General features: G+C 42.9%; 2 protein-coding genes across 2 annotated transcripts; both read right to left on the bottom strand.

The window, feature by feature from the left end:
• Positions 1-45,006: 45,006 nt before the first annotated feature.
• On the bottom strand, positions 45,007-103,933 carry SQOR (sulfide quinone oxidoreductase). The gene is made up of 10 exons (XM_056135379.1): positions 103,859-103,933; positions 79,279-79,523; positions 74,706-74,876; positions 70,041-70,094; positions 65,349-65,543; positions 63,309-63,518; positions 55,125-55,308; positions 46,962-47,029; positions 46,510-46,688; positions 45,007-45,329 (listed from the first exon to the last, which is right to left on the bottom strand). The coding sequence occupies exons 2-10, from the start codon at positions 79,504-79,506 to the stop codon at positions 45,272-45,274; spliced, it is 1,347 nt and encodes a 448-aa protein (XP_055991354.1). The 5' UTR covers positions 79,507-79,523; positions 103,859-103,933; the 3' UTR covers positions 45,007-45,271.
• Positions 103,934-113,317: 9,384 nt separating this feature from the next.
• Positions 113,318-131,397, bottom strand: BLOC1S6 (biogenesis of lysosomal organelles complex 1 subunit 6). The gene is made up of 5 exons (XM_056135362.1): positions 131,187-131,397; positions 127,127-127,268; positions 122,772-122,859; positions 116,875-116,961; positions 113,318-116,363 (listed from the first exon to the last, which is right to left on the bottom strand). Exons 1-5 carry the CDS (start codon positions 131,266-131,268, stop codon positions 116,244-116,246), a joined length of 519 nt encoding a protein of 172 aa, XP_055991337.1. The 5' UTR covers positions 131,269-131,397; the 3' UTR covers positions 113,318-116,243.
• Between the last annotated feature and the right edge of the window lie 12,782 nt (positions 131,398-144,179).

Below are 144,179 nucleotides of genomic sequence, written 5' to 3'. Positions count from 1 at the left end.
TGCAATACAAGACATGTGCCCCTGATCAGTGAACTCTCTCTCCAATCCCTAACAATAGATTTTTTTATTTATTTTCTTTTTTATTAGTGAAACACCATGAGGTACAGTAACAGAACACTAACAATAGATTTTTTGAACCACACTTAAATCCTGACCAAACTCACAACAAGGAGTTGGAAGGGTGCGTTCTCTCCCTAGCCCTAAATGGTGTGCACAAGGCCTCCTGGCCAAAGGCAGCCTAGAGAGAGACAAAGCATTGATTTTTCAGGAAGTGCAAACATCTCTGGCATGCAAGCACCTACCACATCATTTTCAAAAACTCAATTATTAATAGGAGTATATGAACATCATTTTGTTGTGATTAGATTTCACTTTAATTTAAATTTTGTTAAAGCCACAAGGGAGCAAAGAAGCAGTCTCAGGAAATAAACGAGTCAGTCTCAGTTTTATTTTTCATGTTTGCAAACCAGGATTATCGGCAAATCTTATCAGTCAGGCGGCAAATTACCAAGAACTACATTAAAAATGTGTATAGTCATTTTCATTTTTGAAAGATTCAAGACTATAAATAATTAAATGCACTAGACATCTGTTATTTATGAGCTGAAATGACAGTTTTAATTTAGTTCTTCATTTAGCTAGGCCTGACGTATTGTGACTCTAAAGGAAAACATAGGAACTATCTAAAAGTGACATCTTTTGGAGCCTGCAGTGACCATAGGTGCAAATCAAAGCCTGGTTATTTTCACTTCCCTTCAAGGCCTGTCAAGACCCAATCTTTATTTGTGACCTTGTGCTGTCTGTCCTTAGGAAATCTGATTGTCTGACAGACCAGCCCTGCAGCTGCTTTTTACAGAGTGAAAAGCAGGCAGCTTACTAGGAATTAGGAACATGCTCCCAATTAATTATCCATGTGAGGCTAAGTCAGTAGATTAGAGCTACAGACCACGTCAGAGACATGCCAAAGAAAGCACTACACCTTCCCTCGCCTCTTCCCATGCCAAAGAAGGATTGTTGCTTGGTTTTCTCAAAGATGGTTAAAACCTCATGGATTATGAAAAGAAAGAGATGAGAAAGAAATGCAGGAATGGAGAAGTGGAAGCCTAATAATTCAGAAACACCGCAGTCATTAACAAAAGTCAGAAAACAAAACAATCATTTTTTTGGAAGCATAGGCTCCCTACTCACTGAGCCCACAAAATCTACATACATCAGGCATGTGGCCTGTGATAATATTTTGGCTTCCTGGCTCAAAGTGCCACTTGGAATTCCAGAACTGTGGCAAACTCTGAAGTTACCTCAGCTTTAGGTGATAGTAAATCACCACACCATAGCCTCTGTCAGAGCTGTAGGATGGGTGACAAGTGCCATTCCCTGTGCTCAGTCACCAAGCCACTGGATTAAACATGTCAGACACAGGCCTTGGGCAATGTTTTGGAAATTACTGCAGTATACATTTGCTAACTGATGTCAATCTTTTGATTAATGGCCTTGCAGTTTTCAGTGTTATTTATTATAGTTTAGGAAGTTTCAATAGTACAAAAAAATATTGCTATACAAACTATCTACCACCACCTGATTTGCAAAACTTTTCTAGCAATGATGAAGTTTGTCTATATTCATGTGTTTTAGATGTGCAAAACTTAGGATGCTGGAACTCCTGAGGAAAAAAATGTCTATGGCAGGTGGATTCTGAACCCCTAGAATTTTTTTTTCTGTTTTTTTTTTATTAGTGAAACACCATGAGGTACAGTTGTAGATTTACAATTTTTTGTGCTTGGGTTTGATTATACAATGATAAGATACCCATCCCTCCACCAGTGCCCATTTTCCACCACCATGAATAATATCCCCCCACCCCCATCCCCCCATCCCCCCCTGCCTCTGTGGCAGGGCAATTCCCTGTGTTCTCTCTCTCCTTTTGGGTATTGTGGTCTGCAAAAGAGGCATTGAGTGGCAAACATGTTCAGTCCATAGTCCACTTTCGACATGCATCTTCCCTCCTGGGAGGATCCTCCAAACACCCTTTATTTGGTGTTCCCTTCTCTATCTGAGCTGCCCTTTCCTCTAGAATGCCCGACTGGCCACTAAGCTATGGAGTAATCCTCCTGGTGTTGATCTCATCTATTCTTGGGTATTAATCTCATATTTTGTTACTTTATGTCCCCCAGATGAATGCAATCTTTCTATGTCTATCCCTCTCTTTCTGACTCATTTCGCTTAGCATGATACTTTCCATATTGTACCACTTGTATGTAAATTTCATGACTTCATCTTTTCTAACAGCTACATAGTACTCCATTGTGTAGATGTACCAAAGTTTCTTTAACCAGTCATCTGTTCTTGGGCACTCAGGTTTCTTCCAGTTTCTGGCTACTGTAAAGAGTGCTGCAATGAACAAACAAGTGCAGATGTCACTTCGGCTACACATTTTTGCCTCTCTGGGATATATTCCCAGGAGTGGTATTGCTGGGTCAAATGGGAGCAAATTTTCTAATTTTTTGAGAATCGTCCATACTGTTTTCCAGAAGGGCTGAACCAGTCGACAGTCCCACCAACAGTGAAGGAGTGTCCCTTTCTCACCACATCCACGCCAGCATAGGTTGCTTTTGTTCTTTTGAATGTGGGCCAGTCTCTGAGGTGTGAGATGGTATCTCATTGTGGTTTTGATCTGCATCTCCCTGATGATTAATGATGTAGAGCATTTTCTCATGTGCTTTTTTGCCATTTGGATTTCTTCTTTGAGAAAGTTTCTGTTCATTTCATTGCCCCATTTTTGGATGGGGTTGGATGTTTTCTTCTTGTGGAGTTTAACCAGTATTTTGTATATCCTGGATATCAACCCCTTGTCAGATGTGTATTCGGCGAATATCCTTTCCCATTCTGTAGACTGTCTTTGTATTTTGGTCACTGTTTCTTTGGAGGTGCAGAAGCTTCTTAGTTTAAGATAGTCCCATTTATCTATCTCTGTTTTCACTTGCTCAGACAGTGGCGTGGCATCTTTGAAGATACCATTAGCTTCAATGTCATGGAGGGTTTTGCCAACTTTGTCTTCAATGTACCTTATGGTTTCTGGTCTGATGTTGAGGTCTTTAATCCATTTTGATCGTACTTTTGTACATGGTGTTAGGCAGAGTGCTGAGCCCATTTTTTTGCATGTAGCCGTCCAGTGATGCCAGCACAATTTGTTAAAGAGGCTTTCCTTACTCCACTTCACATTACTTGCACCTTTATCAAAGAATAGATGATCATATGATTGAGGGGAGATGTCAGTGTATTCAACCCTGTTCCATTGGTCTGCAGTTCTGCCTTTGTTCCAGTACCATGCTGTTTTAATTATTACTGCTTTGTAGTAAAGTTTGAAGTTCGGGAGGTTGATTCCTCCCATTTTCTTTTTCCCAAGAATTGCTTTAGCTATTCTTGGGGGCTTATTGTTCCATATAAATTTCAGGAGTGTTTGCTCCATTTCTTTGAAGAATGTCATGGGTATCCTTATAGGGATTGCATTGAATTTATACAATGCTTTCGGTAGTATTGCCATTTTGACAATGTTAAGTCTCCCGACCCATGAGCAGGGGATATCTTTCCATTTCCTCATGTCCTCTTTTATTTCCTGAAGTAGCGTTTTGTAGTTTTCTTTGTACAGGTCCTTTACTTCCTTAGTTAAGCTGATTCCTAAGTACTTGATTTTCTGGGGCACAATTGTGAACGGGATTGTTTTTTTCATGTTGCTTTCTTCTCTCTCACTGTTTGCATATAGGAAAACCATGGACTTTTGGGTATTGATTTTATAGCCTGCAACTTTACTATACGAGTCTATTGTTTCTAGGAGTTTTTTGGTGGAGGTTATTGGGTTCTCTAAGTATAGTATCATATCATCTGCGAATAGTGAGAGCTTGATTTCTTCCTTTCCTACCTGAATGCCCTTAATATCTTTTTCTTGCCTAATTGCTATTGCAAGTACTTCCAGTACTATATTGAACAGCAGTGGAGAGAGTGGGCATCCTTGTCTCGTCCCTGATCTTAGAGGGAAGGCTCTCAGTTTTTCCCCATTGAGGATGATGCTTGCTATAGGCTTGTGGTAGATGGCTTTAATTATGTTGAGGAAGGTCCCCTCTATACCCATTTTGGCTAGGGTTTTCATCATAAAGGGGTGCTGGATCTTGTCAAATGCTTTCTCTGCATCTATTGATATAATCATATGCTTTTTATCTTTTCTTTTGTTGATATGATGGATTATGTTGATTGATTTCCGAATGGTGAACCATCCTTGCATCCCTGGGATGAATCCTACTTGGTCATGGTGTATGATCTTTTTGATGAGTAGTTGGATTCTATTTGCTAATAGTTTGTTGAGGATCTTTGCATCTGTGTTCATCAGGGATATCGGTCTGTAATTCTCTTTCTTTGTGGTATCTCTGTCTGCTTTTGGTATCAGTGTGATATTTGCTTCGTAGAAACTATTTGGAAGTGTTTTTGATATGATATTTCAATTTCGTGGAAAAGCTTAAAGAGGATTGGGAGTAAGTCCTCTTTAAAGATTTGGAAGAATTCACTATTGAATCCATCCGGGCCAGGACTCTTGTGCTTGGGGAGACTTTTTATTACCATTTCAATTTCCTTGATGGTGATAGGTCTGTTCAGGTATTCCAGGTCTTCTTGTGAACCCCTAGAATTTTTTATGAGGATCTTTTTGCAGCAATATTCTCTTCGGGTAAAGGGGGACCATTGCCATATTTCTTCCAATACAGAGTAAAAATGAAAAAGCAGATCAATTCATTCCAGCAAAAATGGTCACACGGAGACAAGAATAACTTCACCTGGTCTTACTCCACTGCTGGGTCTTTCCCTGCAGAGGCCACTTTGCTATTTCTCAAACACTAGAGCTAATCTCATGACCACAGAAATGGAAGTGCAGGCCACTCTAACATTCCATCAGTGAGTCCCAGAGGGGCTCTGGTCTCAGCCTTGCATCCCAGATCTGGTACCAGGACTCCTAGCATTGCTTGCCACACACACAAAAAAAAATCTTCCTTATCAGTTCTGGTCCCCAGAACTCCCAAATCCTTGTCTTCACTCCCTCTAGATCCCCCAAAGTTGGAATCAGTCTTGCTTGACCTTCTCTGCTAGTTCCCCCAGAATTTAGTGCCCAGTCCTTGAAGTCCACTCACTGCGGATAGTGAGATTCAATGACACTGACCAAACCAAACAAGGTGTTTGCTGTAATCTCCTGGGAGCTCTCAGGCCTGTGTCAGGACAGCCACCTCTGAAACTCCCAGGACCTGGTCCTGTCCCATTCTTCTCCACCAGCTGCACCCTGCGGGGTTTCCCAGCCCCCACATAAGGGCACCAGGATCCAACCACAAAAGCACTTTGCTTTTCCCTAGGCACCATCCAACAAGCCTGATTGACAGCTTTTGGGGGATTTCTGACTTCCCCAGCTGCTAATCGTACTCCACACCCCGCTCTGAATTCCCCTGCTCAAATTAATCTAGGCAGGAGCTGATTTGGCTTGTAATGTGAGGTTAATTACAGAAGTGATAACATTTCTAAATAAAAATGAGCTCCTTCATTTTAAAAAAAACCTAAATTAAAATAAACCAGAAGGAAATTATTTTCAGTTACAATCCACCAGCCCATCTCTCAGCTCTTGTGAGAACTTCTGCCAACAGATCTCATCCTTCGATGCACGCACACCACGACAGGCCCTGCACTTGGATTAATGCTCTGCTGATTTCGCTTAGAAATTCTTCTTTCTTTATTATTTTTTCTATTTTTGGTCTGGAGTAGGAAGCATACCCAGCAGTGCTTAGAGGCTACTCCTGACTCTATGTTTGAGGGTCATCCCTGGCAGTGCTCCAGGGACCATGTGGTGCAGGGGATTGAATCCAGACCTCCCATATGTGATGTGCACATGCTAACACTTGGAGATATCTCTGTGACTCTAAAAATTCTTAATTTTATCATTGAACTTGTGTTTCATGAGTAAAACACAATGGGACAATGGAGCCATAAATAAGGGCGATACCTTCCATACGTGTATTCCCCATAGTTCTTTGTTATCACATGAATACTGAATTCTTTTTGTTTTTGTATTTTGTTTGGGGGCCACACCTGTAGTGCTCAGGGCTTACTCCTGACTCTGTGATCAGGGATCCCTAGCAGGGCTCTGGAGACCATACGTGATGCCAAGAATTGAACCCTGGTCAGCTATAAGCAAAACAAGCACCCCAACCACTGTTCGCTTGCTCTCTCTCTCTTTCTCTCTTTCTCTCTCTCTCTCTCTCTCTCTCTCTCTCTCTCTCTCTCTCTCTCGACTGCCATGAGCACTAATTCTAGTGGACTAGTGACGTACAGACTGGTTTTCCCTAGGACCTCGTCACACGTATCTTACACCTACCACCGTCTATATGGAAACTCTGACTACTCCAAGAGACCTAACAAGAGCTTGCTTTCCAACACAGAACTTCAAACCAGAACTTGCTTCTAACACAAAAAGGCAGATGAGATTCTGAGAAACACAATGCCCATGGAATCCCATTCTAGTCCTACTCCTGGTACTTGTATTTTTGCTGAGCACTTCCAATCACTTAGAATATGACATTAAAGAAAAACCAGTTAGGTCAATGAGCCTAGTTTTCTTCTTTTCAGTCCTTATTCTTCAGTAAAGCTGTTGGTAGTTTGTGCACAAAACAGGAAGTAAAATAAAATGAATTAAGTTTATTTTATGCAAGTGTTTTCAGTGTTCTTTTCAGAGGAAACCACAAGCATGTCATGGGCATTAAATACAAAGTATGCAATTTCACTGATTTTATATACGATTGGATGCTTTTTTATTTGTAATTAAAACTCGCATTGCGCAAGCAAAACTTGAAAAAAAGACTCGTGCTAATAATCTGAAAATTTCATTTCTCTTAGGAAGACATTAAGTAATTAAAAAGAAAGAAAATAACAGTATCATGAGTAAAGTGAGCATCTATAAGAGAAAGCTTTATATTTTAGTGCTTTTACAATCACATTTTCCTGCTTTTAAACAAGAGGCCCTTCTTTTTCTTTTTTTTTTTTTAGCACAAGAACCTGCAAATTCTATGGCTGGGAGAAGGTTAATAAGGCCAACAGGGAGGAACCTCTCCTGACTGCCAGATAGGCGTGCAGGGCTCTGTCTCTGCGAGCTTCACCTCTGGGCTCACATCTTCCTTCCCATAGAAACCAACCTATGGTTCCCCTCCCCCGTAGTTGGGTTCTGATTTAGACCTTTTATTCTAATTCTGACTAACCTTGAGTCCTGCATGGCACCGCTTGGGCCACAGCACCCTAAGTGGAGAGCCACTGACATCTGAGATCACCCCCTTCCCCTTTACTACTCACAGAAGGCTCCTATTCACCCACTTCACACTCTTCTCTATCCCCCACTTTGTCAACTTCTCTATGACTCTGACTCCCCAACAACACTGACTTCACAACAACATCCTCCATCCAAACAGGAGCCACGTGACCTTTTATTGGTTCAACTCTTACACTGGGTTTCTGCTCACATAAATCTGCCATTTGGGGGCTGGAGCGATAGCACAGCAGGTAGGGCGTTTGCCTTGCAAGTGACCAACCTGGGTTCGATTCCCAGCATCCCAGATGGTCCCCCAAGCACCGCCAGGAGTAATTCCTGAGTGCATGAGCCAGGAGTAAGCCCTGTGCAATGCCGGGTGTGACCCAAAAAGAAAAATAAATGAATCTGCCATTTGACCTGGCTCTCTACTGCTAATGCCTACAGAAGATTGAAATGTGGGGAGCAGGGGGAAAAAGCTAGCTGGGCCCAGTTACTGTGGCAGAAGGAAGAAAGCCCTGCCCAGTGAAAATATCCCCCTTCTCCCTTCAAATGTTACCAGTGGTCTGTAATAGAACCTGAGTCCAAAGCGCATGTCGGACTTTTAGCTTTGCCACAAAAGGGATCAAACTGAGGGCCTCACACATGCAGGACAAGTGCTCTACCGCTGAGCTACATCCCAGCCCATGTGTCAGAAGTCCACCCAGCAATACACAGGGGTTACTCCTGGCTCTGCACTCAAGAATTACTTCTGGCGGTACTTGGGGGAGCATATGGGGTGCTGGGAATCGAACCCAGGTCAGTCGCATGCTCCAGCCCCAGTTCTCCCACTCCTAATCGGAGATTTTAGCAGCAACTGACATGGGACTCCCATCTTGAATTCTCTTTGAGTTTGTCTGGGGTAAAGGCCAACAGTGCCACTTTTTAATGCCTTCCTAAAAAAAACTCCAGTGCATCACAGCCAAGGCAGATTCAACCGCAATATGAAGAGCTAGCAGGGCCTAAGGAATAGGGCTGAGAAGGAAAGACAGGACAGAGATGGTTACCTTGAAATCAACAGCTGGTCCCACCTGTCCTGTGACTCAGGATGAATCACCTGTGGTACGAACCCCACAAGTGAACTTCCTTCCTGTGCAAAACAAATAATTTTTTACCACCTGTCATCGATGTTAAAAAAAAGGAATAAAACATTCATCACATTTGCCTAGTAATTTACGATATCCGGTGCTCTTTCACAGTTGATAACTGACCCAAGTTATTCGGGGCACACTTGGAAGACATAAAATAGGGCTGTATACTGAATGTTGGTGTATCCCGCCTTTGTTCACAAGCTGAAATCTCATCCCCAATGTGATGATATTTGGAAGGGCCACCTTAGCCAAGTAAGTGCTCTGCCCTTATTAAAAAGAATCCAGAGGGGCCAGAGCAACAGTACAGTGGGGAGGGTGCTTGCCTTGCACACAGCCCACCCAGGTTCAATCCCCGGCACCCTATACAAATCCCCCAGGCCCACCAAGAGTAATCCCTGAGTGTAGAGTCAGGAATAAACTCTGAGCACTAACAGGTATGGTCCAAAAACAACGAAAATCTCCAGACAGATAATCTTGCCTCTTGTGAAATTAGAGCCAAAAGACTGCAGGTTAGAGGCCTCCCCAGGTATCAGACCCACCTGCATCTGGGACTCTCAGGCTCTGGAACCACAAGAAAGAAATGTCTGTTGTTTTGAAGTTGCCCAGTCTATGATATTATGATATTGTTATAGTAACCAGTTCAGAAGACAGGAGGGCAGGTGGAGTGAGTGTGAGCAAACTCAGACCACCTGGATCTTGTCAGAGAGACACCTGCCAGGCGTACTTTGCTCTATTCCTGAGACAAATGATACAAATATTTTGATAAATGAAGATGTTAGTGAGACACGAGCCTGAATTTTTCAGTAACAATTATTTTGTTGCAATTTTTTAAAAAAATCTATTCTCACACTTATTCATAAAAAAAATGCTTCTCTCAAAGAAGTGTGGCATCTTACACAGGTGAACTGCACGATTCTTTTTCTTTCTTTTGTGTTTTTTTCTTTTTTTCTTTTTCTATTCAGGAGCAAACTCAGAATCTTTGATGATATGTGAGGCATGTCCAGTTCTGGTGAGCAATAGTTCCCTAGGCCCCAATTCTGTCTTTAATTTAAAATATCCAGGTCAAGTACTTTAAAGAGACAGATTATGAAAGCATAATGTCTTTTATCTTGTCACTGGGTTCTCTCTTTTTCTTTTTTTCCTGTTTTCTTTCTCTCCACCCTTCTACTTTCACTCAGCACTCCTTCAAAGGGCCTTGTCTAATCCTATAACCAGGCTGACTTCACTATCAAGCAACTCCTTCGAAAGTGACAAGTCGGCCACCTCTGCAGTCAATTCTCAGACTCTGTTTTGGGAGTGTAGAGCACTTGGAGGAGAATTTCCCTGCAGCACCTTTTGTGTTCCATTCTCTTTCTTCCAGGAGGATAATTGGTTTTCAGTTCACAATAAGTTGATTGCAAGTGGAGTCAGGTGGCGTTGCTTAGAAACTGAAAACAAGAAACTGGCCTGGGGGCAGGCTTGGCCTTTGCCAGAGGTTTATGGGATCTGGAAGATCCTGTCTTCCTAGGCAGCTCATCCCCAATCAGCCCAGAATTCCCTTGGGACAGGAATCAAAGCCAGAGAGCAAGCAATGATCATTGCTTTTAGGCCTGCAGTTGAAAATGCAAACTGTTATCAGGAAAGGCCTACCATAGTGTTATTCTTGCTGCATCTTTTCTTAACACACCAACACTGAGTTTCTTTATATTATTTCTGAACATCTTTTGCTTCCTTTCTTTCCCATCTGTCTCCTTATTTTAAAAATACTGAAGGTTATTAATCTTCATTAGATCTTTGATGAAATATCTCAAGATAACTAATTGTGGTGAGTGAGGAAAACTGAAAACATTTTATCAGGATCCACTTTTACTTTGTCATACACCTTATTTTTCAGAGCAGTTTGAGGTGCTTAACAAAATTGAGCTTATTCACCCTTATTTCCCCATCACAATTTCCCCCACTAGCATCGTCCTCCACAGTTACCAAGAATGCAACTGGGGAAAATCTTATATCAACACACTGTTTTCTAAGCTTATATTAGAATTTATTTTTGTGCCTTACCTTCTATCAATTTGGACATCTGTATGACATCTATCCACCACTGTAATATCATACAGAACAGTTACATTGACACCTAATCTTCTGTGCTCCAATTGTCTTTTCCTCACCCTCCCTAATTTCTAGCAACCAAACTTCACTATTGCCACCAGTTTTGCCTTTTCCAGAAAGCTCACATTGTAATTTCACAAGGTCCCCTACCAGGGATGGTAGGAATCAAACCCAGGTCAGCCGCATGCAAGGCAAGCACCTTAACCACTGTACTATCTCCCTGTTCCTCAAACAGCATGAGCTTTTTCAGACTGATTTCTTGCACTTAATCATGTGCAAGGCCAAGGATTAAATCCAGGCTCCTGCATGGTAAGTATGGTAGGCATCTAGTTCTTTGGGCTATATCCACTGCTTTCTTGAAATTTTGATTAAGATTCCATTGAATTTATAGATCAAAGTAGTAAGAACAGATATCTTGCAAATATTGAATCTTCCTACCAATGGACATAAAGTATCTCTCCATTTATTTTGTTCTTCTTTGCTCTTTCATCATTTTATTGTATCCTTCATATTAATTATATATATAATTTGTTAGATTAGTTTAAAGCATTTCATGCTGGGGTTTGTTGCTGGTATATAGAAAAGCATCTGTAAACAAAAGTGCTTTTATTTCTTGCTTTTCAATCAGTGTATTTTATTGCCTATTTTTAATTGCGTTATGTAGGACATGTAGCACAATTTTGAAAAGAAATGGTAAGAGTGAAAATTGTTGCTCTTTTCCTAATTTTGAGGGAAAGCCTTGCATTCTTCATAATTAAATATGATGTCAGTTATAGATTCTTTTATAAACATTCAGAGGGGCGCTCGTCCATTAGTGCTTACAGTCTTCTACTGGCTCGGTACTCAGGGGTCACTCCTGGCAATGCTTAGCAGACCATGTGGTGCCAGAGATTGAACTGGCATATAATTATGCGATTTCTCTTTTTTAGCCTGTTAATTTGAATCATTAACTGATTTTTCAGAATGTCAAATCAGCCTTTCATACCTGGGATAAGTTCTCCTTAGTTGTGGCATTTAATTATTTTCATACAGTATTTAATTGTATTTACTTATCTTTTGTTGAGTTTTTCATCTCTATTTATGAGAGATATTAGTTTACAGGTTTCTTTGCCTTTGTCTGGTTTTGGTAACAGGGTAATGCTGGCCACAGAATAAGCTACTAAATTTGTGACAATTAACTCATAGAAAGCTAATTAAGTTCTCTCTGTTAGTACTGCCTCTAAACATGCTGTATTCAAACAAACAAACAAAAAGAATAATTTGGGAAGCATTTTTCTGCTTTCATTTTCTAAGACAGCTAGTTGGTATTAAATCCTTCCATAAACAGTTCATAGGATTCACCAGCGAACCCATCTGGCTCTGGTACTCGCTATTTTGTAATGTCATCAATAATTAATTTAGTTTCTTTATGATACATAGATAGATGCTCTAGTTCTTTTTTTGCACATTTTGGTAGATTAATCATTTCAGGAGTTAGTTTGTTTCATTTGAATTATCAAAAAGGTGAAAATAAAGTTATTCATACCATTTCCTCATTGTTCTCTCAGTGTTGATGGGCTCTATATTGATATCCCCTCCTTTATTTCTGATAGTAATAATTATGTAGTCTCTTTTGTCTTAATCCAGCTAAAATTTATTTAATTTTGTTGATGATATTAAAGAAGCATTAACCTTTAGGGTCAGAGAGACAGTAGAGCAGATAAGGCATGTATGCCTGGCATGCAGTCAATCTGGGTTTGATCCTCCAGCACTACCAATGGTCCCCCAAGTGCCTTGAAAAGTGACCCTGAGTACAGAGCCAAGAATAAGCCCTGAGCATCACTGGGTGTGATCCAAAACAAAAACTAAACACAAAAAAAAATGTTAATTGTTATTGATTTTTTTCTATTAACCTGTTTTCAATTTCATTTCTTTCTGTTCTAATATTTGCTTTTCTTCTTACTTTGGATTTGATTCTTCTTTTTCTGGTTTCCTAAACACAGATGACTGACTTTAGATTTTTTCCCCTCTTTTCTAACATACAAATTACTGATGCCCAGTTCTCTTTGTGTACCACTTTCGCTGCCTCTCATGAATCAGTAAACTATAATTTTATATTCATTTCATTGAAAATATTTAAAAATTTCTCTTGAGATTTCTTTTGACTTGTTATTTACAAGAGTTTTGTTTAATTTTTAAGTGTTGTAGATTTTCCAATTTTCTTTCTATTACTGATTTCTAGTTTAATGCCATTGTATATGGGCGCAAACTTTGTATGGTTTCTGTTCTTTTGTTTTTGTTAAGATGTGTTTTATGACCCAAATATGGTCTACTCTAGTAAATGTTCCACTGAGCTTGAGAAGAATGTTTGTTCTTCTATTATTAGACATTCTTCCTGATTATTGCCAGTCTATCCATTTCTGATAGAGTAATTTTGAAGTATTCAATTTTACTAGCTTACTCAATTGCTTCTCCTGCAATTCTATGCGTTTTGCTTCATACATCCTGACTCCGTATTGTTCATTGCACACGAGAATTGTTATGTCTTCTTGGAGAATTAACCCCATTGTCATTATGTAATGCCATGCCTTATCCCTCTTCTCATCCTGGAATCAATTCTGTCATGGATCCACTCTTTAAAAAAAAATGTATCATAACCTGACAACAAGACTGCCATTATCACTTACTTTCAAAATCATGGAGAATGCCCAGGGCATGTACCAGGGCAAATTCTCATGGCACAGAACAAGGAATCAACTTTAATATGTAAATCAGAGTGTTGTATATGACAAATACATATGGGTCATCAAAATCTGTTGACCAGCCTATTCTATTCATATCTGAGTGGTATTAGAGAAAGAATATGAGGCTCCTTCAACCAATCTCTCTCAATGTATGAAATACAAATCAATTCCTCATGGCATAATCTTTAGTTCCTGCAAAGAATAGAAATTTATTTGTGGGGAGCAATCTGCTCCGTATTAGCTCCAAGAACTTTGAATATCTGACCTGTCCTGGGTGATGTGGCATGAGTAAACAAGTACATACTTTAGAGTAAAAAGCAGCATGTTTATTGGCCTGTTTTCTTATCCATAACATGAGAAAGGAAGAAGAAAAGGGAATACAAGAATAAAAATATTTGTTGCACTGTAGCACTGTCCTCCCGTTGTTCATCGATTTGCTAAAGCAGGCACCAGTAACGTTTCCATTGCAAGACTTATTGTTACTGTTTTTGGCATATCAAATATGCCACGGGGAGCTTTCCAGGTTCTGCTGTGTGGACAGGACACTCTCAGTGGTTTGCTGGGCTCTCTGAGAGGGATGGAGAAATCAAACCTGGGTTGGCCACGTGTTAACATATTTGTCATGAGGATTAAATGAGATAAGAATGTAAATTACCTAATATGATGTGACACTTTGTAAGTGCTCAGGAAATAGCAAGAAATGCCTCCTCTAAAACTGCTTATTTATTACAAAAGAAAAATAGTAACAGTGGGAAAACCTGAAAGACATCACCTTAAAAAAGTGATCAACATTATATCACCAGTAATGAGATAACCTGACATCAAATGTCTCCTGATTTGATATACTTCTATTATATTCCTGCCAAAAATGTATAACTGAATATAATTAAGAAAAAGCATGAGACAAATTCAAATTAAGAGACTTTCTGTGAATAACCAGCCTATACTCTTCAGAAACTTCAGTGACATAAAAGACAAAAAAAAAAGACTGAAAAACTATGCCAGATTAAAGAACTAAAAATACATGACAGCTAAATGCAGTGTATAGCCCTTTGTTGAATCCTAGACCAGAACAAAACAACAGTGATAAAAGATACTATTGGAATAATTGGTCAAATTTGAATATAGGATATGTATGAGTTTATAGGTTACTACAACAATAAATTTTCAGAATTTTTATATCTCTCATATGTGGAGTATAAAGAAACACAGTAAGGGAAGAAACAATGGCCAGTTATGACCCTGAGAGTTAGCCTATAGAACTGAGTTTGTAAATTTGGGGTGAAGAGGAGAACGAAGGGAGAGTGAAATAGAGGTAGAGTGAGAATGATGCACTGGCAGTTGGTAAAGTGAAGCAACACTGAATGCCTGAAATGTATGTGCTCTACTACTTGAACCACACAACTGCCCCTATAGTCAAAGCTTTAATTGTGAACTGCAAAAAACAGGAGATGTGCTTGATGGTGAAAGAGATCTGTTAACATTGGAAGCTCTGGAGAAAACATCACGATATACCATGTGCTTCAGATGCTTGTCGGCAAACATTTTATCATCTGAGAACTCAATTAACACAGGCCTGTGGTTGCTTCTGTTGTCAAAGTTGTGACCACCAAAGTATAATGAGCACTATCATCAAGCTTATATCGAAGATTAATTCACACCCAAGGCAAAAATATCCTCTCACTGCAAAGTCGCTTAGATTTGTGCAATATCCAACATGGGAAGGCAAGGTGAAAAATTCAGTGAATGCCCATCTTCCATCAATGCTCTTCAATGAAAGAGAGCAACTGTGTCTGGATCAGTATCTATGGCTACGTAACGAATAACCCCAATATTTAGCAGTTCAACCAAGTTCACACTCCTAGATGCATATTTATGTTTTCTTCAGCCAGTGAAAATGATTTCCTTTTTGTTTTGTTTTGCTTTTGTTTTCAGGTGGTACTCAAGTATCACTCTGTCAGTACTTGAGGGATCATATGAGGTGCCAGGATCAAACCCAGGTCAGAAGTATGAAAAGCAGGTACCCTACCAACTGTCCTTTCTCTCTGGCCTGCAAATGAATATAATTTCACTTAGCTCATAATAACTTTTAATCTTTATATGCTATACCATGAAATGCATCTCCAGCTTCCTCATATTATTTTTGTTTTATGGCAAGAGCCCTTCTTATAATAAAAGAATAGAATGTGCTTATAACAGGACTTTGCCCAAAGTTTTCCATAAATGTTGGTGTTTGTGTAGGTAAATCAACAACTGCTAGCTAATATTTGTTGAGAACTAACTCTCTGCCAGGTTCTGTTAGCCAAAGGCTTTTTTGTTGGTGCCTGATTATTCAGCATCAAAGTATTTACCATGACTTTTATTTATTTGTTTTTTGGTCCTAGAGATTGAACCCAAAGCTTCATATAAGCAAGGCTGCTGCTTTACCACTGAGTCATGCCCCCAACTCATATTGCCCCTACCAGGACATCTTAAAGCTTTTATTTGGTATTCAAACTGATAGTTCTTTCTCCCTCATAAAAACAGATGCTGGATGCCTAACAGGGCACTGAGATAGCCCTATGGAGGGTATCCTCATTTCTAGCAGATTTATATTAAAATTCTGGTAGCTGACAATTTAGTACATCCAACCAGAAGCAAATCATCACCACTAAGCATAACTGATAAGCCATTCACCAAGCAGATGTGGGAGGATTTGTGTTTTAATTACCTCCTAAAGATTTACCAGCAGCTATTGCCCCCCAACTTTTTTCAAGACATCAAGAATTAATTTATATCTATTATCTAATATGCCAGAAATCATAGGTACCTTAGCAGCAGTATTTGTAATATATTCATTTATGATAACCTCTTACGGGCCCCATGCTGGGAAACCAGTATTTTTTCCAATTGCTCTTAAGTCCTAAAATGTTTATGTTAATCTTTATATAGGGGGTGGGGTTAGGAGTGGGCATTGGGCCACACACAATTGTGTTCAGAAGCTATTGCCATTTTAGTGCTTAGGGAGTCACTCCCAGCAATGCTGAGGGCTATGCTGTGTTAGGCATAGGAGCATGGCCTGCATGCAAAGCCTACATGGAACAGTTGAGTTCTCACTCCAGACCCTCTCTGTTCATCTTTCATAGTAACTGTAGAACTTACCCAGCTATCGGGGATGGGGCCGGGCACAGAGTATAGCGGGTAAGACTCTTACCATGCATACACCCAACTGGGGTTTCATCCTCGGCACCCCATATGGTCCTGAGAGCCCTACCAGGAGTGATCCCTGTGCCCAGAATCAGGAATAAGCCCCCTGAGCACTGCCAGTGTAACCCCTCTCAAGTAAAATAAACCTGGGAGTAACCTACCTCCCTGCCTCTACTGGTAGCACAAACTCCCCATTAAAAATACACTTAAAGAGGCTGGAGTGGTAGTATAGTGGGTGAGACATTTGCTTTGCACATGGCTGACCCAAGTTTAATCACCAGCATTCCATATGATCCCCTGAGCACCACCAGAAGTAATTCCTCAGTGCAAAGCCATGAGTAACCCCTGAGCATTGCCAAGCGTGGTCTCTCTCCCCCACCAAAAAAAAAATATATATATATATAAATAGATAGATAAATATAGATATATATATACACTTAAAGAAAACACACAGTAGAAGTCTAGACCTTGTATTACTAGTCTATGTAGAATCCTTCAAATGTAGAATCCTCAAAATGAAATCAACTGTACTTTTATATATTCATACTATAAACTCTAAGTTACAATTAATTATAAAGTCTTCACATCCTATCCCTTGTCCACAACACTTTCTGGACCAACATTTTTGCCCTGTGCTTGTAATTAATATTCTATGCTCAAAACACTGCACACATTGTTTCTTCAAATTTCTTGGGGATCATCCAGATAACTCTACCCACCCCCAAGTTAAGTCCAGCCTTCTCTTCTTTCCCATCAGGCTGACATCAGAAGAGAGAAGCTTTGAGCCCCTCTGCCACTCACCTTCCACCTCTCCTCTCCTTTACATGGCATCTCCTTTGCTGAAATGGAATTTCAGGAATTGGCACAGGGATGGCAGGGGTGGGGGGGTCTAAATTCCTTTCTTAATAACTTCCCTAGATTCACCCCATTTCTTCTTTCTTTTTTCCTTTCTTTCTTTCTTTCTTTGTTTCTTTTTTTTTTTGGCGCAATATTGGACTGGAACAATAGCACAGTAGGTAGTGCTTTGGCCTTGCATGCGGCCGACCCAGGTTCAATTCCTTCACCCCTCTCAGAGAGCCTGGCAAGGTACCGAGAGTATCTCGCCCACACTGCAGAGCCTGGCAAGCTCCCCATGGTGTAGTCGATATGCCAAAAACAGTAACAACAAGTCTCACAATGGACACGTTACTGGTGCCCGTTCAAGCAAATCGATGAACAACTGGAGGACAGTGCTACAGTGCTATAGTGGCATAACATCATCCTCAGAGGCTGGGAACGTCCTCCATGATGGCCTCCCTGTCTCCTCCAGATACTCTCCAGCACTCTGAGAACTTGGATTTGTTTTGCCTCAGAAGCATCCAGATAAGTTTGGCTGCTTTCAAAGTCCTCCCTCCTGAGTCCCAGGTGCCTCTTAGAGAAACTGCTCTCCACCTTCATGTGAACATTCAGCCCCAGTCTCCACTTAACCTGTCCCTAAATTCAACTACCTAACCCAACTTCCACTAATACCCCAAGATCTGGTTATTCTTGGCTTTTTGATCCCCTGCCTATCCACACATCTGAGGAGCCCCGTGTTAGGAGAATCAGTAAAGAAATGCAATTTCACCAGCAATGTTGGCAAAATCAGGCTGTCCAACCCTAACTACACCCTATGAGTGGTGAAATGTTAAGTTGCAGACAATTTCCCACCCCAGAGTTGTAAAATATAGGAGGCCATATATGGAGGTGGCAATTCAAACCAGTCAGCCACATACAAGTGCCATTGCCTCCTATCCTCCCCACAGCCCACTATTTTCCAGGGGCCACACCTGTCTGAACTCCCAGTAACCATGCCCACGAGTTCTTTTGTGTCTATAACCTTATCAGCATTTGTTAACACTTATCTTTTTGACAATTGCCATTTAACAGCTGTGAGATGACATCTCATTGAGGTTTAAATGTACATTTTCCTGTTGACTAAAGATGAGGATGGTTTCCCTTTTTATCTCCAGACACTTTCCAATACCTGCTTCTACTCATCCCTCTTCTCTACAGCCCACTGTCTGTGGCATTACTTGCACATGTGTTTTTCTCCAGGGTGTCTGCAGAGTTTGAACTAGCCACTGCCTGTGCCCCACCTGCAGTACAGAGGTTGAGCTCCAGGGCAAGTGTCACATGCACCATTGCTGCTGGAGAAAGTGTTGGAGTAGATGAGCTTCTGGGCAGAAAACAAAGAGCAGCTCAGAACCTGTTCTGCTATTTCCTCTTTCCCTACACGCTCCTGCTGCAGCCCAGAGCCTCCACCAGAATTTGTAAAGGTAGATGTTTTGGTAGTTGATGTGTTCAAGGAAGTATTCTGGGCTTTCCACATAGCTTCTTTGAATATCTTTGTTGCTATTGCTGAGGATTTTATTGCCTTGATTTTTACATATTTACATTTTCCTTTCCCTTACTCACACTTCTTTTTTACTATCTCTCTCACAGTTCAAGCTTCTTTGTTTTTTTAAAATACTTTTCTCCTAATCTTCTGTGTTAATGTATTAGTGCTCAGAGAGCAGTCTTAATTCCTTAATCTTGTACTTAAGCTTCACCCCATCTTCTTTTATGCTTTTTAACTTCTTTTCCCATAGATTTTGGTCTGCTATCCTCTTAATATTTTATCTCTTTTACTTTGATGTGGTTAACATTTTACTTTGTTGATTTATTGAACTGTACCTTTTATCTTAAATCTTATTTATTTTCCTGTTATTACTTTTATTCGGGATATTCATTTTATTCATATCTTGCTAGATTTATTTTTCACCTTAATCTGCTTTATTTTTTCCCCTTTTCTGCCAATGATTCTATTTTCTTTGTCTTAAAACTTATTTATCTTGGATGATTATTTTAAATCTTAACCTTTTCCCTCTTTCCCTTCCCTTTTGTTGCTGCTGGAGCAGGGGTTAGGAGCCAGCAGGATACAAGCTTTGGCTATGATACTCATACAGGCTGTAGTATATCATAGATCCCTAACTTGAGTGGCTCCGGGGAATCACATCACAAATGCTGCATTGCTAGGATTGCCCTTCTTTTTTTTTTTTTTTTAATTTATTTTTTATTAGTGAAACACCATGAGGTACAGTTGTAGATTTACAAATTTTTGTGCTTGGATTTCGGTCATACCATGATCAAATACCCATCCCTCCACCAGTGCCCATTTTCCACCACCAGGATAATATCCCGCCCCCCCCACCCCCCACCCCCCCCTGCCACTGTGGCAGGGCATTCCCTTTTGTTCTCTCTCTCTCCTTTTGGGTGTTGTGATCAGCAAAAGAGGCATTGAGTGGCAAACATGTTCAGTCCAGTCTACTTTCAACCTTCATCTCCCCTCCTGGGAGGATCCTACAAACACCCTCCATTTGGTGCTCCCTTCTCTATCTGAACTGTCCTTTCCCCTAGAATACCCGGCTGGCCTCTAAGCTATGGAGTAATCCTCCTGGTGTTGATCTCAGCTATTCTTGGGTATTAATCTCATATTTTGTTATTTTATATCCCTCAGATGAATGCAATCTTTCTATGTCTATCCCTCTCTTTCTGACTCATTTCGCTTAGCATGATACTTTCCATATTGTACCACTTGTATGTAAATTTCATGACTTCATCTTTTCTAACAGCTACATAGTACTCCATTGTGTAGATGTACCAAAGTTTCTTTAACCAGTCATCTGTTCTTGGGCACTCAGGTTTCTTCCAGTTTCTGGCTACTGTAAAGAGTGCTGCAATGAACAAACAAGTGCAGATGTCACTTCGGCTACACATTTTTGCCTCTCTGGGATATATTCCCAGGAGTGGTATTGCTGGGTCAAATGGGAGCAAATTTTCTAATTTTTTGAGAATCGTCCATACTGTTTTCCAGAAGGGCTGAAACAGTCGACATTCCCACCAACAGTGAAGGAGTGTCCCTTTCTCACCACATCCACGCCAGCATAGGTTGCTTTTGTTCTTTTGAATGTGGGTCAGTCTCTGAGGTGTGAGATGGTATCTCATTGTGGTTTTGATCTGCATCTCCCTGATGATTAATGATGTAGAGCATTTTCTCATGTGCTTTTTTGCCATTTGGATTTCTTCTTTGAGAAAGTTTCTGTTCATTTCATTGCCCCATTTTTGGATGGGGTTGGATGTTTTCTTCTTGTGGAGTTCAACCAGTATTTTGTATATCCTTGATATCAACCCCTTGTCAGATGTGTATTCGGCGAATATCCTTTCCCATTCTGTAGACTGTCTTTGTATTTTGGTCACTGTTTCTTTGGAGGTGCAGAAGCTTCTTAGTTTAAGATAGTCCCATTTATCTATCTCTGTTTTCACTTGCTCAGCCAGTGGCGTGGCATCTTTGAAAATACCATTAGCCTCAATGTCATGGAGGGTTTTGCCAACTTTGTCTTCAATGTACCTTATGGTTTCTGGTCTGATGTTGAGGTCTTTAATCCATTTTGATCGTACTTTTGTACATGGTGTTAGGCAGAGTTCTGAGCCCATTTTTTTGCATGTAGCCATCCAGGGATGCCAGCACAATTTGTTAAAGAGGCTTTCCTTACTCCACTTCACATTTCGTGCACCTTTATCAAAGATCAGATGATCATATGATTGAGGGGAGTTGTCAGTGTATTCAACCCTGTTCCATAGGTCTGCAGTTCTGCCTTTGTTCCAGTACCATGCTGTTTTAATTATTACTGCTTTGTAGTAAAGTTTGAAGTTCGGGAGGTTGATTCCTCCCATTTTCTTTTTCCCAAGAATTGCTTTAGCTATTCGTGGGGGTTTATTGTTCCATATAAATTTCAGGAGTGTTTGCTCCATTTCTTTGAAGAATGTCATGGGTATCCTTATAGGGATTGCATTGAATTTATACAATGCTTTCGGTAGTATTGCCATTTTGGCAATGTTAAGTCTCCCGACCCATGAGCAGGGGATATCTTTCCATTTCCTCATGTCCTCTTTTATTTCCTGAAGTAGCGTTTTGTAGTTTTCTTTGTACAGGTCCTTTACTTCCTTAGTTAAGCTGATTCCTAGGTACTTGATTTTCTAGGGCACAATTGTGAACGGGATTGATTTTTTCATGTAGCTTTCTTCTCTCTCACTGTTTGCGTATAGGAAAGCCATGGACTTTTGGGTATTGATTTTATAGCCTGCAACTTTACTATACAAGTCTATTGTTTCTAGGAGTCTTTTGGTGGAGGTTATTGGGTTCTCTAAGTATAGTATCATATCATCTGCGAATAGTGAGAGCTTGATTTCTTCCTTTCCTACCTGAATGCCCTTAATATCTTTTTCTTGCCTAATTGCTATTGCAAGTACTTCCAGTACTATATTGAACAGCAGTGGAGAGAGTGGGCATCCTTGTTTCGTCCCTGATCTTAAAGGGAAGGCTCTCAGTTTTTCCCCATTGAGGATGATGCTTGCTGTAGGCTTGTGGTAGATGGCTTTAACTATGTTGAGGAAAGTCCCCTCTATACCCATTTTGGCTAGGGTTTTCATCATAAAGGGGGGATTGCCCTTCTTGAGTGGATATGGGCATGTGGGAGGTTTCTGGGGATCAAACTTGTGATTTCATGCCTGCAAGGGCAGCACTTCTCCACTGACCAGTCCCCACACTATTCTTTTTTCTTTCTTTTTATTGATTGGTTTGGGGCCACACCAGTGGTGTTCAAGGCTTACCATTGACTCTGTGCTCAGGGATCACTCCAGGAGGTGCTCAGGGGACCTTATACAGTGCCAGGGATCAAACTGGGGTCAGCCATGTGCAAGGCAAGTGCTTAACCCCTGTACTATTTCCCCAGCTCCCTTCTATCTGCACTGAGCTTCATTCTCTTATTGTAATGGTTACTCTTCTCCTTTACTTTCAATTTTCTTTAGTCAATTCTCAATTTTTTTAATTTTAATCTTCTCTTGGCCTGCTTTTTATCTAAAGTTTTTTAGTAAAGAAATCTTTACTGAAGTTTTCTCCCCTTCTACATTAGTAATAAGAGGGGGGAAATACTTTTCCCTTAGGAAGTCATAGGAAAGTGCTCTTTGTAGCTGTACCCCACACCTTTCCCTCTTTCCCCAACCCTGCTAAGGGAACTCAGACCTTCAGAAACACTCTCCCAGGTACCACTGTCTGGAGATTAGGGGTGGCATTTAGTGGGCATCTATGAAAGGTACGCTACTTGATATTTTATGTTAATATACACACACATTCACACACACACGTACACATTTAATTACTCTTTGATTTGGGGCTTCACAAGCCTCATCCTCCATTGAAGAATTCTGAAGGAAAGAGCAAAACATCAAATGGCAGAGGAGTACCGTGGGGTTGTTGAGGATGAGATTTGTTAACATTCATGGGTACATCTGAAGAACATTGTCCAGAGATTGCTTGGATCAGGAATCCAAGTCATGACAACAGTCAGCCGGCTCTCCTCTCTGCTGTTTTGGCACTGCTTGGGTTTCCCATGTGCTAGCTCCTGACCAACTATGTGTGATCTCCCCAGGTAACTTTCCATTTCCTGAGGCAGGCCCTGCACATGTATCTTCCACCCCACTTCCTCCAGGCTTTCTCTCACCTGCAATTTCCTACCCCATGCACTTTATTCTAGTTTCCAGTATTGTGTATATTTTCAGTACTCATGAAGACATTCTAAACTGAGGCCAGTTTACATGACTAACGAAGTGTACAAAGGCAAGATACTTGTCCTTTTCTGTACTTCATCTCCCTCATCCATGAGAGAGATGAAGAGAATCTATGTCACAGGTGGTGATGAGGATTCAGTGATATCCTGCATGTCCAGCACTTAGTACAGGGTTTAACACATAGCTTTAGAGCTGAAACCAAGTAAAGGGTCCAGTGGAAGAGCTAGATTAGAACCCTGTAGCAAACTTCACTTGATCACTTGATCACTTGATATCCCGTTAATCATCTATTTGCTCAATCAGCGCCAGTAACATCTCCATCCGTCCCTGTTGCATGCTAGTGTAGCCCAATGAAGTCTGTTCGTTCTAGGAACACAAAGATCCTCAACCTATCGTTCAGGGTCTTGACAAAAAGATCTGACCATCTGGTAGGAGGGCAGCCACGCGGTCTTTTGACATCCCGTGGAATCCAGTCAGTAACAGGTCTAGTCCAGCGGCCGTCTCAAAATCTCATTACATGTCCAGCCCATCTGATTTTCGACACCTTGGCAAACGAGACAGCGTGCCTGATTCTTGACCTTCTTGACCATCAACAGAGGTCGGAATTCTGGATTCTTTCTCTCATTTGAGTGATGTGTGATACTCCAAGCACAGTTCTTTCGATTCCTCTTTGGGAGACCCAAATTGCGTTCTCATCCTGTTCTCGTAGGGCCCAGGTTTCAGAGGCATATGTTAATGCAGGAAGAAGAGTGGAATCAAAGAGATGTACCCGGAGCCAGAGGTTCTTCATCCTCTTAGCTATTTCTTCAACACTCTTGAAGGCGTTCCAAGCTGCTCTCTTCCTCCTGTGCAACTCAGGTGCCAGGTCATTCATCATGTTGACTTCTTGACCTAACTGGTACACATAACTGTTGCATTTGGAAATGTTCATTCCATTGAGAGTGAATGGAGCATCAGGAATGAGGCTGTTTCTCATAAACATTGTCTTCATGAGATTCAGATGGAGTCTGACCTTTCCACACTCATGGTCAAAGTTGGCCAGCATTTGTGCCACTTGACTAATGTTTGGTGTTACTAGAACGATGTCATCAGCAAAGCGGAGGTGGTGTAGTTGCCGACCATCTATCTTCACTCCCATTCCATCCCATTCCAGTTGTCGTTTGATGTTCTTGAGGGTGGCGCTGAAGAGTTTCGGTGAAATGGTATCACCCTGCCGAACCCCTCTCTTGACATCGATGCTCACTTCTTTGTAGAATGGTGAGATCCTGGTAGTGAATCCATAATACAGCTCACAGAGGATCCTGATGTATTGAGTATGAATGCCCTCATTGGCTAGGGCTCCAATGACCACTTCTGTCTCAACAGAATCAAAGGCCTTCTTTAAATCAGTGAATGTTAGACAGAGAAGCATCTTGAACTCCCAAGAAACCTCAATGAGCTTGGTTATCGTATGAAGATGGTCGATGGTGCTGAGTCCTTTGTGGAACCCAGCTTGCTCGCATGGTTGTCCTTCATCTAGTGTTCTGCCAATCCTATTCAGGATGACTCGAGTGAACAGCTTGTAGATGACAGACAAAAGGCAGATCGGGTGATAGTTGCCAATGTCGTGGATGTCTCCCTTCTTGTACAGTAGTACAGTCCTGCTGGTTTTCCATTGGGATGTAACCTTACATTCAGTCAGGTAGCACATGAAGAGCTGAGCCAGTGTATTGATGAGTACTGATGGCAGGTTCTTCAGGTGTTCAGTTCTGACCTTGTCTGGGCCAGGTGCTATTTGTTTCTTTACAGACAAAGTGGCATGTTGGATTTCCAAAGGGAGAATGTTGGGAACGACATATCCATCATGCAGAATTTGGTATGTGGGCAGGTGGATGTGGCTATCAAACAGATCCGAGTAGAAGTCATGGACAATTTTCTCCATTGCCCTTCTGGAAGATGTGATAGATCCATCAGGATGTTGGAGGGCAGTCATCTTGGTCTTATAGTTGGCGAAGAACAGGCAGGCATTACGAATGCTTTTCCCAGTTTCTGTCACATCTACCAGCACTGCGACTCTTCTCTTTTTGAGGTCTTCCTTTATCACATCTCTGCACTGCTTTGCGAACTCGGACGTTTGCTTGCGGTTGCCTGAGGCATGCACCAAACCACATTGGCAAATAAGCTCAAGAGTTTTTGAAGACAGGGTTTTTTTTGTGGCTCTCTCTCTCTTGGCATTCTTTGCACAGTCATGGAGGTGCTGAACCAGTTGATCATATTCCTCATCAATATTGTCAATGACAGCATCTTCCCGAAAGAAGAAAGCAAAAATGATTATCTGTACTTTCAATGCACGTACGCTGGCATCAGATGCATCCACAAGGACCTGATGGTACAAGTGCGAAAGAAACAGAACAGTTCTTCTCCAGTGTCAAAAACGGCATGACGTGATTGATGCCTTCTTGTCTCAGTCAGACCAATGATGTCTACGCACCAAAGAAGACCACATTGTTGTTTTTGATCTGCATCTCCCTAATGATTAGTGATGAAGAGCATTTTTTCATGTGCCTTTTGGCCATTCAGATTTCTTCTTTGAGAAAGTTTCTGTTCATTTCATTGCCCCATTTTCTGATGGGATTGAGTGTTTTCTTCTTGTGGAGTTCAACCAGTTCCTTGTATATCCTTGATATCAACCCCTTATCAGATGGGTCGTGTGTGAATATCCTTCCCCATTCTGTAAACTGTCTTTGTATTCTGGACACTGATTCTTTGAAGGTATAGAAGTTTCTTAGTTTAAGATAGTTCCAATTGTTTATCTCTGTTTCTACTTGCTTTGTCAGTGGCATGTCATCTTTGAAGATAACTTTAGTTTCAGTGTCATGGAGGGTTTTTCCAACCTTATCTTCAGTGTATCCTATGGATTCTTGTCTGATGTTGAGGTCTTTAATCCATTTTGATCTGACTTTTGTGCATGGTATTAGGTAGAGGTCTGAGCTCATTTTTTTTTTGCATGTAGCTGTCCAGTTTTGCCAGCACCATTTGTTAAAGAGGATTTCCTTGCTCCACTTCACATCTCTTGCTCCCTTATCAAAGATTAGAGGATCATGTATTTGAGGGTGTGTGTAAGAATATTTGAGGGTCTGCAGCTCTGCCTTTGTTCCAATACCATGCTGTTGTTATTATTATTATTATTATTATTATTATTATTATTGCTTTCTAGTAGAATTTGAGGTTGGGGAAGGTGATGCTTCCCATCTTCTTTTTCCCAAGAATTTCTTTAGCTATTCATGGTGCTTTGTTGTTCCATATGAATTTCAGGAGTGTTAGATCAATTTCTTTGAAGAATTTCATGCGTATTCTTATAGGGATCACATTGAATCTGTATAATGCTTTAGGGAGTATTGCCATTTTGACAAATATGTTAATATTTTGTTGAGGATATGTACATCCTGATGGATCTATGTACATATCCCTTGATTAATAAAAAATGGCCTTCGCTGTCCCTTCTAATCTTTTTCAGCCTGAAATCTATGTTGTTGGATACTAGTATGGCCATCCTGGCTTTTTTTGAGGGAATTGTTTGCTTGCAGGGTTGTTTTCCATCCTTTGACTTTGAGTCTGTGTTTGCTCCGACTGTTTAGATGTGTTTCTTATAGGCAGCAGAATGTTGGGTTCAGTTTTTAAATCCAATTTGCCACTCTATGTCTCTTAATTGGTGCATTTAGACCATTGATGGGTTGCAGCGATAGCACAGCAGGTAGGGGGTTTGCCTTGTATGCAGCCAACCCAGCCAACCAGAGTTCAATTCCTCCACCCCTCTCAGAGAGTCTGGCAAGCTACTGAGAGGGTCTTGCCCGCATGATTAAAGCCTGGCAAGCTACCCGTGACATGTTCAATATGCCAAAGACAGTAGCAACAAGTCTCACAACGTTACTGGACCCACTCAAGCAAATCGATGAACAATGGGATGACAGTGCTGCAGTGCTACAGACCATTGACATTAAGAGAGATTATTGTCACGGGGTTTTATGCCATCTTTCTGTAGGGGTTTGTTGTGCTTGTAGAGGGTTTTCTTGTCTTACAAGTAGCCCCTTTAGTCCTTCTTTTAAGGTTGGTTTTGAGTCTATGAAGTTCCTGAGCTGTTGTTTATCCATAAAATAGTCTTATTATTCCTTCGAGTTTGATTGAGAGTTTAGCTGGATAAAGTATTCTTGGTGAGGCATTCATTTCATTGAGTTTTTTCATTATATTCCACCATTGTCTTTGAGCTTGGAAAGTTTCCTCTGATAAGTTTGCTGTAAATCTAAGGGGTGCTCCTTTGTATGTGATTTCTTTCTTTGACCTTTCTGCTTGTAGTATTGTGTCTCTATCCATGGTATCCATCACTCTGATTATGATATGTCTTCGAGTCTTTTAATTAGGGTCTCTTTTAGCAGGTACCCTTCAGACTCCTTGGATCTGGATGCCTGCATACTCCATCTCTGGGAATTTCTCAGGAATGATATCTTTAACTGTGGCTTTTTCTTCATCTTTTTTCTTTTTTTTTATTATTTATTTATTGAATCACTGTGAGAACAGTTACAAAGCTTTCAGGTTTAAGTCTCAGTCACACAATGATCAAATACCCATCCCTTCAGTAATGCACATTTTCCACCACCAAGAACCCCAATATACCACCCATCCCACCCCTCCCCCCACTTGTGAAGCAGATGATTTCCACTTAACTCTCTCTCTACTTTGATTACATTAATTATTTTGACAAAAGATGCACCATTATTATTTGAAATCTTTCCCCAACAATGCTGAAAAGCCATTGTTAAATAATTCATTTTCTATTGCTGGTTATGAAGAGCACATGATGTGTTTGGATTTCTGATAGTTTACTAATTATTCTGGAGGGATTTCTGCCAAAAGCCGCTGGGTTCCTAATTGGGTCTGTGTGCCTCTAGAGCCGTGCCGCTCATGGGGGGGTGGAGGGGTAACTCATGGTCTTGGCGGGGCAGGAAGGATGGGTTGTTTCCACCCCCCATCCCATGAGGCAGCTAACTGTGGCTTTTTCACTGGGGATTACCTCCCTGTCCTTCCTGTACTCCTATGATTCTTATGCTGTTCTGCTTGAGTTCATCCCCTAGTTCTCTGACTCACCCTAGAGCTATTTTGAGGTCTTTTCTCAGTGTATGTAGTTGACTATATACTTTCTGCAGCTCAACTTCAAGCTCACTGATTCTGTCTTCGGCTGTAGTCATTTTACTGTTGAGGGCACCCACTGAGTTTTTCATTTCATCCACCGAATCCTTTATTAGTGACACTTCTGTTTGTAGCTTTCTTATTTCTACTCTCATTTCTTCCTGTCTTTTCTTGGCTGTCCATTCTCGGCTATCCGTTTCTTTCATGTCCTCCTTTAATTTACTGGATGCCTGTTCCACTGTTTCTCTGAGTTCACTGATCATCCTCAGCATATCGTCTCTGAATTCTTTATCAGAGAGATTGTATTTGTGGGTCATCCCTGTTGAGGCTTCTGAACTCTTTTCTTCATCCACTCCTCATGGTGGGGTTTTGCGTTGTTTCTTCATATTGTTTTGGTATTATGGAGGTGGGACCCTCTAGTTCACTATCAGTGTCTCCCTCTCACTTGGAAAAAGATTCTGGATGAGTTCGGTTGATGGTGGTCATCTTTTACCCCTTTTAGAATACTATCTTCCTCCTTGGTGCTTCTCTATGAGTTATGTGAGGCCTCTCCTGAAGCTCCAGAGGGTGTGTTTTTCTATATTAGGCTTGTTCAGTTTCTTGTGTTCACCGTTGTTTTGGTGAGATTGGAATAGGCTACTGGACTATTGAGGGTTCCACACTTTGAACTTCAACTCAACTTAATTACTCTTTTTCAAAGCCCTCTCTCCAGGGGCCAGAGAGATAGTGTATGGGTAAAGTGCTTACTTTTCCCTGCTTCTGATGCCAGCTTAATCCACAGTGTGTGGTCCTCTGAATGCCACCAGGAATGAGCCATGAGCACAGCCAGAGATGGCAAAAAAAATTAATAAAAATAAAAGAAAAAAGCAACCTCTCTAAATGTAGTCACAGTAAGTGATTACACCTCGAGTATATGAATTCAGAGGGATATAAGTTTCAATCCAGGACTGCTGATCAATTAATATACTTTACACCATTTTATTAGCAAAATTAATGTGCCCAAGAAGGAAAGAAGCAGGAGGTGTGAACAGAGCACTGTGATCTTACCTAGCTCTAAGGGTAAGACAAAATGACTTTGAAGATATCACTAAGCATAAACAGTCTCCCTCACACCTAGGGCAAGGGGTGGAGAGAGAGGCAAGAAGTGTGATGAGAAGAAAAGGCAAAGGGCCATCTGGAAGACGCACATGGACAGCTTCTGGAGCTTCTGAGCCCCCACACTTCAACTACACTCAAGCTAGAACCTCCAACACCCAGCAACAAATGGAACCAGAGTTTTTTCTCACAGAAGGCTCAGATTCCACTGCATTCAGGAAGGCGCTGCAGCCCACATAGAAGGGTCAGGCCAGTCCTCCTTCTCACTCGACACCTGGGAAGGATCTTAGCAACTTGCCAGGACATTACCAAAGGTCACAGAACTCAGTAGCTCAATCCCTACACAGACACGCACACACACAAACACATCACACCACACCACATCACACACATACGCTCTTTGAGATACAGATGCAGAAGACAGGGATGATAAAGGAGTGAAGAGGCGCCAGCAGGGAGCAGGGGAGCCTTCATCTGCCACTCTCTTCACCCATGGGACCAAATAAAACAGATGTAGATTTCCCTACCCTGGCCTCCAAGGCGTCACCTCCTACATTAAGTGGCTTCCTACTTAATGCAAAATTTCCTACATAGCAAATCAAGGAACGCCATAGAGCCACCTACTGGTCACCAGTGAAAGCAAAAAAAAGGAAAAATTAAGATAATCAAATTCAACGTTAATAACTTCATTATAGAAGTGTGATGGGAAGTGTCACCTCTTTCTATTCAGTGCATGAAAAATACCCGAAGCCCAGGAAGTCAGATGCGCCTTTCTTGAATGTGCTTAGGGAATTCGAATTGTAATAGACTGGAAGGTCAGTTAGCACATGGCCCTGCTCTGCTTTTCAGTTCTCTCAGTTCTACATTTAAATTTGGTAAATATATGACGCGGATTCATTTTAGGAGACCTGGACCCCCACATTTAATTAAGAAATTTGAGATCCCGCAGCTTGGCTGACAAATGGTAAAGTCCGCACCCCACTATTAGGTGCCCACAGGTCTCTACAGCATCCAGAGACAAATCTGTCTTACTGTCACAAAGGTGTATTAAACACACACACACACACACACACACACACACACCAGAACTCCTATTGCTGAAGGCTGGGGGTGGGTGGGGTCTGGAGCAGTAGTGCAACAGGAAAGTGCTGGCCTTGCACCCTTGCACAAGGTGAACCAGGTTCTATCCTCTACTGAGCCCTGCCAAAGTGATCCTTGAGTGCAGAGCTAGGAGTAAGCACTGAGCACTGCCCTTTGTGGACCAAAATCAAACCAAAAAAATGGAAAGAATGAAGTGGGGCAATAAAAGCCCTGTTGGAGGTCTCACTTTAAAGAAAACTTTGGGGCTTAGAAGCTGAGCTCTCTCAGCGAAAACACCCCCGCAGCTCACTGCCCTCGAGGCAGCTGATGGGTGTGTTCGACCACACTCCCCCATCCGCACTGAGCGAGTGACGCCACTGTCTTCTGTGCTTCCAAGCACAAAATCCAGAAACGACGAAAGCCCAGGCGGAAGCTCCCAAGAAACACCTTGGGGTCATTTTCACAGCGTGAGGGCTTAATTCCAAAGCCCAGCCCGGGACACGATCCAGCCTGCGCGCAAGCTACATTTGAGCTCAGAACGCCTGACCTTCCGTTTAGGGTCAGAAGTCGGCTAATCTGTTCCTCAGACTTGTTCCACAGAAACGGTGCCGATAGATCCGTTTAACTGAAGAAATGCCGGACGCCATCCCAGCTCCACGCAGGCAGAAATCTCGGATACAAGCGGAAGGCCGCGCACCGGGCCCACAGCGCCACCTACAGCTCTCCTGCTGCGACGCAGCCTCTCTGGACGGCACTGAATAAGCGGAATCTACTTCCTGGTACTTGCACAGAGCAGAAAGTATCTGTCCTGCGCGTTAAACTTCGCACAGATACTAGGGGTGGAGAGTTATTACGGGGGATAACGAACATAGCTGACCCGGGTTCAATCCCCAGTACCCATTTGGTCCCCAGATTCCCACCAGGATTAATAATCCCTGACAGTCCAGAAGTAAACTCGAACACAGCTGAGTGTGACCCAAAAGCCACAAGGAACACAAAAGTTCATGAGCACATAGGGTGTTGGGCTGACTGGCTGGTGTGTCTACATGCTTTCTTGCTGGCGATTAGCACTGAATTCAGTGGGGTTGATTTGTTTTTTGACAAAGAGTTGTTGCAAGAATTCACTAGAGAGTTAAAAAAAAATCAATCCTAAACAACAGCCAAGAGCAGCTGACATCGAACTATGGTGTGAAACTGTCAATCATCTGCCATCTCTGGAATCTCGAAACTAAACTCAGAGCAGAGGAGGCTGCCAAGCTGTCATGGCAACAGAATCGGGAATCAGGTTGACGGTAGCGGAGGGGTCTGCCAAGGATGACTGCAAACCTCTTCCCACTAACTCCTGAAGTCTCCATCTCTCCCTTCTCTTGAACTTATCTTCACTGTCTTCTGTTCTTTTTCAATTCTATCTGATCAAGAATGTGGCTGGCAGAAGGAGATAGAAGGTAAAATAAGGAACAAATATAAAAAATGAGGTTATCCTCAAACGTGTGTGCCATCTGGACGACCTCACGTTATTGCTGTATGAGGGTTCCTGTTGGAGTACACGGAGCTTAGGCTTATCAGGTTGCACCCATCACAGTGCTCCCGAGTCACTCCCATTACTTTGTCTGTCTGTAACCTCTTCTATGCTCTCTTCCCCAACCAATTTGTAAGGTCTCCTCCTGCTTAGACACTGAGGCTGTACTGTAAGTTAATATTGTCTTTCTCCTCTCCTTATGTCTTTTGAGCAGTTTACTTCAATGCAATGTCCTTTTGTATGGATACAGGAAGACAATTAATTAATATTATGCTTTATAACTTAGGATTTGATTGGCTTTGAATATTATTCACTCCTGGGCATCTGCCTTCTCAACTTAAGCCTCAGTTGCCCTCACTTCCTAGCACCCCAAGGGCAGGGTCCCGACGTGGGACTGGATAGAGCCAGGGCAAGCCCGTAAGTTATGTGCTACCCTGGCATCGCGATTCTTAACTATAAGTTAAGAGGTTGATCATAGGCAAATGATGTCATGATCCAAAAGTAATGACGAGACTAGGGCCCTGCTGCTAGGAATAGGAAAGATATCTGGCCTGAGCACTGCAGTCTGAGATCGAGATGGCCCTAGAAGAGCAATTCTATAAGCTCAAAGTATTTCTTACTGTGTCCATACAAAATGATTAATATTATGTATGCTTATATGTTGGTTGGACAAGGAGAGGAGAAACACGTCCTAGAAGCAGTTTTCCTGTGTGTCCTGACTAGCTTGGATGAGACTGCTTTCTCCCCTTCAAACTGCCTTCAGTAAATGATTTCAGTATATTGAGGTAGTTTCTCTTATCTCACAGGAACCTAGCTGGCTTTAGGTATACAGATCCCAGGTGCTAAGCCAGGCCTGGTCTTTGGGATGTAGATGCCTGGCTCCAGGCTGGCTGATTTTGGAGATGTAGATTCCAAGCTCTAGCAGACTGGTCTTTGTTGTGCTAATCTAAATGCTTGTAGCTTGTAAAAAGGTGAGGCCAGGATTACAGGCCTGCTGATGTAAAGAAACAATGTATGTTTTGCCTCAGTGTTCTTTCTGTAACTCCTTTTGATGACATCACTATATTGTGCCCTTTAGAGGTACTATGATCTATATAAGGGAGATTTCAGGGCTCTCACGGGGACACGTGCATCAGAGAACCTGGGAAGATGGGGCTGAGGACAGAAGCTGAGAGAACAAAGGTGCACGTGCTTGAGAGATCCTGGGGCCTCCATGACATACATCTCTTCCATGTAATAAACTGCTGCTAAGACCAACCAGCCTGTTCCCTGTTTCCTTCCTTCGCCTGACCATCGCCATCGACCTCCGTGGAGTGGGGAAATGGCCTGACCACCGGCCTTTTTATTTTTTGTGTGTTTACACAGGTTCCAATATACAAACCCTGGTTTTCTACCAATTTTTATTGGTTGAAGGATGAGAAGGGTCATGGGAGCCACACTCTCCTGATGAGGGGACAGATCTTCACATTCAAGCTCAAATGTTAATAGGGAACAGCATGTGAAACAGAAGGCCTGGCTTAGAGAAAGTACTAGATGTGCTCCCTGTCCAACAGCACTCACACCCACACAGGCAGAGACCCAACCTCACTCTCTCCAAGTCCCTCTCTTCTCCCTAAGCTGCTTTCTTTTCATGGGGTTAGAGGGCACACTTCTCTCAAGGTAGGGCCTCCTCCTGGCAATTGTGGTCCAACCCTGTGTCCAGCCATTTTTTCAACGTGAGGGCCTGAAGATGCAATACAGCTTGAACACTCCTGGTCTCGCTATTGCCACCCCAGCGGGGCCTGAGAGTCTCCAGGCCTATACTGGCAATGCTCAGAGATCCATGTGTGACCGTAATCAAACCAGGATCAGCAGCATGCAAGGCACTATCTCGCCCAGTTCATATACGTATTTGTTCTTTCCCACATTTATTACCCACCAGTTTGCACATATTCTTGTGATGTCTTTCTGTCCCTCTCCTGCATGAGCTGTAAGACGACAGGAACTTGAACTTATCCACTGTTGCATTTTCACTGCCTAGTCAGTGTCTCCACAATGCAGTATGGAGATGAGTATGGGAAAAAAAGACGAGAAGGGAAGGAGAGAGGGTGGGAGAATGGTTGGAGAAAGGAGAAAGAATAAAGGGAAGAAGGACTGTTAGATCAGAAAAGCATGGGGCGAGGGGGGGTGCTGCAGATTAGATAGAAATGTATCAATGTTGATTAATTTCATTTGAGGATTGTCATTTAAGAAATGATAGCACAGCGGGTAGGATGTTTGCCTTGAACACAGCCGACCCAGGTTCGATTCCTCCTTCCCTCTCAGAGAGCCCAGTAAGCTACCGAGAGGATCCCGCCCACACGGCAGAGCCTGGCAAGCTATCTGTGGTGTGTTTGATATGACATAAACAGTCACAACAAGTCTCACAATGGAGACGTTACTGGTGCCCGCTTGCGTAAATCGATGAACAAAGGGAGGACAGTGCTACAGTGCTACATTTAGGAAAGTGTTTCTGGGGAAGAGGGGAATACCTTAATAGAGTATTTAGACAACATCACTGCAGTTTGTGCTTAAAGAATTCAAGGGGGAAGAAAGAGAAATAATAATAGGACAAAGAGAGTGCATAGTGGAGAAAGCACTTGCCTTTCACACAGCTGATCCAGGGTCAGTCCCTGGCACTGCATGTGTCCCCCAAGTCCTGCCAGGAGTGATCCCTGAGTATAGAGCCAGAAGCACAGCTGGTGTGCCCCCCAAAAAATCTAAAAACAAACACAATAGAAATAATAACAACTGCAGAATAACAGGTTGATTTTTAATTGCCTAAGGTGGTATATGTAAAGCCCCTGGCACATGGTTGCACCTCATTACTATTTCTCTTTTCCAAGAAAGAAGGTGGAAATAGAAAGGCTGTGTCTACACACTATACAAGGACAGGGCTAATATCAGGGAACACACCAGTATGACGATAGCTCCTTTCAGATTACAAAAACACTTTTGAGTTCATTATCCCATCGCATCCTCTCAGCACCCCAGTGAGACAGGCAATTTTCATTATTGCCATTTTTCTCCATACTATTATTACAGTTATTATTATGAACAAATGGCAGCCCAGAGACCTCAGAATCAGGCTAAATGAATAGTGTGAACATAATGGTTTACCTTCTTAGGGAAGAGAAGCAAAACTTGCTTGCATGATCATATACAACCATGGCCTAAAATCCAGTGAACCCAGAGGCAGCTCTTGGACCCAACAGAAGATTCTACGACTGTGCATTCAGCCCTGCATTGGAGCTGATCCTGCCTGTGGGTCCTGAAGAGGGGCTCATGCTTTCATGTGAGCTCCATGTCCCTCTACAGACATCAGTTGGCCAGTCTCTACCCTAACCCTTCAACATAGGACACTTGCTGGTATCCTTTAGTTCTGAAGAGAAAAAGCATATCTCCCTGGACGTGGAAATTAAGTCAGATGTAGTGCAACACCACTTATATGTGAAATCTCAAAAACCAGCTAAACCTACAGAAATAGAGATTAGAAGGATGACGAGCACAAGCTGGATGAGGAGAGGACAAGAGTAGAGATAAGGAGGGGAGAACGGAATGATCTCCAGTTAGAAAATAAGTTCTGACAACCACAACTTGACGACTAGAGTGAACATTACTATATTATACGCTTGCCAGCTACTGAAAGAATGGATCTTAATTGATCGTAACGCATACTGGAGTACAAACTGAGAGTACCAGATTTGGGGGTGGAGGAGTAGACTGGGGATGACACAGGGGCATGTCCGCAGCAGTCACAAGCTCGTAGGAGGATATGAGCTGTGGTAAGTGTGTACCCCAAGACCACAAATGTCAATACTATTGTAAACAAATGACAGGATCTGGGACTTAATAGAGGTGGTGGCTAATTCTATAGTGTATCAAATCAGCAAATTGTATAATTCACACCCACACAAGATGATGAGTCAATTTTATCTCAATAAAACTGTCAGGGGTAGAGGGTACAGGTCAAAGTTACAATGACCAAGAATGCCTATAGAAATGTTCCAGACTGAAGAGAACTAACAAGGCAACCAAACACAACACCTGACCAGAGATTGACTCCTTTACTGGGAAGTGATTGGAGGCTGAGATATGATATGAACAATTGTTAGATATACTGATGACTGATAGGAATCACTGTTTGTAATATAAGGTTAGACTAGATAAAATATTCTAACAGTGTATTCAAATTTTCCATTAAAATTTTCTTATTTCTCTGGGGCCAAAAAGATAGTACAGTGGCTATGACTGTATGTGTGTAGGTGTTACTAACACCACAATAAATTTAAAAATACATATATTCTATCAATGTAAACATGTGAGATCACTACCTATACTGTAGTTTTATATGAGATGACCCTTATTGCTCTTAGTACACCAAATATTTCTAATATTTCTAATATTTTGGTTGTTCAGGGCTTATTCTTGTCTCTGCTCTCTGGTATCATTCCTGGCAGGCTCATGGGACTATGTGGGGTGCTGGGGATCAAACCCAGGTCAACTGCATGCAAGGCAGCTGCCCTACTCAACCACTCCTTCCACTATCTTATGTTTGCCACTTTTTATAAAAGTTTGAAATGCTTTCAAGCTAAAAACTTGGGAGAAGAAAAACAGAAAGGAATGGAGTCCTAGGCCTCCCCTATGTTGAGTTTCTAATTTCTGAGGAGCAGAAGGAATTTGGATGCATGTGGGATCTGCATCAGCCCCTTTTGTTTAAAATGTGGGAGCAGACAAAAGCACATAAAAACAGCCATGGCCTTCATAGTGCTTTGCGCACCATTTTACACACCTTACATACATTAACTCATTTAATCCTGGTTCATTTGCACACTAGTACCCTACTTACTATCATCTGGCCTATATTATCAATGAGACAACAGCATCAACATGTCAGCCATCATCACTTTGAGAAAGGGCCTCAAACACACTCCTACCTGCCCAATTTCTCCATGTGCTTTCGTAAGTTGCGAGATGCCCTTCTTCCCTTGGAGACACAAAAGTACCAACAGGCTTGGCAGAACCACCGGGCAATTGGAGACCCTCATTTGCCTTTTGTTGGGTTGTTGCTGCTCCTCTTCAGCCCCCAGTCACTCTCCCAGGTTCCTTCCCTTAGGTATCAAGCATCACACTAGACTCCCACACCCCAGCTCTGCTGTCCTGTTCACTTCAGCCCAGCAGGAAGGTGCCTATGACCCTGCCACCCCCATCTCTATCTCAGGGGTGTTTGTTAGTGGTGGACCAAGTGAACACCCTACTGCCTTCCCTGTTCTCATACCTCCTCACCCATAAAATGCAGCCTCTGGGGGTTGGAACAACAGTACAGCAAGTAAAGCATTCACCTTGCATGCAGTTGAACCTGGCATCCCATATGGTCCCCTGAGTAGCACCAGGAGTGATCTCCATGCACAGAACAAGCCCTGAGTACCACCCACTGTGGCCCAAAAGCAGATAGAAAAAAAAACCTTCTGGTCTGAAAAGTTACTGGTGGCAACTCACTTCTAAGCAGTCTTGTGACCCCCTGGGGTGATACTAGTAGAAACACCAAAAAAGCTAATGGAAATTTGACAGGACTGATTCCCAAAAAGATCAATCTGAAAAAGACCAGATGGGATCAACTTGCCAGCAAACAGCCAACTGGGCTCCAAGAAGCGGTGCCAGAGTCAGGGTTTGTCTCCAGAAAATAGATTCTACATATTTGGTATTCAGTAGTGACAGATACCACTGGACCTGCTGTGGTCACAGTGGCCCTGTACTTGCAACTGGAGCAGCTCGTCCATCATGTGAGCTGAGACACATCCATCTGATGTTTCATCTTATCTCCCTGGTTGTAGACTCACCCTCTGCATACTGATGGTCAACAGTAAGGTCTTCTTGGGCCAGAGAGATGGCACAACAGGGCAGAGCACATGCTGTGTATGCAGAAGACTAGGTTCCATCCCAACATTACTTGGTCCCCTGAATACTGCTGAGAATAGCCCCCAAGCACCACTGGGTATAGCCCAAACAAATGAACAAACAGGAACAAACAAAAAAAAAACTCTTATGCTTTATACCCAAACCCATTAGTTCCATCATTTGCCTCTTGTATTTTTTAATTTTTTTTAATTAAAAAAAGAACAACACTAAAACTCTTCAGTGCCACCCTCGAGAACGTCATGTGATGACTAAAATGGGAAGAAATGGGAGTGAAGGTAGCAACTACACCACCTCCACTTCGCTGATGACATCGTTCTAATAACACCAAACATTAGCCAAGTGGCACAAATGCTGGCCAACTTCGACCATGAGTGTGGAAAGGTCAGACTTCAGCTGAATCTCACCAAAACAATGTTCGTGAAAAACGAACTAGTCCCTGACGCTCCATTTGCTCTCAACGGACTGAACATCTCTGAATGCAGCAGCTATGTGTACCTGGGTCGAGAACTCAATGTGAGGAATGACTTGGTGCCAGAACTGCACAGGAGGAAGAGAGTGGCATGGAATGCCTTCAAGAGCATCGAAGAAGTTGTTAAGAGGACAAAGAACCGCTGGCTCTGGACACATATTTTTTACTCCACAGTTATTCCTGCACTAACATATGCCTCAGAGACCTGGCCCTCCGAAAACAGGATGAGAATGCTATTAGGGTATTCCAAAGAGGAATCGAAAGAGCTATCCTTGGAATAGAAGGAATCCGGAGTTCCAACCTCCTTTGATGATCAAGAATCAGGGACACTGTCTTGTTTGCCAAGGTGTCGAAAATCAGATAGGCCGGACACATAATGTGATTAGTGATGACAGCTGGACTAGAGCTGTTAATGACTGGATTCCACAGAATGTCAAAAGGGTGCATGGCCACCCACCTATGAGATGGTCAGACTTCTTCATCAAAACCCTGAACAAACAGTTTGAGGCTCTTCATGTGAGTGAGCAGATGCCACTGGGCTACACTAGCACGTGACAGGGACAAATCGAGATGTTACTGGCACCCGCTCAAGCAAATCGAACATCAACAGGATGACAAGTAATACAAGTGATTTTTTAAATTAATTATTTAGGCTTGGGGGCCACACCAGTGATGCTCGGGGGGGTACTCCTGGCTCTGCACAAAGGAATTCCTTCTGGAGGTGCTTGGGGGATCCTATGGGGCCCGGGGGTGGGATTGGGGAAATTGTATGGGGTGCTGTGGTCAGCCGCATGCAAGGCAAGCACCTTACCTGCTGTACTCTCTGGCGTCGTTTGCCTCTTCTGAAGACTCTAGGATCCAAGTCTTCTAGTCTTGGATCTTCTACTCTAAGATTCGGCTCCCCATAGATATCCCTTATTGCCAAGGAGTCCAAGGACACTCCCTCAGGCCACTTCTCCCTCCATTTAAAAACTAATGAATAAGCCAAGAAAGCTCATCCAGTCAGAAGACTTTCCCTCACTGCTGAAGTTAAAACCACTCCTGGGGGGGAGGGGGAGGGGGAGTGAAGCCCCGAGAAGCTATGGTATGAGCTGGCAGGGGTAGCAACATAAGTGCTACAGAGATAGACAACAGAGGGCCAGTGGCAACCTGACTATGCGACACAGATTTCCAGGCTTCAACCCAAAGCAGAAGCCCAGGCAATGTGGGTTTTGTATTGCCAGGTTCGGGAAGCACAAATATTTAGCTCATCCACTCACATGCACACCGGGAGGCTTACATGCATAAGCAGATAGGATCTTTGCCCTCCGGAAGCCTAAAATATGGTGAAAGTGAGTGTGTATACACTGAATACAAAATTTCCTGACAAAAGCTTAAATCTTGTCACTGGAAATCAATCAAATCAGAAAGGGCCTGCTCATGTAAGATTCTACTCACAGAGAACCCTGCGAGAACAAAAGTCAGAAGCAAGAGAAAACTTGGACATGGGGATGTAGGGGAAGACAACTGGCACCTTTAGACTTGTAGTCCTAGTCCAAAATAAAAAAAAAAGAACAGTAGCTCCAGATTTTCATTCAAAACGAAATAAAAAAAGAACAGTAGCTCCAGATTTTCATTCAAAACGATCCCAGGCCAGCGGAGTAGACAGTCCTACCCTGGGAGGGGGCCCTGGGAAAGTCCACCAGCATGCGGACACAGGCGGCAGTTGCCTGCCATAACTCACTGCATGGCCGATAGCTTTACACTTTCACCCCATATGGTATTGATGACCAACATCACAGATTGTACAAGGCTCCTAAATTCAGAGAGTCTGCCTCCAGATGTAGGCGAATTTCCAGCTCCAGGATGTATCCACCCGGCGTGCAGCCCATATTCCCAGTGCTGCCCAGCTCCATACATAAATAAGCGCACGGTCTCAAGCACACATCATATGAGCTGCTTGTGTGGCCTTACAGTTGTGGAACTAGGTGGGTTTCTCGACAAACACATAATAGGGAGGAGCGCCCTCTAGTGGCTCTGGCATGCCCGCGTCGCTTTCTAGGAGCGCGGAGCCGGTGGTTTTACTTTTTAACTTTTAATTCGACAAATTCCTCGGTGTGTTCTTTAAGCTAAAAAGGCCTACAGTAAAAAGGTAAAAAATAATAATAAATAATAATAAAAGTAAATAAATAATATGCTCTCCAGTAAGGTGATCAATTGTAAAGATTAAATAAAATCTGTCGCCTAGCAGGAGTTCTGTGGGCGTCAAAGTACTCAAAATTGCAGCAGTTGATTATCTGTCGGTGCGTATGATGGGGACGTTGGCGGTTCCCGGGAAAACAACTTTCACTGGGCGGGAAATGCAGAGGTTAAGGGGTCGGCGCCGCCGCGCCGTTGCTGTGTGGGCTGGTGAAGGAAGGAGTGAGGCCTGGGGGCGGGGGCTCTCTGAGCCCAAAAGTTATTCTGGTCCCTGCCTGTACAGAACTGCAGGAGCGCTAGGTTCACACACAGCTGACAGGTGCTTCCGAACAGGGCTTCTGGGCTCGAGAAGGGCCCGGGAGGAGCGAGCCCCCGCGCTCCCCTTCACCCCTGGGACCCGCCTTGTAGCTGATAGCCCTGGAGTCCATCTGGAACAGCAGGAGTCCATGGTGTCAAAGGGTCTCCAGGCAGTTCCTCTCCTGAGTCAGGTGCAAGAGGGCCCTCCCCACAGCTCCCACTTGCTCCCTCTCTGCACCCCTTTCAGGTGGACACCCAGCTTACAAACCTAAAGGTGCTCACCGAGGGCCAGGATTCATGTAGTATTTGTAGTATGAATGAGTAGGCTTTCTTGATAATGGAGAAGTCACAGTGCATCCACCTTTGGTCCTTGCAGTATAAACAATTACTATTCTTTGTTCTTGGTCCTTTTGGTTTGGGGGCTACACTGGAAGGTGCTCATGGCTTACCCCTGGCTGTGCGCGAGGGATCATATGTGGTGCCCAGAAATTGAACCCAGGTTGGCTTTGTGGTGCAAGGCAAGTGAGTGCCTTACCTGCAGGTTTTCAGTTCCAGCCTCTTGCGGGAGACTCACAGATCATACCTGTGGACATTCTCCATCTCAGGCACTCACATGGGGTTGAGCTAGCTCCTCTTTCCCGATTTTTGCCATTTTAATCATTAGGAAAGGGGGGGGGGGGGGCGGGTAGAGGCCTTGCTCCTTCCTGGTTCTCCACTCCCTGTTCCAAGTGGAGACTTTTTCAGTCATTGACTAGTAGTAGTCCTGTATCTTCACCCCTGGGGTGACTTGATTGCTCAAGTCAAGGCTCATGTAGCCTCAGCTGGGAGACCAGTCCAGCAGATCATAAGTCATGCTTCTAGGACCCTCAGTCAGTACAAAATGCATGCTTCTTGCACATAGGACATTCAGTCAGTGCAAAGTGGTGCTCTGACATCTCTGATGGTGAAGGGCAGCTTAGTTGGAGGTAAAAATCCATGAGAACCACAGTGGACAGAGTCAAGCAGATCAAGTGGTCAGAATCAGGACCAGTAGATTTTGTCAAGGCTGTGCCCTCATTTGGGAAGAAGGCTTCATACAACTACTCTTTTAAGCCTTTTATAATCTTGGCTTTCTCTAACAAAGACCTACCCAAAGACAATAGGCTAAGAGCTTTATGAACTAGATGAGCTTGACCCTGCCTGGGGCCACTTTGTCAACCTATAAATGGTGTGACTAAGGAGAAAACCAATACCAAGAGAGTAGAGCAAGTGGGAAGGTGACAGTGGTGATGGGATTGATGTCGGAATATTGAATGCCTATAACAAATCACCATGAACAACTTTGTAAACCACTATTTAAAGTGTGGGGGGGTGGATTAAAATAAAAACAAAACCTCCCCAACTGGATCTATGGATTCAGTTCAAGAAGAGAGAGAGAAAGAAAGAAAGAAAGAGAGAAAGAAAGAAAGAAAGGGAAGATGTTGAGCTACTGGATTCAGTCATTTCTGATCTCTCCCCGCTTTCTAGAGAAACCAATAAATTGTTAGTTTTTGTTTGTACTTGGGAAAAAATGGACCAATATGTTTTCCCTTTAGTCCTGAGCAGAAATAGCACAGCTCTGAATTGAGAAAAGCCTTCCAATCTCTGAGAGTAACCATTTTTTCCAGGTCACTGTGAGAATAGATTTGAGGTCCAATCCCAGTTCTGCTTCTCATCTGTTGTGTGATCTTAAAAAACCATTCAGACCCTTTGACAGTGAACACACAATTCTTAGTCATCAGTCACAGTTGTTTTACTGGATTCATCCATTGGATTATGAGAGGTTCCTTTTAACCACAACCATTCAAATTATTATGTTGCCTTAACAGTCATTGATGTTTAAGCACCTATAGTATTATATTTGTTCATAAAAACCATTAGAGGGAATTTCTCATTTAGAAGACAACTTCTAATTAGCCAAAATAAAGCAGATTTACAAGCTGGATTGTTGCCACCTTGGAGGAAGTAAGCTAATAAAATCAGCTTCCTTGGCGTGAAAAGGCAAGCAACTGAAACACTTATGTCTCATGGCCACCATTTGCCCAAAGAAAGTAGTAGGATGGGAGAGATTTTTCTGCCACACTTGTTCAGTCCCTGTCACCAGGAGGGAAGCTGCTCTAGGAGAAAGTACCCTGGCTGTGCACTGAAATTGCCAATGAGGGAAGCAGAGGACCAGGTCTGATCAGCCAACTGTTCCGATGTCCCTTCCCCACACCTTCCCATCAACCTCTCACCTTGTCCATCCCTGCTGCTCCCCTCCTCACTCCTCATCCCCCAACCCCCACCAGGCCCCCATCTACTCTTGTAACTTGGTTGCTTTACTTCAGGACTCTCTACCATTTACAGGATTGCCTGTGCCAGCAGGGCACTTGAGTCAGGGCTTGCCAGGGCTGAGTCTTGAAAGGTCTCCTTTCAACCCGCTCAAGATTTATAGCTGTTTTGGCCTACAGGCCGGACCTCTATCCTCGTATTCAGGCCAGGCTTGGAGTACCTTTGGGTTTGGGTGTTTGTTTCTTTTAGTTTTGGGTTTTTTTACATTGCTAAGGTATGTTTGGGTTTATTCCATGACTGATGGACAGGATCTCTCAGTAAAACCCCGCTTGGGACAGATGGTGAGTCTCCACCTTTGGTAGGGTTTTAGGAATTAGACTTCCTGGTGGTGTACTCTTGCAGTCCAGAATCTTCTCTTCCCCTCCTCTCTCACTCCTCCTCATGGATGGTACTGTCCTCCCAAACAGTCACCCGTGCCAGGCAGTCACTGCAACCTCTGAATTTCTTACAAAGTTCTGAGCTGATACACAATTGTCGCTTGTGTTGAGGCAGAAATACTCAGCTTTGTGTTGAGGGAAGAGGATCCTGGTGCCTGACTGAAAGACAGAAGCAAAGGCTCTGGCCATGGAGGGAGTGTCTGTAGACTGAGGCTTGCACAGGTTTGCAGTCACCCACCTCGAAGTGGCAGACAGCTGAACTCACCGGGGCCCAATTCTCACCAGGCTGGAAGCTCCAGACACTCCGGAAAGCCAGCAGTTTTTGATGGTGCTAGTTTCTGTAATCATTCTAACCCTTCCAAAAAGGCATGTTCCCAGTCCACCAGGAGTCAGCCAACTACTTCTGCAAAGGGTGACAAAGGAAATGTTTTCGGCTCTGAGAACCATGTGCAGTTTGTCACAGCTGCTCTACTCTGCTATTGTAGTACAATAGCAGCAGTGAGCATCACACAGACAGAGGCACTTGGCTATGTTCCAACACAAATTTATTTATAGAAACAGGCAGAGGGCTGAGTTCAGTTCACAGAATCATTTTGCCAACCTCTGCAATATCCTTCCTGCTTGAACTAGTATTAATATACTGGTTTCTGCTCAGCTGAGTGGTACAAGATCCTAAATTTATCCATGAGCTTCCCTGCTCCCTCCTCCCTTGGTGTTACTGAAAGCCCTCACTGTCCCTTCCCTAAGCCAGTTGGGTTTATCCTGACCTGAACACTCCACCTGGCATCTTCTCAGCCCATCTTCACTCCAATCTCCTGTTACTCCTATGTGGGCTTCCTCCAACAGCCCAACTTTCCATCTGGGTTCAAACAGAAAGCAGATCGAGTGAGGTGTAGCTTTTGTCAAACTGCTGAAAACCCAAAGCTTGATTCATTTAATACCTCCACCTACTCTGAGAAGTTGGAATGATAACCTACTCTGCAGGTTAAAGAGGGGTGATTAAAATGTTGAACTTGGGGAGAACAGAAAGATAGTACAAACCTATGGGAAGTTTCAACCCTTGCAATTCTATACAGTGCGCTGAGCCCTGCCAGTAGTGAGCCCTGAGCATAGAGTCAGAAATAAGTCCTGAGCACCACTGGATGTGGCCAAGAAAAAAATAAATAAATGAATAATCCTGAAGTCAAATCTGCCTAGTATGGGAGTCTGCCCTGCTTCTTAGGGTGTTAGCACAGACTGGCCATGTGCCCTGAGCTCCAGGCGGCCTGTGTTCAGGTCTATTCCCCAGACTGTTAGAAACAACACTTGTTCGTGGAGTGGCAGATCTGCTGGGAGTCTGACAGGTTCTGGGGAGATGGCAGCTTCCAGAGGAAAACTCACAGCAGGCAGCTATCCCACCTGCCCCACCACCTGAGTGCTGGAACTTTCCATTCCCCTAGTTATCATAAATTCGTGTCAAAGAATCTAAGCAATGGCAAGTTTTTATTTAAAAAATAGAAATCTATTCTTTCATCTCCAAAGAATCAGGCTCACCCCAGGCAGCCCCCATCCCCACCCCCAGGCTGTTCCAAACATGTAGACAAGGGAGGCATGTGCCGCCCCCCTGCCCCCTATCATTCAGTGGTGAATTCGAGGGGTTAGGGCTCGAGGTCCTCGTGCATCTCCCCCAGTCCACCAGTCACTGTGATTTGGATCCAGAAGCCACGGGAGGAGAGTCAGGAGTGAGCGCTCCTCAACTCATACCCAGACGGAACAGCTTGCGCACAATGGCAGGTCCGCCCCAGTAGCCCCTGTAAGAAATGACACAGGAAAAGGAATTGCAGTGGAGAAGTGGGGTGACCCTGCCTCTAGGCCACAGAAAGGGAAGCCAGGCTGCTCACAGGGCACAGTCTACCTGCCACAAGGCAAAAATATTCTAGGAGGGAACAAAGATCCTGTGGCCAGGAGGGAGCAACCTGACTCAAGTTCTGGCTCACTTGGACTTCCGACATGTAGGCTTCTGCTGCCTGTCCACTGCAAGCCTTGCGGCTTTCACTTGTTCATTGTTATCTGAAGGTCAGGCTTTTTCAACCTTGACCCTATAAGCATTCTGGACCCGACACTTCTTTATCAAGGAGAGGGTTCTTTGCAAAGAAGGATGTTTAGCTATCTTCCTGGTCTCAGCCCACCAGAAGCCAGTTACATCCCCTCATGCTGTGACTATGAAAAAATTCCCTCGTGAGGTGACCAAATGTCCCTGCAAGGTGGAGTGGACAGCAATAAGCCCTCTGGTTGAAAACCGCAGATACAGATATCCCAAGTTCTGTCTCCCAGGGGTGGAGAGCAGTCAAACAAGATTGTCATCTGGAGCAACAAAGAGCAGGAGGATTCATTATTATGACTCTATTTCCTCATTGAACTCCTACTGTGTAGCACTCGCTGCCTGTTTGCTCATTAATCGCCATCCTGCGAGCAGGCAATGCTGCTACCACGGTGCAGATTAAAGATGCAGCAACTTTCCTGGGCCACACAGCTAGGAAGCGGCAGGGGAGGGATTCAAGCAGGGCTCTGGCTGCAAAGCGCAGGCTTCCTTGCCACTATTTTTATTTGTCCTCGCCCTTAATAAAAACAAAAAGCAAGATAAATGGATGGAAAAATGATACATGATGTGCAAAAGTGATTTACTATCATTAACTATCATCATTATTGGTATTTTTTTTCATTCAGTAGCAAGAGAGAGTCAGAATCTGGAAGACTGAAGAACTGACCATGACAATAATGGATAAAGAGACTGTGTGTGTGTCAGGGGAAGGTATATGAGTCACCTCTCCCACGTCTCGGAGTCTTCACATTCTCTCTTCGCTGCCAACACTGATCCATGAAAAGGGCATCCCCTCAGCCTGCTATGGGTCATAATTTCTCCTGAAGCCAGAGGTCCCCCCACCCGAGTTCATGCTGAACAGTGGGTCTCTACCCAGGCTGCCCACTTACTTGAGCATCAGATTCCAGTACAAGAAGGGCATCAGGTCAGCCTTCATGAGATACATGGACAGTCGCTCTTTGCTCTGGTCAAAAGGGAAGGTTTCCAGGGGCTGTGCATTGTAGTCAAACTCGGCAAGAATCACACGGTTGTAGGCAGTCACCAGTGGACACGAGGTGTAGCCATTGTACTGAAATTGCACATAAAATCAAGTTGGAAAAGTAACTTTTTCTATGCTTGACCTTGAATAGTGGCCATTCTTTTTTTTTTCTATGGGAGGGATATCTTTTTTTTTTTTGGATACAATGAAAAATAGAAAGGCCATAACAACAACAAAAAGTTACTAAGAGCAAAAACTAAAGTGTCCCTGATTAAGGAAGTGGCAAAATTAAGGGTTAGAGCTGTTTCCCTTCCCAGCAGAGGATGAGCGTCAAGACAGCCGTCCTTTATGAGGTGTACGAACCTTCTTTGTTGGTGTTTTGTTCTTCATAACCAGAGAAATTGTCCTGTCAAGTATTCCTGACTGGGCAGCTGTGAGAGAAATGGAAAAGTCAGAAAAACAGAAGCAACCATTTTTCTGTGAGAACTAATATGCAATTAGGTCTAATGTAAACAAGTTAAAGAAGGCCCGCTGCCTTCCCCACCCCCAGAAAGGATCACTGACAACATGAACTCTTCTTGCTCCACAGAATCCTGACTGCAGTGGGTGTCAGTTCCCTGACAGGAAGTGTGGCCTCTGCCTTCGATGCCCTGTCAGCTGGGTTTGTGTGCTCTACCCACACCCACCCCAGGCCATCTGGCATGTCCCTGCATCCCCACGCAGACCTGGGCTGTCAGCCTGGAGATAGTGAGAGGGGGTGGAGGATAGGGGTCCAAAAAAGAAGAGTGGCAAAAGAGGGGGAGAGAGAAAGAGACAGAGAGACGGAGAGAGAGGAGGGGAGAAAGAGAGTGGGAGAGGGAGAGAGAGGGAGGAGAGAGATAAAAAGTGCCTACCATAGAGGCAGTCTGGGCAGGGGGCAGGAAAGAAGAAGTTGGGGTATGGTTAGAGGGATACTGGGGACATTGGTGACAGGAGATGGTGAAGGGATGGGTGTTAAAATATTGTATGATTGAAACCCAACCATGAACAGCTTTGTAACTGTCTATCTCATGATAGTGATTCAATACATTAAAAAAAATTTTTTTTAAGGGGAGGGGATGTAGAGAAGAGGGAAGGTGAGATGGATAGGTTTTTAGTGACAAAAGTGGAAGACTTATATATTTTTAATATTTTTTAGCTTTGGAGGCCCACTCCCAGTACTCTTTACCCACCCATCCCCATTTTTAGAGGGGAGGGTGTGACCTGCAGTGCTCAGGAGCTACTCCAGGCTCAATATTTGGAGTTTCAGGTTGCTCCTCACAATTCTAGAGGTACTCATGATGAAGTACGGGCATCAAACCTAGGTCTCCCACATACGAAGAATACCTTTCTGGGGATGGCCACACCTGGATGTGCTCAGGACTTAATCCTGGCTCTGCTCAGGGTTCACTCCTGGAAGTTCTCAGGGAACCACATGGGGTGCCAGGGATTGAAATCAGGTTGGCCACATGGAAGGCTCTGCCCACTGTACTATTTCTGCAGCCCTGGGAATACCTTTTTCATTATGAACTCTCATTCTGGTTTTTATCAACTCCTTTACATGCACCACTTAATTTTTTTCCTGGAGAATTTTCAAAGCAATTATAACAATTTGCCCATGCGTATTTTTATGTATATATCTCTGGTAAGGTGTTTGTTGTTGTTGCTATTGTGACATATATTACAGGCTGTAATGGGGGGGCGGAATTATATGGGGTCCAGGGCCACTTCTAGGGGCATTCAGGAAAACTTGCAGTAACTGGATCAAATTCAGGGTCATGAAGGCACTGTTCTATAATGTAAGCCGCCTCTCCAGCCCCCAAGGATTGTCTTTTTAAAAAATGTGAGTCGCACCCAAAGAAGCACAGACTTCCCTGTCACTTTGGGGGGGGCGCGAAAGAGGGTAAGGCACACTTGTCATTGATCAGGGGTTTCTCCTGGCTCTCTGCTCAAGGGTCACTTCTGCAGTGCTTGTGGGAACAGATGGAATGTCAGAGACCAAACCTGGGTTGGCCATGTGGAAGGCAAGCACCTTACTTGCTGTGCTATTGCTCCATCTCCCACCAAGAAACTTTTAAAATACAAACACAAAGATATTTTATACCCCAAAGAATTCCTTAGTATCACCTAATCTCAGACATTTTGAATAATTAAGCCTGTCCTTTTAAAGTGTACTTCTGGTTCTGCTTTCGAGGAAAGATGAATCACCTACACCTTGTAAATTGCTCATTAAGGCAAGTATTTTGCAATCCCCCAAGCAGGGGTCAGCAAACATTTTCTATAAAGAAAAATGTTAGGCCCTGTGGGCTGAGAAGCCAAATAAAAGATATTACAGAACAAGAAAAAATATACCTCTACCCAAAAGCTTGATAGCACAACTTTATATGTAATTATCTTTTTGTAATATAGATGGGCTAGCAAGACAAATGGAATTCTATTTTTTTAGAAGGGCTGGAGCGATAGCACCACGGGTAGGGCGTTTGCCTTGCACATGGCCTATCTGACTGACCTCAGTTTGATTCCTCCGCCCCTCTCAAAGAGTCTGGCAAGCTACCGAGAGTATCTCGCCCTCACAGCAAGCCTGGCAAGCTCCCTGTGATGTATTCGATATGCCAAACACAGTAACAAGTGTCACAATGGAGACATTACTGGGCCCGCTCGAGCAAATCGATGAACAACAGGAGGACAGTGACAGATAAAAGAAAGAAAAAGAAGAAAAGGAAGAGAAGGAAGGAAGGAAGGAAGGAAGGAAGGAAGGAAGGAAGGAAGGAAGGAAGGAAGGAGGGAGGGCAAGAAGCAAAAAGAAAGAAGGAAAGAAAAAGGAAGGAAGGAGATGATTCAAAGGGCTGGAGCACCTGTTTCACTTGTAGGACACCTCGGCTCAACCCTGGCACCCTAAGGCCTCCTGAGCACGACTGGCAGGGGTCCACATATATGAAGTGGGTGTGGTCCAAAATCCATTTAAAAAAAAATGTCTTCCTTTCCTCAAACTGCTTTCAGTGCTTCTCTCCTGAAACCCTTCCTAGCCGGAGTCCAGGAGCTCGCACCAGGCTGCACACTGTGATCTGCTGGCGTGCAAATCAAAGGAATGATGAATCTGACTCTGGAATGAAGCAGTTAGTATCCTAAAATGGGGAGCAAGTAACTCTGCTTGAAACTATCACTGTCTTTGCTGTGAACAAGGCAACATCTTGAAAGGTCACATTTATATTTTTCTATTGGAAAACTTCGCTCCCTTTTGAGGAGTTTGAAATCTGGTCCCAGAAGACCTGGAGTTCCTCTGCCACCCCCCACCCCCACCCCAGCTGTATGCCCAGCCAGCAGAAAAGGAGAGAAGGTTCCTGTGGTGTCCGTGCAAAGAGGCCAGGATGAGTACCCAGGAAGCATTACAGTGTTTGAGTTTAACTTGTGCATTCCTGTTGGTTTGGCTCATGCCCTAACCCCTGTATTATAATTCTCTTCTGTTGTGTCCAGGTTGCAGCTAACTCTGTGTGTGTTGGGGCAGGGAAGAGGGAGGACACCAGGGATAGAACCCAAGACCTCACACAACAAGAACACCCTCCACTGAGCCTGATCCCAGGCCACTGCCATTAATTTTGCTTTATATTTATATAAATTTTATATAAGTATATTTCTATCTCATAATACAAACTCCAACAACGGCCAGGATCCAGAGATCATCACACTCAGCTCCTGGGAGAGAACAAGACAGAGTCTCCTACCCTATGCCTGACTGTCTCCACCAGGGCCCAACAGCTGAAGACCACCGAGGCCCAGCCAAGGCCATGCTGGGAGCACTCTCCACACACTTGGATGAGCCTCACGCATAAAAGAACTGACAGAGGAACCCAGGTGTGTGGGACCCGGGGCTGAGATCTCCAAGCCTGCACAGTTTGGGACTGGACCTGCCAGTAACTAGACAGTTACACCCACCAACTGCCCTGTAACTCCAACAATGGCCAGGATCCAGAGATCATCACACTCAGCTCCTGGGAGAGAACAAGACAGAGTCTCCTACCCTATGCCTGACTGTCTCCACCAGGGCCCAACAGCTGAAGACCACCGAGGCCCAGCCAAGGCCATGCTGGGAGCACTCTCCACACACTTGGATGAGCCTCACGCATAAAAGAACTGACAGAGGAACCCAGGTGTGTGGGACCCGGGGCTGAGATCTCCAAGCCTGCACAGTTTGGGACTGGACCTGCCAGTAACTAGACAGTTACACCCACCAACTGCCGTGTAACTCCAACAACGGCCAGGATCCAGAGATCATCACACTCAGCTCCTGGGAGAGAACAAGACAGGGTCTCCTACCCTATGCCTGACTGTCTCCACCAGGGCCCAACAGCTGAAGACCACCGAGGCCCAGCCAAGGCCATGCTGGGAGCACTCTCCACACACTTGGATGAGCCTCACGCATAAAAGAACTGACAGAGGAACCCAGGTGTGTGGGACCCGGGGCTGAGATCTCCAAGCCTGCACAGTTTGGGACTGGACCTGCCAGTAACTAGACAGTTACACCCACCAACTGCTGTGTAACTCCAACAATGGCCAGGATCCAGAGATTATCACACTCAGCTCCCGGAAGCGCGCGGCCGCATTTGCGGCCACGCAACATCTTACCATCTCATTCCTAATTCGGTCAAACTGGCAGGCTACCAAATGTAACATGCCCACACGGCAGAGTCTGGCAAACTCCCCGTGGTATACCCAATATGCCAAATACCAGTAACAATGATGGGTCTCATTCTCCTAACCCTGAAAAAGTCTTGAATATGGCACTTTAAAAAAAAAAAATCTCAGGGCTAGGACGAAGAAGACGTTACTGGCACCTGCTCGAGGCAATCGACGAACAACAGGGTGGTCGTGATCGTGATCCTGATGTTCCCCAGATGAATGCAATCTTTCTATGTCTGTCCCTCTCTTTCTGACTCATTTTGATTAGCATGATACTTTCTGAACCTCCAGCTACGAGCACATCTCTTTGATTCCACTATTCTTCCTGCATTAACATATGCCTCCGAGACCTGGACCCTACGAAAACAGGATGAGAACACTATTCGGGTCTCTCAAAGAGGAATCGAAAGAACTATGCTTGGAATATCACTACTCACTCAAATGAGAGATAGAATCCGGAGTTCTGATCTTCGTCAACGCTCAAGAATCAGGGACGCTGTCTCATTTGCCAAGACATCAAAAATCAGATGGGCTGGACATGTAATGAGGTTTACAGACAACCACTGGACTAGAGCCATTACTAATTGGATTCCACGAGACATCAAAAGATCACGTGGACGCCCACCTATAAGATGGTCAGACTTCTTTGTCAAGACCCTAAATGATCGGTTTGAGGCTCTACATGTTCCTAAAACGAACAGATACCATTGGGCTACGCTAGCACGCAACCGGGATGAATGGAGACGTTACTGGCACCCGCTCAAATAAATCGATGAATAACGGGGATTAAGTGATTAAGTGATTAAGTGAATACAAACATAATTTTTAATCTCCGGTCACACTTCAGCTACATCCCCTCTTTCTGTGCCCTCCCCACTTTTGATTTGCAATATCAGGGGCCCCTCCTCCTATAGAAGCTGGGAGCAGGGCACAGAATGGGGATGGAAGAGCATTGAGGAGGATCCTCCGTGTCCTTGCCTAGGTGCAAAGGGGGCACTGAAGCCATCCTGGGGTGGCATAGTCCTGAGTCAAGTCAGAGGGAATAAGGGGAGGCATTCTGGGAAGACCTTGGCCAGTTCATGTGGCTGCCAACATTCAGTACTTGGAGCAGAAAGAAGAGGGGGATTACGTGTCACCTGCTAGTGCTGGTGGTGCTGCAGGGATGTAAGGGAGAGTCTTGACAGAGAGAGAAGTGCAGGAAGAGGCCAGGAGTTACAGGATTCGGTGTGGCTAGATGGTCTGACTCACAACAGCATAGTGGTCTGGACAGAAGCAGTTGCTGGGATTGGGGAGGAGGGTTACTATGTACCCCATGGCAGGGAATGGGTGGGGGAGCCAGGTGAGAAACACAGGTTGGGGAAGATAAGCTCGGCTATCCTGATTTAGACATTAAACAGAAGAGCAAGTAGCAGCCACACAATTGAGCAACCACACAGTAGAGAGCAGGACAGAGATTTTTGTAATAGGTGGGAAACAGCCCCAAGTATAAATTAAGAGCAGACTCATCAAATAAACTCCGGAGCATCTATAGCACAGACAGATGCAGACAACAGGAACACGGGGTTCAGGGAATGTGGAAGCTGAGCAGGTACAAGGCACGGCTGGACGACTTTTCCGCTCTGACTTTTTTTTTTTGTTTCAACCATTTTTTACAACATCTACCAGGAACATGAAGTATATGTTTATTGAAACTGGACAGAGAGCTCGGAAATCTGGACCTCACACACTGCAGAGTAATCTTTAGCCCATAAGTTCAGTGGAATTACTACAGTAAGAAAAATGGGCATTCAATGCATAGTCCCACAGTCTACCTACAAATTACAAAGAGAAGAGATATTTTAACAGAGAGAGAACTGATTGGATGTCTTTCACCCCATAAGGAAGTCTAGCTTCACAAAGCCAGCACAGAGGAATTGAGGTGCTCCTGGAGTGACCGGTGACAAGGAGAGTGCACATAACCTCAGGTGAGAAAGGTCACATCACAATATATAACCAGGATCTAATCATAGGAAAACAACAAGATAGGGTACACTTGCCTTGCAAGTGTGGGGCCCTAAGTTCGGTCCCTAGCACAATGAAGGAAGGAAGAAAAAAATAAAAGCAAGGAAGGGAGGGAGGGAGGAAGAGAGGGAGGGAGGGAGGGAGGGAGGGAGGGAGGATACTACTAGATAATTCTAAATAGTCTTCTACAGAAAATAAGCTTAGACTCCTCAAAAATATCCAATGCTGTGAAAGGAAAGGGGAAAAGGAAAGAACAGGTAAAGAGAAGAGAAGAGAAGAGAAGAGAAGAGAAGAGAAGAGAAGAGAAGAGAAGAGAAGAGAAGAGAAGAGAAAAAGACCAGTTGCCAGTGGCAAGAGAAATAGTTCAAAGGGTCGGAGCACATAGCTGGCATGCAGAGACCCAGGTTTGATTCTGACACCACATGTTCCCCCAGAATTTCCAGATGTAGTCCTGGAGTTCCCCCTAAATGCAGAGCCCAACCACTGAACCATTGGGCCTGCACAGTCAGGGTGAGTATCACCATGAATGAGTGCAGGCCCCCCTGAGCACTGCTAAATAAAAATGAAACAGTTACTGGAAGGCCTGCTCTAGATGGATGGAGATCAGACTGACGTGACATCTGAAGCAACCTGGCTCCTGGCTGGCCCGGTTTAATGGGTGCTATAAAGGATATTTTTAGGAAAACAGAAATTCTAACCAGGTTGTGTCTGAAATGATTTTAGGATACAATGTTCAACCTTTTTTTTTTTTTTTGCTATCATAACGGCTTTATGGTTCAGGAGGAGAAAGCAACTTTTCCTGGGAGTATTGGAAGGTAATAGCACCAAGATGTCAACAACAACAAAACACGTTGATCCAGCAAAGGGAAGTAGAGGTATTTTGGAGCACCTTTGAAATTTTCCTAGCTCTGAGTTTTCTAAAGTTAAAAATTCGGGGAAGAGGGAATACTACAAATAATGAAAAAGACATTTGGGACCAGAGCAATACTACAGCGGGTAGGGCTTTTGCCTTGCCATGGCTGACCCAGGTTCAATCCCCGTTATCCCATATGGTCCCCCAAGCACTGCCAGGAGTAATTACTGAGTGCAGAGCCAGGAGTAACCCCTGAGCATTGCTAGGTGTGACCCAAAGAGAAAAAAATGAAAAACACATTCACTGGGTTCCCTCCAAAGCCTTTCTTTGGTTGAGACTATGTGAGCAACATTCCCACGAGCATAGCCAGGTGTGGGGCATGAAACTCTGTGTGCAGAACACAGTGGAGAGATTGTACCTAAATGCTGCGGGGGACAGAATCTACCAGGCAATGATCTCCCTCACTGCCAGTGCAACACACAGAGGTGAAGGATTTCATTTTCCCAGGCAGAGGCCTTAACCATGTATCCTTCGGGGCACACTCCACTATTTCTCCTAACCAAACGTTTCTCTGCTCTGCAAGCTTTCGTAGGCTTGCACGTGTTGTGTGGATGAGAAGAAAAGTGACCTACCTGCCTGATGGTAAGAAACATAAATGGGGCAAAATGAGAAGGAAGAAAATTCTCAATTGCTAAACACCCCATCTCTGATAAAGGTCCCACCCGGGAAATTATCCTTCTAAGGTAGGAAATAGAAATAGGGTCCTGCCACTTCCTTACATAGCCGCAGAACTCATTGACCCCCTGCCTCTGTTTTCTGGAGGTCCAGATTGTTTTTAGGTCACAAAAACTTCTTAAGAATGAATGAACTGGTGTTTGGGCCTAATTCTGTTGTAGTGGCTGTTGCTATTTTCACGTGGGTGCCTTGGGAGCACATCATGAAAAAGCAGAAGAAACAGGAAGATCTTGCGAACTTACCTACTGCGGCAGCTGTCTTAGATGTTGGAAGATTCGTGCAGTCCCCAATCCCAAACACATTTGGGAATTTCGTGTGCTGCAGAGTTTCTTTATTCACATCCACCCATCCAGCAGCATCCGCCACCGGACTGTTCTTGAGGACATCTGGTGCACTCATTGGTGGGGTAACATGAAGCATTTCATACTACAGAAAGAGAGCATTGGGTTTCCGTCACTTTCTTTCTCTCCACAAGTCCTCCCCTTACACCTACCTAGCCCACACACCATCCAATGGCTACAAGAGGCACCAGTCCACAAGTTCTCAGGCCATACAGATCCTCTCCAAGATCTTGGGTGTTCCCACAGAGCAGTGATGACATGGCTACCCATTCTCTTGATTGACAGATGTGAAGTGCACGTGACCCCTTTTGCAGCAGGAAAGGAGAAACCCAAAACATCATAATGAACCCTGACATCCAGAAAGAACCTATGGATGCTTCTATGATTATAAATTAACAGGTACTATACTGCAGTTTCTCTCTCCCTAACACTCAGCTGTTGAGTGGCAAAAGCAATCTCTCTCAAAAAGAGAGAGAATCTGTTTCACCAAAAGCACCATCCATCCCCGCAACTCTCAAAAGCCCAGTTTAAGATCACAGAAAGGCTAGTGACAAAACTGGCAAGCACTCTCAGCTGGGAGAGAGGGCTGGTTCAGAACTGAGTTCACTGATCAAGTCAAGGGTCAGGGTGGATTTTTATATAGCCTGTAGCAGGATTTTCACCAGCAACAGCACACACCCCTTCCTCCTGATTTTCCATGATTTTTTTGTTTGTTTATGAACTTATTTTTTTAAAGTTCATTCTTTGTTTACTTTTTGTAAGAAATAATACTTGGCAATCTCAAATTGGTTTAAATGTTCATAAATCATGTTACACTAGGGTAAAATCTTTAGATTCTTGAGATGATCCCAAGTTTGTGATCACCATCAACAGTCTCAGGTTCCATGAGCAGGTGCCTGTCTTCATGGGCTCGCAGTTATTTATAGGGTGTAGCTCCCTGAGATCTAATCTGCTCATGGACATAGTTTCTAAACACATGTCGGCAGAGCAACAGCTAATGGATGGAACAGGTACAACCATCAACCACCGAAGGGAGACCTCTCCTGTACTTCTGCAGTAAACTAGAAACATGTTTCGAACTTGGGTCTAAATCTTACAGTGCTGGAGTTAATATGCTTGGGTCTCACAAATACATATGAATTCCACATGTCTTTTCTACAAGGAGAGTGAAATGTTTGCACAATTATCATAAAGGTATGACTTGTTACCTGAGCTAAGAAACTACCCAAAAGAAAAACTAGAGACTACTTCATGGGCTTACTAAAAAAAAAAAAAAAAAAAAAACCCTGGCAAGTAGTTGCGGCTTTATCTGTACATGGTATTTCCAGAAACCATGTACAATAAATAACTTGTCTCTGCTTCAATAACATAAGTGGTTTTCAATGTAGTTTCCAAACTTGAGGGTCTCCAGAATCACACTCACCAGGGCAGGGTGATCCAAAGGATCAAACTTACAGTCTCATCCCTGAAAAGCAGACACTCAACCACTAAGCCACATGCCTGGGCCCCAGTATCTGCACTTTCAAAGTCTTTCAATGATTCTTACGCATGTAACCTGTGAATGACAATCTTAGAGACTCTGGCTTGAAGGAACAGGTTCATTTACAATGAAATGCTATTACTTGGACAAGACACTTTACCTCCATATGCTTATCTATAAAGAAGTGTGAAGATTCAGCTAGATTATCTCCAAAAGCAATTTTCCAAAAACCCTAGAACTCTATAATATAAACTAAGATTATATATTAATATATATGATATATCTACTAATCATAAGAGACTTAAGCCAGTTCACAAGCTCTCTATTAAGGTCAGAGACTTTTGATCTTAAGCTTTTGAGGAGTCATTTAACTCTATTTTTAAAATTTTTCTAATAACACTAAATTTATTCAATACACTAGTGAAAGTTTTAATTATAAGTATCCAAAAGTTTAAAAAATATAAAACAGATGTGTAGATTTCTACTACATTAATATAAAGTACATGACTACATACAGTACATCCTATGGGCAGAGGTCATTTAACTCTTTACAATAGTGGTTCTCAATCCAGGTTGTATGTCAGAGTCATTAAGGGAACTTTTGAAACTCAGTCCTCAGTTCTCAACCTGACCTTAATCACTTGATCACTGGATATCCCATTACTCATCAATTTGCTCGAGCGGGTGCAAGTAACGTCTCCATTCATCCCTGTTGTGTGCTAGCATAGCCCAATGGCACCTGCTCATTCTAGGAACACTAAGAGCCTCAAACCGATCATTTAGGGTCTTGAAAAAGAAGTCTGACCATCTTGTAGGTAGGTGGCCACATGATCTTTTGACATCCCGTGGAATCCATTCGGCAAGGGCTCTAGTCCAGCGGCTGTCTCCAAATCTCATTACGTGTCCAGCCCATCTAATTTTCGATGCCTTGGCAAACAAGACAGCGTCCCTGATTCTTGAGCATTGACGGAGGTCGGAACTCCGGATTCTTTCTCTCATTTGAGTGAAGCTTGATACTCCAAGCATAGCTCTTCTGATTCCTCTTTGAGAGACCTGAATAGCGTTCTCATCCTGTTTTCATAGGGCCCAGGTCTCTGAGACGTATGTTAATGCAGGAAGAACAATGGAATCGAAGAGATGTGCTCAGAGCTGGAGGTTCTTCGTCCTCTTAGTTATTTCTTCAATGTTCTTGAAGGCGTTCCAAACTGCTCTCTTCCTCCTGCGCAACTCAGGTGCCAGGTCATTTGTCATGTTGACTTCTCGACCTAGGTACACATAACTGTTGCATTTGGAGATGGTTGTTCCATTGAGAGCGAATGGAACATCAGGAACAAGGCTGTTTCTCAGGAACATTGTCTTTGTGAGATTCAGCTGTAATCCAACCTTTCCACACTCACGGTCGAAGTTGGTCAGTATTTGTGCCACTTGGCTGATGTTTGGTGTTATTAGAACAATGTCATCAGCAAAGCAGAGGTGGTGTAGTTGCCGACCATGTATCTTCACTCCCATTCCATCCCATTCCAGTCATCACATGATGTTCTCGAGGGTGGCATTGAAGAGTTTCAGTGAAATAGTATCACCCTGCTGAACCTCTCTCTTGACACTGATGATCACTTCTTTGTAGAAAGGTGAGATCCTGGTAGTGAATCCATAATACAGCTCACAGAGGATCCTGATGTATTGAGTTTGAATGCCCTGATTGGCTAAGGCTTCTATGACCACTTCTGTCTCAACAGAATCAAAGGCCTTCTTTAAATCAATGAACACTAGACAGAGCGGCATCTTGAACTCCCGAGAAACCTCAATGAGCTTGGTTATCATGTGAATATGGTCGATCGTGCTGAATCCTTTGTGGAATTCGGCTTGCTCACATGGTTGTCCTTCATCTAGTGTTCTGCCAATCCTATTCAGGATGACTCGAGTGAACAGCTTGTAGATGACAGACAATAGGCAGACTGGGCCTTAGTTGCCAATGTCATGGATGTCTCCCTTCTTGTATAGTAGTACAGTCCTGCTGGTTTTCCACTGGGATGGAACCTTGCATTCAGACAGGTAGCGTGTGAAGAGCCGAGCCAGTTTATTGATGAGTACTGACGGTAGGTTCTTCAGGTGTTCAGGTCTGACCTTGTCTAGGCCAGGTGCTCTTTGTTTCTTTACCGACGAGATGGCATATTGGAATTCGGAAGGGAGAACGTTGGGAACAACATATCCATCCTGCGGAATTTGATCACTTGATATCCCGTTACTCAACACAACCTAACTCATCAAATTTTCTGGGGAAGAAAGAGAAAGAGCTCAAAGGGATAGAGCATGTGTTTTGCATTCAGAGGGCCCACATTTGATTCCTAGTATTAGCTGATCCCTGAAGCACCAAACTGGGACTAGTCCCCAAGTACCACTGGGCTGGTCCAAAAACAAAATTGTGAAAAAATATCTCTGGGCTTTAGACTCAGGCATCATTGATTCCAAAGCACAGCCAGGACTGAGAGTCACTCTTTCAAAACCTTTTTGGTCTAATTTTTGAAATTTATATTTTAAGAATAGAACTAAATCTAGGGGGGGGGGAATCTACCTTGAAATCTTATCATTCAAGGGGGAACACAAAGATCTTCTGTCCTTACAATTCATTAGAAGAACAATAACCATATCCAAGTCCCTACTGAACTCAATGATCTCAATGATGCAGAACACAGCTAAGAATGGAAATAAAAAAGATCAACCAACATAATTCAGTTCACACACTCAATTTCATGCCCTTTGATGATAAAAGGGTGCTCTGGACATTCAACTCATGGACCACTCACTTTTACTTGACTGAAACTTTTAACAAATTTGGCTAGCTTATTTTCCAGCCAATTAAAAAAATATTAGAAGCAGCAATTTAAAAGGGTTGAAACCTAAGGGTCTTTTCAGAAACACAACTGCATCATAGCCAGTAAAGAAAACAGGATACAGAGAGACATACAAAGCATGCAGGGAACTGAGAATCTTTCCTGAGGTATAAACCAGCCCTAACTATTCCTGTAGGTCTTTGCATCTCTATATAAGAGAGATACACAATTATGATCCTGAGCTGAAGTCAGAAGAAACTAAATGAACCTGGAACATCCTGAGACATCAGAGATCCAAGAAGTGTGATGGGGAGATGTCACAGACATCATTTGGAAGGGATTCCTACTAAACCTGGGGCAATTTCAGCACTAATATAATTAGACAATTACAAAATTATATACCACTGAGAAGTAACTAGGAATTCATGAGTTCATACCAATAACTATTTCCTTAAGAGAGAAGGGGAGAGAGACACAGCAGTGAATCCCAGAAGACAGCAGCTTGCTGGAGATCTCTCTGGACCCTGCACCAAGTCAATTCCACCAGTGTATCTCAAATGGAAAGGGTGTGCCCTCTCCGCCCACTCCAGATGAAACCCCCATGGCCACAAGCTTCCAGAAGCAAAACCCAGGTAAAAGAACAGGGACTAAGACTCCAGGCCACATGGTGACAGCAGAGACAGGCCTTCCCTTCCCATCTCCCAGCCCACTTGGGGTCCCAGCTGTCACATCCACAATCTGCCTCCGGGCACCATCTTAGAACATCAACAGTGTTGACCAGAGACTCCCAAATGAATCTCAAAATGAATTCGCTCCCTACAGAGATGTCTCTGGACCCCAACCATTTATAATTTTAGAATTCCAGAAGCACACACTCTGTGACCTTTCATGATATTCATAATTAGCAATAGAAAATAAATTATCTAGAACCTGCCCCTGGAAAGCAGGCTAGAATGGTGGTGGGAAAATTCAAAATAATGGTGGTGTGAAGGTGTAATGGGGGCGCAATTGGTGTTCAACTACTGAATATAATCAATGTGAACAACCTTATGAAAATAAAATTTTTTTTAAAAGAGAGAGAAAAAAATGGGATGTCTTTTGCTGACAGAATGTTGAGCCCTGTAGCCATCAGAGAATGTTAGGTTGGAAAATCAGGATTTTTCAAACATCACAGAAAAGACTGGATTCAGTAAAAATTGTCAATGAACACTAAATTCAAGGGAAACACTATTGTCAGTGAGATATCTGCATGGTCTTAAAATATTTCTACCGCAGATGGATGAGGAGGATGGGAGATAAAGAATAATTATAGAGTGAGGAAACTAGATCATATCTTGACTGGTGATAAAAATTAGCATAAAAGGAGCAGAGGACCATGATGTGCTTTGAATGGTGAGGCAAAAGAGCAAACATTGTTTATGTGCTATTTCCATCAACAAATGATAACCCAAAATTAATCATGAGGAAAAAAAGAGACTAGCCCCCAAATGAAGAACTTTGCATCAAAATATAAAAGCAGTGGAATACAGTGGGCTGTATTATCCTAAAATATCAGTATCATTCATAGGTGGCACAAAGAAAATCTATGGAAACATGAAAGGAGGCTACAGAGCATTGCAATAGGGTGTGATGCCTGACTGCAGGCTGGTCTGTCCTTGGCAGGGAAACAATGCCTGAGTGCAGGCTGTTCCTGTCCTGGGCAGGGAGAGTACTCACTAGGCTGCTGGGTCAGTGAAAAGAGAACACAAGTGGCCAATTTAAACACTGTGTCCAGGCTGGAGCAATAGTATAGTGAGTAGGTGTGTTTGCCTTGCATGCGGCAAAAATAGGTTCAATCCCATATGGTCCTGCGAGCCAAATCTGTGCTAAAAGTAGACTATGGACAGAACATGATGGCCACTTAGTACCCATATTATGAACCATAACAATCAAAAGCAGAGAGAGTTAAAAGGAATGTGCCTGCCACAGAAGCGGCATGGGATGAGGCGGGGTGGTGGGAGGGATACTGGTGATACTAGTGGTGAAGAATGGGCACTAGTGGAGGGATCACTGTATGATTAAAAAGCAATCACAAAAGTTTGTAAATCTGTAACTGTATTTCATGGAACCATAAATAAATAAATGAAACAATGTATCCATGCTAAATATACTGAGTTCAAGACTATACTGCAGTATGTATGAGAATGCCCCTGTCTCCCAGGAAATTTACAATGATGTTTTTAGAGATAAAGAGTGATGACGTATGATGTATGCACCTTATCTATGAATGTTCCAGGAAAATTATACACATATATAATAACAATGCATGTTGTTATACTTAATAAAACACATTATATGTAAAAACAATATTGCACATAATGTGTTATTGTATGTAATTACAGATGGTACCCATATAATTATTCCATGTATACTACGTAAAGGTAGTAAATGATAAATGATAAAACAAATGTAGTTACAATTCTCTAAGAAGGGAACCAAGAGAACAGAACAGTGGATAAGGTGCTTGCTTTGTATGAGGCCAAGCTGTATTTGACTCCCAGTGCCCTATAAGGTCCCTGAGACCTGGGAGGAGAGATCCCTAAATGCAGTCAGGAGTAAGCCCTGAGTATTGTGGATGTGGCAAAAAAAAAATCTAGGTAAAGACTATAAATAGTTTTTTGTTCTGTTTTTATTTTTGCAAGTTCTTTAAGGTTGAGATTATTTTCAAATTAAGTTTTTTTTAATAACTATGTTCAGTCATCAGTAACAACTTTGAAAAGTCAGTAAACTTCATTTAAGAAAGGAAAGATAGTTGCAATACATAATAGAAAGAGTCTGAGCTAAAATGTTTAGAGTCTGAAATTTAGAATACCTTTGATTCATTTCAAAATTCCTTTTTATGGGACCGCTTTGAAAAAGCCTGAAAGAATTAAAATATGACTTGTGCAATGCCTTTTTATTTCTAACAGCTCTTTCCAGAGGTGGAAATCATTAAAAGATAATGATTCTTCCTCACAAGACTCTCCAGAAGCATTTACATCTTAACCTTCATACAGCTTGAAAAAGCATAATTCCAATTTTACAGAAGACCCTGAGATATCCAGAGGTCAACCCCCACTATAAAAGCCATATCTTTCCAAGTGAGAATATCACTGGTTTTCAAGAGTGTTTTCCACCATTCAGGTGAGAATTGTTTCAAGACTGCCCTTCCACAGGTGAAAGGTACCCATCTTTCTCAAACTACTCCAAGCAAAGCTGCTTCAAACCAAAGCTTGAGACACTCCGCAGCTCATGCATTTCCTAACTGAAGTAGGGAATTATTTATCATTGCTATGTGATCAGTGCCAAGAAAAGGAGAGACATAAATCAGATAAAAATGCATTTGTAATAAATCGTCCTCCCCACCCATGCATACAGCCTCTGAACTCATTCTCTTCCCCACCCATTTTCACTGACCTTAGAGACTCTTTTGTTTGGGATACTGGTGGGGGGCAAGCACACTCAATGATGCATGGAATGGGGCGTGGTGGCAGAAACACCATTAAGAAAAAAAGTTGGAGCCCAGAGCTCCAGCAAAGCATGCATCCCAGTCCTTAGAGTCCTGTCCCAAGCCTGAAATGTTCATTTTAACCATCCCCCGCCATCACCAGCACACTCTACAGACGGAAAGACTGGAAGACTCTCTCTGTCTCTCTCTCTCTCTCTCTCTCTCTCACACACACACACACACACACACACACACACACACACACACACCTCCCCCCGCATCTAGGACTCCGTTTAGCAGCCACTCACTGAAATCACTTGGGTCTCTCCAGGTTTGTCCAAGTTCTCAAACACCGCCTCTTGCCTATCAGCTCGGACTTCTATGAGGTTCTGCTTGTAGTTCACAGTGAGATTCCTATCCCGGATGATCTCCTGCAGGGCATCTGCATACTTCTTCACGGCAAAAATGGCTCCGAGGGAAGTGTTGAAAATGATATTGGCTTTGGTGCGCTTCCCTGTCTGGGAAGGGGGTAAATCAAACAGACAAGAACAGAAACAATCAACACTACAGCATTACTATCCCAGCCCTCTTTTCCAGACTGCTGAGACAAGAACTAAGACTGAGACATTTTCTCCCTCACTGGTGTCCCAGGTCAGGTGGGTGAGGACCAGCTCACTTCTGCTTTCTTTTCTATTTTCTGTCAACAGCTCGGCAACTCAGGGCACACTTGAGTCTAGTTCTGAAATGGGCACTTTGCAGCTGACGGTCAAAAATCAAGTCCAGAAAAAGATGGGGCTGAATTGTTTATTCACTGTCCTTTATTTTCTGATGCAAATGATATTTAATAAGGTCCCAGAGTTGGCCAGAGGGTGATGGAGGTGTTCAGACACAGCAGTGGAAAAAAGCAAAGCACCCGCTCCTTTTGGCCAGCCCACTGAGGTAAGGTCCACAGGTCTCAGGGAAGTCCATGCTGTCTCTCTGAATACCAAGGTTCAGGTGGCACCTGAAATGCAGATGTCCTCTCAGGCCACCCAACACTCTGGATAAAAAGAAGCAAGCTTCTTTGGGAGGCAAAAAACTTTTTCTTTTACTCTTTCGCTTTGCTGGATGCTTCAGAATTTGCTCACATGGAGCCCATTATTTCCTACAAGTCAGGCAGGTAAAAACTTCACAAGATTGTGCCAACTCACAATCTATAAAACCAGAAGGGCCTTTCTCAGAGAGTGTCCTTCTCAGACACCACAGCAAGTGTCTCTCCCCTCCTGCACTTCTGCCTCACAGACTAAGCACAAACTCCCCAGGGCTAGGCCAGTTTCCAAGCACTGCTAGGTCCCAGTCCAGCATCTCCTCCCTGCCAGTATCTTGATGGGATAGCTTCTGATCCTGCCCCTGGCTCGAGTCATGCAATGCTCTGGTAAACCAAATGACGGGTCCTAGTTAAGGGCCAGCAGGGAAGAGCGGGTCACCCAGCTTTCCCGAAGCAGTGCATGGTTGTGGACGCCTGCTCTTGCAGCGAGGATGCAGGATGAAAGCCTCCCACACTGGAACTGGCCTCTCCCCTGCAGAACCTCAGAGGGGGGACGTGGAGGCCCAGGACCCTTCCCAGGGTTCTCCCACTGACTGCGGCACTTCCTGGTTGCCCAAAGCCATAAGTTTTCCAGAACATTATGCTCTTTCTTTAGAACAAGCATTTTTCTTACTGTATTTCTAAAACTGTATATCATGAGAATTATTCATGACCCTGCAGTTGAGTGACAGAAGTTGGGAGGTAATATGATGAATAAAAATGAACAATATACAACTGATTATTTATGTGGGATTTATTTAAACAATCTCTAATGTACCTCCATAATAGACTTTTATATACACATTAACAAGTATGTTATGGGGGCTGGAGAAATAGTACAGCAAATAGGGCACTTGCCTGGCACACAGCCAACCCAGGATCATTTCCTGGCAACCCATAAGGTCCTCTGAGCCCTGCCAGGAATGCCTGGAGTAAGTCCTGAGCACAGCCAGGTGTGTTCCCCCACCAAAAAAAGTATGTTATAAAAATTGATACTATATAATGTATTTAAATTTGTATTACAGTATGTTACCTGTTACCATGTTAAGATAAAAATATAGGGAAAAATGGGAAAGCAGGCCAAATTGATGATTAACTATGTTAAGCAATGGATTATTTCCTTTTTTTCTATTTTATGAACTTCCAAAAATACTTCGCACATGTAGCAAAAAAAAAAATTCTGGAAATGAGAAGGTCATCAGCATGGGTAAACTAAGGAATCTGGCAATCACTAAACCGAACCACCTGCCTCCTTGTCGCTGTATCTGGAAAGACATTGTACCTTCTGGAAATAGTCTTCCGATAAATACATGATCTTCTGTGGGGCTCCAGCACACTTTATTGGAGTATTTGGGAAAGTGAAGATGGCATTGCCCTCCTTGAAGTCCTGCAGAGCTTTCCATGTCTTCTCCACTGTCTTAACAGAATAATTGGAGCCTATTTTGGGGTGGTCAAACCCTTCAGGTAGGCCTTTAATCTGCAACAGAGCACACAAAGAGACAACTGTAGCACCTAAGTCACTCTCAAATTACATGTAGTAAATTTCAGCCTAAGTGAAGCCCTCCACCTCCCTGGCCTTGAGACCATGATTTGGACTTAACTCTTTCCAACATCAGTGAAGAGTGAGCACAAGAAGCCAGACCTTCCTTTTGGGGAGAATCATTTACCTCGCTGGGAAGAAAAACTACAGGCAGGACCAAGAACCAGAGCATCAGAAGTGCCACATTTAACCTTCTATCTGTAGTTTAGGTAATATGGTCACAACCATGTTAAAAGTTTATAGTTGATGTACTACTGCACACCCTCAAGAGTGCCGAACACCCTCCATCACTGTCCTTATGTCGAGTCCTGTCAATCTTCCTTCCCTTCCTTCCTTGTTTATTGATAAATTTTGTAATCCAGTGCTAAGAGTTGTCATTGTTGGCTATTGTCTATTCCCTTGTTTAGTCCTTCTATAGTCCACAGATAGTATTTGTTTTACAATTCCTGACCCATTTCACTTAACAGGATCCCCACCAGTTCTGGCCATGCTGCAGCAAAATGCATGAGTTAATCTTTTTTTACAGCTTTGTATTATTCCATTATTATATATACATATATATACACACACATATATATATAATACATGTACAACCTCAACTTGTGTGTGTAGGAGTTGTGTATAACTTGTATATGTACAACTTCTTTATCCATTCATTCATTGTAGGACATTCGGGTTGCTTCCATATCCTGGCAATTGCACTATGAGCTGCAATGAATACAGGTGTGCCTGTATATCATTTCATATTAATGTTTTTGAGCTTTGGGGAACTTTTTTAAAAGTACAAGGCTGATTTACAATGCTGTATGTTTTAAGGGTAAAATTTCATACTTTTTCACACCACACCTACCATGAAAGCACCAATATTTAACACAACATAAATAATCTTTTGCCAAGCTGTTTCAGAGAAAACTCTTGGCAAAGGCTGTCGAGCCAAGTCATTGAACTTGGGAAGTTCATAGGCCCAACTTGAGCCTGATCTTTCCCACTTTAAAGCCTAGTGATTCTGGGAAATTATCTGGTATCTCAAAGGGTGATCTCTGGACCAGCAATACCAGCACCTCTTGGGAACAAGCTAAAAATGCCAAATATGTTGATCATTTGTAAATGGAGGTAAAAATAGCTGCTTTTTAGGATGGATGGTGGAGAAAAAAAATGGCATGGGCTTGAGGGAACAAACAGTGGCCAATGAAAACAGAACCTGCTAACAGAACTGAGTCGGAGCAGCAAGTGAAGAGAGATGAAGGGGCCCAGGATGGTAGTGAAGAGATTCTGACGCTCTGGGTGTGAGTATAGCGCAGTCATGTTGTCTTCCTAAAGCATAAATATTGAAACTATTACAAATCATGACACATCAACAATAAGAGATTACAATGACATGTTTCTGGCAAATGCTCCATAAATGTTAAGTTTGCTGCCAGTCATATTAACTCACTCCTTGTCTTCATAGGTAGTGGGTTCACATTGCAATAGAGAGGGCACAGATAGAGTTGGGACCAGTTGTTCCAACACAAACAGGAAACTGTCAAGCCAATCATGGGCACAGCTGCTCTCTGGACTGAACATCACTGATGCATACTTCAAGCCCCACAATAGCTCCACAATGTTGGTGATGAGGTCAACTATTCCTTGGACTACATATATTCACCAAAGTTTAGTTGAATAAAATATTAGCAGCCTCAATAAGAGCAATGATGATTTTATTAGTGCAAAACCCCTTGCTGAGTGGTTGGAGAGATAGTGCAGGGGATGGAGCACTTGCCATCCCGAGCATCACATATAGTCCCCTGAGCCCCGTCAACAGTCATCCCAGAGCACAGCCCTCCCCACCCACCCCCCACCAAAAAAAAATCACATTGCAGGGGACAGGAGTCTCCAGCATCACAAGGTCCATCAAGGTAATTCCTGGCACTGCAGGGGCCAATAATCACTGTACTCTCAGGCCCTTGCATTGAACCACCAGCCTGGTTGGCCCAGAGAGACTGCCAGACATCCTGAACACCATCTGGGAAGCAACACACCCCCGCCCCCACAATCACCTTGCAATGTTTCCAAAATATCACCTCTCTGCTAACACCCATGCATCTCGGGGGAAGTAGAGAAACATCAAGAGCCCATAAACACACAGGAGGAAACTCAGGTTTGATCCTTGATACCACATGGTCAGTCTCCTGAGCAGTGCTAGGAGTGGCAAAAAAACAAAGCAGCATTGAGATTTATAGTGAGGAAATAATATTGATTACTATCATGGTCTCTCTATGCAGTAGCACTGTCGCACCATCCTCCCGTTGTTCATCAATTTGCTCAAGGGGACACCGGTAACGTCTCCATTGTGAGACTTGTTGTTACTGTTTTTGGCATATCGAATATGCTATCGGGAGCTTGCCAGGCTCTGCTGTGCAGGCGGGATACTTTCGGTAGCTTGCTGGGCTCTCTGAGAGGGACGAAGGAATTGAACCTGGGTTGGCTGCATGCAAGGCAAACGCCCTACCTGCTGTGCTATGGCTCTAGCCCTTTGTATACAGTAAATACTACGAAAGCTACTTTAAAATATAGTTGTTTCCTATTTTATTGCAAAAGGCTGCTAAGAGCTCTGGGTACGAATGTCTGGTTCAAACACTGCCCTCACATGGCATGGGAGTGTAGAAGGACACAATATGGCTAAAATGCAGTCAGTGTCTTTGACTAGGTCAACACTGATGGTGGCTGGCAAGGTACAGAGCTCCGAGAAGCTGCTACTAGCTCCCTTCTCCATAGGATCTGCTCCATGAGTTTTCACTTCGTAGAACTCATGACCTGAGTGACCAGGACCCAGCTCAGTTCATAGTCTTCACTCCATGCTTCTTGGAGCCTTAGGGACACATGCCACAGCATTTTTTCCTATCTTCAACCTGTACATGTCATGATTCAGGGCTGTTCTATTTAATTTTTTATTCCAATCGTATATAATGTCAATGATAGGGTTCTATGCATACAATACTGCACCAGAATGTCTCTTTTCCTCTTTTCCTCCCCTTCTTCCCCTAACACTTTATCAACACCCCTTTCCACTACTGCCAACCCCTACCCTCTTCTCATGCCCTGGTAAACTCAGTTCTGTGGACCGGTTCTTAGATTCTGTTCCTTTTGGATTGTTGCTATCCCCCCCACCACCACCACCACTATGCTTCTTTATATCCCACATATGAGAGAGAATTTTGTTTGGTTTTGGCTTTGTTTACTGGCATTTTGGTAGGACCAATCCTGAAGATAAATGGTTTGGCAGTGTGGGCCTAGCAATTTGGTATTTCAGTTGGTGATATGGTGAGGCTGAGGCCTAGCCACCAGGGCCACACCCAATGATTCAACTTTTTTATACAGAAACACACTTCAAAGGTCCTTAATGAGCCAACCAGGGTAAAGCCTATGCCTGAGTGACATTCCAGAAGTTTGTGAACAAATGTCACTATGTTTTATGTGCTCCAGCCACAGATACTCAACAATCTTCTTGAGAGAATAACAACTGACTTTCTCCATTATGGTTTGGAAAAATGAACTTGAAACTCACAATTTTCAGCATCTGGCTCCCTAGTTTACTGAAAACAGAGACAGAGGAATTCTGAAGAGTAACAGTCAAACTTCCAGCCTCCAAACAGCAAAACCCAGTTATCATTCCAGTGTCTGACCAAAATAAAAGATGGTTGCTTAACCCCAGAAGTCTTCTTAGTTTGACTTAATTAGTCCAAATATGACTTTCAAAAAATTTAATCTGAAACTCAGTCTACAGCTAGTTTTCTTGGCCAGGGTTAGAGCTCAGCAGTAGAGCACTTGCTCTACATATATGAGACTTTAAGTCTGGTCCCTGGCACCAGGGAAAATTATGAAATGAAGGACACAAGGAGAGAGTTCAGTGTGTCTTGCATGCAGCAGCCCCACAATGGACTCCCAGGTCAGCAGTGTTCCCCAACCACCACACCAAGATAGCCCTGGTGGCCGTTAGCACTGCCAAGGCAAACAGCCCAACATCACTGGGTCTAAGTACTGAACTGTCTGGCCCAGTTGGCAAAGTATTGCTGAGAGTAGCTCCTGAGCAATGCTTGGGAGCACCTCCACCAAAAATACATTGACTGGAGAAAGAACTCAGGAGGTTTCAGCAGAAAAGAGCTCCTGAGTACCACTGGATGTGGCCCCCAAAACAATCTCTTTAGGAAAGGTTGTCTGCGGAGAGTGACAATAGAATGTGAGTGTGCTAGACTCTAAATCCAGAAGCTATCATTATAACTGAGAGAAAAGAACTTTTTCTTGTTTTGATAACATCATAGAAAGACTGCTGAGTAACAAAACTAGCAGAAGGCTTCTTGGAATTCTTGTAAAAATGAACATAAAGCAACTCAATGCAGTGTTTGCTCCTGGCATGAGGAGGTCTGTATTACACAGAAGCACAGAAAACAGTACCTTCTCGTAGTCCAGCTGGATTCCCAGAGCAATAATAAGGTACTTGTAGGCGATCTGCAACACAAAACAATGTGAATTTAACCAAGATCCCGAACACCTTCTCCAGAGGCTGACTCAGACCCTGTCCATGTGTGGCCTGTACCACACTTCCATGTTCCCCTGTCAATGGCTGAGGAGCAGAGCAGTAAGGAGGCGGCACACTTCTACCATCATCACGCTCACCCTTCTAGCTGCCTCACAACCAAACTGTTCCACCAACACTGCAAACTCTGCCCTCCCGTAAGGCACCAAGATGCCCACATTTTCACAATTTTATACACTAGATAATGCTAGCCAAAAATCTGCAATTATTTGTGCTATGCCTGTGTTAACATTTTTTTTTTCACACTGAAAGCTGGGAGAATAATGTCCAAATCTTAAAAGACAACCAAGAGTCTTTCAAGATCAATGGTGTTATGCATGAAGGAATACCTAGCAAATCTCACCTGTCTTATGGCTTCAATCAATATCCTCACTGCAAAACTGCTCTGCTGAGGGCCAGTGAGGAGACTGTAATATTCCCAGCCCGATCCCGCTTAATGATCAGCTTGGAGATTAACAAGGCCCCTCTTTACATACAGGTACAGTGGATTCTTCAGGCTGAGGGGGGAGTGCCATATATACAGTGATAGAAATGAGAGTTTAGACCCAGGAAGAGAACAGATTGAGGTCAGAAAAATGTAAGAAATGAGGAATGCCAAGGTCAAGCACTGGCCTGGAAAAACAGAGAGGATGATAGGAAGGAAACTCAGGAGCTCAGAAGGAACAGCAAGGGGTGATCACCACAACCCCAACACAGGAGAAGCAAAGAAGAACACAGTAGAGACCCCAGGTGAGAGTGTTGGGTTCAAGCTGGGTGAACTCAGGGTGAATCAAGTCCCTGAGGGAATTCCTTGCCCTGGGACCCAGGGCATTCATTTCCCAGTGAGACCTCCCCAAAAGTTCCCCAAACACTATGGACAGGATGTTTTACAGCACTTGTCACATCACACAGGACAATGTCCTCTCCCACTACATGCCTAAGGACCATAAAGGGTCCTCTGTCTAATTCCTTGATTTCTCAAATCTACCAGTCACTAAGTTAAATGAGGAACTTAGTAATGCTGGATAAATGGATAGATGGATGGAAGAAGGGACAGAGGGAGGGAATGATGGATGGATGGATGGATGGATGGATGGATGGATGGATGAATAGATAGATGCATAGATGCATGGAGGGATGGATGAGGGGAAGGATAATGGATGGAGGGAGGGATAGATGAAGAGAAGGAAGGATGAGGATTTCTGTTGCTCATGAAAAATACAACTAATCAAAGTGGACAGATAATATGCATGTCTTTATTTGTATGCTCTGCCCAGCCAAAGAGAACTAGCAATTTCTTGTCCTTTAGGAACATGTTCTGGGCCCATTCAATGGGTTGAGTCTTCAGGGTCTGTAGGTCACAGTGGGGCTGGGATCTGGGTTGGTGACCTATAGATAAGACACACCAATACTGTCATTAAGAAAATCCTGTGCTTTGTGCATGCCTTGAAGATTTAATTAGGGCCTTCTATAAGTTCTGACACTAGCAACTTATTAAATAGGATGTCCATTCATTGAAAAATTCCAGACACATCTACAAAATAGATGTCTGCTTCTAATTTACACAATGAGGAGGACAAACTGGATTCAGACTACAAACCTGCTTTGTACCAGCAATCAAGAACTATGATGGCACCTAGTGGCTATTCAATAAAAGTTTCCTTTATCCTATTTTTTCAAATAATCTCTTCAAAATCATAACAGAACTATTTCTTGAGCATTCATGCTGTGCAAGGCATTGTTCTTAACTGAATATATTTTGCACAACTTAGCTCTTTAGTATCCTCAACAACTCAATCAAACATTACTTCTTCTTGTGAACCATGTGTAAGATCCCCAAGCATTACCAGGAGTGACCCCTAAGCACTACTGGGAATAGCCCAGAATGACAACAACAAATTAAAGAGAAAATCTTTTAAGTAATGAGGGATAACCGGCTAGAGACTCAGCCCTGGGACATGTAAATAACAACTAGTTTTAAATTCAATCCACCACCCCATGAACCCTGGGATCCCAATTTTTCTGTGTTTTTATTAATACTCATCAGCTTTAATAGAATTTATTATCTCTTGCTTATTGCATTTCCGTCCCCACTAGAATACAAAATCCAGGGCAGTAAGGATTTTCATCTGCTTTTGTTTACATAAAATTGTGCAGAGCTTATTGTAGATGGTTGATAAATTGTAGAAGAAAGAAAGAGAACAAGAGGGAAAGGGAGGGGAGAGGAAGGGGAAAGAAGGTAGAGAGAGGTCAGAGAGCAATGAGCAGAACTACTATAAGGCAGGTATTCCTGATCAGGGTTTAGGGAAAGGCTACAAAAAAAAATCTCTGAGCAACTTAATTAAATGCAAATTTTAGAACATGTGCATTTTTTTTCAGAGAGGGTTTTCTCAAATGTTCAGGAAAAAAATCTCTGTGCACCTTAATTAAATGCAAATTTTAGAACATATGTGCATTTTTTCAGAGGGCTTTCTTGACTGTTCAGGGGACAAAATGGCCCCACAAAACATTAAGAATGCCTGTAATATTGAATTCCTGCTTAGTAGGGGTTGCATTTTAAAACCTCCCACATTCCCCAACACAACTCGATTCTGCAAAAAAGGCTGTGTGTTTAATCGGGAGGGGAAGTGGGCAGGGTACCAAGACCAATAACACATTAAAGGGCCCGAGAACCACAAGAGCAGTTGTGGTTACTGCCTCCACTCTTCCAGGGTCAAGAGCAGCTGACATTGTCTTCTCCTCCTGCTCGCAACCCCTTTGTCAAACAAGCAGGCAGCACAAGGACCAATAATCTCTGATCCCTGGGTAGCAGGATAGAAGGATATTTCTAAAAGATGCTGAGCAAAAGTAGGTCCCGGGTTCCAGCATCAATAATTCTTTTTTTTTTTATTATTTTTTATTTTTTTTATTAGTGAAACACCATGAGGTACAGTTGTAAATTTACAATTTTTTGTGCTTGGGTTTCGATTATACAATGATCAGATACCCATCCCTCCACCAGTGCCCATTTTCCACCACCATGGATAATATCCCCCCCACCCCCATCCCCTCATCCCCCCCTGCCTCTGTGGCAGGGCAATCCCCTGTGTTCTCTCTCTCCTTTTGGGTGTTGTGGTCTGCAAAAGAGGCATTGAGTGGCAAACATGTTCAGTCCATAGTCCACTTTCGACATGCATCTCCCCTCCTGGGAGGATCCTCCAAACACCCTTTATTTGGTGTTCCCTTCTCTATCTGAGCTGCCCTTTCCTCTAGAATGCCCGACTGGCCACTAAGCTATGGAGTAATCCTCCTGGTGCTGATCTCAACTATTCCTGGGTATTAATCTCATATTTTGTTACTTTATATCCCCCAGATGAATGCAATCTTTCTATGTCTATCCCTCTCTTTCTGACTCATTTTGCTTAGCATGATACTTTCCATGTTGTACCACTTGTATGTAAATTTCATGACTTCATCTTTTCTAACAGCTACATAGTACTCCATTGTGTAGATGTACCAAAGTTTCTTTAACCAGTCATCTGTTCTTGGGCATTCAGGTTTCTTCCAGGTTCTGGCTATTGTAAAGAGTGCTGCAATGAACAAACAAGTGCAGATGTCACTTCGACTATACATTTTTGCCTCTCTGGGATATATTCCCAGGAGAGGTATTGCTGGGTCAAATGGGAGCTCAATTTCTAATTTTTTGAGAATCGTTCATACTGTTTTCCAGAAGGGCTGAACCAGTCGACATTCCCACCAACAGTGAAGGAGTGTCCCTTTCTCACCACATCCGCGCCAGCATCGGTTGCTTTTGTTCTTTTGAATGTGGGCCAGTCTCTGAGGTGTGAGATGGTATCTCATTGTGGTTTTGATCTGCATCTCCCTGATGATTGATGATGTAGAGCATTTTCTCATGTGCTTTTTTGCCATTCGGATTTCTTCTTTGAGAAAGTTTCTGTTCATTTCATTGCCCCATTTTTGGATGGGGTTGGATGTTTTCTTCTTGTGGAGTTTAACCAGTATTTTGTATATCCTGGATATCAACCCCTTGTCAGATGTGTATTCGGCGAATATCCTTTCCCATTCTGTAGACTGTCTTTGTCTTTTGGTCACTGTTTCTTTGGAGGTGCAGAAGCCAGTATCAATAATTCTTAGCCCTAGCACCACCACCCTGAACCCCACCATTCCCTTCCAACTCTGGCAGAGTGTCCCCTAGTGTGACTGAGATCGGATGTCAGGTAGAAAAGCTGGCTGCTTCTAAGGAAAAAAGGAGGGAGTTACCGTAATGCAGCAAGAGTGCTTGTTGAATAGATCCCAGGTGCATCTGCACCAAATAGGAGAAAAACAGTGGGTTTTCAACAGGTACTTATCTCATTGTCCACTTTGTCATTCCATCTCTCCCCCACTTCCATCCACCAGACACCCTGCATGCACGCAACTGCACACAGGCACACAACAACCACCACTAAGGTGCCCAGTCTGATCATAGCTATGCAAAGTGCACGCAATAAGAAAAGGGAATAAGAAAATAAGAATAAGAAAAGGGAAAAGACCCCAGCAGTTACCTCCTCTCCACTGCCTGTGCGGATACAGTTCTTCTCTGGGTTGAACTCAACCACTCTGTCCTTGATCCACTCGATACCAGATGGAATCACGCTGGCTGTCGGACGGCCCGATGAGGCTAACTGCTTGGCACCTGCACCCACCAGTGTCCAGATTGGCTGGTAGAAGTGTCTCTGAGAAACAAAGATTTAGTTTTGTATTTGAGGCCAATCCAAACAATGGGGAGCACAGCCAAAGAAACAAGAGCTAGACAATTAGCACCCACCCCATCCCCATCCATAGAAAAGCCTTTGAAAGTCCCACCAGCAGCCCACCTCCCCTTTCCATCCTGCCAACTGGTGTCTCCTTTTCTGTTATGTCTGAACAGCAGCCATCTCTTAGCAATTGAGCCTAACCTGGCAGTGATAAGTCTAATACAGCTCTAGAGATAGAGAGATAGGAAGCCAAACCCACAAACTGCGTAATAGTTTATAGAGTTTTAAATCACAAAATTAATGTTGATCCCTGGCACTGAAAACATATAAAACCTGTTAGGATAGATAATAAATGTACAGTTTAAAAAAAAACTCTAACAGAACCATCTAAAAAAACCCAAATTATCTTTAGTAACCACTATATATATTATATATGCATGCAAATACATGTGTACAAAGCCACATATTATGGATATTTTATGTGCACATATACAAAGAAAAACTAAGCCCAAGAATCTCAATACGGTTCCTCAGAAATATGAAGACAAATGGTAAATGGGAAAGTTTACAGTCACTTCAGTTAGGGGTGGGAGGTCCTCATTCATTCATTCATTCATTCATTAAATCCAATTGTGCTTTTCAAGCCCTGGATGACTGTGGACCTACCTGGCCTGTTGGCCCCTCTTTCCCTTTATTGAAAGCCAGTAGGCACCAGATGCTGCACCACACCCGGCCTCCATGCCCCACAGCACAGGCGAGTTTACACAATTCCCTGAATATCATTGGCTCAGGTCTTGATCCCTGGACATTGATGGCTCAGGTCTTGATTCCTGGTCATCACGGACTCATCACCCTTGCTCTAGGTTTGTTGGAAATGTTCTAGGCTTAGGTGGAAGGGCCAGAATATTTTGTAGCCCTTGAGAACTCTGATTCTCACAGAGCTGGATTGCCAAGGTGCCTTAAACTGGTCGGATGGAATGGCCGACAACCACCAAGTGGGGAAGAGGACATAAAGGGTGGCCTTGCAACCTCCCTATAGCCTAGAATAGATGTGGATGCTGCCAGACCCTGCGCCAGACTGTATCATCTGGGGCACCTGGGAGGGGGTGAGTGAGGCCCCTCCCCACTCCAAGGAATCCAACCCCAGCAGCTGAAAACCTCCAGAACTCAACCACTACCTTGCTTATGGCCACTCTCCACATGCTCAGGCCGAACCTCACCCACGAGTAAACCTATCCCTGGACCATGAAACCGCATTTGCAGCCATGCGTCATCTCATACCTCATACCACTCATACTCCAAGAGTAGCACACCACCTTTGATGAGGTTTAAAGTAGAAGCCAACCAATCTTAGAAGTAAATATATCTTTACAGTTTTATATATAGAGAGAGAAAAACACACAAAGCTCATATTGTAATATGAGCAACATATTAGGTAAAGGTAAAGGTAAAAGCCCTCCCATTGTTCGTCGATTTGCTAGAGCGGGCCCAGTAACGTCTCCATTGGAGACTTTGTTGTTACTGTGTCTGGCATATCGAACACGTCAAGGGGAGCTTGCCAGGCTCTGCCGTGCGGGCGAGATACTCTCGGTAGCTTGCCGGGCTCTCCGAGAGGGGCGGAGGAATCGAACTCGGGTCGGCAATGTTGGCTGCATGCAAGGCAAACGCCCTACCGCTGTGCTATCGCTCCAGCCCCCGCATATTAGTAATCTCTTATAGAAGGGTTTAATGGCCCCTGGGTGAAGTATAACAATCTTCACACCCTCTCAACTAAGGAAAGTTTTCTGGAGCATTTTCAGTGGTTTATTCATAACAAATAATACAAAATAAATGATTTCAGTTCTGCTCTGTGGCAGGGGTTGGGGCTTAGGATGTAAACATCAAAACTATGATGGTGGGAAGGTGTAATCGTGGTGGGATTGGTGTTCAAATAGTAAATGTAATCAAATATTGTGAACTTTATAAAAAATAAATTTAAAAAAAAGAATGGATGTGGCCAAAGAGGAGGAGAGGTAGAGGTCCCCAACTGGGACAGCTCTTTAGAGACATCTTAAGCAGAAAGAGAGAAGGTAGTAAAAGTCCAGATCATTTTCAGACCATGAACAAACATCAGCTCCAACAATTACAGCAGATTCAGGAGAGGGAAGAGGGTCTTCTATCTGTGCACACATCAAAGATGCCACAAAGCCCGAGGAAGGGACAGGAGCGACAGAATAGCAGGCAGGGCACTTGCATTGCACACGGCTGACCAGGGTTCATTCCCCAGCACCCTATGTAGTCCTTCCATGCCCACCAAGAGGTCCCTGAGCACAGAGTCACTGTAAGTTCTGATCCCTGCCGTGTGTGGCTCCAAAGCAAACAAACAAACAAACAAAAGTCCTGAGCAACCTCAGTGACGGGGGAAAAATACTGAAAAGGATGGTGCCTTTCTTGTCCCAAGAAATTGCTTTTCCCATCCAAAGGATGCAGCTTCCAATGGTGCACACCTAGTTCCTCAGAAAACATGAGACAAACCATCAAAAATTTGAATATTATTCAGAAACTTTTTTGGTTTTGTTTGTTTTGTTTTGTTTGGGATCACTCCCAGTGATACTCCGGGGTTACTCCTAGCTCTGCACTCAGGATTCACTCCTGGTAGGGATCAGAGGACCTGGGATGCCAAATCTGGGTGAGCTGTGAGCAAGGCAAAAATGACTTACCTGCTGCACTATCCCTCTGGCTCCTATCCAGAAACTTCTAGATAACCTTAAAGTCAGTTTCATGAAAGAATGCCTACAAGCATTTGCCAACTTCCCTCATGAGGGGATAGCTCCCTTTTCAGACTTATGACCTATTTATAATCCCTGGCACTTAAATTTATCAAACACAGACACTTTTTCAGATGATTCCATACTGTCCTTTCTCCAGACTGGAAACAGAGACAGGAAAGTACAAGGGACATGAATTGGTTTTCCCTCCAGACAGGAGGTTCGAGGTGGGCAGTTTTCATCACTTGAACTGGCTCTCTCACACTCAAAAATATACATAGGGGCTGGAGAGATAGCACAGCAGGCAGGGCGTTTGCCTTGCACACGGCCAACCCAGGTTCAATTCCCAGCATCCCATATGGTCCTCTGAGCATCACCAGGAGTAACTCCTAAGTGCAGTGCCAGGAGTAACCCCTGTGCACCGCCAGGTGTGACCCAAAAAGCAATATATATATATGTATATATATACATACATATATATGTATATATATATACACACATATATATATACATACATATAGAACTACCTGTTGAGAGGTGGTAAAGGACCAAACATGATATCCTCTAAGTACCTGTACTGCACTTAAAGGAGGCGGGGAGGGGGAGGGGAGGGGAGAGGGGAAGGAGGAGGGGAGGAGAGAGAGAGAGAGAGAGAGAGAGAGAGAGAGAGAGAGAGAGAGAGCCTGCCATGGTGGGTGAGATACTGGGGACATTGGTGGTAGGAAATGTATACTGGTGGAGGGATGGATTATGGAACACTGTAAGACTGAAATCCAATTATGAACCGCTTGGTAACTGTGTGTCCCACAATCATTCAATTAAAAATATGTGTTTTTAAAAAGAAAAAAACCTAAAAATACATACATATAATTCCAAAGCCAGGTACCTGTGATTATAACCTTATTCGGCAAGAGGTGTCTTTGTCTGTGCAGGTGTGATGCAGCTGAGATGTGGTCAGACTGGGTTCTGTGATCCCTCAATTCAAAGTCTGGGATCCTTTCAAGGATCCTAGTCAGGAACACAGAGGTACCCAGAGAGGAGGCCACATGAAGACAGAGAGGGGAAGGACTGAGTAACTGCAACACCCAGGATTCCCCAGACCAGCAGAAGTTGGGGGAGAGATGGGCCCAGGGTCCTCTTCCCATAGCCTGCAAAAACATGTATTTAGGGGCTTTCTCCTTTCCAGAACTATCTCTGGGAGATAATTTTAAAGATAATTATCTCTAGTGATCTTTAAGTCACTGGGTTATTGCCATTTTCTATGGCCAACCTAAGAAACGAACACAGAGAACATGAAAACCAAGAATCTGTCCTCCAGGGCTGAAGCGATATTATAGCAGGTAGGGTATTCACCTTGCATGCAGCTGACTCCGGTTCGATTTCCAGCATCCCATGTGGACCCTTGAGCACTGCCAGGAGTAATTCCTGAATGCAGAGCCAGGAGAAACCCCTGTGCATCGCAGGGTGTGACCCAAAAAGCATTTAAAAAAAAATCTGTCCTCCCACCTCAGCTAATCGCAACAGCAGCTGATTCCTCCCAGGAGCAGCCCTGGTCCCTACGACATATCAGACCCAGGTAGGGAACCTGGACACCTCACACCAGTCCCACTGCAGCCCCCAGCACACAGACTTACCTCACTGGGCTCTATGATGGCCACGTTGTCGGCGCCTACTCTGTTCTTCATGCGGGCAGCCATGGAGATTCCCCCGCTGCCCCCGCCCAGCACCAACATCTCATAGTAGTTCCTGGCTGCCAGGCAGGCCCCTGTGTGCAGTTGCCGCGGGCCAGCCTGCACAGCACCCAGCCGGACAGAGAAGAGCAGCATGCGGGGTCCTGCCACTGCAGCCATCAGCGGTACCATCTTCAGGCTGGATCAGGCTAGGAAGGAGTAAGAGAATCATTGAGTGCTAAGGAAGGGATCTGTGGAGCCAAAGCTTGTATTTGTTTTCAGGGAGGAGCACCTAGTTAGTCTGGCTGGGACCTACCTCAATTCAGCACCACTTTCCCACCTAACTGTGATTCCCTGTGAATGCTTGGCTGGTAGCTAAAATTTGGTTCCACTTTCTTTTTCCTCTTCCCACTTCTTTCAGGACCTCAAGAGCTCTGAGTCAGGTAAACCTCCCCTTTATAAGTTTTCTCTGTCCCCACTGTCTGTCCACAGATCCTGGGAATCCAAAGGTTGTAGCAAGTTGTTACCATTCCTCTCCCAGACCCTCCCCTCAAATCTTTCTTTAGCTTTTCAGTCCACCATTGATGTCTGCATCTCCTTACTATAAAGGGCACATAAGACCTCACTGAAACAGAAATGGTCCACTAAGAAATCCCCCTCTAAGATTGGGGTTAAGACACTTGCCTTGTTGGAGGTCAACCCAATGCCCAGCACCACAGGGTCCCCTGAGCATCACCAGGTACAGTCCTGAAGCAGGTACAGCACTACTGGGAATGGCTCTGGAGGTTCCCAAGCACCCATTTGGTGGCCTGAATAATGCCACACATCAATGGGCCCAAGAAGAACCACATCCTCAAGCTCTTGCATTAACCCATACACAACTCCTGGGCTGGATGGATCCAAAGCCTGCCTCCTGAATACTGCTTAGGAGACCTTACCCCCCAAAAAAGGGAACAAAAGAATGTCCCCCTTTCTGTAACTCAGAATTCAGACCAAGATCCTAGGAGCCAAGACCTACTCAGAGGTCTCCTGGTTCTGATTGCCCAAGGCCAGACAATTTAATCACAATTTAATCAATCATGGGCTACAGATATGCAGGATAAGCCCTTTGCACCTCCAGCAATTCCAACCAGAAGATTAAAAAAGCCACAGCAGGAAGCTTGCCTGGTAGCATAAAGTTTCATTTCATGACAGAATCTGTACATGTTGCTGACCAAGCTTTTATTATATCCAACTCAGTAAACAATCTCTCCTAGGAGTTCCTCTGAGAGATATGCGTTACCTCCAGCAAAACAAGCCTCAACTTGTGCACAGAGCTTTGTAATGAGGAAAAGGCGAATTCTCAGAAATCAACCATGGCTTCACCAGTCCCTATGAATGACATCTTGGATACCATCTAATTACAGAACTTAGAGAATCAAGCCTGAAAACATTTCCCATTCTGGGTAGTATTTCTGTCTCCAAGCTCACCACCAACTTCAGCCCTTTGGGTTCAACAATCACGGTCATGGTCCTCCTGTTGTTCATCGATTTGCTCAAGCGGGCCCAGTAACATCTCCATCGTGAGACTTGTTGTTACTGTGTTTGGCATATCGAATACGTCACGGGTAACTTGCCAGGCTCAGGCGAGATACTCTCGGTAGCTTGCCAAGCTCTCCGAGAGGGGCAGAGGAATTGAACTTGGGTTGGCCATATTGGCTGAGTACAAGGCAAACGCCCTACCGCTGTGCTATCGCTCCAGAAACTGTGCGTGATTGCCGAGTCACATTCCCAGCTCTATTGCTGCAAGTATAAAATTACTAGAACCCTCTCAAAAACAATTAAAATGATTAAAATGCAAGCACCCAGCTGAAGAGCAACATAGCTGCTAAGGTCTTGAGAGGAACAATGAAATTAACTGATTTTCCTCTGACCCCAAGAAGAGGTGCCTTTAGGAGCTATTAGAGAAAGCTGAGAGGAGAAAGGTCTAGAAAATGAAGAAGAGAAAGCCCAGAAAGAAGGAGAAATTACTTGGAATGGGGTAAAGGAGTGGAGAGTTCACTTTCCTTAGTATTAACTCTATTTCTGAGTTTTCATACCACAGATGACTTCCTGTCTATCTCTGTTTGTCTGTTAACATGAGTGATCTAGGATCTCACACCTGTGAGGCATGTGCTTTAGTGCTGAGGCACATCCCCAGCTCTGTTGCTACAAATTTAAAACTACAACCTTCTCAAAAATAACTTCTCCTCAATTTCCTTAATTCTGCATTTCCACTTCTGAGAATCTAAGAAACTAACATCTAATAATGAAAAAAAAAATCCTTACAATGACATTTCTCATACATTCATTCATCAATGAATCTCCTCAGCAAGCTGGTGTGAACTGGACAGGATTACATCCTGGTAACAGCAACCACAAACCCCACACTGGCCAGGGAAGTGAGGGCACTAACTGCTTGACTCTGGAATAATCTATAATCACTTTAATCTAATATGTGGAGAGGCCCGAATCAGCAGTCTGTATGTCAAACCAATAAGGACAGTGAAATAGGGTTATACAAGACGTTCTCTGTGGTCTTCTAAACCTGTATTTACAAAGAGCATAGGAATGTTTAAGTGAGCCAGAAAATAGCATAGCAGTTAGGGTGCAAACCTAGCTGCTTCCAGCACAGGTTCAATCCCAGGCACTGCTTGATCCAGCATCTCCAGAGATTGCCAGGAGGTGGAATCAAACAGCCCTCTGACCATCACATTGAATCACTGGTCTGATCGACCAAGGATTGTTGGTGGGGCTCTTGGGACTCCTGACTACCACTTGGGAGGCCCACAAAACAAATGTTTATGTTGTGAGTAATATAGCACTGTAGCACTGTCCTCCTGTTGCTCATCGATTTGCTCAAGCGGGCACCAGTAATGTCTCACAAAAAATTGTGAGACTTATTGTTATTGTTTTTGGCATATCAAATACGTCACGGGGAAACACTGGAAATGCACTCTGACCTCAACTATGTAAGGGACAATGCAGTTTTTGAAAAAATAGCAACCAGGAAAATGAACAAAAGTAGTACAAGGCTTAAGGGGTTTTGCCTTGCTCGGAGAGGACCCTCGTTGACTCTCCAGCACCACACATGGTCCCTCAGCACGACCAGGAATGATCCCTGAGCATAGCCAGGTGTTACTTAACTGGGGGAGGCCCAGCCCCACAATAGCCAAAATGTGAATACCAGCTGAATGGTTTTCTCTATATTTTAAAATAATAGGTGATTTTGGTTTATTTTTCTATATTTTATCTGTTGTTGTATATGACGTTGCAATGTTAAATATGTACTATGATGATAACAAGTAACTTATTAGGTCTTTTATATGAGTATCTAACTTGTGATTGGATGCCATTCATCCCCATTTGATGAAACTGAGGCAAGGAGTAAGGTGCTCCTTCAACGTCAGACAGCTTATGAGTAGCAGACTCTAACTTGAACCCAGAATACTCTTCTCTCGGTTCTGCATCAAACAAAATGGTGCTTATATTAACAGAGAATGAAAAATACACACTTACCAGAAAACGGAAACCAGCTTCCACAAGTACTGACACCTTAGCAATGTTTTGATACAACTATCACTGATTCTTCCCTTTCTTTTTTTATCTGCATTTCTTTTATTATAATTGAAACTTTACATATTTACATATTTTAGATACATTTACATTTCCTTTCCTAATTATAATATTTTCCCCATTTTCTTTTTTTATATTTAATTTTTATTAGTGACAAATCATGAGGTACAGTTGTAGACTTACAAACCCTTGTGCTTGGATTTCAAGGTAGAAATAAGGAAAATGCAAACGGAAATATCAGACCTGAAAAACCTGGTAGGTTTTGAAAAACTCAGTGGAAGGCCTCAGCAGCAGAGTAACAGCTGCGGAGGACAGAATCAGTGAGCTCAAAGATGAAGTCCAGAGACTCTCCAGAGAAAATGGAAAAGAGACTCACAATTCGAGAACAGGTGGCAAGAGAAGATAGTGATGAAACCAAGAGGGGTAACATAAGAATTGTTGGAGTCCCAGAGGGACAGGAAGAAAACCCTGATGAAGAAGAAACTGTCAAAGACATCATTGCTACAACATTTCCAGAGCTGAAGAAAACATGTGACCACATTCAGGAGGCCCGAAGGGTACCAGCTAAAAGAAATCTTCCCTTTCTTTATGTATGCATTTCTCAAGTTCTCCTTAGTGAACTCAATATTTTTTGTCACTTTTAATGCTGGTCGGGGGGGGGGGGTGTGGAGGGGAATTGGGGTTGCTGGAGGACACTGATGAAGGGCAGTAGACACTGGTTGAAGGGATTGGTGCTGAACATTGTATGCCTGAAGTCCAAACAACTTTGTAATTCATGGTGACTAAATTAAAAAATATATTAAATTTTAAAAATTGGGGTGGAAGTGGGATTGAGGAGCAGGGTTTGGGTCGTTTAACTTCTCTTATTTTTACTTTGGAGCAGGCCACTGACACTGTGCTCAGGAATGACTCCTGGTGGTGGTCAGGAGACCATGTGTAGTGCCAGAGATCAAACTAGGGCCTGCTTCACACACAGTTCTGCAACCTTATTCCTTGTTCTATCTCTCCAGCCCTAATTTTTTTAATTACTCAATTTGATTTTGGTGGAATCAGCAGGAAGTGGCCTCCCAAGTCTTACTCAACAGACCTTGGAGACGGCCCCCCTGTTATTTCTGAGAATTACCCAGATCATTTGGGCAATGCTCAGAGGCCTCAGGACTGCACCCAATAGTGTTTTGGAGGCCATGTGGTGCCAAGAATTAAGTCAGAGTTGGTTGCATGCAAGGTAAGTGTGCTAAGCCTTAGATTTTCTCTCACCCCTGATTTGTTTTAATGGAATACAGGAAATCACCAAGCAGGATATTTAGTAGGAAAGGAAGAAGTAATTTATGAAAAAACAGCCATCACACCCTAACCACACTTGTTCACTGAATCATAGCCAAACCCTTCACTTCCCAGAAGAAGAACACGACCTGGCTGGTAAGAACACATCTTAGTGCCAAGGAAGCCAGGAAACAATAGTGGCGTTACAGGAGGTCAGGCCCGAACCAAGTTATTTCATCTCCTAGTTCTCTTCCAGTATAACCCTCTAAGGTTCTTCGATTGAAAGAGGAAGAAGTTACAAAAGATTTCCTTCATTTATCTAAGACTCCCAGTTCTGTTTTACTTTAGCAATTTCTTAGTTTGTGTGTGTGTGTGTGTGTGTGTGTGTGTGTGTAAACATGAATCCTTCAAATCAGTTACATCAGCTTTTTTAAAATAAAAGTCATCAAGTAAAATCATCCTAGCAGTCAAATTTGACTTCTAAATAATGAACAATAATTTCAAAGAATGTGTTAAGAGCGAAAATTCCAAGTGTCACCTAAAAATCTCAATCAAGCTCTCATTCGAACCATGAACTGTCACTTAAACTTCCAGATCAGGAAAAAAAAACATAATTTATTGTTTGTTGGTAAGAAAGTGAAAGTGTAGCAATGTCAAGAACTTGAAACAAACTAGAATCAGACATAATTGAAATTTTTACTATCCCACTTTGGAGCTAAGATTTACCATTAAAGGTAAGGTAAAGGCCCTCCCGTTGATCGTCGATTTGCTCGAGCGGGCCCAGTAACGTCTCCATTGGAGACTTTTGTTGTTACTGTGTCTGGCATATCGAATACTCTCGGTAGCTTGCCGGGCTCTCCGAGAGGGGTGGAGGAATCGAACTCGGGTCGGCCATGTTGGCCGCTTGTAAGGCGAACGCCCTACCCGCTGTGCTATCGCCATTATCATTGGCATTTTCTTTATAATTATAGTTGGTCTTTGCCCCCTGTTTCTGACATAAAGCTCCTCAATCTCTTGGTGTTCCTTGAGTTATAAGAGTTAATAACAACGAATAATAAGCCCAGGAGATGGAAAGGTAGTACAGAGATTAGGTGCATGCCTTACACTCAGTCAACACAGGTTTGATCCCCAGCACTGCACAGGGTTCACCAAGAACCACCAGGAATGAGCCTGGAGTAGAGAATGAGGATTAATGAAACCCTGAACACTACTGGTAGAGCCTGAATCCCCACCTTCTCCCATAAAATGAACTCATTTCCATTATGCTTGAGTTGATACCAACAAGATGACTCAGGATAGGATCCTGAGATAGCTTCAGGCAAATGGTTCAACACCAGAAAGACCAAACACATGGAACTTTCAGTCACCTCTGCCTCTGGAGGGGAGGCTGGCTCAAAACTGGATTTAATAACAATTTTGAAACAAATGTAAAAGATAAGTACTGGGTGATCTCACTCAGAGGTGTCTTGTGAAGAAGCAAACAGGAGATTGGTTCCCTGATGAAAACAAAACCTGAGACATGATAAACAGAGCTGAGGATGGGGGCTGGGGACCTGGTGGATAACCATGGGATAATCTTAAAACATTGTTGGGGGAATTGTTATGGTGCTGTGCAACCGTAAAGCAGTAACCTCAATACTACTGTAAAAAAAAATTTTTTTTTGGCTTTTTGGGTCACACCTCGCAATGCACAGCGGTTACTCCTGGCTTTGCACTCAGGAATTACTCCTGGCGGTGCTCAGGGCACCATATGGGATGCTGGGAATTGAACTCGGGTTGGCTGCACGCAAGGCAAATACCCTACCCGCTGTACTATCGCTCCAGCCCACTAAAATTTTTTTTAATCCTGAAACACAATTTTGAGTGCTTCCAGGCTGGTGAGAACATCCTGGGATGTGGCATCACATACCCAGAAAGGACAGGGAAGCTTCATGGCCACTTCCTTGTCCTTTGTCTCTCTTCCATTTGGCAGTTGCTGGATTACGCTCATTAACACAAACAGGTGTGCTTACCACACTGATACAGGTGCAGCCAACCAATGGCTCACACTTGGTTGTGGTTTAACAAAAATGGCAGCACCAGCATCAACATGCCAACCAAAGCATTTGTCCTGAGTTCTGTGAGTCATTGTAGTCAATCACCAAACCTGAGGTGGGGATTCTGGGCATCCTCAGATCTGTAGTCAGACAAACAGCACTGAGATCGCCTGGGATCCCATTCATCATTGATATCTGAAGAGGGGACAGTCTTGTAAAACTGAGTCCTTAACTTGTGAGAATTCTTCTCATAATTGAAGTGAATAGTTGGACACCCAGTAGGTGTTAGAAAAATCATATATTTGGGATTTAGAATTATAAGAAACCCAGTGGTATCAGAGAACAATCAAGAACTAAGAGGAGTCTCTGACATTGACTTAAACCAAGTCTAGAGATCCTAGAGACAGCTCAACAAGCTGAGCACATGCTTTTCAAGAGGGATGCATAGGTTCAATCCCTAATACCACATAGACTCCAGGCTCTACAGAGGAACTTCATTGTACTGACCTGGAAGTAGTTCCTAAGCACTGCCAAGTATAACACAAAATCATGATCCAAAACTCTACTGATGACCAGAATCAAACAAAATATCCATAGGCAAAATAACCGCACATGGAAAAATAAAAACAAACCCACAAGCAATGGAAGGAAGCACCAGTCACCCAATATTTATTTGCTTGTTTTTGTTTCTGAGCCAATATTAGCTGTGCTCAGAGCTTACTTCTGGCTCTGCACTCAGGGATCACTCAAGTCAGGGCTTGAAGGACCATACTGAGTGCCAGGGATCAAACTCAGGTCAGCTGCATACAAAACAAGTGCTCTATTCTCTGTACTATCCCTCTGGCCCCTAATCAAACTATTTTAACCAGAAGAAAATACAGAGGTCAAACATGACTCTAAAGTTAAAAGAAAATAGTAAGTCTATCCAAGAAGTAATTAAAGAACATAAACATAGATGTAATATGACCCCTTTGACTTCCAGAAGGTAGTCTGAAACTTAGTAAGAAATAAGAATTAAGTATAGGACAGAAGAGACAGTATGAGGGTTAAGGCGCTTGTCTTGCATGCAGGTGACCCCTATTTGATCCCCATCACCACACATGGTCCCCACAAAGCACCACCAGAAGTGACACCTAAGCACAGAGCCCATAGTTAGTCCTGAGCACTGCAGGGCATGACTCAAAAACAAACCAAAATTATACAAGATAATATTGAAGAACACCCCATTTTATCTCTACATTTTTACAAGGTGAAACATAGACACAACTTTTTAATCACCTAAATTTAACTTACATGTAACAAGTGGTACGTGAAATACATTGTACAATTAATCCTAACTCAGTGGAATGCTTCTTTCAAAGGGCAAAAAAAAAAAAAATGCTTGCTATTTACCTGCTATACTGACAGAAAAGTAAAACCCCTGCTGATTTACAGGTCGAACAGTCTCCTGGGAATCTTCTATTTATGTCACTAGTGACAGCCTCAGTCCCTGGAAAACCGTACCCTCCCACAGCTGGCCCTTCCTAGAAAAGCTGGGCCAAAGCTCCCTTATCTTATGTCATATGACATGTCACTCACTGGGCATGAGCTAGGACACCTGGCTGAGTTCAGAACTGGCCTCTCAGTCAGCGAGGGATTCGTTGAAGTACTCTTTTTATTTTTTCTTAAATTTCATTTTCATGACTGTGGTTTACTGTACTGTCAATGACAGATTTTCATGCATACACCATTTCAACACTATACCTCACCAGAGCTTCTGGTTCCCTCCACCACTGTCTCGGGGTCCCTTCCTCCTCAAAGCATTCTTAAAGAAACTCCATCAGACCAGAAGGACTTGTAGTAACCCTTAGAGAGATTTTTGTTGGAGGAAACAGTGGGTCTTTGTATGGTTCACTATTGGATTCAGTTCAGCTCGGAGTCTTTTTTTGTTTTGAGTTTCAATAATCCACAAGGCCAACCTTAAACATCACCTTTGAAGAACATAACCAAATCAAAGAGAAAGACACAATGACCAGTCTTTAACTCTATCACGGGCCCCATTCCTTCACCCAATCTCTCAGCCACAGCTTCCTTGGAACAAGCTTACTCTGAGATGCTATATCCTGGTGGCTGGATTCCTGAGCTCCAGTCTCAGGGGCATGAATGAGTCTTACTTATACAGCCTACAATGAGCTCACACTCAGTACCCAGGAGGGGAGACCTAGAAGGTTCCTCTCCCTTCACCAGCAGCTCCCTTTCCACTAATCCCAACCCTCTATTATCTCCTCCCCACTAGCTCCACCCCCACAAATTCCTCTCCTAGGGCTTTTAAGGCATGATTAACACTTTGATGTCTGTACCACAATTTGTGCTAATTAAACCACATTCAAGTGTGAACCACCACCCCCATTGGTGGTAGCACTCTCCAGCATCAACATGTTAATTAAATTAGTCCTAAGAATATTACCATTATCTCTGTATGTCTCTCAACCAAATTACTTTGAGAAAGAAGACAGTAATTATTAAGAAAAAGTCCAAAGAAATATAATAGCAGTTAACTTTTGTGTGCATTCAGTACATCACTAACCAATATTCTGAAGATTTCTTATGATAATTTTAATTGTGGTTTAGACTTACTGTAAGTCTAGTTACCAATAATTCTAAGCCCTAATTATTAATAAGAAATTATTTCTTCTGAATAATCCCCTTTATTCAGATGAAAAGATAAGGTTAGAGAATTTGCCTCACATCATATCACTAACTTAAGCAGCAAAGTTTAATTCAACCAGATACCTCAATTTAGTTCTCACAAGCTAGTCTTAAGAGATAATTCATGAAAAATGCTTACCTGCTGGATCTTATTTTCAATTCCAATTCAAAGAATTTAAACCCCATACATTGGGGGTAGGCGAGAATAAAGGGCATTAAATCTTGGCTTATTCTCTGAAATGTTAGGGCCTGGGCATATTTAATATGGTAGGGCATTTGCCTTGCATGCAGCCAACATGGCCGACCCGAGTTCGATTCCTCCACCCCTCTTGGAGAGCCCTGCAAGCTACCGAGAGTATCTCGCCTGCACGGCAGAGCCTGGCGAGCTCCCCGTGACGTATTCGATATGCCAAACACAGTAACAACAAAGTCTCCAATGGAGATGTTACTGGGCCCGCTCGAGCAAATCGACAAACAACGGGAGGGCCTTTACCTTTACCTTTTTAAATTAATAAAAATACAACAGCACAGTTATAATCATATTTGCTCCCTAACTCCAAGTGCTGAATGCTTTCCGACTCACCGAGTCTCCACTTGAATCCAAACTGGCACTACTGGTATCCCTTTATAAAATGGAAAACTGAAACTCAGAAAAATCTATTGGTCTTCTAAAACAGCCAGATGTTAATTCTGCAGCAGAAGCAGCGTTGAGTCCTTCCTATGAATAACATTTCCCAAAAGCCCTTGGGAGCAATACTACTGACTTTATTAGAAAGAGCTGGCAATTTAGAGGTGAAATTTCTCCAGTGGCCATTCTCCAGTTCAAATACTCTTTGTGGAACTGGGTCACTTCACACTTGATCACTTGACTTCCCGTTAATCGTCGATTTGCTCGAGCAGGTGCCAGTAACATCTCCGCATGCTAGTGTAGCCCAATGGCGTGTGTTAGTTCTAGGAACATGAAGAGCCTCAAACCGATTGTTCATGATTCTGATGAAGAAGTCTGACTATCTGGTAGGTGGGAAGCCACGCAGTCTTTTGACATCCCATGGAATCCAGTCGGTAACGGCTCTAGTCCAGTGGTCGTCTCTAAATCTCATTACATGTCCAGCCCATCAGATTTTTGACACCTTGGCAAATGAGACAGCGTCCCTGATTCTTGATCGTCAATGGAGGTCAGAACTCCAGATTCTTTCTCTCATTTGAGTGAAACGTGACACTCCAAGCATAACTCTTTCGATTCCTCTTTGGGAGACCCGAATAGCATTCTCATCCTGTTTGCTTAGGGCCCAGGTCTCTGAGGTGTATGTTAATGTAGGAAGAACAGTGGAATCAGAGATGTGCCTGGAGCTGGAGGTTCTTCATCCTCTTAGCTATTTCTTCGACGTTCTTGAAGGCATTCTAAGCCGCTCTCTTCCTCCTGCGCAACTCAGGTGCCAGGTCATTTGTCATGTTGACTTCTCAACCTAGGTACACATAACTGTTGCATTCGGAGATGGTCATTCCATTGAGAGTGAATGGAGCATCAGGAACGAGGCTGTTTCTCATAAACATTGTCTTCATAAGATTCAGCTGTAGTTCAACCTTTCCACACTCACAGTCGAAGTCGGCCAGCATTTGTGCTGCTTGGCTAACGTTTGATGTTATTAGAACAATGTCATCAGCAAAGCGGAGGTGGTGTAGTTGTCAACCATGTATCTTCACTCCCATTCCTTCCCATTCCAGTCATCACATGATGTTCTCAAGGGTGGCACTGAAGAGTTTCGGTGAAATGGTATCACCCTGCCGAACCCCTCTCTTGACATCAATGATTACTTCTTTGTAGAATGGTGAGATCCTGGTAGTGAATCCGTAATACAGCTCATGGAGGATTCTGATGTATTGAGTTTGAATGCCCTGATTGGCTAGAGCTTCAATGACCACTTCCGTCTCAACAGAATCAAAGGCCTTCTTTAAATCAATGAACATGGCGATTAGAGGCTGCCCCAAAAGCCTCTATCCCTCTCGGAGAGCCTGGCAAGCTACCGAGAGTATTCCGCCCGCACAGCAGAGCCTCGCAAGCTATCCGTTGTGTATTCAATATGCCAAAACCAGTGTAACTGGGTAGGGCAGAAAATCCTGTGACCTCATGTGGGGTGACACTGTTACCCACAATATCTGCTAGAGGGGTGAGAAGAGCAGATCTTCTTACTAAGAGGAAATCTTCTAAGAGCAAATCTGAGTTTCATGGGCATTTAAACCTATACAGTTGGGGCACTGGAAACCACAACTACAAAATTAGGTACAAAGGTTCAATTTAAATGAGAAAATAAATCACAATAAATATCTGGATTCTTGGCGATTTGGACTCGTTAGAGAGCTCTTGTATACGATAAATCAAAACTACAAACATACTCTCCTAGAACACATTGGAATTCCTTGCGCCCACAATAGTCCAGACAAGAGAGAAGCTCTGAAGCATAACTTCATTTGCTCCTGGAAAAATCCACTCCTAGTGCCTACAGTGCTCCTCTGGGGCACTCTGCTGACCCACCCCTACACAACTGGCTGGTCTCTCCTCCCAGTCCTGAGCTTTGCTAATTGTCCCCTTCTCAATAGACAGGGCTACTTCAGCTAATCTGAAACTATATCCTAGCCCTGCTACAAAACTGGTTCATCACTGCACGAGACTAATAACCAAGCACAGTGCTAAGCACCTGACTTGGTTGTATCCCAACGTTACAACTGAGGAAAAGCCTCGTGGAGATGGTGACCATATAGATTCTCTCTTATTCTTGGGACAGATAAAGTTTTTGTTCTAGCCAGACCTTAAACTGGTTGCATGAGGCAACCCACATATGGAGGAGGGAAATACACTTTGCTCTTCATAATGATTTCTCTAGAATCACCCTCACGAACACACCAAATATTTGAGCATCCCATGGCCTCTATTCAAATCAACACATAAAAATTAATTATCACGCTCTTCTGACAAACTACAAAAGAGTAGGTCCAAACATGGAAAACCCACTAACATAAATATAAGCGTATAACCTGACTAATTCTTTAAAAATTCAGTGGTGAGCATGGGCACCTTGGTGGTGGTGCAGAACCTTTCTACATCACAATTTAAAATACTAATAACATATGGCTGGAGACATAATACAGGGGTTAAGACATTTGCCTTGCATGCAGCCAATCTGGTTTGATCCCATAGCACTACATATGGTCCCTTGAGCACCACCAGGAGTGACCCCTAAGCACAGAGCCAGGAATAAGCCCTAAGCACTGCTGGGTGTGGCCCAAAAAACAAATAATAATAATAATAATAATAATAATTAATCTAAAATGTTGGGCTGGAGCGATAGCACAGCGGGTAGGGCATTTGCCTTACACATAGCCAACATGACCAATCCAAGTTTGATTCCTCCGCCCCCCTCGGAGAGTCCAGCAAGCTACTGAGAGTATCTTGCCCGCACGGCAAAGCCTGGCAAACTACCCATGACGTATTTGATATGCCAAACACAGTAACAAGTCTCACAATGTTACTGAACCCACTTGAGCAATCTAAACTGTTAATATTACTGTAACTATATTATTAAACTATTTTAATTTTGGAGAACTCTCAGAAAGGAAATCATTATTTTGAGCGCAAATGCTGTCTCCTTAACCTGATCTCATCTCAAGTGATGTTCTGTAAATAAAGAATCCTGTTCATGGCACAGAATTAGATACTTCAGGAAATCTTTCTGAAGATAGTCTGCATTCCATTGTACTAATCATGCTCTTGGCTTTGTTTTTTTGACATTTGAGGATCTTACTTAACCCAGGAGTCTGCCTCTCCTTGCACAGTTAACTCTTACAGAAAGTAACACCCAGTCTGGAGTGCACCCCTGAACTACCTCCCCACCTTGGTTTACACTCCAGAAATCACTAAGTCTCTGCCCTGGTCACCCAGAGTTAAATATCATATGCCTAAGGAAGTTGCTACACACCCAAAGTTCATTAAAGTATTAATACTGAGGATGAGAGAGAAAGAGAGAGAGAGAGAGAGAGAGAGAGAGAGAGAGAGGAGGAGGAGGAGGAGGAGGAGGAGGAGGAGGAGGAAAAAAAGAGGAGGAGGAGGAGAAAAAAAGAAGGAAGAGGCGGAGGAGGAGGAAGAGGAAGAGGAGGGAGAGGAGGGAGAGGAGGAAGAGGAGGAAGAAAAAGAAGAAGAGGAGGAGGATGGGGGGGGAGGAGGAGGAGATGGTGGTTATGGGAAGGAAACTCGGGACACTGGTGCTGGGAAATGTACACTAGTGGAAGAATAGGTATTGGAATACTGTATGACTGAAACCTAATCATGAACACCTTTGTAAAGGTCTACCTCACAGTGATTCAATTAAAAAAAAATCTTAAAAATAAAAAAACTGGGGGTGGGTGGTGGAGTAACAATATGGCAAGTAGGGCATTTGTCTTGTACACAGCTGACCTGGGTCTAATATGGTCCCAAATGGTTCTGACAACCCATATGGTCCCCTGAGCATCACCAGGAGTAATTTCTGAATGCAGAACCAAGAGGAACCTCTGAGTATAACTGCATGTGGCCCAAAAACAAAAGAAAAAGTATTCAAACTAGCCCATCCCAAACCCAGTCGGCCAGCCTCAGAAAAAAAGGAAAGAGTGTAGACTTTGCCAGTGCTTTCCCCTCTAATCAACCCAGGTGCTTCCAAGGTGGTCCAACACAATGTGCCATGCCTATTGTTGCTTGGAAACGTCTTCCCTTCATGACAGTGGTCTCCCAGGGGTGTTGACCTCACCACAACTGATTAGGCCAAATCCCTGGTGGGCGGGGAGCTTGCTCAAAGGGCTGCAGTGCAAAGCCTCACATGCAGGAGCACTGGCTCCACACCTTCCCCTGGCACCATTGGGAACGGGAAAAACAATTTTTTCCAGGTACGTTTTGAAAACACACCTACTTGAAAATGCATGGGCTTACTTTTCAGTCAGATGGATGATTTTATAGTTTTGCTGATCCTTCTCCTTACATACCCACTGAACTATCAGATAGTATTTAAAAACCTAATCTAATTCTACATTACTGTACAATGTTATAATCATGAGGACTTACAGGCAAAATTTTCGCAACTAAGTAACATGGCTACAAGAACTTTTGGGGGAGAGGGAGCACTATGACAGGCTGCCCTCAGGACTTACTCCTGGCTACACCTTGCTTAGGGATCAAACCTGGTCGGGCTTGGGGGACCATATGCGGTCTCAGGGGTCAATTCCGGGTTGGCAGTGTACAAGGCAAGCACACTAGCCACTGCACTATCTCTCCAGCCCCAGAACTATTTATTAATGTGAGTCACTCTGAAAGAATACAACACAGTGACTTCCCTTCCTTGGTCACATTTTACCACCTGTTCATTGAAATCTGAGACACATTTACCATAGAAACTTTTCACATCTCCTTTATTTGTTTAAACTTGATAAAAGGGAAGTGTCATCAGGCAGACATGCTCAGAAAAGTCTTTAAAGAGTAAGACTTCTGCAGAATATAATTATATGAGTTCAGATTTATGCTTTCACTGAACTGTCCTTATATAGTGATTAAATCTGCGGAATCAAAAATCAGGAAGCATAATTAATCTAGATTGTGTTTATATTGCATATTTATATACTACACAAAATTAAAATTACATTTAGCAAGTTACATATGTTACATATCTTTATGGAAAGAATAGCTGAAAGAATAATTATGTAAAAGAATAGTGACATGTTACAATTCTGCTGCTAAAACTATCTCTAAAACATTGGTAAAAGAATTGGTGTTAGACCCAAGAACAGTACAGACAAGGGCCAGGAGAATTGCTCCATGTTTTGGAAGCCAGTCTCATGTGTTGGGAGAAAAGGAAGTTGGGATGGAGAAGGGACTACTAAGTAAATGATGGTTGGAGGGATCACTTGGGATGGGAGATGTGTGCTGAAAGTAGACTAAGGAACAAATATGATGGCCTCTTAGTATCTGTACTGCAAACCATAATGCCCAAAAGTAGAGAGAGAGGAAGAAGGAAGGTGCCTGCCGCAGAGGCAGGGGATGGGATGGGGTTGGGGTGGCAGGAGGGATACTGGGGACAATGGTTGTGGAAAATGTGCACTGGTAGAGGAATGGGTGCTCGATTATTGTATGACTGAAACTTAATCATGAAAGTTTGTAACTATCTCACGGTGATTCAAATTAATTTAAAAAAAAATAAAAAAAGAATTGGTGTTGGAATATTGTATGCTGAAAGGGTTCCCCCCTACTTTCTCCTTTCTTTGAAAGGGAGTGTCTGAATTGGACAATGGATGGAGGCCAGAAGAATACTGGGGAGCAAGATAGAAAGGCCTAATAGTCCTGAATACATTACAAAGGCAGGACTATCCAACTCTTTTGCTAGTGAAGATTCCGAAAGAAGTGAGGAACACAGTGGAGGAGACATAAAGCACTGAAGAGTATCCTTACATTATCCCAAGCCGACCAGCATAAACTGTAAAGTCCCAGCTAGGGAGGCTTCTGAAAGGACCAAAGGATCATGTCACTGGACAGTGGAGAAAGGACAGGGAGGCTGGGAGAGCTGTTGTTTCACAGGGGCAGGATGTTGAATAAAATGCTGTCCTGAAGTGCCAATTAGAATTTGTAAAAGATGAGATTTTATAACAAAGCATTAATGAATGCTTCTTTATGAAAGGTGAGAGAAGAGACACACTGGAAGAAGAACTTTATTTTTTTTTCCATTCTTTCTCTAAATACATGGAAGAACTATTACAGAAAAATGAATGGGGACTCCTCTACAGAAAATACAGGCCATGTTGCATGCCAAAAGGAAGGGTGGCTTTTCCTCTACTTTCTCCCTTTTCAAATCACATGTCTATAGTTTTCATCTTATGCTTATTCTGCACTTTTTTTTTGGAGAGAGGGCATTGGTGGAGAGGAGGGCACACAGCAATGCTCAGAGCTTACTCCTTGCTCTGTATGCAGGGATTACACCTGGCAGGGTCCAGGAGACCAAATGGGATGCCAGGTATCAAACCAAGGTCAGCTACATGCAAGGCAAGTACCCTACCCAGTGCATTATAGCTCCAGCCCTATCCTATACTTCTTGAAAGCAGGTTAACTTATTTCCTTAGCTGCAGTAGTTCACAAATATACAGAAATATCAGAAGATGGTGTGCCAAGAGGCAGGAACTGCACAAATACGGAAACTAAACACATGGCCACCCTTCAGACCCCTTTCTAGCCTGCCTGCCCTGCTCTGAGCCTGAGAGCTGACTGGATGGGAACACTAATGTCTTCACTGGCCCACTGTCTCCCAGTAAGGTTCAACCTAAAGGAAGCACTAGTGAACTTGAAGCTAAGAGAACAAGATAAGGACACTTACCCCTAAACCACTCTCTTCCTGACCAATAGTGTCTGCCCCCTCTGCCGAAGGTACAGACTCCTGTGGGGTGTTTCTCTTCTCAAGGTTCAGGAATCACTCCCACTCCCTGCTTTCTTCAGCTGCCAAATCAATACACTTGCTTCACTTTTCTTCATGGTTTCCCTTAGCATTGCCCAGTCCTTTGTAAATAGTTATTTCCATCCCTCTTAATAACATTATTGAGTGTGCCAACTCACTCCAGAGACCCTGATAGGGTGGCAAAGCTCAGGGTGTGCCTGGCCACATGAAGACCAGAAAGGAATAATGGACAAGAAAGAAAGATCATAACCAGATTATAAAGTACCATGATAGGGAACTAAGACATTCTAACAAAACATGGAGATGTGAGGAACAGAGAGTGGCAGCTTCAAAAAAAAGGAATGCTGTGTCAGGAAGCAACTGAAAAAAGAGATCAAACTAGTGTGTACACAAGTGGTAAAAGCAGAAACTTGGGGCTGGAGCAACAGCACAGCGGGCAGGATGTTTGCCTTGCATGCGGCCAACCCAGGTTCGATTCCCAGCATCCCATATGGTCCCCCGTCACCGCCAGGAGTGATTCCTGAGTGCAGAGCTAGGAGTAACTCCTGTGCATCGCCGGGTGTGACCCCAAAAAAGAAAAAAAAAAGCAGAAGCTTTTATCAAATATTCCTTCTATTTTGAATCAATTAAAGTATATGTGTGTATATGTGTATATGTATATATACATATATATATGTATGCACCACAAAACCAAAACACTGAAAACAAGAGATCCAAATTTCCAAATTACAACAACCTTTAAAAATGTGCCTGACGCTGGTGGATGGATGTTGACACTGGCAGTGAACTGCTGTTGGAAAACTGCCTGAAACTCAACTATGAATAACTTTGTAAATCATGATGCCTCAATAAAATATATACTTTTTTAATTCCTAATTTTTTTCTAGTATTCATAACAATATGATTGAGAGTTAGACCACAATTAGGAGAATGATACCAGAATCATCTCTGTGGGGGCCCGAAGATTTCAGTAGTTTCAGGTCTATTCAGGTAATTCCAACGTGTGGGTGAAACATGGGATTAACACCCTAGTGCTGTGGTTTTGCTGATTAGGCTCTGGCATGTGAAGTGCAAATAAATATTCTGAAAATATGGAGGCTGGGAAGGAGAACAAATTGGATGAAATATGGGAAGGGTCCTCGGAAAAAAAATTCAAGTCACTGTTAAATATTCAGGCAAGTGAAGAGAGTTGCTGTATGGGCAGAAATAGGGCAAACAAGCCAAGGATCTGTTTGGGCCAGTTAGGTAGAGAATGGGGGAGTAGAATCACGGAGAAGGAATCACTTTAACTGCAGACAAGGAGGTAGCAGACTAGGGCAGCTGGAGACATTTGGATAGGCTTATGTAAGGGCACTTAAGTTGGAGAGCTTAATTCTAGACAGCTGTAATGCCATCTCAGCGCTACAAAACATCAACCTAAATTTCAAAGGCTGACAGTACCAGGTGCCAAGTGATAGATAGTACAGCTGATAGGGCGCTTGCCTTGCACACAGCCAAGGTGGTTCAATCTCTGGCATCCCATATGAATGAGCCAGGAATAACCCGTGTATCGCCAAGTTGGGTATAAAAGCCAGAAAGAGCAAAAATAAAGGCTGACAGGACCAGACTTTGAGTTACATTATTCCCTTCAATTATGAATTAGTGCCAAGATTTAAAATTGGGTGTCTCTAGAAAGAAAAGTCAAGTCACAGGACTCCTATACAGCACTGGGCTCAGTAACCCATGCCAGCACTTGTCAGGAGCTGAGGAACCCATCTATACCCTGTGTGAAATTCCAGCTCACCTCAGTCCCATTCAGTCTGTCACTTATGTCACCTATTGGGGATTGGCACGCATTTGAGGTCAGGCTCCCTACTAAAATCAGGGTGTGTCCTTAGCAGTTTTTATTCAAACTGATGCCTTAGAAGAATACCCTAGGAGGGCAAATAAAAGTGATTCAGTAAAATCCAGCATTTTGTTGTTGTTGTTTATTATGTGCCAGACAGTAACCTAAGCACTGCTGGCTGTAGATTCTGTAGATATGATAAATAAAAGAAATAAAAAACCTGTAATAAAAGATAAAAACAAGATCATGACGATCTGTTGAGTGGTCCTTTTCAGAAACTCTGGCTCCAGTGAGAATGTGGAGCAGGTAATAAGAGCAGAAATGAAAGCACAGATGTTTGCATCTGTTGGGCGGGGGGGGGGGGGGGGGGGAGCCAAAAAACACATGCTGAGGAAACTTTTAGTTCTGGGGCCAAAGGAGGAAGAATGTGACCCTAGACATGTCCAGATGCATGTGATAAAGGGAACGTGTTAGTAACAGTCTTGGGTTTCTCAAACGGCAGGTATGAAAGAAGGAAACTCCACTCTGGAAATGGCAGAAGTGATATTCTTCAAAGGGATTACGCAGGTGTCCTGGCCTGTGTCCTGGCCTGTGTCTTGGCACACCTCCTGTTGCGGTCAATGGCCACCCAGGATGGGGCTTACTAGAATATTAAGGAACCGAGCTTTTTAACTCTTTAACGTTAGCCTGTGGGAGCCATTTCAGAACTCAACCTCCAGAGCTGTAATACAGCCAGACATCTGTTTAAATATTAAACGGTTAAATATTAAACTGTTAAGGCTGACATTTGCTCTGATCATGGCCCAGGAACACAATGAAAAAACAGCCATCCAGGAAGCAGAAACAACCAAGTTCACCTACTTGGTGATTAAGGGTTTAAGAGTCCCACTGCGGTTCTTTCACTCTGTTTCTTTAGCAGAAAACTGTTGAGATTTTCTTTAGAGTTAAAGAACAGGCTGAAGATGTGGCTCAAGTGCTAAAGCCTTGCATGTGGTACAGCCTTGCATGCAAGAGGCCTTGGGTTCAATCACCCACACTCCATAACACTCACCCTCAGCATCAGTGAGAGTGGCCCCCACAAGAAAAACAACAAAATAAAAGGATTTACAGATTAACAGTGAGTGAGGACTTGGCAAGGGCAGCTGTGGCTCTCTGTGCTACTTAGACAATCCTTCAGGCTTCCTGTATACTCAGTCTACAGTCACAGAGCATTATAATAAGGAACAGCTAATTTTTACCAAATTATACAATTGCTAAAAACAAAAACAAACCTAAAATATATTTACAAATGGAAAATTCTTGCATTCTGGAGCCAAGGAAGAAAGAAACAATTAGTCCACTGAATATTTCAACTGAAGGTTAAAGGTTTGAAATGAATTATATAAGAGATGCACCTTGCTTCTCTGCTTGCTTTAGTCCACAACTTGAACTTTCAAGTTCTTCTCTAATATAGAAATTAACAAAACCAGCTCCTCTTTTACTCCACCATTCATAGTTGGCCTCTCATTTAAAAAAATAATAATAATAAAGCAAGGTTTCCTTTTCACATCAACATAAGCTTGTGTGTACCCATCCCCCAGGCACAGGAGAGGGAGGCCTGGTATGGAATTAATTTGCTCCCAGTCACACAACAGGTATCAGCTTAAGTCTTAAGGTCCTGAATCTGTTAAGCATCATTAAAAAAAAAATGGCTCAGCAGCCTCAGGATCATTGGGATTCCACTCACATCCACAAAAAGACTCTGAAGGGTGGATTTCATTATAGAGACTAGCCAATTAGGCATACTGTTCCCTGCAATTTGGTGTGTGAGGTCTTCACATAATGGGAAGAGGCTCTTTAATTACACATTATACATCTGTTGTTTAAATAGGATTGAAGAGATACCAGACTCAATTCTTTAATAAGGTTGGGACAGAATGAGGGGTAGACAAGGCAATAGGTGTGCTGAGTTCCCTATGCTCATGTCTTTTATGATTCATTAAATGACACAGTTCCCCGTTCCTGCTGAAGCCTTGCTGATAGTCAGAAATCTGGAGAGCAGAGTCCACACTCCACAATGGTTCAACCCAATAGGTCTTGTCCATCATTCGGGTTTTCATCAGTGTAATAAAGGACTACACTAGTTAGCTTCAAAGGTCACTTCCTTTTCTAAAACTCGATGATTCAGGGCCAGAACAATAGTAAAGCAAGCAAGGTGCTTGCTTTGCACACAGAAGAGCTGGTTTAATCCCTAGCACCTGGGAATGGCCCCAAAACAACCCAAAACAAAACAAAAACCCAAAGACACCTCTAATATCTTCTAACTGGGTGTGGCAAGAATGGAGTGGGGAGAAGCGCAGCCTGAACAGGTATGCAAATGCAACACTTGTCCTGACACCTCAAATGACCAGAGGCTCAAAAAAAAAATTTGTTTTTTGGCTTTTTGGGTCACACCCTCAATGCTCAGGGGTCACTCCTGGCGGTGCTCAGGAACCATAGGGGATGCTGGGGCCCAAAACCGGGTCAGCCGTGTGCAAGGCAAATACCCTGCCTGCTGTACTATCAATCCGGCCCCTCAAATTTATCTTATTAATCCAACTGGTTAGAAAACAGGATGATTCCTCTCCCATCCTCAGCAACATTCAGGTGCTCAAAGAAACACAAAACCTCACTTATTAGACCCACCATTTCCTTGGGAGCTCTCACAACCTATGTTATAAATATGCTGGTTGTCAAAACTTATCATTATCCTACGGATACTGATGAGCTGAGAGTAACTAGGTAAGGAAACAAAGGATTATAGAGTGAAATTGCCACGGTCACACTACCAAGAAGGCCCTTCCGGAAGTCAAGTATTGGTCTGCTCAGGGGCTGCCACAACCACCAACAAGGTAGATCAAAGGAAAGAAACTTACTCCTCCTGTCCCAGAGCTCAGAGTCCAAAATCAAGGTGGGGACAGGTCTGATGTCTCCTGGTATCTCTCCCTTAGTTTGCAGATGGTCGACTTCCTGCTGTAAACTACGTAAGGTTTCTCCTCCAGACAGGTTCCTGGTTTCTCTTGCTCTTCATTTCTTTTCTTTTTTTTCTTTTTGTTTTGTTTTTCGACCATACACAGCAATGCTCAGGACTTATTCCTGACCCTATGCTCAAGAGATCACTCCTGGAAGGCTCAGGGAACTAGGGAACTAGGATCACTCCTGGAAGGCTCAGGTGCCAAGGGATCAAATCTGGGTTGCTGTGTGCAAGGCAAACACCCTAGTTCATATGCTATTGCTCAAGGCCCTCTCTTCCTCTTCTTTTAAAGACACCAGTCATATAAGATTAGGGTCCCACCCTTATGATTTCATTTAACGATAGCACAGCAGTAGGGCGTTTGCCTTGCACGCAGCCAACATGGCCGACCCGAGTTCGATTCCTCCGCCCCTCTCAGAGAGCCCGGCAAGCTACCGAGAGTATTCGATATGCCAGACACAGTAACAACAAAGTCTCCAATGGAGACGTTACTGGGCCCGCTCGAGCAAATCGACGATCAACGGGAGGGCCTTTACCTTTACCTCACCATTTTTTCAAGTCTATCTCCATATATAGTTATAGTCAAAGATTTTTTGAAAGTGAAGATGTCAGGACAACAATATTTAAATTTTGAGGGGACAGAATTCAGACTTTCACAACGCTATAGGGGTAACCCCAGCATGTTCAAAATTTTCTGTTCTTTACAAAATTCTCTCCCCCTATACCAGCCCCCATTTAACAGTTCATGAAGTAAACAGTTGTTGGCAGAGGATACTTTTCTTCTTCCTCTTTTTCACAGCCATTTCAATTACTTAATCAACTCTCAAAGGCTGAGAATTAAGCAGCAATTAGTAGATATTAGGCCTGGTCTGGACAGCTTCTAGCAATTTACCCCCGGGTTCCCATTTACCAAATATTCAGAATCAGAGATGCGTTATGTAGTAGGTGGTGGGTCAGAGAAAGGCCAGGAGAAAAATGGAAAGAGAAATGTGCATCTATGCCAGAAATGCTTCATCATTGGTTGGTCTCCATTCCTTGTCAAACATTTCCTGTATTACAACACATCAGATTAACAAACATAAGCAAGATGGAGGTGAAGCTGTTCTGAAAAGAATCTTGGTTTCCTATGAAAATTCAATTTCATCTTTCTGGCAGCACACTAGCTACACAAATCCTCCCACACAGACCTATGAGCCCTGACTGACATTTCAAGCATTCTATCTCCAGATGCGTTTGGATGTTTGGTAAGCCAGAAAAAAAAAAAGAAAAAAGTTCTTTTTTTTTTTAATTTTTTCATTATTTCTCCAATCATTAACTGTCTCCTGATAGACCTGGGGTTTTTGTTGTTGTCAGTTCTAATTCACATTACCCAATCAATAATGATTTATTGAGCATCTTCTATGTACCCAGTATATAGGACTGGGGATAAGATGGTGACAGCTGCAAACTTGCTATTCAAGGAGACAGACATGTTCTAATATTTATTTCACTTCTTTGTACTGGGAACCTAATATATTGTATATGGGAAAGGAAAATTATCTCCACTGCTCACTACAAAAAAGTTCATGTGACAGTTCAATGTAAGGGTCAGGTGACTAGAAGTCCTGTCACCTAACTTTAGGGGGGTGTACACTGAGGATCTCAACCTGAACCATTAAACTTAGATTTTAAAAATCCTTTAATATTTCACTAATCTCTATTCTTCAATTATATACTATACATAAACACACAACCTCAGTATGAGCAGCATTTACTACTGTCACCAACAGAAATTAATTTCATTTTCTTATAGGTGTCACCTTGAAATACTGTTTGTGCTTAATGCTACTTCAAAGTCATGGTTGTTATTAGAGCTATGTTGTTGTTTTTTTTTACCGCATTGCCCCTTTTCTCCCTAACATAGCTATATTACTACATCATGCGGTCTTTCATTATTTTGACAAGTACCCTAGAATCGCTTCCTTTACATTACCTTTATTTGTTCTGAGAAGGGGTCCTTAAATTTTCCAGAATTGCTAAAAAGGTAAAATCTACACAAAAATGGGTCAGAACACTACACGAGAGAGCAATGACATCCCAGCCAGATGCAGAGGCTCTACTCGCTGTATGTTTGCACAAGTGGTGAAGTCGGGATTTCCAGAATTAAAAGAGAAATGAAGAGGAAAGGGCAGGCACCCCAACTCCCCCCCGCCCTCCTTTCCCACCCTTCCCTCTAAGCGCGGGCCCAAAGTGCTCAGCTGTTTCTTCCAGCCGCCGGCTACCCCTCGAGGGCCCCCCCACTGTGTCCCACGCGCAGGGTCGGTGGGTAACCGTGTCCCCCACTCCCACCCCGGGAGACTAAGCCCCAGGACGCCCCTGGGACACGCACTCCACCAGCGGACGGCGCCAGAAATCGCCCCACACCCCCGCTCCCACCAGGGTCCAACACGCCGCGCTCCCCGCCGCTGGGTTTCCTAACTGCCTTCCACGCGCCCGACTCCGGGAAGGGAGCGCTGGGGCGTCGGGGAAGCGGAGCGGGCTGGTGTGCAGCCAACTGGAACCCGGGACACCCGGACCGAGAAGTCCGGCGGCGGGAACAGGGCCAGTCCCCAGCCGTGGAGGCGGCTCCTGGCCCCCGCCCGACGCGCCTCCCCTGGCCCAGTCCCGCTCTCGGCCCCGCAGCCTCCCCCGCGCCGTTGCCGCTTACCGCGGGGCCAGCGAGACTCGGGCTTCAGGCTGGGGCTGCAGACTCTGAGGCTCCGGCCCGGGCTCGCGGCCTCGGCTGCGGCCCCGCCCGCCCGCCCGACCTGCCCCCCGACGGAGGCGGAGTGAGCTTGGCTGCCCGCCGAGAGCTCGGGCAAGGTCCGTCGCCGCCCGCCGCGCCCGAGACCCAGCGCGGGCGCACCCGAACGGGGAGCGCGCCCGGCACCGAGTGAGGGGCGCGGCGCCCGCCCGCCGCGGAGCTGCCCACGGGGCATGTTCGGCCCAGCCCCCGCGTGACAGCGAAGGGCACCGAGGCCAGTTGTCACTTTCCTGCAGCCCCAACCCGCGCCGACCGCGTTGCATGAGTGGTCAAGGACGAGGCCTCGACGGGGCGGAGCCGGGGCGGGACGGGGGCGGGACGGGTCCGGAGGCCCGGCTGCTTTCCTACCCAGACTCTGCGGTGTTGGTGTGGACACGGAGGACTCGCTCTCCCCCCGTTGGGGCGCACCCCTGGACCCTTATACGTGGAGCAGAGAGGCCGGAAGACTGGCGACGAGGTGCGCGTTGGAGCCGAGCCTTTCCCGGACGCGGGCCAGCCCGTATCAGTGGTACCAGTTCTAGTCCTCCGGCATACTGCCCAGCCTGGCATTTTTCTATCAGCAGCAGCCCTGCTGGATAATGGGGGTCTCCGTTATTATCGAAGCTTGCAGCCCCTCTTTAAAATAAACCCGGGGGCGCCCCAAAGGTTTATTGCAATTTTAATGCTTTTTAATAACTTGGTTGTGAGTTAACAAAGTCTCTTCCCCAAATGGCTCTTAAGTGTAATTACTTCTGTTTACGTTGATTTCGTTTGTGAGTTTAAGCCTAGCTGCTTCTGTTAAAATCCCCGTGAATACCATAGTTACCAAAGCAGACTGAGGATTTATTGGTAACACAGCATTGCTTTTGTGACGTGATTTTCTCAAATGGTAAACAACTCAGGCAAAGAAGCACTAGATTTACTCAAAGGTGCATTCCTAGGAATATCTGTTTTAACACCATGCAAAATGTGGGAAATGGGGACTGGAGCAATAGCACAGCGCGTAGGGAGTTTGCCTTGCACGGGGGCAACACGGGTTCGATTCCCAGCATCCCATATGGTCCCCTGAGCACTGCCAGGGGTGATTCCTGAGTGCAGAGTCAGGAGTAACCTCTGTGCATCGCTGGGTGTGACCCAAAAAGCAAAAAAAAAAAAAAAAAGTGGGAGCTGTACTCTAGCAAAGCAACCACTGTGGTAACATTGTATGACTAAATCCCAATCATGAACAACTCTGTAACTGTGAATCTCACGGTGATTCAATAAAAATAAATCAATAAAAATAGGCAGTTTACCAAAAAATTTAAAATATAAAATGATTTTTAAAACATGCAAAAATGTGAACTTACAGTTAAACTTTAATCTAGCTTGTTTTATCAAAAATGCAGTTTGTTGATGCTTGAATGAGGCGAGAGAAAAGACAACAGGACACTTGCCACTTCCAGCAGTCTGGCAGAGCAGAAGTGGCACCCACTCCCTCTCCACACCAGTGATGATGCCCCAACCACCTTGACAAATGAAATGCCCCCTGGCACGCACACGCACACACAAATACATTGCCAGGTCTGCACAGACAGACATCACTCAGCCCCTCTCTTCCCACCCTCCCTAACCTGGCTTAGATGTGGAAAACACAGTCTCAGCAGAATCTTAGAAGGGACAGCTTGCCAGGAAGTTTGAAGTTGGGGTTAAGGAATCAGATTCAGAGTTAAGACATGTCCTAGGCAGATCCTAGGAATTTATACATGTATTCATTCTATATTCTCCCCTAGGACCTCTCCTTCTCCCATGAAGACCAGGAATATCCCATGAGACAGGAAGAGTGAGAGCATCTCACTCATTTATTCACGTGTTCATTCTTTCATCTGATGGGTGCCCATTCTGCTCCCTGCCACCTTTTCATATACTGTTGAAAACCCAGACTCAGCCTCTACCCTTGCAGAGCTAGCTGGTGAGATGAGAAAGGAGATACCTCGTGAAGAGGTAAGGGAGGAGGTAAGAATGAGGGCTGGCATGAAGTGGAGTAAATCCAATTCCAGAGCATCTCAGAGAAGGGAAAGCAAAACTCCAGGAAGATAGAGGGGTACATAGCCTCTTCTGCAGGAAGGGTTGGAGACCAGAATGAGGGTATGGGAAAGAACTCTCTGGAGAATAGGAAAGGCAGGTCAAGCAGCTGCTTCTGCCGGCACACAGCTTTAACAGGATAGTCTGCTGTACCAGCCATGCACTCCATGCCTTCACCCCTTCTTGGCAGCAAATTTTATCTCAGCCAGCCAGGTTGGCACCAACCCAGAGGAGCTGTTGAAACTTGTAGGACATTGGAATGAGTGTTGACCAACTCCCTATGCAAGTACCCAGAGTATACAGCACCATGTTCACCCTGCCAGACCCCTGGGCAGCCTCAGAAGCAGAGTGTGGTATGCAGAGACATCATACTGTTTATGTATTGGGCCTACTTTAAGATGGCTTCCCGAGGCTGGAGCGATATAGCACAGCGGGTAGGGCCAACCTGGGTTTGATTCCCAGCGTCCCATATCATCCCCCAAACATTGTCAGGAGTAATTCCTGAGTTCAGAGCCAGGAGTAACCCCATGTGCATCACCAGGTGTGACCCCCCCAAAAAAGCAACAAAAAAAAGAAGGCATTCCCAGGACTGGAGAGAAAGGTAAGGCACTTGACTTGTACACGGCCAATCCATGTTGTATCCGAGATAGTTCCCTGAACTCTTCCAGGACTGATTCCTGAGCTCAGAGCCAGGAGTAAGCACTGACGACCACCAGGTGTGCCCAAAAAGACAAAAAGGAAAAAAAAAGGAATCCCCAACACTTTCCAAATATGCTATTTTGTTAGTCATCTTGCATAGAAACAATTATAACCGTGTATAGGGTAGCAAATAATTCCCTCGTCTGTTACAATGAAGAGTACATTGCTTTACTGCCCAGCAGCACGGATGTGTATGAAAATGCTTCATAAGCCACACAGGACTCCCATTCAATCAGCAATCTTGGCTTGTGCTCAGCTGCTGCCATCTAGAAATTCCAAATAAAATTAGGGTAAATCTATTTCTCTAAAGTTCAGGGAGCAGCTTTTTCATGGGCCTGGGTGCTTGCCTTATATGCAATTGACTGGGGTTTAATCCTGTGCACTGCATATGGTACCCCAAGTCCTACCAGGAGTGATCCCTGAGCATAGAACCAGAGTAAGCCCTGAGCACTGCCAGATGAAACTCCAAAATAAACAGGACTGTGGGTAAGGGCCTTGGAGCTAATCGCTGTCTGTGGCCACTGCTCAGTGTGGCTCCATCCAACATCTTCCCTCTTTCCCAGCCCCATCTATATGCTAGCAGACGGCCTTTCTTCTCCGTTTCTGCCCCTTTGAGCCTTTGTCATGGTAACTTATTATTCCCTCTAATACAATGCTATCTAGCATAATGAATTAACTCTCCAAGAAAAGTATAAACCCACTGAAGGCAGGAACTGTGTATTCTTCATCTTGTTCCCACACGCTTGGTCTTTTGCCCATTACAAGTATGCTGGGTACCACAGAACAATTCTCTAGGCTGTTCCACCTGTGGGGTAACTTGAAAGTTTCTTGGATGATTTATAGTCCATGACCACCACAGTTGACCCCCAGAGCCATGGTTAGTGCTGATCTTTCTTCCTTCTCCATCATCCATTCTAACTCCCCTTCACCTCAGTTCTCATTTTAGCAGGTTTTGATAATTCACCTGTTATGACTCAAACCTTTATTCCCGAAAGGTCAGAACACTGATAACCAGGCCTAGTGAGAATGAACTGCTGTACATCTGTTCCATTGTAATATAAAGGGAAACGCCCCAATGAATCACCACCTCTCACAGCTCACCCCCGGACAGCGTCCTTCCTTCTCTTACTGACCAGCAACAGCTGTACCCAGAAGAGGTGTGAGGCTGACCCAGACTCATATAGGTGCTTCTTTTCTGAATTCTGAGATTAGTTGGTATGGAAATACAAAAAGTCCTAATAGCTTTATCTTGAATATAAAATATTAGATATTTCATATTAACACAAAAATTCAACATGCTAAAGCAAGCTAAAAGTCAAGGATAATATTAGATGTTTATAGTAGCAATACACATAGGCTTGTTAGGGTTAGCTCATCAATATAAGGATATAGGTGGTACTGTAAAATTTTTGTGAGAAACAGGAATATTAACTTAATAATCAAATTTCACGGGAAGCCATGAAAGCCCAGCACAAAGTTTTCTCAAGCAGCCTTGTACAAGAAAATTGCTCAGGATTCAAACCATTTGGAGGGGTCTCGTGACCCTGTCCTCTTTTGGAAACACAAGTTTAGAGATCCTTACTTCTCCCAACACTGCACTTCACAGCTCTCTCCCTGCTTCTGTATTTTCTCACTTTTTCTTGTGTTACTAAAGGACTGATACTCCCTGGGCCATAAGCCTAAAACATATTTCCAAGTCAGTAACTGGCTCAGTCAGTGAAATTCTCCAAAGTCCCTGTCTAGACAACAAGTTTTCCCAACCTGGACAATCTCTCACTAATTATCCTTTGGGCCAGGTGAAATTAAAAATACAGAGCACCCAGAAACTCTGCCCACAAGAAACCTTTAGCTAGGAATAATTTTCTTAAAAGAGGATTCTAAGCATGGCTGATAAAATTGTGACCGGAAAAGGTTATTTGTGTATCCGTGTGTTGGAGGGTTGGGGCTTGGGGATGCAACAAACTAGAAAACTCATGAAGATTAGAAAACTATATTATTATATTTTTATACATAGTATTAAACCTTATCAAATATTTCACATAGGTCATATTTTCAAGCATCTCACCAGAGCTGGGGAGATAGCACAGCAGATAGGACGCTTTTCTTGCTCGTAGCCCACAGGGTTCAACCCCCCAGCACCCCACCCCATGGAGTTCCCTGAGCCAGTCCAGGAGTGATCCTTGAGCATAGAGCAAGAAGCAAGCCCTGAGCATGGCTGCATGTGTCCCAAAAACAAACAACAAAAGCAAACATCTCACTGTTTCAACATAAGTTTAAGCAGAAGCATATGCTCTGACGGAAGCTTTTAGATGAAACTAACATTTAAGTCAGTAAACTTTATAGCAGATTATATGGTGAGCCTTAATCAATCCATTAAAGGGTTTCGTAGAGAGAGGGGAAAAAAAAAGGAAAACCCTGACTTACCTGAAATCAAAATAGTCCTAGACTTTGAAGAACTAGAGAACCACAAGATGGCAGCATTGCCTAGCTGCACTTCAGCAGGCTATAAAACCATGAAATGCTCATCTGCAGTCTGCTATAAAACAGACACAGCTGTTTGTAAGCAGCCCATAGAGCCCATAGTTAATGGAGAACACACAAATCTGAACAGGAGATGTGGCATTGATAGACTCCCTGGCAATGTCAGAATTGAGAAATGTCTGCTGTCACAGTCCTCATGGATGACACTTATATAATCTAGGGTTTTTAAATCCTGTTACTTTGCTGGAATTACTTCAACTGTTCCTGGCTGTGAAAGTATAATACAAGTTCAGTGTAGCTAGATTATAAAACCAACTTCCTATAAATTTAAGGACATTTTCGGCACAGTAATCTGGAAGTCTAGGGGCCTCTCTTAGTGATACTCAGATCAGCTCTGTGCTTCACTGGTAATACAGCGATGAGAAGACCCAGTAGTGCTAGGGACCACCAGGGCTAAGCCTGGTGCTGCTACTCCTGGCAATATCTGGGGGAGCATATGGGATGCAGGGGATCAAACACCAGTGGGTCGCATGCGAGGGAAATGCACTCCCTGCTATAGTCCTTCTGGCCCCTGTTCTAGCGATTTTTAATATCCATATTTTTTTGTTTCAATCCCAACTCCTATGATTAATTTTATATAGCATTATCACTAGAGTATGGTAGCTCGATATTTGGTTGAATACTAGCCTATGCTCTCAAGGCAGTTTTTAGATTAAACTAAACGTTGGTGAGCCCCAATCATTCCATTAAAGGGTTTCAGACCAAAATAAATAAATTAGTCAATTAAATCACCTGAGGACGAGGGAATTCTGTCTCCAGACGGCCTTTGAATTCAAGCTTCAACATTTACTCTTCCCGAGTCTCCACCTGCTGGCCATTTCTGCAGACTTTAAAACTGCCAACCCAGGGGCAGGAGCTTTTGCCAGCATGCAGCCAATTGTGGCCCATAAACCAAACAACAACAATAATTAGGATTACAATAGTACAGCGGGGAGGGCATTTGCTTGCATGTGGCCAACCTGGGTTGGATTCCCATACCCCTGAGCATCCTAGGTGTGACCCAAAAAGAAAAAAAAACTACGAGCTCCCACAATTATGTATGTATGTGAGTTAATCCTTTAAAACCAATCTAACTACACATATACACTAGTGGTCGCATTCTCTGGAGAATACTAATTGAATCAAGAGAATACTAATTAGACCAAGCACCACTATACCATGGAATAAAAATATAAAAACATTCTTCATCTTGATAGTTGGGTACGTGGCTCAAGTGCTTCGCATGTGTGAGGCCCTGGGTTTCAATCCCTGACACAGCAGCTGCTTGAAGCACCATGATGTCAATGTGTGGTCCTGATAGTCTTCAAGCATCTCTAGGTATGGCCCCACAAACAACTTTTTTAAAAAAATTTTTAATTAAAGAATTGTGATTTACAAAGTTATTGGTAGTTGAAGTCTAGGCATATAGTATTTCAACATCAATCCCACCACCTGTATTGATTTCCCTCCACCCTCATCCCCACCATCTCGACAGGCACATTACAAAGTTCAGTGGTTGCAGCTTAAATCTAATGTTTTTGTCTTTTGTTTTTTCCCTCCGGCCCTCCCCCCTATCTGTTTTAAATATTGCTGAATCTGTGCTTTAAATGTATATATATATATATATATATATATATATATATACACACATATATATATATACAGAGAGAGAGAGAGAACTATACCATTCTCCTACATCATCACTCTAACTGAAGCCTGACCCCTCTTCTCCATTACTTCCCTTTCTCATCTTCTTTCTCCCCTGCCTCCCTTCTCTGTCCTCCTTTCTAAGCTCTGGGGTTAAGGGTGATCTGGGCATCCTCCCTTTAGTACATTACATTTCTTCATCCAGTTATTCTATCTACCACAGATAAGTGAGACCATCCTGTGTTCCCACAAATTTAAATATATATGGACATATCTATCTATTTCCATCTCAATAAACACACAAAACATGTAACCAAGAATGTGAGAAGAGGCTGATTACAGGGTCCACAATACTAACCACTGCATACTAAAGACTATGTATACTTGTATGCTTAAAACTTTCTCACTGAAGGATCAAAGCAGATGCCAAGATCTTCAAGTCTCTATACATCCTTTTTTTGTAGTCCACTGCAAAAAATGTTTAATATGCCTTTGGCTGTTTTCTTCACCACACCAATAAAAGTAAAGCCTAAATTAGGAATGAGCAGAACCTACCTGAGCGCAGTGTGATTTCCAGTCCTCTCCTTTAACCAGATGAGCACTGAAGTCTTCCAGAAGCACATCAGCAATCATGATTTAAAAAAAAAATCAGAACTACAACCTTTTCTTCATTTTATGATGAAGTGACAGAAAGGAGCAGCCTTCCACTATCTTTATTCCCAATAAATGGATTTTCATTAATTATTCTTTACAACTTTCCATTATTTTTATTCTCAATAGATGGGTTTTTATTATTCTTAATATGCCTATGAGCTACCTTTATTCCAAGTCAAAGTTTCATTACCCTTTCCTTTCTACTTCAATCTTAGCCTTCCCTTTTATTTTTTTTACCAATTTTACCTATTTTCTTTTCTTTCCCATAGTGTTCCTTTGCAATTTTTACAAGAGCTTTTTAAATCAGTCACTGAAAACTGTCTCCCCTAACGACTCTTAACAGTTCTGAAAATAAACCAACACTCACCCAAATTTTGATTTGAAAATTAAATGGCATCTGGCCTTATACATGCAAACATGGCAGAAACAATGTTTTGTTTGAGTCAGATTTATTTTGATTTGACCAAACAAATAAAGATTTAGTCAATCTACACAAAAAATAGTGAGAACAATAAACAATAAACAATAACTGTAAAATAGAAGCCATCTTTAAAAGGAAAAACCAAATAACTATTAAATATGTGTGCAGTAAGGTTTGGATGCTTAACGACTACTTTGGAAGAATTATAAAAGTATATGTGTATATATATGAGAGCACATGAATATATATGAATCTAATGAAATTTATAGATCCAGTTCTGGAAAACACATCTAAAATTCAATCAAAATGTCTATCCCTGTATGTCCCTCCAAAAGTCCTCCAGTGTCCTTCCCAGCGGTCCAAGGACTCCATCCCAGGTTACCAAAAAAAGTTAAACCTAAGTTATTCTAAATTTCTATAAGTAAAAAAATATCTATCTATCTATCTATCTATCTATCTATCTATCTATCTATATTACACCAGCAGTTCTCAACTGGGGGTTATATAGCTCAGAGTCCTTCACCTCCAATGCAGGATATTCCAAGAGGGCCAAGGTGAAAATGAGTCTAGGGGGTCAACTGCCAGGACAAGGTGGGCCACAGGGAGGAAACAAGACCTGAAGGGGGTGATGATCAAAAAAAAGACAAAGAAACACTGGGTTATAGACAGGGAACTTTGAAATTTCTATTGAACCACTAAAAATTGTAGCTTGGCTAGAGAGATAATACAGTGGGTAGGGTGCTTGCCTTGTATATGACCAACCTGAGTTCAATACCTGGTACCACATATGGTCCCTGGAAATGCACCAGGAGTGATTCCTGAGTGCACAGCCAGTAGTAAGCCCTGAGTACTGCTATGTATGGCCCCCCCGCAAATTAAATTAAATAAGCACACCCATGTGCTTTTAAAAAATTTAAAGAGTCGCCCTTATGCTTTTCCCAGAGAAAAGAATTTTATGAGGTAGGTTATCTCAAACAGAATATTTTCACACTTTATCACTTTCTATTTCTGAAATAGTGAGTGGACTTCTTCTCCTATGCGGGATTGCCATTTTAGGATGCAATCAACACAGAACATAAAGAGGAATAAAACAGCTGAGAAAGCACAGAAATGAAATTTCAGAAATACTAAACAGAAAAAGGGAACTACAGCGGTAGGGCGTTTGCCTTGCACGCAGCCAACATGGCCGACCCGAGTTCGATTCCTCCGCCCCTCTCGGAGAGCCCGGCAAGCTACCGAGAGTATTCGATATGCCAGACACAGTAACAACAAAGTCTCCAATGGAGACGTTACTGGGCCCGCTCGAGCAAATCGACGATCAACGGGAGGGCCTTTACCTTTTACCTTTACAAAATAGTGCTTGAAAAAACCACACTGCATAATTCAGTAACCTTTTTTATTATGTTTTTTCAACTGTTGAAAGTAGTCCTCATCTAATACACTTAAAATCTTGGAAAATGTAAACTTGGCATAGTTATACACCATATTCACCCAAAATCCTGCTGTAGACACAATCCATATTACATTCAACATCTGCACATTTACGAGTTCCTATTGCTAAGTAAATACAAACTCCTATCACTTTAGTTTAGTGCAGATATGATAGGTTTCAAAAGTAGAGAACATTTTTCAACCCCCTTCAAAAAAAAAAAAAACCCAGAGTACCAATTCATCATTTTACACAAAAATACAAAACTAATTTAAGTTTAGTCAGTAAGATATGTCTTGATGCTTCTGAAATACAGCTATAGTTTCAAATTTTAATTACAAAAGTGATGGTACTTCTGATTAATGGTTGACCTAAAAAGAGTAAATTTTAATACATGTGACTACCATATTAAAGTCTTCAAAATTTTAAAGAATAGAACCCTAAATACGTACCTTGCAATTCACTCAATAAACATGATTGCAATAGAGAATACTGAAGTTCAGTTAACCAAAAGACTTTTATCTATTTCCTGCCAGCTATCTATTTTCAATCTTAAATCTGACTTTAAACTAATGCAGTTTAGAATTTCAAAGATTAACCCAACAAGTTTTACTAAATAACTAAAATTATTCTCCATCCTTATAAATAACTAGACTTCTGGCATCAGAATGATCTGGGAAGCTCTTTAAAATTTACATGGTCCTCCCTAACCAGAACTAATGAATAAAAATATCCAAAAATGGGGACCAGCGAGATAGTATAGCAGGTAAGCTGTGTGCAAGGTGTTGCACACAGCTAATGTGGGTTTGATCTCAGGCATTCCATATGGTCCCCCAATACTGCCAGGAGTAATTCCTGAGTGCAGAGCCAGGAGTCAGCCCTGAGCATAACTGCGCTCCAGCCAAAAATAAAGAATACCCTAAAATATTATTTTAAGTTCCCAGGTGATGGTAAAACAAAGTCCGCTGTGGGAATCTCTGACATAAGCAGTTTGACTAGTAGTTTCTAACTGTTACATTACACAAGAATCAATTGAAGAAATTTCTTTTAAAGGAGAAATAAGTGTTTCATACTTTGAGAGTGGTACCTCTAATCCAGAATTTTATTCTTTTTTTAATATCTTGTCGGGAGGATGGGGGGTTGCAGCCAGGCAGCACACAGGGATTCTTGGGGGGAGGCAGAGATATGTGATGCTGGGGATATAACCAGGGTCAGTCACATGCAAGGCAAATGACTTAGCTTAGCTCCATACTATCTCTCCAGCCACAAGAAACTAGCATTTTAAATATTCATTGCAGTTGGTCTAGGAACCACTCTCTGAAACAATGTAAATTCTTGTGTGATTAAATGAGTTACATTCACTATTTTAGGTGACATCATTTGTCCTACAAACCCCAACTGATTCTGTCCTATGCAATAGTGTCTAACATTTTGCCTTTCCAATAAAAATAAATTTATATTCTTTATGAAGTCAAGTGAATTGTGAAAATCTTCATTCATTAAAGGGAAAGGTTTTCAAACAAATTATTTATACCTTAAATACATCAGATCTTAGCACTCAACTTGAATCTAATGCCCCTTCCTCATTAAGATATGTGATTAGAGGTAGTAATTCCAGCTTACCAAATGTGTAATTCAGATTATAAAATATATACATTCTAACATACAGTTTTACAGGTTCTATACAATCTCTATATAACAGAGATTGGAGAACAGCTGGATAGAAAATACTTAAAACAGTAAATAATATACTCAATTTTAAACTATGGAATGTCATATTTCCTGCATACAATAAGTTTCTACAGAAAAAGAAAAAAACATAAAAGGTATCATGCTGCCTTTTTTACAAAGAAGGTATTTACTAATTTTCCACCATTCCTGTATTACCCATAAAACGAGTTGTTGGAGTACATTAGGAATTTCTTAAAGGCACAAAAAAAATAAGTCGCATATAAAACCACACAGCAAATAAGAGAATAATCAAATTATATGTATATATATGTATATATATATATTAGATCTTCCACTTGGATTACTGAGCTCATTATCTTATCAACTTTAACAAGTGCATCTCAATATATTACCAATTATCACAAATATTTACACATATTTGAGTGTGTGACAGCTCCACCAAATTTTAGAAATGGATATAATTTCCTTTGAATCCACATAATCTACATAAGAACTAAATAAACAACTGTGATTAGGTAGCAGACAATGTATAGGGTCAGGGTTCTATCTAGCTCACCTATTCTATGTCTAAGATGCTATTACTTTCCGGACACTCGCCTACCATGCTTTTCAGGAAGGCCTACACCATCTCTTTTCCAGGAGCATATGTGATTTAAGACTTAGCATTTCGTCTTAACAAACCAATCAAAAACAAATAGGCAAAATTCAGTAATGCATTGTCAGAAAAGGAAAATCATTTCATAAAGGAAGATATTGTGACTTTTAAATCCATATGAAGAGGTCAATATTTTCATACAAATTTTTAACCATTTTAGGGGATAGGCTATTAAATCACTTTCCAATTTATAAACAACTCAAGGCAAAATTAATGAAGTTTTAAATTAATACAGTGATACCAGCACTGCAATCTGTGCTAATTTAACCACATTCCACATTCAAGTGTGAGCCACACAGCATCGTCAACTAAGCTGAAAAAACATAAATATGGGACACTGTGTCTTTTACAGAGGAAAAAGGAGTTTCTTTAAAGGTTAAAATGAAAATATGGAGACACGGTACTCTGGGAAAGGAATTTCACAACAGGATTAATGTATAAGGCACTATATATTAACTTCAGTCTACATTTAGGTCATCTTGGACCCAGAGGATCTGGGACAGAAACATGCCCTGACACACTGAACCTTTATTCATGTCCTTTTAGCTGGTTTGGCAGTTAACTGCTTTTCTCTTTCAAATTCTTTCTCTCGTTGTTGCTCCCTTTCCAACTCTTCTTTTTGTCTCTTCTGCTGCAGCTTAAGTGCTCTTTTCTATGTCAAAAAAAAAAAAAATCCAAACCAAACAAATTAAAGATTCAGGTTATAATCTAATTTAATAGTACTTTGATATAAGTTATCAATATGTTTTAATAAATTTCATAGTAACTTATAAATTCATTCTTGATCATTAAAAATCTCCTTAATAACTCCCACAAAAATTATTCTAAATTTGTATTAAGAACTGCAGTGACATATTTCAAAAATACAAGCCGACTAGTCCAGCTATCAGAGGAGCCCATCATGCATTTCAAAAGAGTATTTTTCAGTGGTTGGGCTACTCAGGGATTACGCCTTCTCTGGGGTCCATATGTGGTGCAAGGAATTAAACCCTGTGTGCAAGGCAAGCACCCTACCCATGGCAGTATCACTCCAGCCCCCTCAAGAGTATTTTTTAACAGAAAACAATTAGCCATGAATTCAGTATGTCACCTTATACGACATTTAAAAGGTTAGAAAATGAAATCTACTTTTTCTAAACAAAGTTGAAGAATTTTCTGCTCACTTTCAGTTTTGAAGTCTTTTCATGAAGCATCAGCATCTCTTTTCTTATATTCACCAGCTTCGCATGATAATGCTTAGCTTCAGTAAACTGAACATGGAAAAATTAAATGGAAAGTAAAATTGAAATAGCAAAATTAAGTCAAAATATAAAAACAAAAAGGTAAGTCAATGCATAAGTCATGGCTCACTCTTCCTAAATTGGTTAAATTTTGTAAAGTCTTATTAATTATCTCCATATTTTAGTTTCTGAATTCAAATTTCATTTAAACCATTAAGATTTTGAAAACCTTTAGGACTTCGAAATCCATTAGGATTTCAATTCACTTTAGATGAGTTGCTAAACACACACACACACACACACACACAATATAGTTTATAGTAATATTTTGCTTGAAAAACATGCAACATGATATCCTATAATTCCTGGGAGATTATCCAATAATGTTCTCAATTTCATGCCTTGCAAGATGCCAACACTAGCTGATTCCAGGAACCAGTGGTCTGCTGAGCAGTGACAGCACTGCAGCCTGAAAGTTCCCAAGCACTGCCCAGATGACCCAGCACTATAGGGTCAAAGCAACACCACATCCTTGGGCCTTCACATTGGTTGGCCAAGAATCGCCAGGAAGGACCCCACAGCCTCTTAAGCTTCTCTTGCGAAGCCCCCCAAAAGACAAAAAAAAACCCGAAATAAAATAAAGACATAAAGACATAAATAAAATAAAGACTCCCTTTACAAGGGAGTACATAGGACCGTTTTAGTGAAACATCTGCCCATTAGGAAAAACCAAACAAAGGAGCTCTAAGAACAAGTTTGGGCGAAAGGGCGTCTGTGTGGACACTTTCCTTCTCCATGAAACAAAAATGAGGTAGGTGGATCAGTAGAGAGATTAGTGGCCTTCGGGAGGCAGTTGAGTTCCTATCTGATAATCTCTTTGGGGAGGGGCTTTCAGTTCCTAAATAACACAAACGCCTAAGGCTGAGAGGAGACTAAGTTTCTGCCCCTTTGACAAGCAACAGTACTGATTCTGTCTGATTCATTCAGTCATCATTCAGCCATTCAACAAATACTTATTTGTCAACTCAGTGGGGAAGACAAACGTAGTCAGTGTAGTCTTTGCCCTGCTTCACAAGCCTGGAACTCTTTAGACAAATTTATTTCCTACAGCCTGTTGCCTACTACTAGAAAGCATGAACTATACTTTTTATTATTGTGAAAAATATTAGCAGTGTCACTGTAGCACTGTCCTCCCATTGTTCATCAATTTGCTCAAGCGGGCGCCAGTAACGTCTCCATTGTGAGACTTGTTACTGTTTTTGGCATATCAAATACACCACAGGGAGCTTGCCAGGCTTGGCCGTGTGGGCAGGATACTCTTGGTAGCTTGCCGGGCTCTCCGAGAGAGATGGGAAAATTGAATCTGGGTCAGCCACATGCAAGGCAAATGCCCTACCCATTATATTATTAAGTTATATTTGTCCTTGGGCTGGAGCAATAGCACAGCAGGTAGGGAGTTTGCCTTGCATGCAGCCGACCCGGCCAACCCGAGTTCAATTCCTCTGTCCCTCTTGTAAAGCCTGGCAAGCTCCCCGTGACATATTCAATATGCCAAAACACAGTAACAAGAAGTCTCACAATGTTACTGGCCCACTAGAGCAAATCGATGAACAACAGGAGTGCAGTGCAGTGCTATATTTGTCCAATTCTAGGTCAATTTTCTAGTCCAGAGAGATAATACAGAGGTTAAAGAACTTGGCTTCCACTTGGCTGACCATGGTTTAATCCCCAGCATCACTTATGGTCCCCCAAGCACAACCATGAGTGACCCCTGAGCACAGAGGCAGAGTAAACTCTAAGCACCTGTGTACCCCAAACTCTAAGCACCCCCAACCCAAAATAAAAAGAAAGGAAAAAAAGGCAAGAAAATACATAGCAAAGTCAAACTGCTATGGATACAGCTACCTAGGATATACTAGGACCCAAGTTTGAACGCTAACATCAATTGATTGCCTAGCCCCTGTACTGCTGGTACAGCTCTGGAAGCATCCCCAGCACTGCATCCTCGACCTGTTACTGAATCACCCAGGTTGGTTGGCTGAGCATTGTTTAGGAACCCACCCATTCCCTCCCCAAAATAGCTGATTTTCTGAATTTTCTGAGGTATGTTTCAAAATCCACAAGTTCCTTATTTTTGTTAATTCTCTTAAAGAACCAGTTCATCTTTTTTAAAAAAAAATGTAGAGTTCCAATAAAATTCAACTATTGTAGTTCATAATGAAACAAGTATGTGGTCTTTCACAAAGGGTCTATTTTACTGTTAACTTGATACAGTATTATGAACAGGCTATACAATTAAATAAAATGGGAATGCGTGCAAGCATGTGGCTAGCTAAAGCCATCTTACTTAATAGCTGCTGTTCAGCAGCTGGTGCACTTCTGCTTCTCTGTTGGCAAGAAAGACATTCATGGCTCAGGCTAGCAAGCAGCAGTCACAGTCCCAACACTGCACAGATGAGTCAGACTCAAAGACAGGGGCTATTTGCAAGAAGGAGTGCAGGGTTCACTATGTCAAAGGATGAATGATTCTAGGAGTGCTAAAGGCTCTTCCTCATCTTTGTCCTCTAACCAGCAAACCAAGAAAGGAAAAAACAACTTCAAGACTGAGGGGAGTAAAGTTTTTCCAAGGAAAACCTTCAAACTCCTCCCAACCAGCACCAAGAGAATTAAAAATAAGCAGCTGGCAGACATCATTTCTGAGCTTTCAGCTCACTGCAGTGCTGGTCTAACATCTGTGAACAGAGATCAGCTGCTCTAGGGCCTCCAGAATCATGTGGGGGTGGGGGGAAGTGAAAACACTTTTTCATTAAATTATTCCTTCAATGTTTCAAAGATTGTATTTTGAAAAGAATCTATCACTTCAATTGGTACTCAAGGAATTGGTAGCTTGAACATACTGAAAAGTTGAAGTACAGCACAAACTATTCCAGAAGTCCTCCTTCCTATCTGCTCACTTCTTCTGTTTTTATTTGGGGGTCACACCCGGCCGTGCTCAGGAATCACTCCTGGTGGGCTCAGGAAACCTTAGGGAATGCAGGGAATCAAAGCTGGGCCAGATGCATGCAAGGCAAACACCTTACTCTCTGTACTCTCTCCAGCACCCTCTGCTTACTTCTTATAAACTAATTCTGCTAACTCCTTTGTGGAAAAGTATGACCCTTGGTACATGGTCAACATAAATAACCGAATGGTCAGACAGTGGATCAAGAGCTACACTACATAAATGGGTTTTTCACAACTCTTACATTATTTGCCCATCACAGAGAAAGCTGTTTATGATTTCAATAGGGGTCACAGTTGGCAATGCTGGGGGAGAAGGGAAACATGGTACCAGGGATCAAACCCAGGATCTCACACATGCTCAGCATGTGTTCTACCCTTGAGCCATAGTCTCAGCTTGGAAATAACTTTTAAAAATTAAGGGTGACTCAGGCTATTGGGAGAATTTGCTCCACATACTGATAGAACTGAGGTTCCTGTTTACACACATTCAGGTTGCTGATTCCTGAGTTATCAACTTGTTTTATTTTTTATTCCCCACCACATTCCCATCCCCTCACTGTTTCTGATGCTGCTGTTGTTTTGATGACCAGCTGCACATGGTAGGGCTTACCTTGTGCAGCAGGGTTGCACATTGTTGCTGCGTTCACACACTTGGCCCCGCACTCCTGAGATATGCACTGCTTCAGCTGCAGGGCTTGCACACAGGCTCACAAGGGTTTACACTCTTACTGGAGGTACACAAAGTCATAGTGCTCACTGGGGATCACACTGTGCTGCTGTTATGTGAACTCACCAGAAGTTATACTTCCTGGCTGTGGTTCTTATTTATCTTTCTAGTTGTGGGGCTTGCCACGAGCGTGGGGAGGGGTGGCACCCCTTTCAGTGGTGCCTACACAATCTGGCTATGGTGTGGCTGGAAATCACTTACAGCAGTGCTGGGTAACACAGAGCAGTCAGGACTTAGTTCAGCATATATGGACACTGGGGATTTGAACTCATGATCGTATGCTTGCAAGGCAGGCACTCAAGCCAATGCACTATTCCTGTGGGCCTTATTATTTTGAAAGTGTGGGGAGAATAGCACTAGGTAAAGAGTGGGATATTTATTATTATTCAGTCTTATTTCTTAATATTTGGGTTTTTAAGGTTGGTTTTATCTTGGGGGGGAGAGGACCAATATTCAGTGGTGCTCCAGAGAACGTATGGTGCCAGAAATGGAACCCAGGACTCCAACATGCAAAGCATGAGCTCAGCCCATTGTGCTATCTATGTTCTAATACTTTTGTTGAAACTTAAGGCACCTTGCTACAGAAGGCAGAATCATAATAGCAACATTTAGAACTCATAAAGTTCTGTAATACTAGCTAAAATTCAGTCAGAGAAGAATAAGCATTTGGGTTCAGATGCTTGCAGTCTAAATTTCAAAAAGCTTAAGTTTGTGCAAGTTACATTTATATATATGCAAGTTGGAAATGTACTTCTAAAACCACACTCCTTTGTTCTAAAATTAATTTCCCTTCTTAGAAGGGAACACTGATATTTAACAATTTGTAGACTACAATCTCCTGGATATAATAAAGTCAACACCCAGATAGTAGATACCACATAGGAAATTAATTTTATGTTTTCTCTTATAGACCAATTTCATTTACTGTGAAAATATTAGAGGTTAAAATCAGAATTTATGAAATTCTTCAGTAAAAATACCTTAACCTGTTAAAGTAAGGTGTGGAATAAGAGTAACTCAATGGATTAATTATATGTTGTGGATTACTTAAACCTGCATTTGTAATTGAGCTAAAAAAATATTGAAACAAACCACACACCCAAAAGAGGCCAAAATTAAATTGCTAATATTAATAAAACAAGTAATTGCTAAAAAGAGAAGCTTTTTTTTCTGTTTTGGGGCCAAACACAGTGGTGCTCAGGAGTTACTCCTGGCTCTGCACTCAGGAATGACTCCTAGCAGTGCTCCACTATGGGATATGGGATATTAGGGATCCATATGGGATCCCACATGGGATAGCACTGCACTGCACTGCACTGTCCTCCGTTGTTCATCGATTTGCCCGAGCAGGCACCAATAATGTCTCCATTGTGAGTCTTGTTGCTGTTTTTGGCATATCGAAAATGTCATGGTTAGCTTGCCAGGCTTTGCCATGCGGGTGAGATACTCTCGGTAGCTTGCCGGGCTCTCCGAGAGGGGCAGAGGAATCAAACCAGGGTTGGCCCGGGGTCAGCAGCGTGCAAGGCTACTGGGGATTAAACCTGGGTCGGCCATGTGCAAGGGAAACTCGCTATACTATCTCTCTGCCCCAGAAGTACTTTTCTTAGGAAAAAAAACGTACCCCCAGAAGTTCCATATTCTTAGCTTTTGTAAATTATTATAAGTAGATTTATTTCATTTTTTTATAAGCTCAAATTTCCAATCATATATGCAAACACTCAAACGATAACAATTTAAGACAATAAAAGAACATCAAGATTTCCTATTAAAACTTAAATTTTAAATTTTACCAATTACAAGATTTAAAAAAAATACATACATATATATCTATATATATAAATATATATGACTAAGTTGGGGAGCTGGAGCGATAGTACAGCAGGTAGGGCATTTGCCTTGCATGAGGCCGACTCAGGTTAGGTTCCCAGCATCCCATATGGTCCCTGAGCACCGTCTGGAGTAATTCCTGACTACAAAGCCAGGAGTAACCCCTGTGCATCGCCAGGTGTGACCCAAAAAAGAAAAAAAAAAAGAATAAGTTGGGAGAATAAAACTATAGTCAGTTCTAAAACAAACTGCCATTAAGCTGTATGAATAAAATCATACTTACCAATGCATTAATATCCAACATAGAATGACATTCCTTAAATTTTGAAATCTCTTGTTCCAGTGTATCTAGTAATATAACTTGGTTCTGTCTGAAAGAAAAACATACAGCCAAATAAACCTGACATACCATAAATGCTGAAATCATTTCATCTAGGTTCAAATGTTAGAAATTAACATTTGACTGAAATTAACATGTACTGACTTTCCAAGGTTTATTTGATAAAGCATATTTTTTCAGAAAATAATATTCCAATTTGCTAATAATCTGGCAATCCAATCTGCCTTTCCCCAATTTCAACCTAATAGCTAGTCAATTTTAATGTTATTTTATTACTTGTTATTTTGAGCAACTCTTTTATGCTGGAAACACTGAAGCCCCAGAGTAATAGTATAGCAGGTGGGATGCTTGCCATGCATGGTGAACTCAGCAGATTCGATTCTTGACAACGCATATGGTCACCCAAGCCCCCAGAAATGATTCCTGAGAGCAGAGCCAGGTGTAAGCTCCAAGCACAACCAGGTGTGAACGCTCCCCTCTTCCCAAAAACGTACTGAAATGTAAAAATGACAACAATCTCATAAAAGAACTGACAAACAATAACTTTTCAAAGTAGAGTTGGAAATACGTATTAGGGATTAGTCAAAAAAGAAACAAATAAGAATTAAAAAAAAAGACTAAGAATCATAAGGTTGCCTGCCCAGTTGTGAAATCTTAGAAACTGAGTTTATTTTCACCATAGAAACTGGCCCACATCCAGAAAGAACAAAAGCAACTGGTATTGGCGCGTATGTGGGGAGAAAGGGACTCTCTTCATTGCTGGCAGGAATGCCGACTGGTTCAGCCCTTTTGGAAAACAGTATGGACGCTTCTTAAAAAATTAGAAATTGAGCTCCCATTTGACCCAGCAATAACCACTCCTGAGAATATATCCCAGAGAGGCAAAAAAGTATAGTAGAAATGATATCTGCACTTGTATGTTCACTGCTGCAGTGTTTACAATAGCCAAAATTTGGAAATAACCCAAGTGCCCAAGAACAGTGACTGGTTAAAGAAACTTTGGTACATCTACACAATGGAATACTATGCAGCTGTTAGAAAAGATGAAGTCATGAAATTTGCATATAAGTGGATCAACATGGAAAGTATCATGTTAAATGAAATGAATCAGAAAGAGATGGACAGGCATAGAAAGATTGCACTCATCTGTGGAGTATAAAGTAACAGAATGGGAGATTAATTTCCAGGGGTAGTAGAGATAAGGACCAGGAGTTCTGCTTCACAGCTTGGAAACTGGCCTCACATGCTGGGGAAAAAGGCAGCTCAGATGGAGAAGGGAACACCAAGTAAAGGATGTTGGAAGGAACCAGTCAGTTTGAAAGATGTGTGCCGAAAGTAGATTATAGATCAAACACGATGGCCACTCAATACCTCTACTGAAAACTACAACACCCAAAAGGAAAGAGAACAAAAGGGAATGCCCTGCCACAGAGGTAGGGTGGGGTGGGGGGATGGGGTAGGATATTGGGAACATTGGTAGAGGAGACTGAGTTCTGGTGGAGGGATGGGTAAACTATTATTGTATGACTGAAATACGAAAGTTCGTAAGTTTGTAACTCACAGTGATTCACTATTAAAATTTTTTTAAAAAGAAATTGAGTTTATTTTTATGTAAATGTCTTCATTTATAAAGCAAAAAGGTCAGTCGAAGTAACTCTAAAGTTCCTCATCAAAACTGATTAAAAATCTACTATGGAGAGAAACCAATTTTCCTAATAATACTAATTCTCTTCATATCAATTAATGCTAGGATCACAGGATTGTAAGTGACACTCAAGGATCATAAAATGCAATATTTTAAGGAATATTATAAACAAAGTAAACATGATGTGATTTGTTTCTAAGACTACATTCGGAACAGTGAAGAAGAAAAAAATAAAACAGCAATGACAAAGCTGAAGGACAATTATAACATCCACATCAGGTTATAACTGAAACAAAAACTGAAAAGAAAAAAATACCAAATTACTAGTAAAATTTATGAAAGTGCAGTCATCATTACCAAATCCACCACCATTAAAAGGATAGCAAACGCTCAGCAATTTTGCCAATAAATTTAGTTCGATGAAAGACTGAATCCTTGAAAGATACTATCAAAACTTACAAAGGGAGACACAAATCCTTGAAAGATACTCTCAAAACTTACAAAGGGAGACCCAGAGCACCAACAGAAATGATTCCTGACCACAGAGCCAGGAATAAGCTCTAAGCACTATTGCATGTGCCTCTTTCCCCCAAAAAAGACATTGAATTAAAATAATAAAATGACAAATATACATAAACTATAGTTTTGGGGAGAGGGAGAGATGCTTCCCAATCTGTGCTCAGAAGACATTGGGGGCCCTCCTGGTGAGAGCCTGTTATTTAACTGCCAGGATCCACATATTTAGACTCTGTAAGACTTGAAGCTTCCTGGGCCAGGCCTATCAGTTGGGGCAGGACGGTGGGGGGTAATGTACCATCAGAAATAAAACAAGAGCCTTATCAATGTACTGCTGATCCCTGAAGCTATCTCCCTGGCTCTAATTATGTTCTCGGTCTTCTATACCCAATGTTAATTACAAAGTAAATTTTAATTTCTATCTACCACTCCTTAATCCCTGCAATTTCTATACTGGTAGTTTATAACAAAAATTAAACTGAAGACAGCTTCAGAATTGGAATCCAAATCCAGTGCAAATTGTGCACATGAATTGATTCCACTTCCATGGGTTCTATTTATTTATATAAAATGGGTCATCTCGCCATGGCTCCAGAGGCAAAAGGACTTAATCCAGAGCCCAACAGCTTGCAGCAGAAAAGTGAATGGATGCCTCCCCGGGAGGGAAAGGGTGTTCCTCCCTTCCGCCTCCCCCCCCCCCCCCCAATCCCGCCCCCAACAGCAAGGTGGCGACCGCCTTAGAACTTATAGGAAAGCCAAGTATGAGCTGGAGGTAACAGGGCAACTGCAGTCTCATGGGAAGGAGGGTACCAGCATATCCTTCACGCCCTACCAAGGTCACGAGTTGCCCCCACGAGTGGCTCTCTGGCACAGCCAAAACACCAGACGCACAGAAACCAATTTCGTAATGATCTGGCTCTTTGCAGAAATCCAAAATCATTATATGACATTATATGATTCTCATACCAGCTATAGAAAACAAAGTATTTCACAATGCCTTTTCAGCAATTCTGATTGTTGGGAGGGGGAAATTCTAAACAATAATGGTGCATCTTTTGTTGAAGTAATGAATGTAATCAATGTAGAGAAGAGTTAAGTAGAAATCATCTGCCTCACAGGCATTGGGAGGGGAGGTATATTGGGGGTTCTTGGTGGTAAAAAAATGAGTACTGGTGAAGGGAAAGGTGTTTGATCATTGTATGACCGAGACTTTAAACCTGAAATCTTTGTAACATTTCCCACAGTGATTCAATAAATAAATATAAGAAGAAAAAAATAAATAAAAAAGTAAGGTGGAGTTCATGCCCAATTCAATCAGCTAAATCAGTGGCTGAATAAATAGCAGTACTCCTACACACACACAAAAAAAAAGAAGGGCCATCTCAAAAAAGGGTGATTTAGCAATTTAACAGTAATAAAAGAATTTTAAAAGATTCTTCCAGACTCTCAATGGAGGCAATTTTTTTTTTCTTTTTGAGTAACACCTGGCAATACTCAGGGGTTACTCCTGCACTCAGGAATTATTCCTGGTAATGCTCAGGGGACCATATGGGATGCCAGGGATCGAACCCAGGTCAGTCACATGCAAGGCAAATGCTGACCCACTGTACTACTGCTCTGGCCCATGGAGGCCGTTTTCCAACTCCACTAACAAAACAGATCTACACCCACCCTGTGAGACTGCCAATAGGTGATACTTTCATAAAATAACAGTGAATACCAAAATCAACAACAGAATCTAAGATCTAGAGACACTTCTTTTCTTTTTTTTTTTTTTTTTTTGCTTTTTGGGTCACACCTGGCGATGCACAGGGGTTCCTCCTGGCTCTGCACTCAGGAATTACTCCTGGCGGTGCTCGTGGGACCATATGGGATGCTGGGAATCGAACCCACGTCAGCTGCGTGCAAAGCAAACACCCTAACCACTGTGCTATCACTCCAGTCCCTGACTAGGGATACTTCTTAAGCAGTCAATGTTACTTTTTACTACCTTCCACTGCCAGTTGCTATCTTTACTGAGAATATTTATTAAATATTACAAACTATTGTACTTGAATACAATGCATACACCTTTACTAGTGAATCAGACAGACTGTGCTAGAGGGGAAATGAGTGCCCTTCTGGTGTGACAGCTCACGTGAGTTCCTGGAGGGCTTGCTTGGATCTCTGCAGATCTGGCAGATAGTGAGAAAGCAATCCTTCCACCAGTTGCTCCACAGCTTTGTCTTCTACTGGCCCATCCTCAACGAGCCCTTCATCTGGAGAAGAGTCACTTAAACCTGTACCCAAGCAGAAATCAAATTTAGGAGATCAAATTGGCATGGAGGAAAGAGGGGAGGTTAGCAATGGGAATCGGTGCACACACAGAGATTAATACAGATATAAACTTTTATCTTCTGAATTTCCTCTCAAAACCAAATTATAGGTTACTGGTACAAGATAATGTTTGGGTTAAAAGAATAACATGAAAAATTCTGAAACTATACTTTAGGCAGGAGAGTTATAGATTCTGGGTCACTATTAAAGGAACCTAGGGGCTGGAGTGATAGCACAGAGGGTAGGGCATTCGCCTTGCACACAGCCAACCTGGGTTCGTTTCCCAGCATCCCATATGGTCCCCCGAGCACGGCCAGGAGTAATTCCTGAATGCAGAGGCAGGAGTAACCCCTGAGCATTGCTGGATGTGACCAAAAAAGAAAATAAATAAATAAAAATATATAAAGGAATCCAAAGACTAAAAGTAGGAAAGCTGTTAAAATGAGGCAAGAAATCCTGATTTCAAAAGCATACAGAAATTATATGTGTGTATATAAGTGTATAAGTGTATTAGCAATGCCTGCAGGCATTTTGGGAGCAACACCTACTAGTGCATGGTGGCTATTCCCAGCTGGTTGGTGGGAGGGGTGTCACCCCTGGCAGTGCTGGGGGAACCTGTGACATGAAGGATCAAAATGAGCCTCTTGTGCTCAAGCCCTTTGAGCATATCCTGGTATTTAAAAAGACTTTCCCCCAATCTGTGTAAGTAAAACTGTATGTGCTGACTCAAATACATTGGTGCATATATACATATATGTATATATATATATAAAATAGCTAAAAGCATTTTTTTCCTAATCTGTGGAACTAAAAATATAAGTCAATGTATATTTTGCATATAGTTCACTACACGTTTTACATGTTAAAGAAAGAGGCAGTTTTGTTGTTTGTCAGCAGGAAAGATTTTCTAAGAATTTCTCCTCTTCTCTTGAAAATGAAACTCAGCACTAGAACTCTGGCTCTTGAATGGGGTCCTGGGTTCCCTTCCCAGCACCACAGAATAAGAAAAAGGAAAACCTTTTCTTCTTGTCTGAGAATTGGCATCTTAATTTACAGTAGGAAATAGTGTACAATCACTGTCTCCTGTGTAGATCCATGTATGGTGAGAATGGTAAGGAAGGTCCCCAGGCCTCCTAGTATCACTTGAGAGCCCATTCCCCAAAAGTAAAGTAAGGTAAAGTAAAATAAGTAAAGGCCCTCCGTTGATCATCGATTTGCTCGAGCGGGCCCAGTAACGTCTCCATTGGAGACTTGGTTGTTACTGTGTCTGGCATATCGAATACTCTCGGTAGCTTGCCGGGCTCTCCGAGAGGGGCGGAGGAATCGAACTCGGGTCGGCCATGTTGGCTGCGTGCAAGGCAAACGCCCTACCGCTGTGCTATCGCTCCAGCCCTAAAGAAAAAAAAAAAACATAGCCAAGATCAAATAATCGTCTGTAATAGGTCAATAATGATTAGGTCATTAATAGGTCAATCATAGCTCAATAAATGGTTTCTCATTTCAGAACGGGGAAAGGTGAATGAGACGGTAATAATTCTGCTACTGTAGTCTAAAAGCAAGTAATTCGTGTAGTTACAGACATTCAGTTATTATACCCAATTCTTTATTGTGGAAGATTAAAGAACAAAAAATTCTTACCCTAGTCAAATAAGAAACATACTGCCCAACTCTATTGTATACTAGATTCTGAGATTGTAATAAATAAATCCCCTTCTCTGAAAGGTCAATCACAGGATGTAAGAAGTCATGTCAGGGAACAGTAACTATCAGGGAAATTCAGAAGAGGGAAAGATTAATTTCATCATAAAAGTCTGGAACCATCCCTAAAGAAAATGTGGATGCCAGTGCACAAACTTGAAAAACAGATGAAATTTTCATTTCATTTTAAGTGTTATTTACTGCAAAAAAGTGAAACAAATGGGGGTGGGGATCATAATCTGAAAAGTGAAAGTACTTCTCTGAGTCACTCTGGAGTTTCTTAAACAGTCTTCAAAATAGGTTATTTGAAGAAAAATAAACAAAAGCTAGGCTATTTGGAAATGAGGCCTTTGGGAAATAATATTGGTTTACTGAGGTCATGAGGAGAATGGATGGTCCCCAAGACAGGGCAGAGTCCAAGCCCACTTTCTCTCCACTATCTAATTACAGAGAGAGAAAATAGTCATTTGCAAGACAGGAAGAGGGTCTCCACTAGAAAGCAAATCTCTAGCTCTAAGATCTGGTCCCAGGCAACCTCTTTCTTCTACACTTCATGCTTTTTGCATTTCTACATGCAAAAAGATTGAACTATAGAATACTTCTACATTTTGTTGTCTGCATATTTGTGTAACAGTTCCTGCAGGATAAATTCTTAGGAAACTTAAGACACTTTATTCATTTCCAAAGGGAAACTGCGAAACTGAAAAACTGACTTCCTAATGTAACAGGCAGTGCTCATACAGCCCACTAGGCCTCAGGGATACCGTTTCCAAGTGAGTAAGATTTCTAAGACAGGACTGGAAGGGTTGCATCCTGTTTCAAAATAGGCCTGCTCTACAAAGAGGGAATCTGGGTGTCTAGAGTGCCAGCTATAAGGAGCAGTGAGGTATGCATCCATAGGATTGCCTATGAAGATTCTCAGCAAACTAGTAGAACAGACTTTTGTTTAACCAGCAGTAAGGAGCTACTGAAGATTTCCAAGCAAGGAAACAACATCAGAAGGCTTCTGCTTAAAGGTCATGCCCTGCCACAGAGGCGGGGTGGTGGGGGATGAGGTGGGGTTGGTGGGAGGGATGCTGAGTCCATTGGTGTTGGAAAATGGGCACTGGTGGAGGGATGGGTACTTGACCATTGTATGACTGAAATGCAAGCACAAAAGTTTGTAAGTCTGTAACTGTATCTCAGTGATTCACTAATAAAAAAAATTAATAATAATAAAAAAAGGCTACTGCTTTATCCTGAGTGATGTGGCAGCCAGCAGCAGGATGGATAGAAGGGGTGGAAGAAGCTGGAGATGGACCAGCCTTACGACTGTTTTTGTAGGGTGAAAAGAAAAAGAGGAGATGGAAACTGGGGTAGCAGAATCCTTCAGCTTGAATACTGGGCCAGAGGAAAATCACCTAAAAACATCCCCAAAATTGAGGAGTTCTATAGCACCATTAATAGCATCAGACATCTGCTTGGACGTGCGTGCTCTAGGTGAGGCTGGAGCAAAACCACCGTCCAATGAACAACCTAGCAGGCAAGTAGCTGTCAGGAGCCCGGCGAGCTGCAGACACGAAGGAGGCCTGTTTATAAAACAACTTCTGCAAGTGTGACTGCAGCCTCGGTGAGGAAAGGCCTGTCCAAGAACGGGCTGAGCGCACCACGTGGGTAAGGGCAGAAGCCCCGTATTTCTGGAACACGTCCCGTCCCATAACCTTCCTATCCAGGACTCCGCTTCTGACCCACACGGCACAGAACCTGCTGCCGGTTTTCTCAACTCCCCCAAGGACGGCGCGTAAACACCACCGTTCTGGGAGCACTGATACTCTTGGCATCCTCCTGGATGCCTTGGGATATCCAGAATAGCTCTGTGCACCCAAGGGGGTTGGATGACCGCGGAGGAGAGGGAGGCAGACAGCAAGCCAGCGGGAGCGTCAGGCCAAGAATATCGGCTACATTCATCCTCTGAATTACAAGCCGACCGCCCTCCCGACCACCCCACCCTCACCCACGACCGTGCCACAAGCCAACCACACACAATGTGGCCGGGATCAGCACTCACACACAGCAAATGACACCAACAGCAGCCGGCCGCAAGTGTGTGCGAACTCCCGGACTCCAGGCCGCCCCGGACCGCGGCGGCCGCCACCCTCCACCCTCGGGCCGGGCCAGAGCGACCACCCGCTGGGCTCACGTACCCGGCGCCGACTCCCCGGTCCCCAAGTCCTCGCCTGGCCCTGCCAGGACCCCGTCGCGGGGCGGAGGCTCAGAGACATTCATATCCCTCCCGCTAGGAACAGGGAAGCAGCAGTTGGATGGAAGGACGGACGCAGGAAGTCAGGACCCGAGGCCTCCAGCGTCCGCCGGACTTCGGCGCCCGCCGCACCCGGACGTGACGCCCCGGAAACGTGCGCGGCCCGGGCACGTGATCGGGGGTGGGTGGGTGCGCAGGTCTCCGCATTTGGACCCTTTTCCCCCTGCCCCACCCCTCGCCCCGCCGGTCGGTCCCGGCCAGGGCGCGGCCTCTGGAGAGGCGGCTGTGCGGAGCTCACGGGACTCCCCAGGCGCGCGGGGAAGCCTTGGGGTGACCGGAGCGGGCAGCTGCGGGAACCGAGTTGTCAGTCGCTATTCACTAAGCCCAGGCCCTGCTTTTTCAAGCTTGTGTCCCAAGGTAACGCCTTAGGAACAAGGGCTGCGCGCTTTCCGTGCTCTTTGAGCGTTTGAAAAACAAACAAACAAAAAACCATGGGGCTAGAGTGATAGCACAGCGGGTAGGGCGTTTGCCTTGCACGTGGCCGACCTGGGTTCAATCCCCGGCATCCCGTATGGTCCCCCAAGCACCGCCAGGAGTAATTCCTGAGTGCAGAGCCAGGAGTGACCCAAAAAGAGCCAGGAGTGCACTGCTGGGTGTGACCCAAAAAGAAAAAAAAATCGTTTGTGGAGGGTTTGGTGTTGGAACGTTGTATGCATGGAACTCATTCACAATATTGTAAATGCATCAATAAAAAAAAAATGGGACAGGGGTGGATGGGGGGGACGGGGGATTCACTGTTTAGCTCTCTCTAGGTTTCAGCCTAGGGTTTGCTGCCAGGACTCAAGATTCCGGTTCTCCCCAGGTTAACTGTATATGCATAATTTTTAAGTCCTGGGAAACCGCATCTACTTTGTAAGTTCAGTCCAGTTAATAGGAAGTGCCCATGAAGACATCTGTGGGATGAATTACTTTCATGCGAAACGCTTAGAAATGGGTAGAGGCCGCCTCAAACCAAATAAAATGAATTATGCATCCCCCACCCTTTGAACTGTTCTTCTTGCTTAACTAAACTAGTGATTGAATTCCTTATGTTGCTATTCCCAAAATGCCTTACCAAAAATTCTCTGTGCTGCAGCAAAAGCTGTGTTTGTTTGGGGTCCCACCCAGCAGTGCTCAGGACTCCAAGCTCTGCTCTCAGAGATTACTCCTGGAGGGGCCCAGGGGACCACAAGGGGTGTGGGTAATCAAACCCAGCTCAGCTGCCTGCAAGGCAAGTACCTACAGCCCCCCATGCTGTCTTTTTTTAATTTCTTGGTTTTACTCAGGGATTACTTTTGGCTCTGCGCTTAGTTATCACTCCTAGTATTTTTAGGATCCATATGGAGTGCCACAGCGGTAGGGTGTTCGCCTTACAAGCAGCCAACATGGCCAACCCAAGTTCGATTCCTCTGCCCCTCTCGGAGAGCCCGGCAAGCTACCGAGAGTATTCGATATGCCAAACACAGTAACAACAAAGTCTCCAATGGAGACATTACTGGGCCCGCTCGAGCAAATCGACGATCAATGGGAGGGCCTTTACCTTTACCATGGAGTGCCAGGATCCAGCCCTAGTTGACCCAATGCAAGGCAAGCGCCCTACCCGCTGTACCCGCTCTGGCTCTGACTTTTTTTTTTTTGGATCACACCAGCAATGCTCAGGGGTTACTCCTGGCTTTGCACTCAGAAATTACTCCAGGCAGTGCTTGGGGTACCATATGGGATGCCAGGGATCAAACCCACATCGACCACGTGCAAGGCAAACACCCTACTTGCTGTACTATGGCTCCAGCCCCTGACTTTTTTTTTTTTAGTAGAATCTACATCATGCCACAGAAACTAACACCTGTCCACATACCTCCTCTTCTATTTGGGCATTTTCCTCAGACCTTCTCAGTACAGGAATGGAGGCCAAGTCTCATTCTTGCCAAGCATGCACTAAACTTACCACTGAGCCCATCCCAGGCCCTTCAGCTGAGAGTTAACTTTTCTTCCTGCCAGTTAAAAATCCTGGGTCAGAGGTTCCGGCATGTGGTGCCCAGCAACCGTGTATGGTCCCCTGAGGACCACTAGGGGTCACTTCTGAGCACACTGGGACATTTAAGAAGAACCCTGCAAAACCAATGTTGCAAAAGCATGGTGTGGTGCCTGCCTTCCAATTCTCAGATCTCCCTACCTGCCTGTCCTGCAACCCAATTTGGGATATGTAAATTTCTTTTTTTTTTTTACTTTGTAGAGTTCCCTCTCTCTTTTCTCGCTTCCATTTCCTAAGTAAAATACTTTCCTTCACTCTGTCTTCTAAAATTCATTTTGGCAAAAACAGAAAAGGAGCTAGGGAGATCTGAGTAGAAGTCAGGACTTGAGTGTTCACACCCTGCAGGGGTAAGTGCAGAGGTACCGGTCCTGACACTGTGCCTCACTTACTCACGAGGGAGGCCAGTAGCTCCACTGTGGCTTCCACACCCCCACTCTCCAGCTCACCAGGCTGCCTCAAGCAATAAAGGAATTCACTTCTAGACTGGAACTCATCTCTGCCAACATGTTAATTTGATCCTAATGAGACCTGTACTGGACTTATGACCTACTGGACTATAAGATAATAAATGTTTATTGCTGGAAGTGTGTGGCAATACAGGGTTTATTACCACAGTAATAGAAAAATAATGCACTATCTGTAAAACATCCTTTATTTCATCCAAGCATAGTACTAAAACTATATTCTTTCATTCTGACAGGACTCTTGCTCATGCTTAAGGTGGGAATATGCTATAGTCTATTATTTTCAAAATTCTACTTTTTTTAATGTAGGAGATTGCTATTTATTCATCCATTGATTAGGCTGATTGAATTGGGCTTGAACTCCACCTTTTTTTCCTTTTTTATAAATTTATTTATTGAATCACCATGAGAGCAGTTACAAAGCTTTTGGTTTTAAGTCTTGGTCATACAATGATGAAACACCTATCCCTTCACCAGTGCCAATCTTTCACCACCAAAAACCCTAGTATACCCCCCATCCCAAAACCTCCCCCTACCTGAGGGGCAGATGATTTCCACATTTCTCTCTCTCTCTCTCTACTTTGATTACATTCAATATTTTGACACCAGACCCAACATTATTATTGGGATTTTACCCCAACACTCAGATTGGCCGAAAAGCCAACATTAGACAATTTGTTTTCTATTGCTGATTATGAATAACATATGATGTCATGTGGCCACAATAGTGGCCACGTGATTTTGGAATTCCGAAATTTTAACAATTAAATCTGGAGGGATTTCTGCCAAAACCTGCTGAGTTCTGAGATTTGTTCCTGAGTCTCTGGGATCATGGCCATTAAGCAGCTTCATCAGGAGCCAGAGAGGCCGTTTGTGGGTGGCGAATCGGGGTCTTGTTGGGACAGGGAGGAAAGCCGGCTCCACCCCCATCCCTTGAGGCCCCGTGTGTCTCGTCACTGTGGGTCCAAACCTGACTGTCCAATGGCCTCTGGAGGATGGCAGCCACTGAGCCACCAAGGGGGAGCAGGTGGAGGGACAGCACACTTCCCCCCTGGGGTGGCCTCGCACTGATAACCTACTGCGGGGACCAGACACATTTCTGCCAAAAGTCACTGGGTTCCGAGACTTGTTTCTGAGTCTCTGGGATCATGGCCATTAAGCAACTTGATCAGAAACCAGAGAGGCCTTGCCTACAATTATATAGCTGAGCCGGAGGTGGTTTGTGGGTGTGTCTCCCACATACCTAACTTTTGGCTGTTTACTGTTTTGGTAAACTTGACCCCAAGTTGCTGGGGTCTGGCCAAAGGCACAGCAGCAATTTGGGAATATGTAGAAGTTTGAAGGCACCATCAGGCTGCTGATACACTTTCCTCACAGGTACAGATTGACCTGCTGGCAGCACCATACCCCATCAAAATGCTACTTTATCTTTCAAGGCTTAGCCTAAGTAATACATGACTTAAAGCCAGTAATGACTCTGATACTTTGGAGTAATTCTGGAGTTGCCAACATCTGAGTTTTTTTTTGTTTTTGTTTTCCTTGGAGAGGGAATGGAACACACAACTGTGCTCAGGGACTACTCCTGCCTCTTTACTCAGGATGACTCCTGGCAAGACATGGAGGACCATATGGGGTCTCAGGAATCAAACTGAGGTCAATCATGTGCAAGGCAAGAGCCCTATCTGCTGTACTATCCAGCCCCCACATCAGAGTCTGTGATGCATAATTTCTGGTCACTGGCGCCACAGATGGTCCCTGAAGCACTACCAGGAGAGACCCCTGAGCACAGAACCAGGAGGAACAGCCTAAGTACTGCCAAGTGAAGCCCTAAATTAAAAATAAAAGCTAATTGAATTTAATAGATAAAATTAAACTGTCATACACTGCTTACTTTATCATCTTTTTTCTTTAAAGAGTTACTTGTTGTAAATTTGAAGAATATTCTTTTTCAGCATTTACACTTCAATGTTAGATCCAGGCTGGAGAGATAGCACTTGCCTTGCATGAGCCTGACCCAGGGTCAATCCCCAGTATCCTATCTGGTGTCCTGAGCCAACTGGGAATGATCCATGAGGCAGTCAGGAGTAAGCCCAAGTACTAACTGGGTGTGACCCAAAAGGGAAATAAATAGAAAAACTTTGTTAGAAAACTGAATCAACTAAATACAAAGAGGACTTTCTGTCAGACCACTTTGCTTTCCTTCCCCTCCCCTTCTGTACCCTAGATTTCAGCTCAATGCATCAAGCACTTGTGAAAGGCCCAATGTATCTTTTTTTTTTTTAATTTTTATTAGTGAGACACCATGACGTACAGTTGTAGACTTACAAATTTTTGTGCTTGGGTTTCAATTATACAATGATAAAATATCCATCCCTCCACCAGTGCCCATTTCCCACCACCACCATGGATCCCAGTATCCCTTCCACCCCCCATCCCCCCCCATCCCACCCTGCCTCTGTGGCAGGGCATTCAAAGGCCAACGTATCTTAACTGTCCACTAAGCATGGAGCTGAGTAACCATGTGGTTAACTAGAGGTCAGAAATGAAAATTGGGAATTCGATGCCCAGAAGTAAATACAAGAAAGTCTGTTGATCTACATCTGTCCTTAAAAATGGTCCTTCCTTTCCCCCACTAGTCCTGGTGCTGTCATGTTCCAAAGTTAAAATACACTTAAAAATGCTAAATATTTAAGATTGGAATAGTGATTGTAAGGGGTAAAAAATATTTTTTATAAGTTAAAAATTCTGTTATCCCAGAAATTCATATTCTATTATGTAGATATAATAGAATTATTGAGCATAGTAGCAAAGTGCTAAATTGCATGATACCTAAATATTCTAAGGATTAAGTGATGTTGTATTAGTTTCTTATTGCTGTCATGACAAATTATCACAAACCTAAGTTTTGGGGTTTTTGTTATGTGGGAACATACCCAATTTCTTAGGGCTTACTCCTGGCTCTGTGCTCAGGGATCACTCCTGGTGGTCTCAGGGAACCTTATGGGGTACCAGGAATCAAACCTGGGTTAGCCAAATGCAAGAAAAGAGCCTACCTGCTATACTATCACTCCAGTCCTTAAACCTCAGAGTTTAGTGACACAGATTTATCATCTTAGAGGTTGGAAGTCCAAAATCAGCCACACAGGGCTAAAATCAAGGTATTACTTCTGGTTGCCTTTCCCAGCTTCTAGAGGCTACCTCCAATTTTTGGATCACGCCCCAGCTCATATCACCTCTTCTCTTCTGAATCTCCTGTCTCCCTCCTCATAATGACTCCTGGTACTACATGGAGCTCGCCTGTATAATCCATCATAATAACCCCTCACCCTCAAGGCCCTGAATTAAACAAATCTGCAAAGTTCCATTTGTCATATAAAGTAACATTCCCAGATTCTTGTGTTGAAAGTGGATCTCTTAAAATACACACACACACACACACACACACACACACACACACACAGAGGGGCCACAGCAATAGTATACAGGTAATGTATTTGCCTTACATGTGGCTTATTTAGGTTCAATGCTGGGCACCCCATATGGTCCGGTCCCCTGAGTCCCACGAGGAGTGATCCCTGAGTGCAGAGCCAGGAGTAAGCCCTGAGCACTGCACGTGCGCCTTCCCACAAAAATATAGGGCAGTAAAAAATAAAGTGAATTTTCTGAAGGATGCAAGAAGAGCAAAATCTAAGGAGCAGTCAAACCCTGGGACTGAGAGAGAATATCCAAAGACCATTTTCTCTAAAAGCTACCAAAGAACCAGATCTTTCTGGAAACAACAGCTACAGCTAACTTCGTGGTGAAGTTAGCAAAGGTACCAGATCAGCAGAACTTTCTGAGGCACCAAGGGAAGCAAAGTAAAGGTAGATGCTCCACTTCACAGCTCACTCACAGTCGTTCTAAAGCTATTCTAAGAGATGCTGGGTGAAACTCCCCACAGGGAGGTGCTGTGTGCTGCTAGGAGGAGAAAGTGACAGCGGTACCCTGCAGACCATGCAGGCTGCAGAGTTGCCATCACTCTGCAGAAGTAAAGGTGAGAGAGGTATGTTGGAGTCCAGAGAAGGGAGCACTCCCACTGCAATGTCTCCCAGTACCTTCCACTGACTAAGCTTATTGTCTGTAGACTGACTTCGCAGGAGAAATATTTGAGTCCTTCATTTGTTTGATACCATTGAATACTCTAGCACAACAAGCTCAGTAACTTAACACCAATTTGTTTTCTCAAACCTTCTGTGCGTTAGGTGTCTGGCACAATTTTGTCCAGATCATCTGCTTAGAACCTCACTGGGCTAAAATCAAGGTGCCAGTGACCACATCCTAACTTGAAGGCTCAGAGACGAAAGGATCCACTTCTAAGTTCATTCAGGTGGTTGGCAAAATTAAATAGCTAGCAGGGACTAATGTTTCTGCTTTCTTTTTCTCTCTTCCAATACTTGTAAGTGTCTATGTGCTTTAAAAAAAAACCCTTTTATTCGTATTTGTGTGATGTTAGAGATCAAACCCAAAAGCTTAAGTGTTTTATCAGGGAACTATATTACTGGTCCCAAGTCCCTATTTTCTTGCAGACTTTCACCTGGGAACTCCTCTCAACAGCTGCAGGCCATTCTTGCTATATGGTTCCCTCAAATTCTGAATCTCTTATCTCAAAGTGATCCTTTTTAAGGAATCGAGTCAAACCCACCCCCCAAAAAATCACCCTCTCAGTTAAATCATTTGCTGTGGGATTTCAGTTACATTAGCAAAAGTCGAGCGGGCCCAGTAACGTCTCCATTGGAGACTTTGTTGTTACTGTGTCTGGCATATCAAAAGTCATTCACCTTTGTCATCAGATGTACTCTAATTGTGGAGACAGAATTCATCATATTCATACTCCAACGCCAATTTAAGAAGTATGGGCATGTAAAATGAGTTGAAATTTGGGAGCCATCCCAGAATTATAGGCAATTAAGATTAAATTTTGGATGAAGAATCAAACAATTGACAACTGTAATATCGAATTACACAAAATTCTAGAAATTCCATGTCTTCCCTAGCCAAAGTAAGAGAATGTCATTGCTAGTCTCTGAATTGCTTCATCATCTCATTGAGTTTTTGGTTTTTCTATTACCTATCTACTATGTTACTCTTTACTAAATTCTCTGCTTCAAATACTCAGAACACTTTCTGTTGTTCTACTTAAATCTTATTAAGACAAGTTTTTTATTTTTGCTTTTTTTTCCTTTTTTGGGTCACACTGGTTTGCACTCAGGAATTAGTCCTGGTGGTGCTCGGGAGACCATATGGGTTGCTGGGAATTGAACCCAGGTCAGTCGCATGCAAGACAAATGCCTTACCTGCTGTACTATCTGTCACTCCAGCCCCAAAGAGACAAGGTTTTACTGATTTCTTTTTACCCAGACAACTTTAGGAGAAACCATAAAAGTAGCAAAGTTTATAATGGTAAAAGTATTAGTGTGCCCTTTGTCAACTATTCACAGAATTGTGTTCTCTGACCTGCTTCTGCAAAATCCAGATGCACCATTTCCAAATATGTGGCTTTTAGGTCCATGTGACCTAATGATTTACAGCATTCAATTAATAGCAGATGATTCTTACCACATAGATACATAATGTTGCATAATAATATGTTCCTTTCCTACCACACCCAGAGCACACCAGGAATTGATTTTTTGTTGTTTGCTCATTTTTGTTTTGGGGCCAGATCTGTTAAGTGCTCAGGAATCATTCCTGATGAGGACTGGAGAACCACATATGATACCAGGAATTGAACCTGGGTTGGCCATGTGATAGGAAAGAGCCTTACCCATTGAACTATCTCTCTGGCCTAGGAATTTATTTTTAATAGTCTGTAGGATTTATGCATACAGTGATTCTTGTTGAAGACCCCAGTAGACTTGCCATACACTGCACAAGGTATCTTTCCTCTCCACTGATATAATTAACATTAGATGGCCTTCCAGGTCTTCAGTTCCAGGAAAAAGTGCTGCTTGCATCATAGGTTCTAGGAAGTTTTTCTATGTCGCTCAGTAAAACAAGACTGAAACATGGACTATGCTGCCTGCAGAAGTCAAAGAACTACCAGGTACTGTGCTTCCTTTTAAGTGGTGGGTTGTACAATTATCATAACTTGTTCTATATCTTAGATATCCTGGCACATCCAAATTACTAGATCTCTTAAAATTTCACTAATGTCATGGGTCATGGATCTGATTTTCAGAGAGTCTACTCTCTCCCACCAACTGGGGCACAGGCAGCTTTCTAAGGCCACCAACAAATTTATGACCTCTTCATCATCCAAGGTTATTGAAACCATAAGTAAAACATCAATTTGATATCCTGCATCTCTGAGTTTCTGTTTCATATCAAAGGATCGAACGCTGAGAGTCAGAAGTAGCTCCTGAGCACCACTGTTTGTGCCCCCACAAGAACCTGCTTTCATTTTTTCATTTTTCTTCTTTCATTCTGTTCTTTCTTCCTTCTTTTTACTCTCTTTTCTTTTTTATTTATGGTGCTGGTGATCTAACCCAGGGCCTCACCTGTGCAAACCACTGCCCCTGCCCTTTATTTCCCCAATCCCTTCACTTCTTTGAACATATACTTAGAAGTAAAATGACTAAATTACCCCTTATAATTTTTTAGCAACTGCCACACCATTTTTAATAGCAGTGATACCCATTTATATTTCCACCAGTAATCCGTTTGGGTTCCAATTTCTCCACATCCTTGCAGCATGTCATTTTTTCAACTTTCAAAATAATAATTATTAAAATGAATGATAATCAGTATCCCCTTATGGATTCCCCCTCCTTTATGGTGTGTGGGGGGGAAGTGGGGTGCAGGTGGATATGTCCAGGGCTTACTCTTGGTTCTGCACTCAGGGATTATTCCTGATTGGTGTTCAGGAGACCATATCGGGGTGGGGGTGAGAACCTGAGTTGGTTTTATGCAAGGCCTTATTTGCTATACTATCCATGCCTTATTTACTTCCTTTTTAGAAGTTTAGATATAATTGCCCAGTTGACAGAGTTACCAAAAGGGCCCTGGGCCTTCAAAGTACTGCATGGGAGAGTGCAAAAAGAGTTTTGTGTAACTTATAAAAATACAATGCACTGGGTACTGGGGGAGATATTCCAATGAACACAGGCAAGATCACAAAAACGTGGCCCCTAACAAAGGACCAGAAAATGAGTAGCTTGATTGACACTGGGTCAAAAGTCACTGTATCTCTCCCTATTGAACCAACACAACTTCTATCCTCCTTGACCTTTTGGATTTTGTGATTCTCAGACCTTCCAGCTTATCAAATACCTCTTATAATTCTGTCCTAAGCCTTATTATCTTCTTAATATCAGTAGACTTCAGACTAAAATAAAACCAATGAGTTCCACATATGTCTATTCAACCCTCTACATCCTACATCCACATCCACAAGTAGTCTGAATGACTCTGCATCTTCAGGTCTCAATGGCTTTGCTCAGATATCTCAACCTGAAACAGTGCTCCAGTAACCAAAATTCTTCTTGAACTAAAGTCCTGATGAAAAATTCTATCAAGATTTCCCAAATCTAAATAGGAATGACAGTTCCTTCTGTTTCAGGCTTGTTTCATTCTTTCTGCTTACTTGAATCCAGCATTATCTGGCCCTGAAATTAAATTTTACTTTTGTATATGTACTACCTGCAATGCCCTACATAAATGTTATGGGCAAATGAATGAATGATTTTATCTTCATATTATACAAGATTCTTATAACTTTATAATGTTCCAATAGCTATCTTTAGAGGGGAAAGATTCAACATGAGAGTAAAATGTGTTTCACAAATCAGCACACAGTTGTAGGGGTGGGAGAAGCTCAAACAGATCTTATGCTTAAGGCGAAATTTCTTTTTTTAATTTTTTTGTTTAGAGTCAAACCTGGCAATGCTCATGGATTACTCCTGACTCTACATTCGAACTTTTTCCTCTGGGGACCACACCGGATGCCTGGTATCCAACCCAGGTCAACCAAATACAATGAAAATACACTACCACTGTACTATAATTCTCGCCCTAGGACTAAATTTCAAGGTATGTTCACAGAAGAAATCTTGGAGGTGATAGTAGGTGCTATTGGGGAAGGATATTGTTAGGGGTAGTAGAGGAATATTTGGATAAAAGATTATAAATGGTTGACAAGAAGATATGGGATGATGAGATAGAATGCCATAGCTATGACCTTTTGAATAAGGAGTGGTTTTCCTTATTCAAACTTATTCTTACTCTACCTGAACTCACACATTCCTTAAACATGTTTATGTCAATGTTTCATTACTTTGGTTCTTGAAGATATCTGAAGAAAGTACCCCTAGGAAGAATTTTTTTCCCATGAGTTAACATTTTAGTAACTAATTAAGCCAGTGTGTTAAAGTCAAATCTTAAAGGTTAGGAGGAAATGGTATGGTATAGTCAACATGATGAATGAAATAGGCATACAAACAAGAATAATTTGTCTGCCTAGGTTAACATTCAACTTTGAAGGAGCAACACAAAAACTGACTTACAAACAAATAAGTCCATGGACAGTTAACCAATACTCAAGATATACAAAGTTGTCTTTTATAGAAATTCACAAAGAAGTTCATGAACACCAAATCAGGGCTACAGGATACACAAAATGGTCTTTTATAGAAGGTAAATACTAGGTCAGAGAAACAAAGCTCACATTACCTTGATACTGAATTCCAGTGAAACTATGGTAACAACTTTATTTCAGTTATTTCACTTAAGATCAATGGCATGAACTCAATAATCAAAGACTGAGTGACTGAATCTGAGTGGTCAGAAAATTGAACCCAACATTCTTCTGCTTATAAGACACACATTTGAACCATCATAATAAATTCAGGCTCAGAATAAAAGGACATAAAATAATTATACATATGGAAAAACAATAGATTTTGTAATGTAATAAAGGATAGTAATGATCATAATGTAATAATTGAAGAAAGTTTATACCAAGAAGATAGCACTCATCAACATACATGCAACAAATAAATGAGCACACAGATTTATAAAGCAACTACTTACTATCAGGCAAAAAGGTAAATATCAACTTCAACACAATAGTAGAACAAGATTTTAATCACACCCTCTCACATTACATAGATCAAATAGGGACTCAGTAAGGAAATAGAGGAACTAAAGGAAGAAAAAAGATCTGGACTAACAGACATTTATAGGGCTCCCTATGCCCCCAAATCTACCTATACATTCTTTCCTAGTACACATGGATCATTCTCTAGTACACATGGATCATTCTCTACAACTGGCCACTCCTGGGTCACAAAATAAACCTACAACACTGAAGTGACAGTACAGCGGGTAAGACATTTTCCTTGTATGAGGCTGAGCCGAGTTTAATCATGCACCCCATATATTCACCTGAGCCCAGGAGTGATGCCTGAGCACTGAGCAGTGAGTAAGCCCTGAGCACAGAGTAAGCCCTGAGCATAGCCAAGGGTGGCAAAAAAATAAAACCTTCACAAAATCAAGAAAACAGAAATCGTACCATATATATATTCAAATCACAATGCTTTATATTAAATTTATATTTAATTCTATAATGAGAATTAGCCAAAACCAGAAAACTTGGGGTGGCAAGGGAACACCTGGATGTTGAACAACACACTACTATACACTGAAGTGGAAATCAAATCACTGAGCACAGAGCCAAGAGTAAGCCCTGAAAACCACCAGATTTGGTCCAAACACCAAAAGAATAAAGGGATCCCAATGCAGAAGGGAAAAAAATCTAAGTACAAATCAGTGACACAAATTAAAAAACAATACAAAAGATGAAAGAAATCAACATTTGCAAAAGTTGGTGACTTTTTGTTTTGGATTTATGGGGGATGTTTGGTTTTGTTATTGTTGTTGTTTTGTCTTTGGGGCCATACTCAGCAGTGCTCAGGACTTACTTCTGGTTCTGCACTCAGTGATCACTTCTGGTGGATTCAGGAATGACATGGGGGCGGGGGGCAGGGATCAAACCCAGATTAGCTGTGCGGAAGGCAAGCACCCTACGCACTGTACTTTCACTCCAGCTACCTTCCCACCTCCCATTTTGAATCACAAAAGAAAAAAGAATTTTTGAATCAATAATGAAGGGGAAGAAATTATAACAGAAACCACAGAGCTACAAAAAAAAACCATACAAAATTTTTATGAATAACTTGACACCACCAAATTGGAAAAATTGGAAGAAATGGATAGATTCTAAAATCCTATAACTTGCTAAGGCTAAGTCAGAAGGAAGCAGGAAGCCTTAATAGATAAATTACCATGAAGGAAGTCAAGATAGTAATCAAAACCCTAGAACAAAAGCCTAGGGTCAGATGGGTTCATGAGTAAGTTCTTACAAACC

Source organism: Sorex fumeus, unplaced genomic scaffold (genome assembly GCF_029834395.1).
Source record: "Sorex fumeus unplaced genomic scaffold, SorFum_2.1 ptg000111l, whole genome shotgun sequence".
Lineage (NCBI taxonomy): Eukaryota > Metazoa > Chordata > Mammalia > Eulipotyphla > Soricidae > Sorex > Sorex fumeus.
Note: the sequence above shows the minus strand (reverse complement) of the source record. Positions and strands in the feature narration are given on the sequence as shown.

Bases quoted from the DNA above. Each gene is read 5' to 3' on its own strand.
- SQOR (XM_056135379.1), bottom strand. From the start codon at position 79,506: ATGGTACCGCTGATGGCTGCAGTGGCAGGACCCCGCATGCTGCTCTTC. The intron at 74,877-79,278 runs GTAAGTCTGTGT...TTTGTTTCTCAG, and splicing joins CCATCATAGAGCCCAGTGAG to AGACACTTCTACCAGCCAAT. The intron at 63,519-65,348 runs GTACAATGTCTT...CCCCCTTCCCAG, and splicing joins CGGAAGACTATTTCCAGAAG to ACAGGGAAGCGCACCAAAGC.
- BLOC1S6 (XM_056135362.1), bottom strand. From the start codon at position 131,268: ATGAATGTCTCTGAGCCTCCGCCCCGCGACGGGGTCCTGGCAGGGCCA. The intron at 122,860-127,126 runs GTGAGCTGTCAC...TTTTTCTTTCAG, and splicing joins CAAGCCCTCCAGGAACTCAC to ACAGAACCAAGTTATATTAC. The intron at 116,364-116,874 runs GTGAGCAGAAAA...TTTTTGACATAG, and splicing joins AAAAGACTTCAAAACTGAAA to AAAAGAGCACTTAAGCTGCA.